Below are 144,179 nucleotides of genomic sequence, written 5' to 3' on the forward strand. Positions count from 1 at the left end.
TTATGTGATCCCAGAGGTATTTGCAAGGCAAGGCTACTTGAGTGTTATCAGACCCAGACCAACACAGTGCCAGTGTTTCCACCCACTCCTCGATACTATGAGTCTACAGGTAAAAGGCAGCAAGGCTGAAGGTCCGACAGGTCGAGCAGGCATAAGCAGTGTCAGCAATATCTGCTGAGTAGCTTCTGTGCTCAGAGATTGTGTCTGTTTCCTCTCCACAGCCCAAAATACACCACTGGTCAGCAGTAAGAGATCAAAACATTCTGGATAGCTTCTCTCTGACTTCCCAAGCCCTCTTTATGGAGATGGCCAACATATACTCGGACTCATATTCTTCTTCAGATATGACAAAGGCTACAAACAACTGAATCCTGGAGAGCAGTGGCACCTGCTTCTAGTTGGATGAAATGCCTGGATTTGTATTGATAGTAAGAGGATTCAGTGTGTGTGTGTGTGTGTGTGTGTGTGTGTGTGTGTGTGTGTGTGTGTATTCATGATTGTATGGATGTGTGTGTGTATGTGTGTGTGTGTGTGTGTGTGTATGTGTACATGTGTGAGAGATTAGAGGTCAACCTCAGGTGTCCTTCTTCAGGCAACTGCTATCTTTTGTCTGAGACAGGATCTCTCAAAGCCTCACCTGGACTTGATGAGGTTCTGAATCCTCAAGCCTCACCAAGGAGGCTAGACTAGCTGGATAGCAAGCTCTAGAGATCCACCAGTCTCTGCCTCCTGTCTCACCATCTCTAGAGTTACAAGTGCTCACCACTGCACCCTGCTTTTGATGTGGGTTCCTGGGCTCTAACTGAGGTACTCATTCTTATAAGGCAAGCATGTCACCCAATGAGCTAGCTCTTCAGCCTCTAGGGTGTCTGTGTTGTAGAAAGAACCACAGTTCTCTGGGCCTCAGTCTTCCTGCTCCTCTTTCTAAGTGATTTTCATCTCACATGGGGTCCATTCACTCTATGGAAATTACAAGAGTGGAGTAGGCTTTGTTTAATATGAGCAGCATGTTTCATTTTTATCTAATCTATATTTCAACAAGGACCCTGGCTTCAGAGACTGTTTTCTTTATGACAATAAGTGTCTTTCTACAGTGAACACCACAGCTGCCGGTTTTTCAAGCATCTTAGCATGTGTCATGTCTAGAACTGAGAAGTTTAAATTATGATATTTAAGGTCAAGGGCAGGATAATTGATTATATTAATATGATATTAATATTTATTATGTTATATTGGTTTTACAAATGAGAAAGCTAAGTTAATGGGTATAAAGAACAGCAAGCTGGGAGGAGTAGAGAACTCTAATCATACTATTAGCTTCCTTGAAGGATTTATTTTGAGAACACTCATTATTTTGCAAAACATACATGGCTTGCTTTCCCCAACCAGACATTTCCACAACTGTAATGTGCCCATTAATATGACATGTGAAGATTTCTAGGTTGCCCCACCATGGATCACTTGGTTCCCCACTTGTGCCTTTTGTTACGTGAGGTAACATATCTACCTTTGTAGATACACTATGAAGAGGCCATGGGTGCTGTTTATCACCGTGAGATTATACTAACTCACATGCCTTCTTAAACCAGTTTCAAAAACTAAGAGAAACTCCAAAATTCCTGTCTCTTGAATTAATGACCCACAGGTGTTTTCTCTTTCTCTCTCTCTCTCTCTCTCTCTCTCTCTCTCTCTCTCTCTCTCTCTCACACACACACACACACACACACACGAACACACAAGAGAGAGAATCATGGTATACTCAGAGAATATCAAATCAGGGTGGGGCCCCAAGATGTGTGTCCTAGAGAAATGAAAGCAGCTGTTGGAAGGGACCTCTGGATTCTCTCCTTGGAAGGACAGGTAGACAGAATGGTTTACTTGATGCTATAAGGCCTTTGACTTTCCTCCTCCTTCTGGTGTGTGTACTGTGTCTATTCCTTGTTCTGCTGCTTCTCCTTCTATTTGCCTGATGCACTGGGAACAGAGCAGTGGGCCTCTGCCTCTCTCATCGGCCTTTTTTCTCTGCTCACTTCCCGGTACCTGTTGGGTCTCATGGACCACCGTAGACTTTTGGTACCAGCCTCTGGATTCATTCCTTGAATTTTTTGTTTGCAGAACCTCTCCTGAGATTCATACCATTCCTCAGTTCAGGTGCCTGGATCCTTTGCGACATGATCCCTCTGTAATTGTGATGTGCCTGGGCTTGTGCTTTCTGTATGATTAATCAAGTTATGACCTCAGCAACGCAGACCTATTCCAAATTTTATAAGATGCCTGGGAGTTTCATGATATTCAAGAGGAAGGTATAAATAGGAATTGTAAATTTAAAACTTGTCCCAGGTGTTGAAAAGCAATCACCCAACAACACAGAGGCACAGTATTAACATTTTTGCCAGAAAGGCTCTATTTCGACTTGCAGAGTTGCAGAGCTCATGTTTTATAAGGCTGGATGGAAATCTTCATCCATCCATCAACACTTATCTTTCAAACAGCCTCTGGACCTGGATCAGTGGAAAATTAATTTCATAATAGAGCCACCACTTTCTTCTTGGGAATCTGAGATGTTTATCCATTGCCAAGATCATGGGGCTATAAAAACTACTCCTCCAATATCACAGCTCCTACTTCATAAATGTGAGACTTGGGTAATCATTTGGAATATGGGGAGACATTTCTAAAGCAATAAGGTTAAGGAGCCATCTGATCTTCTCTTTCTTTAGGTGATCGTATGGGCAGGCACCTTGTACATGACCCACTCAGCATCTGTTCAGAGTCAACCCTTCCCACCTATCCATCAACTAGACTGACTGGTAGGTTCTTACTTTTAATATATTGAGAACTTCCAATGTGCTCAGGCTGCCCAAGCAACTGATCAACAGTGGTTTTTGCTCCAGTACACAATGGTGCTTCCTTCTCCAGCCTCCTACCTGGTCTTCTTGGTGGGCAGTTTCAATTTCTCTCTTAAGTCCAGCCTTCCTGCTGCCACCTGACTGGTCTTGTCCAGCCCTCTGGAGCTACAGTTAGCTTAAAATCTTGCTTTCCAGTTGCCTCTCTGATAATATCTAAACTAAAATCAAGAACTTTGGCAGAGCATAGAGCATGTACTTGTCCCAGTCATATTACCCATGGGTGACAGAACTTGTCAGATTCAGATCAAGCAGGGATATAACCACTGCATCACACTACCCTCAATGCTGGACCAATGAGCACTTCCCATAGCTTAGGCCTTTCATGATGGGTCACTGCAGCCCATCTATCAGATTCTTCCTTCAGGTCCCTCCAGGAAAGCTTCCTTAATTTCTTTACTGTCCCAATCCCACTCTGGGTACTGGGTTCATTCATAATTAAAGTTGACTGGAGTAAGAGTGCTCAGCCCCACTGTCTCCACCGAAATAATGAAACTGTGGAAGGCCTCAAAGCATGGTGTCACTGGGTTTCTGAGAGCCCATGTGCATATGGGGCAAAAGAGTTGATTTCTAATATGAACTTTATTGAAGTCATTACTGGCTATTCAGTTGCACTTTGAAAAATGGAACCTGGTGACTTGGGAAAACAATGGAGCATTTATATCGAGCGGAAGTCACTCTTTAAATGCAACACTGTGTAATACACATCCCCAATTAGACCTGTTGAAAACAGACTTACAGTCATCCAGTGAGCTGCCTTCCCAAGCAGTTGCCAGGTTTCATGCTGCCTACTCCTGATGTTCTCCTGCAGACTGTAATTAACATTAAAGCAGCCCTAAATTACCATAATTTATATGGGGTGAGTTAGTGAGTAAAGCTGTGAGTAGGTTGAATAACCTTTACATCAGGTTGAATAACCTTTACAGTAGCTGCTGAGTAAGGTACCCACAGGAAAGACTTGAGAGACTGGAAACCCAGTGCCCTGACATTTCCTGAGCTGAAGAAAGTTCAGCAGCAGGCCGACCTGCAGGTTGAATGGCCTGGGTCAGGACCCCAAGCATTGCATGGTTCTTTGTGATGTCTCATGCCTAATTGAAGGTGTCAGCTAAATCCTTTTCCCCTCTGAATAAGAAACTGCCATCTTGGTTTCTGGTTCTTCTTGGGTACTTTTGCGCATTTCTCTCTCCTAACATCACACTGCTATCTTGTTATTGCCTATAACAATGCTAATGTAATAGTTTTCATGAGCAAAGCCAAGCAGAGCCCTTTGACTACATGCCCCACCTGCCACCCGAGTGACTTGTCAGAAAGAGGAGGAAGGAAGAGGCAGGGTTATTTGATGACCTGCTCACTATTCATCAGTGGCCACGGACCCAGCTCCAAAGCCATGCAGCCTTCAAGTCATCATGCAGAAGTGACTTCAGCAAAGTTGGCCATCATGATGGCAGCCCTTCTAAAAGAGATGCTGAAGGGGCATGTTTCCTTTCTTCTTACTCTGTCTCACTCTAAGCAAAGAGCAAAGGATAATGAAGAAGTGTTTAGGTCACAGGATAGCTCTGTCATGGATGGGAATAATGCCCGGGTGGCAGGCGCAGTGATCCAGGTGTTTGCTGTTAAGTCTGTCAACATAACTGATTTCAGCGACCCACAATATAAAAAGAAAACTGACTCCTACAAATTGTCGTCTGATGTCCATGTGTATGTGTAGCATGCACACACTGGCATGTACACACACACACACACACACACACACACACACACACACACACAGATAAATAAATGTAATTTTTCTCTCAGCCATACTGGCCACCTAGAAGACATGGGTGCTGGGAACAAGTTCTGGTCTTCTACAAGGGCAGCAAGTGCTCTTAACCACTGAGCAGCCCAGACCTTTCAGCACTTTCTTTTTGTTTAGAATAAAACAAAGACTCAACAGACTAGGAACCAGCAAACCTTGACCCTTCACTCAATTCATGTATTAGAAGGTTAATAGGTAGTGAAGACTTGTTGAGGTTTTCCAAGCTACTTTCCAATGACCACATTCACCATGGACGACAGTGAGCTATGTCACTCTGAACAAGTCAATGAAAGCCACCGAGTTCCCTTTTATTTTTCTTGCTGACAAGCTGGGTTCTCATGGGGAAATAAGGGTTAATGTAGGCAAAAGTTTTTAGCGCTCAGCACTGTGTCAACTCATGACAAGTGGTCAACTCATAAATGATTTTACTTTAATATTGATATTAATCACAAAATAACAAAGTAGACAGTTCTCAAAGTATCACTCAGGCAAAATATTAATATTTGAACTATTTCCATCAACTTTAATTATTCCAGCACTTGGGAGGTAGATCTCTGAGTTTGAGAGCAGCCTGGTCTACAAAGCAAGTTCCAGGATAGCCAGGGATACATAGGAGATATTCTTTCTCCCTTCCTCCCTCCCTCCCCTCTCTCTCTTTCTCCCCCCCACCCTCTCATACACACACACATACACATACATTTTTGTTGTAGATATTTTTGTTAACCACAAAACAACACTAAAACTGAACAAAACTTGTCACAAAGCACGTAACAATAGTCTATGCAGGCCTCTAAGTAAGCAGATAAGCATGCATTATCTCTCCTCAGTTTAGGTAGATACCTCTTGAAGAACTCCTCTGTATTTTTGCTGATCAGGCAAAAGGAAGACACACGAGTTTAACCATCTTGGACATGTGCACATATATGTGTGTGTGCAGGCAGACATGTTGCTGTACCCCTATGTATGTGCATTTGTGTCTCTCTTGTTTGCCGCTAACATATCATAAACAGAGCTGAGTTCATTCTGCCCCACAGTTGGTTTGCTCTCCCAAGAAACTTGGAGTGGAGACTGAGAGAAGGGAGTAGGAGCCTCCAGGAGGGAGGAAATGAATCAGGAGGGGATACATTGTTTCACTTCTCTTTAGATTAGTCTCAATTAAGTAGCTTGGCCTGTGGAGGGGTATGGGCTTGGGTGGGGGCAACCCGATACTGAAACTAGGATCTCAGTCTATCGATGTACTAAATTGATGGCAATGAAAAAGATCCTCCAGAGACACAAAAGTACACTTGTTTTCAGATTAATGTACCCTGAATGTAAGCTTTTCAAGCCTGCCCTGAAGGAGTTAACATGCGCCAGCTCCAGGGCAGCCTTGGAGCCTGGTGGTATTACTTTGTGAAGTATTCCCTTGCAGGGGTGACCTGGCCACTTGCTCATGAATACACTGAAGGGTTGTTCTTTCCTGACATCTCATGATGCACACTCACAGGGACACTAAAGGGTTTGTTTAAGTCAGTGGCGACAGAGGGACAACCCAGAATGTGTGCTGGGTGGACCTTACACGCTTCCCCACGCCAAGTCCAAGTCACATTGACAGAGCCCTGCTTCCTCCTTCCCTGGCAGCACGGCATCTCAATTACCTGCTGTTAAGCATCTTGGCCTTATCTTCATGTAACCAATGCCTGTTTCTCTTTTCAAAAATGACTTGACAGGAATTCGGGGTATTGTGTTGAATTTTAATGGCTTATTTTGTCTCTTGTGTGCTGGATTCTAAAGGCCCCCACAGTGGCTTCCTCTCTCCTGCTCCTTTAAAAATAAAGACAGGGATCTTCCTGTCTGATGATGGTCTGAGTCAGTATCTTCTTAACAGCTAGGGAGGCTCAGTGGTTTAAGACTCTGGGCTAAAATCATATTGTAATCAGTACTTTGGGCTCTTTGAAGTTTTGATCTGGAATTTACTTAAGTTAGGAGGTTGGCAAGGAACCATCCTGAACTTCTAATTAAAGCAGCCTCCAAGCTTGAGAATGCTGGTAGAAGACAGGTATGGCTTATAGACATGCAGGAGCCAAAGGTGTCTGCCTGCCTCCCTTCCTTTTTCTTTTTCTTTCCCTCCCTTACTCCATCCTTCCTCCACTCCTTCCCTCTTGTACTGCCCTCCTTTATCCTCTCCATCCCGTCTCTCCTCCTTCCTCCCCTCCTCTTCCTTTTTATTCCCTCTCTCCCTCCCTTCTTCCACTCTTACTCCTCCCCTCCCTCCTCTCCTCCTTCCCCTCCCTCCTACATCCCTTCTTTTCTTTTCCCTTTATCTTTCTCCTCCCTCCTTCCTCCTTTCTCCCCTTCCTTCTGTGTCATTTTTTCTAAGAAGATAAATTTACACACTTGCCTTTAAATTTCAATAATCATCTATATTTCATGTCGTGAGAAAAATTCTATATTTGGTGGCCTTGGCTTAGATGGAATTTCCTTTGAGCATGCCAATATGTCCATGTTCAATGGCCAGCTGCCTCCTTATTCCAAGAAGTGGGTATGAGTGTGTACACACACTGCCCACTTTTACTCTACACAGAAATTAGTCTTGTCTCAAAAGTAGACTTCTGCAAGTTTTAGAGGCATGCTGTAAGTCTTGCTTGGGAAGGTAGAGGTTTGTAGAGTTAACTCTTCACTCACAGTTTTTCGAGGCTTTGCTATAGTTGGTCCGTACCATGCAATGGATTTGTGGTGGGCCCCTTTGTTTTTATAGAACGGCAGATTCACATGATTCCTAAGGCAAAGTCCATAAAGGCAGGAAGACTTGACGGCAGCAGAGAGAAGCTGAAAAATGACATCTTAAACTTACAAACACGAAACAGTTACAATTAGTGAAAAACTAGGCAGTGAAGTTGAAAATAAGGAGGGGACATGGACGGGTTTGGAGGGAGGAAAAGAAATGGAGAAGTGTTGTAATTGCATTAAAATTTCAAAAGGACAAAGAAAAAATTCCTATCTAGTGGGGAGAGGCTATAAAAATCTCAAAGCCCATCCACAGTGGCAAACTTTCTCCAATAAGATTGCACCTCTCATAATCTCCCCCAGACAGTGCCACCACTGAGGCCAAGTGCTCAAATACCTCAGCCTAGGGGAGAAATTCTCATTCTAACAACCTCAAATACTTACTTATGAGCTGCCTTTTCTCTTTCCCATTGTGTATGTATTTATGAGAAAGAGAAAGAGACAGAGAGACAAAGACAGACAGAAACAGACACACAGTCAGAGACAGAGACAAAGACAGACAGAGACAAAGACAGACAGACATACATGCACACACACAAATAGACAGAGACAAAGACACACACAGAGAGAGAGAGAGAGAGAGAGAGAGAGAGAGAGAGAGAGAGAGAGAGAGAGAGAGAGAGAGAGAGTTGATCTCAGCTTCTCGTCCTTATTCAACTATTTAATTGGAATACTTGGATGAGTGGCCAAGCCTACCCAGATAGGGAACATTGGAATGAGAGAATGGATAGAAACTGTTCTTTCCCTAAGCCTCTAGTTACATTATAGCATTAACTGTAAGATTGTTGCACTTTTATGTTTATTTATAAGTTTTCTAAACATGCAGTAATGCCACTTAACTATAAACACTTCTTTTCCTGTTGCTCCAATCCTTGTGTGGATAAGGATTTGGACAAATACAAATAAATTTTAAGAAACATTTTTTCATTTATTCATTTATGATCATGGGCATTGAGTACCAAGTCCTATCTACAATTCTTTCTCCTCCCCAACAAAATCGTCCTGAGTCAGCATCCATCATGAGTTCAAGGTTGCCTACCTCAGGAATCCACTTCTGGAACTGTGTCAGTTCCACTTACCAAGTCAAGAATCTGACCTAATTCTTTTTTTTTTTGTCAAAAATAATCAATACATTTCATCTGTTCCTAAAAAAAAATTAACTGAGACTTGGCAATTTGCCAAGCATTTAATTTGGTCCAAAATTCCCTTTTTACTACATACTCCCTTTCCTTCTCTGTGACAAAAAGATATTAGTCATGCTTTAGATAGTTTACAGTGGTTTTTTCCTCCCACCAAATGTCTCCTCCCCAGGTTTCTATTCTGTTTTCTAGAATCCTAGCCATTGCACATATCCCGATGGTTCATAAAAACTTGCCAGCTCTTCAAACACATACCATCTTCCCCCATACTATTCCTTTGGTGAGTCCCACAAGGGGATACAAATCCCATGAGAGTCGAAAGTGATACCATTCCTATGAATCACACACTTGAAAGCAAGGTCAAATCAGCCATCAGCTTTGTAGCCTAATAATACTTCCTATTTGACAAACATTCTGCCTTTGTCACATTGACCTAAAGAACATTTTAGGACCATGCTTGCCAAATGCTAGACTTATAGACATAAACATCTGATGAGACCCTAGGTTAGTCCAATTAAACATCTGATGAGACCCAAGTTTACCCCAATTAAACATCTGATAAGACCCTAGGCTAGCCCAATACTTGATAACCCTATCAGATCAGAATTACCAGGGTGTTATTCAAAAATCAGTGTCTCAGTCTAGCTTCCTTCAATAAACCGCTACTGAGAGAGAGAGGGGTCAGAGGGAAAATGATGCCAGAAGGGACCAGTGAAGAAGTTATCACGGCATGAGATAGAAAGGAAAGAACCTTGATATCTCATAGGTACTGACCCACTGTTTGCCCCCTAGAAAATTTTTCCATCTGTCTTGGCTCCTTCACTTAAAAGGTTTATCAGCCATTTTATATATTATATATTACATGTTATATAACAGATGCTATATAAAACGGATGAAAGAATGGGTGGAAATCATCTGACTAGCAGAGGAAGACTCAGGTCTTCCTCTTTCCCTCCTGTTTGTTACCTCACAGCAGTACCTGACCTCAATACTATGCTTTAATACTCAATTGAATAAACTTGGCAGTCATTCATCAAGATGTATGGAGATTTTCCTATGAATCAGGCACATTATTAGGTCTTAGAATGTCCTACTTAAATTCCAGCATTCCAAGAGTATATTTAAAGCAATTACATACAATGTCACTTTCTGGAAATGAATGTTGGGCTCAGTACTTATCAAATACTATGATAAATATTAACAAATATCAATGTGACCCCTGCCACAAGGGAATAGAGAGGCACAGGTTCTTTCTTTCAGCTCGCCTTGCTCTTGCCAATATCACAATTCACTGCAATGCCAACAATGACTTTGAACACAGGAATAAAAGCAAGGTATAAATTCTAGTATTTCAGGGGACTAGGAGTTTGCTTCTTTCTGTGAGTCGCAACTCTGAACCTTTTACTTGAGCATCTCTCGCTTTCCCCCTCAGTCTGATGCTTAATAAAAGGCTTATCCGTTTCTGGTTTTCTTAGTTAGGAGACCAGGGTAAGATCCAAATCTCCATGTCTCCTCAATCTGCTGCGACACATGCGAATAGCTTGCAAATGTGACAATGTGGTGTGTTTAGTAAGCAATGTCTTTCACTCTCTGTGCTATGGTTTGAATATAAAACGCCCCACAGGCTCATGTTCTTGAACATTTGATCCTCAGCTAGTGGTGTTATTGGGGGGATAATGGTGGAAACATTGGGAGGTGGGAGCCTAACTGGAGGAAGTAGGGAGCTAGAGGTAGACTTTGAGAGTTGGGGCAGGCCCTTGTTCTTGCCTTGTTCTCTGCTTCCTGATCTGGAATTTTGTAAGTGCTTTTTTTTCTTTTTTTTTTTTTTGTAGGATTATATTTTTTATGTAGGATTCTAACCAGCCAAGGGGATTGATGTTATTATAATTTGACAACATTACTAGACATTAAAACCGTAAGATTGTTTTTAGTGGTGGAAGTAGTTCAGTAGGGTCATGTCTTTGAGTGTAAATTTTGTGCCTAGCCTCTCCCTGTGTCTTTGTGATACCTGTCATAAAGTAAATGTTTTTTTCCTTTTTATTTATTTATTTTTATTGGATATTTTATGCATTTACATTTCAAATATTATCCCCTTTCCTCCCTTTCCCATCACCCTCCTCCTGCCCCTCCCCTGGCTTCTATGAGGATGTTCCCACGCATCCACCTCAACACCCTGCCATTCCCCTACACTGGGGAAACGAGCGTTCATAGGACCAAGGGCTTCTCCTCCTATTGATGCCAGACAATGTCAATGTCATCCTCTGCTACATATGCAGCTGGAGCCATGGGTCTGTCCATGTGTACTCTTTGGTTGGTGGTTTACTCCCTGGGAGCCCTGGGGGGTCTGGTTGGTTTATATTGATGTTCTTCCTATGGGGTTGCAAACCCCTTCAGCTCCTTCAGTCCTTGCCCAAACTCCTCCATCGGGGTCCCCATGCTCAGTCCGATGGTTAGCTGCAAGCATCCTCATCTGTATTAGTAAGGATCTAGCAGAGCCTCTCAGGAGACATCTGTATCAGCCTTCTGTCAGAAAGCACTTCTTGTCATCAGCAATATTAACTGGGTTTGGTGGCTTTATGTATATGGACTGGATCCCCAGGTGAGGCAGTCTCTGAATGACCTTTCCTTCAGTCCCTACTCCACTCTTTGTCCCTGTATTTCTTCCCGTGAGTGTTTTGTTCCCCCATCTAAGAAGGTCTGAAGCATCCAGGCTTTGGTCTTTCTTCTTCTTGAACTTCATGTAGTTTGTGAATTGTATCTTGGGTATTTGAGTATTAGCCCGAGGTTTTTGGGCTAATATCCACTTATCAGTGAGTACATACCATGTGTGTTCTTTTGTGACTGGGTTACCTCACTCAGGATGGTATTTTCTAGTTCCATCCATTTGCCTATGAATTTCATAAAGTCATTGTTTTTAATTGCTGAGTAGTACTCCATTGTGTAGATGTACCACATTTTCTGTATCTATTCCTCTGTTGAAGGACATTTGGGTTCTGGCTATTATAAATAAGGCTGCTATGAACATAGTGGAGCATGTGTCCTTGTTATATGTTGGAGCAACTTTTGGGTGTATGCCCAGGAGTGATATAGCTGCGTCCTCAGGTAATACTATGTCCAATTTTCTGAAGAACCACCAGGCTGATTTCCAGAGTAGTTGTACCAGCTTACAATCCCATCAACAATGGAGGGATGTTCCTCTTTCTCCACATCCTCGCCAGCATCTATTGTCACCTGAGTTTTTGATCTTAGCCAATCTGACTGGTGTGAGATGGAATCTCAGGGTTGTTTTGATTTGCATTTCCCTGATATCTAAGGATGTTGAACATTTCTCTAGGTGCTTCTTGACCATTCAATCTTCCTCAGTTGAGAATTCTTTGTTTAGCACTGTATCCCATTTTTTAATAGGATTATTTGGTTTTCTGGAGTCTAACTTCTTGAGTTCTAGCACTCTTTATTTACTCAGTCTAACAACCTGGTCTTCCCTACTGAGGGTGAGTTTCCCTAATTGTTCATTGGCCAAATAATGATGGCAGAAGCCAATCGCTGGGCAAAAAAGAAGGCGGGATTTCTGGGCAGGACAGGAAGAGAAGGAGGGAGAGGATTGGAGTAGGACCAGACTCGGGTAGTGAATAGGAGCTGCAGACAAGTAGGTTTCTTGGGGCACGGATAGTTTGTGACCTCCACAGGCAACTGTGAAGGCCAAGGAGGATGGGACAGGATATTCTTTGCCCAGCCTTTGAGTTATCTGGTCAGTTTTAAAATATAAATCTCCAGTGTTTTCTTTTCATGGGACTAAAACTGGATGAGAGACTGGGGCAGTCATTAGCAGTAGGCAGGGCCAGCCACAGGGGTGACTGGTCAGTGGAACATGAGCAGTGGCTCTGGGAAGGACATCCTGGAAGAGTGGGGACAGGTCAGGAGGGAGCTATGGCTAGCAACATGGCTGTGACCGTTCTTAGAGCATAGCTGGGCATAGCTGTGAGGCTACTCCAGGCATTTGTGGGAGAGGTTTTGGCTAGTAGGCAGGTGGCTGCTGGTCCCAGAGACTAGCTGGACCAAGTGTGGGTTTTTTAAAATTACATGCAACAGTGGATCAAAAACTCTTAACTTCCTTTAACTCTTTTCTTTCAGGTATGAGGTCACACGGTAAGGAAATAACTAATATACTTTAGAACCTGGATGCATTCCCTCCAGGTACATGTATCTATACTACAGTTACAAGTGCAACCACACTGAGGCGGTCCCTCCCTCAGTTGTGAGGCATTTGCTGCCCAAGCATCAGTACCCAAGTTCAGATCCCTAGTACACAAAAGCAAGGCATGGCAGCACATGACTGCGATCCCAGCACTTCAGAAACAGGCAAACAATTTCCCTGTGGTAAATACTGGGCAGATGATGGAGAGGAAAGTAGGATTGGGGGCGGGGAAGAATCTCCTTTGGCCTCATGGGGTCCAGTGGAGATGAAAAGAACTAACCACTCAACAGCACAGCCCCACATAAGGATGGCCACCAATGTTTAACCAAAGCAACAGGAGGAATCTGGTTGGAGGACAGACATTTTGTCAAATGGGCCTGAAGCAAGTAGGGACATAAGCTTAAAAACATCAACAAAGGAAGCTTCAGCTACAAGTCATGTTTTATACAAAAAGCCATCTCACAGTGAAGTATAGATGTAAAACAATACAACTTTCAAAAGAAAATGTTGTGATTTAGGATTGGGTAAAGAGTTCTCAGACATACTCTTATGTGTGTGTTATCTGGAGAGAGAGAGAGAGAGAGAGAGAGAGAGAGAGAGAGAGAGAGAGAGAGAGAGAGAGAGATATCAAGTTAAGAAAGTTTCCTATGAAAAATATCACCTAAAATGATTTTTTTAGCAGGAAAAATGTAGACTGGGACAATATGGTAGAAGCCTTGTGTTCAGACTGCCTTAAGAGCATTCCTTGGATTAAGTAGATAACCTTGTTAGAAACCTAGCAAGAATTTTCTACTTATTGATTACTTATTTTTTAGTATGTGACAGAGAGAGAGAGAGAGAGAGAGAGAGAGAGAGAGAGAGAGAGAGAGAGAGAGAGAGGGAGAGGGAAGAGGAGGGGCAGAGAAAAAGACAGAGACAGAGAGATATAAAGAGAGAGGGGGGAGAAGGAGAGACAGACAGACAGACAGATATGGGGGCATGTGGGTGTGTTGGAGTAACCTCTCAAACCCAAATAAGTCTGTGCAAGGAAAACATAACTCAATTGATATGAATACAAGCTGTGGCCTAGATTGGGCAGATCTACCACTGCACTACTCTATTCCCCAGCTAAGAGATCCCTTATAACTTGTGGTTTCTCTAGGCCGTGTGCTTCAGCTCCATCTTCCTTCCACCTCCTCTTCTTCTGTCAACCCCCTCTTCTCTTCTCTCCTCTCCTCTTCTCTTCTCTTCTCTTCTCTTCTCTTCTCTTCTCTTCTCTTCTCTTCTCTCTCTCTCTCTCCCCCCCACCCCCAACACTTCAGCTCCACCTTCCCATCTCCTGCCCAATCACCAGCTCTCACCTTTATTTTACAAGTTGAAATGAGAAGATTCTGATGAAGTCACCTGAGTATTGAGTTTGTGAGGCAGCCCTTGTTGGAGAAGCAGAATTAGCATCAAAATAGAAACAGCTCCAGGGCAATCTACAACACGGGTGGAAAGGCAATTTTATGGAGTTGTTCTCTCCTTCCACTTCTACGGGATTTCCAGGGATGGGACTGTGCTTGCTGGGTCTGTGTGAGAAGTGCCTGTACCCACTGGCCTATCTCACTAACCTCAGAAATCTGAGAAGATTTGAGCAGACACTCTATAAGAAAAAGACAGACAGACAGACAGACAGACAGACAGACAGGAAGGAAGGAAGGAAGGAAGGAACAAAGAAAGGAAGGAAGGAAGGAACAAAGAAAGGAAGGAAGGAAGGAACAAAGAAAGGAAGGAAGGAAGGAAGGAAGAAGGAAAGAAAGAAAGAAAGAAAGAGAAAGGAAGGAAAAGAAAAGAACATGTCAAGTAAAATCATGAAAACCACACAGGGCTGTCAGGCGTTAACACAAATCAAAGATGGTGATACTACTGCACTCTTTCAGAAACAACTCACAAGCTTCTCCGTGCTGCTGATGAAAGCTGAGAGCAATGCTGTCATACCCAGAGCAGTTGGGGGTTACTTCTCAGTACATACTACATAGCCTAGCAATTACACTTAATGTTTGTCTAAGAAAAGACCATACATAAAACTTGTGTGTGGATACTTGTGGGACCTGCATTTGTAGTAGACCCAAACTAGAAAAAAAAAACAAATATTCTCCAACAAGTGAATAAATAAACAGCTAGAATCTCTTCAGACAAAGAATACTGCTGAGACATAAAAGAGACATGGACAACTGATTGAGTCCTACAAACATCTTGGGTGAGTCCCAAGAAGTTGATAAGAGCTTAGGAGCCACTGGCAGAGGCTGACACTTTAGGATTCTTAGCATTCCCAGACTCCACATTATAGGGACAGAGAACAGAGAGGTGGTGGCCACGAGTAGGGGCTGAGGAGGGAGGGCCCCTTTGGGGAAGGAATGGTTCTGTATCCCACTTTGAATGACCATTACCGGACTCGAAATCTCCTAAAACAATATGATATGCATGTGCATTTGTGTAAACTGCTAGTATTTTAGCATTTTTACTAGAATTAAAAGTAATATAACAATCTCTGTAAGTACAAATTCCTGTGCATGTTCATATTGGTACATACACACATGGAAGCCAGAAGAGCTTGGGTGTCATTCATCAGGACATATTCACTATGGAATGTTTTTGAGATAGAGCATCTCGCTGACCTGAAATTCACCCAGCAGGCTAGGCTAGCTGGCCAACCATCCCCTTGGATACACCCATCCTACCTCCCCAGTGCTGGCATTATAAGCCCTCTGCTTTTCCTCACATAGGTTCTGGGGATCAAACTCTGTTTCTCATGATTTCATGAAAGCCAAGTAGTTTATAGACTGAGCTATCTCCCTGGAGTTTATAGGCTGAGCTATCCCCCTGTAGTTTATAAACTGAACTGTATATCACCCTGTAGTTTATAGACTGAGCTATCCCCCAGGCACTTGCACCAGTGTTTTGACATCATGCTGTGGCTATGGCCAACAAGCCTATCATAGGAAACCAAATGATGGCCACACAAGCTTCCTACTTCTGATGTTCCCTTGAGTCTTAACTACTTCAAAATAAAAGGTTGCATTAGAAATAGAACATGAATACACATAAAGGCACAGTTCTGTTTGGTTCTACAGGAGCCATATGTGAGGTACCAATGCTCCGACACAAGGATCGACCTGGTCTTGCAGATCAACAAAAGGCTTAAAAAGTAACTAAGATCCAAGGAAAGAGTGAAGAGAATGAGCAAAGGGAGCCAGAGGGCGACAGCGATCCCTGAACTTAGACAAAGTTCAATCAATCAGTAAAATGAACCTGGAACCTTCAGAGCTGGATACACAAGATGTAAACAAGTTAGGGTGGCCTTTTCAAAGGTGGGCTTCAACCAAAATATGCCAAGATCTCAACCCCTGTAAGCTGCTGAGTAAATTAGAGTGAACTTTCCTTTAACAATAGTGGTCCTCAACCTATGAGTCACAATGCCTTTGGGGTAGAGTGGGGATCTAATGACCCTTTAAAGGGGTCACCTAAGACCATCAGAAACACAGATGTTTACATCATGGCTTAAAGAGTAGCAAAGTAACAGTTATGACACAGCAACAAGAATGATTTTATGGTAGGGGGAGTGTCACCACAACATGAGGAACTGAATTAAAGGGTCACAGTGTTAGGGAGGTTGAGAACCAGTGCTTTTAATGCCATCCTGTGCTTGATGGGTTCCAGCAATGATCGGGTTAAAGGCACACTCTCAAAACGACCTTGTTAGGTCAAGTCCAAAAAGTGTTTCATTCGCATTGGAAATGAAGAATTATGTGCCAAGTTCTAGCCTTCCAACTGAGTGAGAACTTAAACTTCTTCTTAATAGTGGGTCTGACGGAGCTAATGTTTATACGTTTAACACAAATTTCAACATTTTAGTTAAAATGTCCTTTTCACAGCAGTTCTCTGAAGAGAAAGATTGAAATTATAGTCATTACTAATGTAGTCAACAACTGAGGAGACAGCAGAGTAGATCCAGCTGATGGGCCAAAATATATTTGCTTTAACACACACACACACACACACACACACACACACACACACACACACACATACACGCACACACACACATACACATACACACACACATACACACACACATACACACACACATACACACATACACACACATACACACACATATACACACACACATATACACACATACACACACATACACACACATACACACACATACACACACATACACACATACACACACATACACACACATGCACACACATATACACATACACACACATACACACACATATACACACATACACACACATACACACACATGCACACACATATACACACACACATACACACACATACACACATACACACATATACACACACATACACACACATACACACACATACACACACAAGAGAGAGAGAGAGAGACAGAGAGACAGAGAGACAGAGAGACAGAGAGAGAGAGAGAGAAGGCAAGAGTAGAAAGGTCTCTCCCCCTCCCTCTCATCCCCTCCACTTCCTCCCCTCCCCTTCCCTTCCTCCTCCTCTCCCTCCTTCCATTTCTGTTTTTTCTATCTCTTTCTCATTTTCTCTCTTTCTTACAGCTCTCGTTTCTCCACTGACCTTCCCTCCGAGGGCATCACTATCCCTTACCTCTCCATCCTGTCTAATAAAATAATCACAAATATTTTGAATGCCCTCATTGAAAGATGGATTTAGAGCATTCCATGCTCACAATGGCCAGGTCTAAGGGCCAGAGCAGTGTTGTCTGCTTCCATTTTTAACTCTCAACCAACCAAAACATGAGTGTTTATCTTTTAAGCCTAAAGGCTGGAGCATCTGATTGATCCCACTTGGGAGACAGATTGTGAATAATGGGCCATTCTATTTTGACTGAGACACAATTGCCTTGAACTTGTGAGGAGTTCAGGTGTGGGGTTCCAGCTACCTGGGGCAGCTGCTGGAATGTGATGGTCTGCACCCTCCAGATCACGCATCTGCCAGGCCACAGCCCTTGTAGGGCCCAGCTCCATTTCACGGGAATAACTTACCTATTCATGAACAATGAGGGTCAGATTGTACTTTTCCTTAACACAACATTAACTCTCAAAGAGCTGGAAATTCAGCCCCAGTCCTGTGAGCTTAGACTTCAAATCAGTCACTGAGAACATTATATGAGCGGTAATCCCATTAAATATATCGTCTTGCAAATATCTAAATCCAGTTAATTAACTTGTATTGCAAAAAGAGCTCAGCAATAGAGTTTTCAGAGAACAACCACACATTTTAGGGCCCTAACTATACTTAAAAACAAATCTGGGGTTCTACATTTTTGCATGAAGTGGGAGGGAAACTGCTTGGGGAGTAAATGATTGTGTTGGACTTAGATTATGGGACTTGCACGGAAGACAAGATATTCAAAGATCTCAAAAATGAACTGCTGATTTCACAAACTTTTTTTTAATTTGCATCTTAGGGAGATTTTTTTCTTTAATAAAGGGATTAAACAAAATCTGCTATTTTAATTAAAATTCATAGCAATACAATATCATCTTTACAATGGTCACGGAAATTAAGCAGCTTCTGGATTTAACTACCTTCAGAGTTCAAAATCAAGTGACTTTAGCATGATCCAACCCCCCTCTCCATGTATGGATTGTAAATTAATCACAGGAAGGGTTTAAAAATAAAAATAATGACTCTACTTAATAAAAATCCCCCACTACTGGGTTAGGAATGTTGCATAATGTTTTGATGGGGGGAGGGCTGTATAATCAAATTTTTATCTACCATGCGGGTAATGTAGATAAATGGAGAGAGGGAGACAGAGAACGTGGGTTAGAGGCAAACTACAGACAATTTCCTAGCTACACTTGCCTGGTCCCCACCGCGACACTGGATCTTCATCGTTATTTGTTAGCAATATCAATCCCCTCAATACGATCTTTTCGTTAGGCCGTACAAAAAAAAAAAAAAAAACCCACGCCCTTGAAGTGTGAAATTTAAGACCGATTTATTTTACAATAGTTGAAATTGTGGTTCCTCTAGGCTATTGTTCAACACAGACAAAAAAGAATCACCATAAAGAATGAGAATAGTTTAAATATAAATAGTGCTATTCTTTCAAATAGTTCACATTCTTCTCTTACATGTAAATCCATTTATATGTATGAAGAATATGTGAAATAAAATCTTTTTTTTTTTTTTTTGAAATCTCAGTGCCAACTGAAGTCCGGGGCAGATACAGTTTTTCAAAGATGTCAACAGGATTGGATTTATTCTCGCTGAAATCCATGACCCCATTTGGGGCATTGTGGTTCATTGTTCTGAAGAATGAAGTCCTGAAAATATTCAGAGACTTTTTCTAACATTATCATTTGAGCTCTCCAAATGTCACCAACACAAAACATACCACCCTTATTAGAAAAATGTGTCTTATTTGGGCATTTATACCAAAACAGTTTTGAGGAGCTTGTGCTTAGAAGCAGACAGGCAGGCTTGGAGAACAAAGAATTCCACTGATAGCCAGTCCTCTTCAGAAACATTTATCTAGAGTCCACAGAAATTATTAATGTCTAACTCCAGACATACAGGCTTGGTCAGGAGGTTCTGCATAGCATAGGCAGGGATCGCCGAGTTGTCTCGTAAGTTCAGCAATGTGTACATTCAACCTTAGTGAGACTTCAGCTTGGGGGTTGGGGAAATGGTTTAGTGAGTAAATTGCTTACTATGTGAGCTTGAGGACTTGAGTTCAAATCTCTAATGCCCATGTAAAGGCCAGGCAGACAGAGCAGTCTGCTTCATATAAGGGCTCTAAAAGAACAGACAGGATCCTTAGCTGGCTAACAGAATCAGCCAGCTTTGAATTCAATGAGAGACCTTGCTTCAGTGTGTAAGGTGGACTGAGGTGAGAGAGAGTCCTTGGGTCAAGCCTCAGGCCTCCATATGCAAGAGCCCGTATATGTGTGCTATGGATGTGCACACAAAAGACTTAGCAACTACATCATCAATGGTTTTCCAAAGCTTGCCTTGCACTTTGTGATAGTTAGCATTAGAAATGAATACCAGCTTTGCCTCCCAACAGCTCTGTGCGCTGAGACACAACTATTTGTTTCCTTTATTGGTGGTGGGTGAGCAATTGTTTTTGTTTGTTTGAGACAGAATCTCTCTATGCAGTCCTGGAACTCGGGACTTGGGACTATGTAGACCAGGATGACTTCAAACTCAGAGAGAGCCACCTACCTCTGCCTCCCAAGTGCTGGGATTAAAGGCCTATACCACCATGTCCACCCATAAAGACCCGAGCCACAGTGAGCCTCCATTCATTTCTTCCACTTAACAGATAAGGAACATCAAGCTTAGACATTTTCACTGGAAGCCATGGATGATTTAACGATTTTTATGAGGTGGGGATTCAACTCCAGGCTGTCAGACTCCCTAATCCAGGCAGTGAAAAAGCTCCACTGTTTTGTGAGCACATAGCCCTACAGCCTGTGTCTTAGCTCTTGTACCTCACCCTGGAATTAAGAATACTGAAGTCCTGCTGGTTTGTCACCAGTCTCCTAGAGGCTGACATACCTCAGGAAACAGCATGCCCATTGGTGCTGAACTGGTACTCAGCTCTAAACAGGAATGGTACGAATGACTCTTCTGCACGATGGAGTGTATGCTGTTTGTCAGCAGCAAGTGCTTGCTGGAGTGATACTCAGGGAACTCAGGTTGGGCTGAGTCTGGGGAAAGGGTTAACCATTTCCCAGGCCTCCTTTCTTCCCTATCCTGGGTCATGTTGTCTAAAAGCAAGGCTCCATGTACCACTGCTAACTCGGGATGTATCCTAATGACAGTATAATTAGAAGTATCATTGTGGTAATGATCCTTTTCATCTGGAACGCAGGCTCACAAAAGGGGGCTCTCATTCAGCTAATCCCCCCCCCATCCTCGAGTTTTCCTGGCAGAAGGTCGGCAGCACAGGGTTAATACCAGGTGTTTGACAAGTCCTCAGACTCAGGACTCATCAGACTAATTAAAGAGAAACACATCCAAATTCTAGAGAATTATTTTACCTTTTAAATGCTTCCCATTCATCGGGTATGGTGGGTTTGCTTAATGAAGACGACAATGAGCCCCTTGTTCCCGTGACCTATAGCCACTTGGTTCGGGTTCAGTGGGCCCAGGGAGAGGCATCTAGGCCTTAATCTGGTCTTTCTTTCCTACTTAAAAATCCAAAGAGTAGAGAAGCTTCTGATTTTATCAAACCCGTCAAGGCAGGGAAAAGAAAGACAGAAACCAACTCCATGCGCTGAGCTGATGTAGCCAGAACTTATTTGTTAGACTTAATGCTCTCGGAAGGCTTCCGTTGTTCAATTGCCCCATGTAGAATAATGCAAGATATTAGGGAAGCATCCGAGACACCAATACACTTTCCAATTCCTAAAACCAAGAAACCCCAGGAACCTGTCCTTTTGAGAAAGCTTCTGTAGTACACTGAAGCCTAGGACTCTCCCGGGGTATCCCTATCTCAGCCCCTCCCCCCAGTATCCCCGTTGGAAATGAAGGAGGATATTGAGAATATCTGGGGCTGTATGCGAAAAAGAAAATGGAGTTTTGGATTCTTAACAGGAGTGATTATTCTCTTAGGTCAAAAGATGTTTCATTCTCAGGAGCCAAGTACATCTCAGATGGAGTTGCTTTCTGTAAGAGCAAAATGACACCTACGAATAATTGACTGGGTAAGTTAGGAGGGAGTCTGCGCATTTAGGACAAACGTAGATTAAAAGGCATGTGCTCCTGACATGGTGAAAAGAAAATCCAACAGACAACGGCACTAACAAAGTTGATCTATTTAACCAAGCACAGATGTTTAAGATGTGGCTTTTAATAATGTTAACCAAATTCATCATGAGATTATGGTTTTAAAACTCATAAGCCATAAATAAATACCACCTCCAAGGCTCAAAATCTTAATATCCAAATTATTCAGTGTAATATCTTCTCATTTGGTACAGGGATATTAAATGACATCTTAGTCCTACAGGTCAAATTATCGAAGCATTTGAACATCACACCAAAAAAAAAAAAAAAAACACCATTGTTTATTAGGCTAAAATTTAAATGAGCTAGTTTCTTTCAGAAAGTTTCTCTTACATTTTAAACTTATGTTTATGGGCTCAAAGTGTTGCTGCTTTAAACTTTCCTGGAAGACACTTTTCTTTCTTTCTTTCTGGTTTTTTGTTTTGTTTTGTTTTGTTTTTGTTTGTTTGTTTTGCTTTGTTTTGTTTTTTGTTTTTTGTTTTTGTTTTTTTTTTTTTGCTTCCTCTTTGCAGGCTGAATGCTGATCAGTTCTGGGCAGTACCACCTCACCAACTCTTTGGACCTGTGACAGCTTGTTGTTTCCAGGTTGAAAGTTATTAAATTTCATTTAAAAAAAAGCCCATATTCAACTGATTCCCTTGTTTATCTGAATAGAAGAGAAGCTGGGAAGCTAGTTAAGTGGGGTCACTTCAGGAATTACTTCCTTTGGTATTTTAAGACACACTAACTCCATGACAGACAAAAAAGGTGATATTGTTGGTGTTAACCCATTATCACAAGCATTTAAGAAGTATACATTATAACGGAAAGAGTAAACAGCTTTTAACGAACTCCCCAGCTTCCAGGTAAATAAAGCTGGGCAGTTTTTTACACACTACAGACTTTTTTCACATGTCAACCTGCCCTGTTTGCCTAAGAAAACAGAAAGTGTACTCTGCTTCAAACTAACTAATTTGTAGCATCTTTCATTTTGCCGGCTCAAGGGCATCTTTTTAAAAAAGCAAGTTTATGACAAACTTAGGGCACCTCGTTTCTATGTGTTTTCATCTGGGCCAAACAAGAAATACGTTTTGTAAAATCATGATTTCCAAATTCACCAATATGTGAAAGGCTCACAGTGTCAAAAGCACAGGGGTTGTTCTGAAAACCAGCTGAATCTGGAGGCATCGATTCTCATGCAGTTGGTTTTAGCATCATTAACCAATGCACAGGGGCTCTTGTGAAAACCAGGTGAATTTGAAACTGGAAAGAAAATAACCTCTTAATAAAGCTCTTAAAAAAAATCCTGCTACTATGTTAGAAGCCCACTAAAGAAGGTGAAATGTAGCAGGTAGACTTTTTCAATTTAATGTGAACACTGTTTAGAGCTGACCTGAGGTCTCCAGGTTCACCTGGAATTATTCTGAAACCTTTGCTTATTTCTTGCTCAACAGGATAGATCCAAGTCATGTGAAATGTCAAGTTCTGTGTGGCTGCATTCTTGTGCTTATTATTTAAGGTCAAGAACTAGATTTAATGCATGGGCTTTCATATGGTAATATTGAAATCAAATTCATTTGTGAGTGGGATTTAAGACACAATAGAAAGGCCATTATTAAAAAGCAGCCACAAACCATTTTAAAAAAAATGGCTTCTTTTGTCTTCTTCCTATACTCCCAAATGTGCACAAACTCTCTGCCTCCAACAGCTCTTAAAGAAATTACTAATAGGTTAAAATTTAAAACTATTTTATATTTCCCTCTCATTTCTATCCCAAAATACCTCCCTCCCTGTTTCAGGGACTTTTTTTTTCCCACCTAGGGAATTAAATCCCAGCCATGGATTTGAAATGACAGATTTTGTGGGTTTTACTCCTCAGCGATGATGTCATTTGCGGGGAATTGTTGGGTAAACCATACACTCTTTTCAGAAACCTGCAATTACCTCTCTGAATAAAGAGATCAATGTCATGTTTCTAGAAATAATGGCTAATGATACGTCTCCCGAAAGGAAGTGGCGTTATTAATTACCTCATTGTGAACACACAGTTTATAGACAGCTCAGAGGGCCACTTGCCCAATTAAGTATAATGACTAGAGCTTCGGTTAGTCCAACTGCATCTAGATTAACAAGTCTACAGCTTTACAGGAAAGGGAGGTAGACATGCGCAGTTTGGCACGCTCTCAGGCCATACCAGTCACGGAAGTAGACACATGCAGTTAGGAGTGCTCCCAGGCCATTCCAGACACGGAAGTAAACATGCGCAGTTAGGAGTACTCCCAGGCCATACCAGGCAAGGGAGGTAGACATGCGCAGTTAGGCGTGCTCTCAGGCCATACCAGGCAGGAAAGTAGACATATGCAGTTAGGAGTACTCCCAGGTCATATCTGCATGCCCAGAAGTGACAGTGAGAAGGAAAAACTTTCAATTATTTATATCATCTCCTTTGTTTCTACGTCAGCTGCCTCAGGTTTGACCTCACTCCAATGTCATTTATACTGTATAATTTACATTATATGTTTAACTACATCCCTATATGTGAAAATATTTTAAATGAGTTCAAATAATGCATTTAAATTGTATTTGAAGTGTATTCATTTCTGTATATACTCAAATATATATGATTTATATATGATAGTTTATGTGTAAGTATATAATATACTTATATGCAATTACAGAACAATGTATTTATATAAAGTACAGTATTTAAGGATATACTATAAAACTTAAGACATTAAAATTGACAAAGAAAAATGAACCATGACCCTAGGGGTTACAGATACTAGAGTTTATCTCTGTCAAGAATAAAGTCCTGATGTTGGATGTGGTAACATATTCTGTAATCCTAGTATTTTGGGGGTAAGTTCAAGGCCAACACAGGATTGAAAACTAAAACAAAAAGAATGGAGACAAAAAGTCTCTCTCTGTCTGTCACACACACACAAACACACACACACTCCAGTATTGTGATTAAGTGTTCATATTCTTTTAAGTTGCAGGAGACTCTAGCTGGGGAGCCTTATACAAAGACCCATGCGTTAAGATCAATCTTCTTTCAGATGATGTCACCCTGCTCTCTCAGATGATGTCATCCTGTTTTCCAGCAATGTATTACCCCAGCAGTTCTGGGATGTTTGTTTCTTTTAATTTTCTAATTGTTATGGAGGTTACATGTTGAGCTCTAGGGATATCTTACCATGTGTTCTCTTTGTCTCATTAACAAAGATTAGTCAAAGTATGGAGGCACCAAGGAAGGACATGTCCCACTCCAACTCTGGCTGCACTCCTTGACCCCAACATGGACTGGAAAAGACTTCTCTCTTGTGAATGAGTATGCTTTGGTGTCACAGAAGAGGAGCTACGGATGCTGAGTGCCCACATACCAACTGCATTGCTGCCTGAACATACACACACCAGGGAATCATGAAGTCGACTCCCATATAGCCCATGACAGACCGTGTAGAATTAAACTGTCACATTGAACATATATGGCAGAAGCATGCCTAAGTTCACTCTGAGAGAAACCTGGGTATGTGGATACCAGGAACACAAACAAGATGTTCAATAAAAATTACAAACGGTAGAAATCTGAACAGAGAACTACACGGCAAGGAAGATCAATGTGCATTTGCACACGGTTAAAATGTGAGTGAAGAGATGCCAGGCACAAAATCCAGGAAAGTAGATGAAGTCTGGAGAGAGAGGCCAAGATAAGAGTCAGGAAGGTCAGAAAAAGGCAGGAGTGCTCTACAAGAACTGACAGGCAATGGATTCACAAGTGGGCTCACAACTTTACAGCAATCCTTTATCCACACAAATATTTAACTTACAAGCATAAATATTCTGTATCTTATAGAAAATATTTGATGTTTTCCATTAGGTCTGAGTTCTGGAAGCTGAATATCCTAGAAAAACAATACGTATGGGGGTGTTCCAAGAAGTGTCATTTATAGAAGGGGAAAAAAAACCAACAAAAATAAAAAACAAACACCAAACAATAACAACAACAAAATAAACCCCAGATTTTGCAATATGACAATGACTAAGTCTGCCATGAAGTGGTCATTATCCAGAAAATGTCCCCAAGTATTGGCTTATAAGAGAAAGCTAGAGCACTGCAGAGGCTGAGAAGTCTGAGCTCGGTGGGACTCCTTTCTGCGCTATTTGTTGATCAGAAATAATCACCGAGACTTGAATTTCACTGGCCCTCTAGACACAAGGCAAGTGGTAGAGTTGTCACATTTTCTATAAATACGGTTCGTAATTCATAGAGAGCCTGGAGGGCTGCATTTTCTGGGTAATGACCACATTCATGCTTGTGACACTTACAAATGGTCTCAAGTGTGGCGGTGCAGATAGAGCCAGAGGTCAGTGCTGGGTGTTTTTCTCAATAGCTCTCCCACTTTATTATATACAGTTTCTATACAAAGACTGAATTCAACTAGATTGGCTGGCCACAGCTCTGAGGAACTTTTCTTGCCACTCCCCATCCAGAACTCTCCTCCCATAACACCCCCCCTGACCCTGTGCTCTCAGAATCCTCATCCCCAACCCATCACCCTCCCGGAGCACTTTTCCTACCGCACCCTGCCTGCCCCAGCACCCCTCCCAGCACTCCGCCTGTTCCAGAAGCCCCCCCTGAAGCACTGGGATCACAGGTGTACTCTGAATCCTCTTGCTCTCTCCCCAAGCACTTTACTAACTGAGCTATCCCAGCAGGAACTGAAAGAGATTTTTTTCTAAAAGGTTTTCTTGGAAAATGTAGGAAAAGAATTCTTAGGGTTTGAATCAAACATCTTTAGCAAGAAAGAGGGCAGCTAATCTTCCCACCAGGACAAGGTGGCTAGGAACTCAGATAGGGGAGAACCACATCTATGTAGGTCCCTTTCCTTTAACCCACTATCTCTTTGGGGTCTAGGCCATGCAATGTGGCTGTTGGGCCTGATTCCCTCAGAGCTCTTGGCATTCAGGTGTCCATTGAAGCTGAAGTGGGAGCCTCTGGTGGACAGGCTGTCTCCATTCTGACACACTCTGGTTTAGCCATGGTCATCGATGCTTTTCTTCCAATTGTGTAGCTCAGTTTTCAAATTCCTTCTCTCTCTCTCTCTCTCTCTCTCTCTCTCTCTCTCTCTCTCTCTCCATATATATATATATATATATATATATGTGTGTGTGTGTGTGTGTGTGTGTGTGTATATATATATATATATATATATATATATATATATATATATATATATATATATCTGGAAGAGATGTTAGAATAAATTGGCCCAATGATCACTTTTAGCCAGCAAGCACGAGTGAGTGATTCTTCTGTTCCTCGCATACCCTTCTCTCTAATGCTTCCTTTCAGAGGTCCAGGGAGCATCCACCCTCTCAGGCTTTTTACCATTCTGACTAAGAGAACATTAAGTCTAATCCCAAGCCATAGCAGTAGCTGTGAGCAGCAGAATGCAAACTCCGGATGAGGGTGTGTCCTGGCTGGGCACTCCCAGATGAGCCTTAATTTAGGAAACACAGTAGTGATTGGCCTCATACCCAAATGTTCCCTCAACTCACTCACACAACTCACCACATACTGCTCTGGTCACTGGGACACAGTGAAAAGGCCCTGGCAGTTGTCATAGACAGAAGAAAAGTAGGCAAGCCAGAGAATAAAAGCTACATATGCCGAGCTGGGGAGCTGGCTCAGTCAGAAAAGCAAAGCGCTTATCTTGGAAGCACAAGGAACTGAGACCAAATCCCCAAAACCAGGCTTGGTGGCATATTGTATAATCACAGCACTGGGGAGGCAGAAACAGGATGATTCCTGGGACTCCCCAGTCAGCCACCCACATAATCCTATTTGCAAATTCAAAGCCAGTGACAGATCCTGTCTCCAAAGAAAAGGAGGAACCATACCCAAGGTTGTCCTCTAGCCTCTACTTATTTGTGTGCACACCTGCACACACACCTGCACACACATTTCCACACACACCTGAACACACACCGGCATGCATACCTGCACTTGTATGCCCCACATGCATGCATAAACACACTACCCATTAGAGGCCAGACAATGTCTGAATCCTTCTCTTTAGCTGGGATCAGATAACCTCGGGAAAGCTGAGCTGTTTACAGAGGTTAATGAAGGGATCTGTCTGGCCCTTGGAGAAAGTAATGGTTTTGCAACCACACTCAGACTACTCTGGCCTCTGGGCTGCAGTTAAACTCCAGCGGGCATCTGAGATGACTTGAACCACAAGCTAGCATTTCTGATGATGAGATACACATAAACACTCACAAGAAGTTCCAGTTTCTAAGATGTCATTCCATTTTATATGCACACAGATAAAATCATCCTGTGAAATAAAAATGCAAGAGGAACTTTTAAACTGCTGGTAATTTGCTACCCCAGCATAAATATTTCCTGTGTATATATTTACTTCTATTTTTGCCTGTGCTTGAATTTACATAGTTCTTGTCATAGGTTTTCATATTTACTTGTCTTCTTAAATTTTATATCATGCATACCTTTCCCTATTCTTCCTAGTCTATATAGCCAATACTTTAATCTTGATATCATTATACCAACAATATAATAAACTATAATTTATCCGGGGGTTTATTGCTATGAACAGATGTTATGACCAAAGTAATTCTTATAAAGGCAAACATTTAATTGCCTTACAGTTTCAGAGGTTTCTCCCATTATCATCATGGCAAGAAACATGGCAGTATGCAAGCAGATATGGTGCTGGAGGGGTCTAGAGTTCTACATCTTGATCAGAAGGCAGCCAAGAGGAAACTGTGTGCCACACAGGGCATAGCTCAAGCATAGGTGACCTCAAAGCCTCTCCCCACAGTGACACATTTCCTCCAACATGGCCACATCTACTCCAACAAGGCCACACTTCCTATGGTCCAAGCATTCAAGCACATGAGTCTATGGGAGCCAAAGCTATTCAAACCATCTCTCTCTCTCTCTCTCTCTCTCTCTCTCTCTCTCTCTCTCTCTCTCTCTCTCTCCTACCTCTTCTCCATTTAGTTTTATGGAAGGAAAACACGAGACTTTTCTTACCCAATACTCTGATGTCTAGAAAGGGCCCAGTGAGAAGTGGTATGACATATAGAAACTGGAAGTCCTTTCAGAAAGCCTTGTGTAGTCATGTGTCTTAGTCTCATTTGGGTGGATATAACAAAATACCATTCTCTAGATGACTTATAAATAAGAGAAATATGCTTCTTACAGTTATGGAGGCTAAAATTCAAGATCAAGGTCAAGGCACAATGTACGGCATGGGTGCACTCTCTGGCTCATAAGTGGTACCTTCTTCCTGTGTCGTCACATAGTGGAGGGACAAGGAAGCTCACAAGACCTCTTCCTGAGATACTGCTGCCATCTGTGAAGGCTCTACCCTCATCATTTCCCCAAAGCCCTTCCTTCAATATGTCACGTTGGCAGCTAATTGTTCAAAATATCAGTTTTGGAGGAGATCACAATTCAGACCCCATATTTTCTCCATCCTACTATGTTGGAGTGGTCCCCCAATGTAGAATCAGACAATGCCATGGAAACCTGAATCTCCATTTAACTAACCTTGGCATGAGCCAACAAAGACATCAAAGAATCTCTTCAGGGGATCTAGATGAGAAGAATTTGAGAAGAATCTTCCCTCTATTTGTTTTCTTTGGGAAGACACTTTTAAAAGGGGGATGAGTTGGTGGTTAAGGGGCAGAAAGTACTGTCCTTATGAGTCTCAGCTTTGACAAATTCATTAAGATTGCCTATAAGAGCTTCTAGCTCTGCTAAGCACGATACTGTAAGACTTTGCAGCTGTGGTTACTGATCAATCTGAAGATTGTCACTTCTGAGAACAATTTTTATCAATCCAGCCATCACCATTCATGGAGAGTTCATGTGACTATGAAATAAGAAATGCCAAGGAATTTAATTCCTTGCTGTTGGATTGAGATTTGATGGAAGAAACAGCCAGGCAATTAATTCTATTTAGGAACCATGCATCTTGGCTTTGAAGTGAAATGGATTTCCCTGTGGCTTTATATTGGTTACAGCTTTTATTAAATTCAATTACTTTTCCCTCTGGTCTGCTCCATAAAGGTACATTCATAGGGTAGGATGACTCTTAACAGAACTATTTCCACTGGAAAAGATGGTGACCAAGTAGAGTTGCCACTAAAAAGGTTGGTTCTTTATAAGCAAAATAACAGAAGAGTGGCTGTGTTTGTTACTGGTGGTCCTTAAGTCCCACCACATTCTCATCAGCTAGCAAGGCAATGAAGAAGCAAGAATGAATTTCATTTCCCATTTGCCTCTTTCTTGGCTATATCCAGATTCAATACCTCTGTCCCTTAACTGTCCCTAAAGAGACCAGTTAAACCATGAGACGAGGGGACTGTTTTCAGGAGATTTCTGATGGTTCAGATTGTTGGCATGGAAAAAACGCAGAATACATTATCTGGAAAGATTGCTGGGAAGCAGGGTCACCAGCTGTAGTGTCTCTGTCTCTAGCCATAGGAGACTGATCGCATCTATTCATGATCCTTGTCTCCATATGACCAAAAGGCAGGCCTGGTGAGTCTAAGTTTCCCTGACATGTCTGGTTGTCCTGAGACTTAAACAGGAGAGTAAGACAACAAGTTATCATAGAAAGTCATTGGGAAGGTCGTTCATTGTAACCTATGAATTAGAAAATTGCTTTTTCAATGTTACTTCATGCAAATCATGGCTTGAATAATCTTTCTTTCCAAATGTGCTAGGATGTATCTTACCATATGGAAAGAATGACCTTCTCTTCCTAAAATGCATACTCAGAGACATTTCTAAAATCTAATATTTGGCCAGAAAGTGACTGCAAACATAGACTGCATCATCAGCCAATCAGGTGGCAGCTCCCAATGAGGGCATTTTCTGACTGCAAGTCCAATGTATTTCTCTAATAAAATGACCAATTTTACAAGTCCCGGGCATTGCTTAAAAAATGGTTGTATTAGGATCAAAAGATCTGGTGCCACCTGGGACCAATAAGTGGTCTGTTTCTTCCAGAAACATCACCTACTTCAGCCCCAATCCTGGCTTCGTGAAATTAAGAAGCATGAAAAACATCAGGCAAGCTCAAAGGGGTTGTTGAATTATGTAGGTAAAATTCAATATTATGAGCTGGTAATTTTCCTCCAGGTTTGTCACCGAAAGGAGCCAAGTCTAATCTGCAATCAGCATGCCTTCCGCCAGTAAAATACTTCCCAAGTGAGAGCCAAACTCAGCCCTGAAATCTGCAAGAAGCGGCCTAAGTGCAGTGGAACTTGATTTTTTAACATCTCCATTGCCTTCTCTCAGTTCTTGTTTTGAAGTTGTAATGGAGCTGATTTCCAGACAGAGTTGATTTCATCTGATGTAGCCATCACTGTTGCCTTAGAGCATCCTTGATACAAAAGATCATTACGAACCACATCTGAACCTCACACGGGAAGAATCCTGTTCTCTGACACTTTGAGCACACTGTGTTTGGCGATTCCGTTGGCTTACAATAAATGAAGGTGTTAGAATCCTTGCTAACATTGAACACTGAAGTTCTGTACACTGTTTAGACAATGGGGTTAATGTTGGGGCACTGGATGTGGTTCTGAGCTTAATGGGTTCTGAATGTAGTTTGACCAACATGTAAAGATAGTGGTATAGATTCAATGTTATCATCAAATGACACATTGTCTACTATGTAGAATGAGTAGGATCGAGGATTGTCTACTATGTGGGATGAGTAGGATGACTAGGATCTCAGAGAAGGGTACCATGTATCTGCTCAGAGGATAGACCAAAGGTAAGTCTCTCTCAGATAAATTGCTGAAACTGCTAGACAGCCACATGTTTTAAAAATCTACTTAAATGAGACTTAGACTTTTCACCAAAAAAAAAATTAGCCCAAAATGAACAAACTAAATTTTGCAGCACGAAATTATTAAATTATTTTTATTAAATACAAAAGAGGAAAAATTAGATGGTAGGGCTATGATGATGACGACTTTAAAATCACAAAATTTTATGGTTCACAAAAGACACTATAAACAGAATAATGTGTGTTTTCAAAACAACAAACAAAAGCAATAAAGACACGAAGTTGGGAAGATCTGGGGAGAATTAGAGAGGAGAGTATGGGGTGGGTTTGATCATATTTCACTGCAAACATACTGAAATTCCCAAAAGACACATAAGAAGAGTAAGATTAGAAAAAGTTTACAAAAGATACATTTTGTAAATAAAGATATATTTGCCCCCAATTAAACAAAACTCTTAAAACTAGTCAGTAAGAAAGATGATTCCTTAATTAAAGTGTTGCAAAAGAGGGCTTGCTGGCATGCCTCAGTCAGTTAAGTGCCTGTTTTAGACACACAGGGACCTGAATTCAGATCCCCAACACCCAACTAAAGAGACAGGCATAATAGTGAGACCTTGAGACTGAAGCACAGGGGAGGTGGGGACCGGCCAGTCCCTGGAACTCATTAACCAGCTACTCCAGGTTCAGTGGGAGACCCCGTCTCAAAACATAAAATAGAGAATGATCATATATTAAGCTCCATAAACACGCCTTCCTGGGAAGAAGCCAGTGAGTGTCTGGATGTCCCCTCAACACCCAATCTGTGCTCAATTTCTTCTCAGGAGAAGGCTTAACTGAAGCTTAGCCTTCTCCTTGAGAAACACATATGTGGGAGAAAGAATGGAACTTTTCCCCATGAGCCGTTCTGATGGGCAGGTTGTGGCATCGCTGCCTGTCTTAACATGGTATTGCTTGCTTTCTACAGATACCGTCCTTTAAAGTCCTTCTGAATTACATACCAGATTGAGACCACATGACATCAGTGACTGTTTATCATGCCCAGTCACCAGTGATTTTATATGAGAACATGTAATCTTTCGCGATTCCTCTTTTTGGAACGTGTGCAAAGTCATTCAAAGACAATTGTTCAAGCTCACATAATTGTACTTCAGAGAATGTTTTTTTCTGTTTAGAAGAAAGAGGGGTGGTGATAAAAGAAATGATAGTAGAGTTTTAGACAAGCAAAGGGCCAGATGATGTAATCAGTCAGACTCTTAGGCTTCAAGAATTTGGAAGATTATATTATTATATTATAATGATGAATCAGAATAGAGATATGAATACCATCTAACAAGGCCTCCTAGGTCTTTATTATTAGTCTACAATCTAACTGAATCTATTGTCGTTTATGAACTATGAGTCAAAACAATCTTGGGAAGGCTAAACCTTGGGGTCAAAGCCCAAGGTAAAAGTCTTTAGGTCTTCATCAAATGCTTGTAGCTTTCTTCCTTCAGGCAAGTGGTAAAGTTGCATTTCCCAACCCTCTTCCTTTGGTATAGAGTTATTTTATTAGTACTAGCATTTGTGGTCAGAGATAATTTTCTATTTCTCAGTAGAGGATTTAAATAGGTTCTCCTCAGAGATCTCTTTCATAATACCAAGGAGATGGATATAGCTCTACTCCCGAGAGCACCAGCAACGTCTCAGGGAAGAGCACAGCCAAGCCAAGATGCAGTGCATATGCAGCATGAGAAATAAGCAAGACTTTATTTCAAGCTACTGAGATTTAGAGCATAGTTATTATTGAAGCAAAAATCCTGCTCATCATGACAAAAACAACACCCACCTCCCCAGGCCAGAGCTCTCCAGCTTAAGGACTTCATGTGGACTCAGGAACAAAACCTGAAAACTTAAAGATACCTAAACGAGGAGGCCAAGTGGTTAAGAGTCCATGCGGATCTTCCAGAGGACCAGAAATGCTAGCATTATCATTGCGTGTTCCATAACTGCCTGTGGCTCTAGCTCCAAGAGATCTTAGGCCCTCTTTTAGCCTCCATAAGCACCCATACCCACACCCACACCCACACATACACATGAAAAGAATAAAGTCATTTAGAAAAAGTTATCTAAATGCTATTGAACATACAACTCACATAAATAACCCTGTGGCTCTGACCTTAGACTTGTTCACTAACATTCGATTATTCCAATTTAATTTCCATTTCTCCTGCCTATTAGCTACACCCCTGATGCAGTAGTGGTGAACACTGGCAGAAACTTACCGAATGTCACCCACTCTCCAATATATGCGAATTTGCTCTAGGGTTGATGAGGCTGTCTAGGACAAGATGGGTTTTCTCTCAGGTGTCAAAATAGTTGACCTCTAAATCAAGAAGAAGCTAGCTAAAGGAAGAAAAAAATTAAAACAACTGACTTAAAGTGTTAAAATAATAAAGGAATTTGTTATTCCCAAGAATGAAGTAGTTCAAAGTCAGCCTTGAACACAGTTTGCTCCAAGTGTGCATGGTATCCTCTAAGAGTGAACTATGTTTTTGCAAAGATCTCCACTTCTGCACTCCTAGGGGTGATAATTTGCTATCCTGAGGACAGCAAATGGGTAGTTCCCTCAGTGGTCTAGAAGGAAAAAGAATGTTTTATCCTAGAACCACAAAGCAAACTTGAGGTTACCTAGCTTGGCTCACATGGTTCCCCCAGGATGAAGACTTATAGGAAGAGTAGAGTTGAATGGAAGTTCTTGAAGTTTCTCTAAGTCAAAGTTCTGTCTAGGGTTGGCAGCTAGAATCTGCTTCTCTGAAATCCCAAGATGTCCCTCCCCCAAAAAATGTGGGCTACTAGTAAGTACCATAAAATGATGCCATGACAGGGGAGGAAAGGAGGTTTAGAGAGCCCAGTAGATCATTTGGAAACACAAAAGGAGTCAGTGAACAGTCCTGGCTTTGAACCCTGGTCTCGACACCAAATCTCGTAACATTGGCCATTAATTTGAGGAAAGGCTGCATTTTGGATTTTGGTCAGGCATTGAGGTCATTAGGGAGTCACAGTTACTCATGCATAATACGTTTGTTTCCCATAGCTTCGGTAGTTCATAACAGCATGGCAAAGGGCCTCTGGTTGTCCAACATGTCCCTAAACAAATACCTCAAATACATACCTTATTTAGAAGTCCAGTATGTGTTGGCATGTAGAAGTCTTGACATCTGTTGATCTAGGAAAATATGCACTGTTGAACCAGTTTCAAGACCAAATGTCAATCCTCAGTCAGCACAAATTATCGATAAACAAGCAAGATGGGAAGAACATTCTTGTCAGACTCAAGGCTAACGGCTCGATCAGGAATGGATCAGTTACATAGCACCAAGGTTAAGCTCTCTGCCTGTCCCAGTGTTTATGGTGGTCTCATGCTTGGTTTACCCTCAGCCCTTCTGATTCGGAACTCTTGATGACTGTGTTCCTCACCTCTTCCTTCCTTTTTTCTCTCTTTCTTTCTCTCTTTCTTTCTTTCTTTCTTTCCTTCTTTCTTTCTTTCTTTTTATTAACTTGAGTATTTCTTATTTACATTTCGAGTGTTATTCCCTTTCCTGGTTTACGGGCCAACATCCTCCTAACCCTTCCCCCTCCCTTTCTTTATGAGTGTTCCCCTCCCCATCCTCCCCCCATTGCCGCACTCCCCCCAACAATCACGTTCACTGGGGGTTCAGTCTTAGCAGGACCCAGGGCTTCCCCTTACACTGGTGATCTTACTAGGATATTCAATGCTACCTAGGATATTCAATGCTATGAGGTCAGAGTCCAGGGTCAGTCCATGTGTAGTCTTTAGGTAGTGGCTTAGTCCCTGGAAGCTCTGGTTGCTTGGCATTGTTGTTCATATGGGGTCTCGAGCCCCTTCAAGCTTTCCAGTTTGTTCTCTGATTCCTTCAACGGGGGTCCTGTTTTCAGTTCAGTGGTTTGCTGCTGGCATTCACCTCTGTATTTGCTGTATTCTGGCTGTGTCTCTCAGGAGAGATCTACATCCAGCTCCTGTCTGCCTGCACTTCTTTGCTTCATCCATCTTGTCTAATTGGGTGGCTGTATATGTATGGGCCAAATGTGGGGTAGGCTCTGAATGGGTGTTCCTTCTGTCTCTGTTTTAATCTTTGCCTCTCTATTCCCTGCCAAGGGTATTCTTGATCCCCTTTTAAAGAAGGGGTGAAGCATTCACATTTTGATGATCCGTCTTGAGTTTCATTTGTTCTAGGCATCTAGGGTAATTCAAGCATTTGGGCTAATAGCCACTTATCAATGAGTGCATACCATGTGTGTTTTTCTGTGATTGGGTTACCTCACTCAGGATGATATTTTCCAGTTCCAACCATTTGCCTACGAATTTCATAAAGTCATTGTTTTTGATAGCTGAGTAATATTCCATTGTGTGGATGTACCACATTTTCTGTATCCATTCCTCTGTTGAAGGGCATCTGGGTTCTTTCCAGCTTCTGGCTATTATAAATAAGGCTGCTATGAACATAGTTGAGCACGTGTCTTTTTTATATGTTGGGGCATCTTTTGGGTATATGCCCAAGAGAGGTATAAATGGATCCTCAGGCAGTTCAATGTCCAATTTTCTGAGGAACCTCCAGACTGATTTCCAGAATGGTTGTACCAATCTGCAATCCCACCAACAATGGAGGAGTGTTCCTCTTTCTCCACATCCTCGCCAGCATTTGCTGTCACCTGAGTTCTTGATCTTAGCCATTCTCACTGGTGTGAGGTGAAATCTCAGGGTTGTTTTGATTTGCATTTCCCTTATGACTAAAGATGTTGAACATTTCTTTAGGTGTTTCTCAGCCATTCGGCATTCCTCAGCTGTGAATTCTTTGTTTAGCTTTGAACCCCATTTTTTAATAGGGTTATTTGTCTCCCTGAGGTCTAACTTCTTGAGTTCTTTGTATATTTTGGATATAAGGCCTCTATCTGTTGTAGGATTGGTAAAGATCTTTTCCCAATCTGTTGGTTGCCGTTTTGTCCTAACCACAGTGTCCTTTGCCTTACAGAAGTTTTGCAGTTTTATGAGATCCCATTTGTCGATTCTTGATCTTAGAGCATAAGCCACTGGTGTTTTGTTCAGGAAATTTTTTCCAGTGCCCATGTGTTCCAGATGCTGCCCTAGTTTTTCTTCTATTAGTTTGAGTGTATCTGGTTTGATGTGCAGGTCCTTGGTCCACTTGGACTTAAGCTTTGTACAGGGTGATAAGCATGGATCGATCTGCATTCTTCTACATGTTGACCTCCAGTTGAACCAGCACCATTTGCTGAAAATGTTATCTTTTTTCCATTTGATGGTTTTGGCTCCTTTGTCAAAAATCAAGTGCCCATAGGTGTGTGGGTTCATTTCTGGGTCTTCAATTCTGTTCCATTGGTCTATCTGTCTGTCTCTGTACCAATACCATGCAGTTTTTATCACGATTGCTCTGTAATACTGCTTGAGTTCAGGGATAGTGATTCCCCCTGAAGTCCTTTTATTGTTGAGGATAGTTTTAGCTATCCTGGGATTTTGTTATTCCAGATGAATTTGCAAATTGTTCTGTCTAACTCTTTGAAGAAATGGATTGGTATTTTGATGGGGATTGCATTGAATCTGTAGATCGCTTTTGGTAAAATGGCCATTTTTACTATATTAATCCTGCCAATCCATGAGCATGGGAGATCTTTCCATCTTCTGAGGTCTTCTTCAATTTCTTTCTTCAGAGGCTTGAAGTTCTTATTGTACAGATCTTTTACTTGCTTGGTTAAAGTCACACCGAGGTACTTTATATTATTTGGGTCTATTATGAAGGGTGTCGTTTCCCTAATTTCTTTCTCGGCTTGTTTCTCTTTTATGTAGAGGAAGGCTACTGATTTATTTGAGTTAATTTTATACCCAGCCACTTTGCTGAAGTTGTTTATCAGCTTTAGTAGTTCTCTGGTGGAACTTTTGGGATCACTTAAATATACTATCATATCATCTGCAAATAGTGATATTTTGACTTCCTCTTTTTCGATCTGTATCTCCTTGACCTCCTTTTGTTCTCTGATTGCTCTGGCTAGAACTTCAAGAACTATATTGAATAAGTAGGGAGAGAGTGGGCAGCCTTGTCTAGTCCCTGATTTTAGTGGGATTGCTTCAAGTTTCTCTCCATTTAGTTTAATGATAGCAACTGGTTTGCTGTATATGGCTTTTACTATGTTTAGGTATGGGCCTTGAATTCCTATTCTTTCCAGGACTTTTATCATGAAGGGGTGTTGAATTTTGTCAAATGCTTTCTCAGCATCTAATGAAATGATCATGTGGTTCTGTTCTTTCAGTTTGTTTATATAATGGATCACGTTGATGGTTTTCTGTATATTAAACCATCCCTGCATGCCTGGGTTGAAGCCTACTTGATCATGGTGGATGATTGTTTTGATGTGCTCTTGGATTCAGTTTGCCAGAATTTTATTGAGTATTTTTGCGTCGATATTCATAAGGGAAATTGGTCTGAAGTTCTCTTTCTTTGTTGGGTCTTTGTGTGGTTTAGGTATAAGAGTAATTGTGGCTTCATAGAAGGAATTCGATAGTGCTCCATCTGTTTCAATTTTGTGGAATAGTTTGGATAATATTGGCATGAGGTCTTCTATGAAGGTCTGATAGAATTCTGCACTAAACCTGTCTGGACCTGGGCTCCTTTTGGTTGGGAGACCTTTAATGACTGCTTCTATTTCTTTAGGAGTTATGGGGTTGTTTAACTGGTTTATCTGTTCCTGATTTAACTTCGGTACCTGGTATCTGTCTAGGAAATTGTCCATTTCCTGCAGATTTTCAAGTTCTGTTGAGTATAGTCTTTTATGGTAAGATCTGATGATTTTTTGAATTTCCTCTGATTCTGTCGTTATGTCTCCCTTTTCATTTCTGATTTTGTTAATTTGGACACACTCTCTGTGTCCTCTCGTTAGTCTGGCTAAGGGTTTATCTATCTTGTTGATTTTCTCAAAGAACCAACTTTTGGTTCTGTTGATTCTATCTATGGTCCTTTTTGTTTCTACTTGGTTGATTTCAGCTCTGAGTTTGATTATTTCCTGCCTTCTACTCTTCCTGGGTGTATTTGCTTCTTTTTGTTCTAGAGCTTTTAGGTGTGCTGTCAAGCTGGTGACATATGCTCTTTCCTGTTTCTTTCTGCAGGCACTCAGAGCTATGAGTTTTCCTCTTAGCACAGCTTTCATTGTGTCCCATAAGTTTGGGTATGTTGTACCTTCATTTTCATTAAATTCTAAAAAGTCTTTAATTTCTTTCTTTATTTCTTCCTTGACCAGGTTATCTTTGAGTAGAGCATTGTTCAACTTCCACGTATATGTGGGCGTTCTTCCCTTATTGTTATTGAAGACCAGCTTTAGGCCGTGGTGGTGTGATAGCATGCATGGGATTATTTCTGTCTTTCTGTACCTGTTGAGGCCTGTTTTTTGACCAATTATATGGTCAATTTTGGGAAAAGTACCATGAGGAGCTGAGAAGAATGTATATCCTTTTGCTTTAGGATAGAATGTTCTATAAATATCTGTTAAGTCCATTTGGTTCATGACTTCTCTTAGTCTGTCTATGTCTCTGTTTAATTTCTGTTTCCATGATCTGTCCATTGATGAGAGTGGGGTGTTGAAATCTCCTACTATTATTGTGTGAGGTGCAATGTGTGTTTTGAGCTTTAGTAAGGTTTCTTTTACGTATGTAGGTGCCCTTGTATTTGGGGCATAGATATTTAGGATTGAGAGTTCATCTTGGTGGATTTTTCCTTTGATGAATATGAAGTGCCCTTCCTTATCTTTTTTGATGACTTTTAGTTGAAAATTGATTTTATTTGATATTAGAATGGCTACTCCAGCTTGCTTCTTCCGACCATTTGCTTGGAAAGTTTTTTTCCAGCCTTTCACTCTGAGGTAGTGTCTGTCTTTGTCTCTGAAGTGTGTTTCCTGTAGGCAGCAGAATGCAGGGTCCTCATTGGGTATCCAGTTTGTTAATCTATGTCTTTTTATTGGGGAGTTGAGGCCATTGATGTTGAGAGATATTAAGGAATAGTGATTATTGCTTCCTGTTATATTCATATTTGGATATGAGGTTGTTTGTGTGCTTTTCTTCACTTTGTTTTGTTGCCAAGACGATTAGTTTCTTGCTTCTTCTAGGGTATAGCTTGCCTCCTTATGTTGGGCTTTACCATTTATTATCCTTTGTAGTGCTGGATTTGTAGAAAGATATTGTGTAAATTTGGTTTTGTCAGGGAATATCTTGGTTTCTCCATCTATGTTGAGAGTTTTGGAGAATACAGTAACCTGGGCTGGCATTTGTGTTCTCTTAGGGTCTGTATGACATCTGTCCAGGACCTTCTGGCTTTCATAGTCTCTGGCGAAACGTCTGGTGTGATTCTGATAGGTTTGCCTTTATATGTTACTTGACCTTTTTCCCTTACTGCTTTTAATATTCTTTCTTTATTTTGTGCATTTGGTGTTTTGACTATTATGTGACGGGAGGAGTTTTTTTTCTGGTCCAATCTATTTGGAGTTCTGTAGGCTTCTTGTATGCTTATGGGTATCTCTTTCTTTAGGTTAGGGAAGTTTTCTTCTATGATTTTGTTGAAGATATTTACTGGTCCTTTGAGCTGGGAGTCTTCACTCTCTTCTATACCTATTATCCTTAGGTTTGATCTTCTCATTGAGTCCTGGATTTCCTGTATGTTTTGGACCAGTAGCTTTTTCCACTTTACATTATCTTTGACAGTTGAGTCGATGTTTTCTATGGAATCTTCTGCTCCTGAGATTCTCTCTTCTATCTCTTGTATTCTGTTGGTGAAGCTTGTATCTATGGCTCCCTGTCTCTTCTTTTGGTTTTCTATATCCAGGGTTGTTTCCATGTGTTCTTTCTTGATTGCTTCTATTTCCATTTTTAATTCCTTCAACTGTTTGATTGTGTTTTCCTGGAATTCTTTCAGGGATTTTTGTGATTCCTCTCTGTAGGCTTCTACTTGTTTATTAATGTTTTCCTGTGTTTCTCTCAGGGAGTTCTTCATGCCTTTCTTGAAGTCCTCCAGCATCATGATCAAATATGATCACCTCTTCTTTCTACTCCTCTTTCCTTCCTCACTTAAAGAATGGCTCTTCTCACCAACTGTGATTCTGTGAAAATACAAGCCATCCTGCCCCATCTTTCTCCCTCACAGCTTTCCATCTGTAGAGTGCAAATGAGGAGAGACACTCCTGTCTGTAAAGTCCATCTCAATTCTACAGACACCGTCTGTACCTCCTTCTGATAGTCACATCTCTCCCTACAGTCCCCATCGTGTCTCTTCATACTTCCTCTCCAGTCTCTTCTCCACAGAGTGGCTAGAATCATGATTTTTTTTTTTTTAGCATTAAAATTTGACCTGACTCCATTCCTCTTTGTTCTGTATATTGAGGCTAGGTCTCACTATCTGGCCCAAGTTGGCCTTAACTCACAGCAATCCTCCTGCCTCAGTCTCCCAAGTATTGAGATCACAGGTGTGATCCCCCACATCTGGCTGCTATGATCCGCTTTCCATCTTTGTACACTTCAGGTGTTTCGCAACATATAGATAACTAGCAAAATTTTCAATGGTTCAATTTTGTATCTTTTAAGATTTTACGATAACACAAACATATCAGTGAGGTAGAAACTTAAAGGTTCTTTGTAAAGTCAGTTGTGCCCGATGATGTTTTGCTGGTGCAAATATGTAAAGGGGTGTTTTTCTGAAGTGGACACAAGTGAAAGAAAATTTTGCTAAAGCAGACATGGGAAGGAACATTTTGCTGAAGTGGACACAGGTAGAATATATAATATAATATATAGAATATATTGCAATATATAATATACTATAATATATGATATATGTTATAATATATAATATATTATAATGTAATATATATAATTTCATCAGTTTAAAAACAAATATATTTTAAAAGAGTCTGGGGCTTGTGAGATGGTTCAGCTTCTAAAGATGCTTGTCAACTGAGTAATCCTGATATGCCTACTACTATCCCTGGAACCACGTAAAGGTAGAAAGAGATAACTGATTCCCAAAGCTGTCTTCTGATAACTATGTGTGCAGTGTCACACACACACACACACACACACACACACACACACACACACATAAGTAAATAGGGTTCCCAGAGTCAGTCTTTCTCTGCCCTTCCCTGAGCTGTCCCTTATTGTTGACGTCTTGAGTGTGACATATTTCTTTTAACTAGAATCTATAACATGTCATTTACTGAGGTCAAGAGTACATTAGGTCTGCGTTTCTGTGATTTTGACAAGTGTTGAACACATAACCTAACATTGGATACCATATAGAAGAGTTTCACTGTTCTGAATGTCCTTTGTGCCCCACGACCCTCTCTTTTCCTTCTTTCTCAACCCTTGGCAAATGCTTTTTTTTCTGACTCTATAGTTGCCTTTTCCTGAACATGAAGGAGTGGAATCATATAGTACTGGCCTTTGCAGACTGGCTTCTGCTGATAGTCAGCACTCAAGGTTCTCTGCCTCTTTATTGCTCGATAGCTCTTTAGAATAACTAAATAATCTTCCATTGTATACCTGTACTAATTTTCTATCTATTCTCTAGTGATGAGTCATATTTTCAAGGTACAAGAAGAGGTTACTGGACTGAATTCTATCCTAAGTCAAGGAGAATCTATATGTCAAATAACCACTCTCCCCTTTTCATGGGTTAGAGAGCCTTGCATGTTCTATTCTCTCTGCCTGATCCTGCAGACCAATCGGGGCCCTTCTCCCTGGTCTCTTTCACAAGGTTGACTCCTTTTGCACTCAATGCTGTCCTTGTGAGTCACGCCTCCGTCTTCAGTTCCCAGTTTAAATGTTACCTGCCAGAGAAACCTGCCCTGAACTATTAGACAGCTAGATAAAATAAAGGACTCAGTTACATTCTAATTTCAGAAAAAAAATGAATACACTTTTACCTATATCCACATACCAGGAAGTGCATGGGCCATGTTTATGTGAAGAACATGGACTGCTCATCTGCATTTTCCATTTAACAGAGCCTAAGTGTTTCTACCAGCTTAATCTGGCAACCTGACTGACCTTCCCCAAATTGTTTTACTGGGCTATCCTCAACCACATCACTCTACATACATATATATGGTTGTGTTTGCTGTCTCTGTCATCACAGACTTAAAACTTCTCAAAGACAGGGTCTAGGTTTATCTTATTCATCAACTTACATTCAATAATTAGCACACAGTGAGAGCTCAGTAAATGCCTAGTATATACTAGGTCAATAAATATTGAATAAATTAATAAACAGTATGATTTTTTTTATCTGAAGAGATGGCATCCTTTCCCTTGTCCCAATTTATTGCTAGGTACTTAGGCCTGTTTTCGCCTTACTTATGACACATGACAAGACCAAAGCAGTCACGTATATAATCATAATCCATTTAGATGCAATTAGACCTTAATGCAGCTGAATTCAGCAGATGGTACATTGAGGAGTCTAGGTGTTGAGCGATGTTAACGATACTCTGACACCTTTTCCAGTGAGATAACTGGTGGAAAGAGAAAACGGGAGAAAAAAGAGAATCATGGATGCCCCAGAGAGGGATGCTCAGGTCAGTAGTTCAGAGCAGAAAGAATACTGATGTCAGCAAAAAAACAGTCAGAGAGATCCAGTGGAGGCATGTCAAAAAAGCTTTGAATGCTGAGTCAGCACAGATCACAGAGGTGCTTTGGAAAAGCCAAGGTCAGTAAGAAAATAAAAAAGGGAGAATAAAAGTTAGCTGATGTCCCATAGATGCAACTGTCAGGATGCCAGTGAGGAAGTTCAGAGAGACATTCGGGACATGGTTTGCTTTGTGCATTATAGCAGGAAGATTAGCACATAGTCAACAGCATCAATTTCTCATGGTACCAGTGTACATAACTCACCAGTAAAGAGGAAAAATAGGTCAGTGATATGGCTCAGCAGGTACAAGCACTTGCTGTCTAGCCTGAGGACACAATCTTGGTCCATGGGAACCACAAGGACAAACATGATAACTGCTTCCCACAAATGGCTCCCTGACCACCGTACTACATTGTGTGACACACATACACACACTGTGAAGAAAGAGAGGAATGGGGAGGGGGAGGGGCGATGGGACAGAAGGGGAGGGAAGAAGAGTATGTTTGAGATTTACTGTGGCTTTTAAGGCAGGACAAACAATACCTCATAGAGGTAGGGAGGCTACAGTCTGTGTGCCAAATCTTCTGAAATGCGTTTTAAAATAGTACTTGTTGGTATGTGGGAGATGTTTCTGGGAATTTGAGATTATTTGCAGAAAACTGTGAATAGTATAGCTAATGTGAATTCATGCCCACTCATCTCTAGAACAGAATTCTCCAGAAGTCTTCTGGATTGGTTCTTGTACAAGACAGGGCTGGCTCTTCCTTCTACCTTCCCTGAGGATTTTGACAACATTAAGCCTCTTTTCTTCATTGGTTCCTTGTTTCACTAAAAGCTGCCAACAGTCCCGTGGTGTTGCCTGAAGAGCATCTAGGAGTGACTTTGCAAAGCAGTGTGTTCCATGAGTAGCTGTGGGGCAGATCGGTATAACCCATATCTGTCCCCTCTGCCTCCTGGGGCTGTGCACTTATTATCCAGTGAGCATGAAGATCAGGTAGGACTGACAAAGGCACAGCCGTGCAAGATGAGTCGGGATGGGGGGATAAGCAGAGGAAATCCAGCTCATCCACTACAGTAATTTGGAAATGGCTATGCACCCATCGGATCTGTCCAACAGGAGCTTTGGCCATCATCTTGTCACCTTTGTAATCCTTTACAAGTTTTCAGCATCTGAGAGGCAAGCTCGTGTGTGTGTGTGTGTGTGTGTGTGTGTGTGTGTGTGTGTGTGTAAGAGAGAGAGACAGAGACAGAAAGAAAGAGACAGAGAGACAGAGACAGAGACAGAGAGACAGAGACAGAGACAGAGAGACAGAGACAGAGAGACAGAGACAGAGAGACAGAGATAGAGAGACAGAGACAGAGAGACAGAGACAGAGAGAGACAGAGACAGAGAGAGACAGAGGCAGAGAGACAGAGACAGAGACAGACAGAGACAGACAGATAGAGAAAAGTGGCAGGGGCAGCCACATTTGAAATAGAGGTTTTAGATTTGCTATTTAAATTTGTTATTGTTCCGTACATGGCTCCTCCTCATATTCTTATATCACATGTAGAGTCTTTCCTTAGTATCCTCATTTCTGCCCACTCCCATCCTGTGCAACCACTGAGGCTTGTCTGCCTGATCTTTCAGTGTGTTTCATGTTCTAGGAAAATGCAGAGTTTTAATTCAGTATCACAGGTCATTTATATACACACTGCTGTTGTGTAGATGTTATCCTGATCCATGTTGGGGAAGATCAGTGCTTATGTTTTCTCAAAAGCCCATCTTACTGTATGTGTACCTATCCTAGAAGCATCAGACAGGACAAAGCATTTATGGTACGTGCACTCTCTGTTTCACCTGACAGTAAACCCTGCTGTTAGCAGTCTTGGATACTGTCAGAAATCCCCATGGATAGATCTTGAAAGATATGTTCATTGCAGCCTTATTTATAATAGCCAGAAGCTGGAAAGAACCCAGATGCCCTTCAACAGAGGAATGGATACAGAAAATGTGGTACATCTACACAATGGAATATTACTCAGCTATCAAAAACAACGACTTTATGAAATTCGTAGGCAAATGGTTGGAACTGGAAAACATCATCCTGAGTGAGCTAACCCAATCACAGAAAGACATACATGGTATGCACTCATTGATAAGTGGCTATTAGCCCAAATGCTTGAATTACCCTAGATGCCTAGAACAAATGAAACTCAAGACGGATGATCAAAATGTGAATGCTTCACTCCTTCTTTAAAAGGGGATCAAGAATACCCTTGGCAGCAAAGATTAAAACAGAGACTGAAGGAACACCCATTCAGAGCCTGCCCCACAGGTGGCCCATACATATACAGCCACCCAATTAGACAAGATGGATGAAGCAAAGAAGTGCAGACCGACAGGAGCCGGATGTAGATCTCTCCTGAGAGACACAGCCAGAATACAGCAAATACAGAGGCGAATGCCAGCAGCAAACCACTGAACTGAGAATAGGTCCCCCGTTGAAGGAATCAGAGAAAGAACTGGAAGAGCTTGAAGGTGCTCGAGACCCCAAAAGTACAACAATGTCAAGCAACCAGAGCTTCCAGGGACTAAGCCACTACCTAAAGACTATACATGGACTGACCCTGGACTCTGTCCCCATAGGTAGCAATGAATATCCTAGTAAGAGCACCAGTGGAAGGGGAAGCCCTGGGTCCTGCTAAGACTGAACCCCCAGTGAACTAGACTATGCGGGGAGGGTGGCAATGGGGGGAGGTTTGGGAGGGGAACACCCATAATGAAGGGGAGGGGGGAGGGTGATGTTTGTCCGGAAACCGGGAAAGGGAATAACACTTGAAATGTATATAAGAAATACTCAAGTTAATAAAAAAAAAAATGTCAATGCTCTAAAAAAAAAAAAAAAAAAAAAAAAAAAAAGAATACCCTTGGCAGGGAAGAGAGAGGCAACGATTAAAACAGAGACTGAAGGAACACCCATTCAGAGCCTGCCCCACATGTGGCCCATACATATACAGCCACCCAATTAGACAAGATGGATGAAGCAAAGAAGTGCAGACCGACAGGAGCCGGCTGTAGTTCGCTCCTGAGAGACACAGCCAGAATACAGCAAATACAGAGGCGAATGCCAGCAGCAAACCACTGAACTGAGAATAGGACCCCCGTTGAAGGAATCAGAGAAAGAACTGGAAGAGCTTGAAGGGGCTCGAGACCCCATATGTACAACAATGCCAAGCAACCAGAGCTTCCAGGGACTAAGCCACTACCTAAAGACTATACATGGACTGACCCTGGACTCTGACCTCATAGGTAGCAATGAATATCCTAGTAAGAGCACCAGTGGAAGGAGAAGCCCTAGGTCCTGCTAAGACTGAACCCCCAGTGAACTAGACTGGTGGGGGGAGGGCGGCAATGGGGGGAGGTTCGGGAGGGGAACACCCATAAGGAAGGGGAGGGGGGAGGGGGATGTTTGCCCGGATACCGGGAAAGGGAATAACACTCGAAATGTATATAAGAAATACTCAAGTTAATAAAAAAAATAAACATACATGATTTGAAAAAAAAAAAGAAAGATACAGCTGCCAACACCTAAGGCATTCTTACTAGATTCATCAATGTGTATACAGAGTACATACCCACTATATACACTGTGTATACACTGTGCCCAGGTTCTCTAGTACTGAAGAAGGTCCCTAGACTCCTACATCCCACCAACAATGGGCATCACCTGGCTTTTACCCTACACATCTAACCTAGTACCTCCTGGAATATCAAAATTGTTTTATATGTAAACCTCAGATTTTAAGATGGTGTTGTGCTTATGCTCATATCTGCAAAGCACTTGGAGTATCTCCTCACAGCGTAAGCGACTCATTACACAAAAGGGCAGAGCCGACAACTGCTCCTTCCCAGAGGTGCTTGGGGGAGATCAAGCCAATTCTTATGACTTCTACCTATAGACTGGCGAGGAAGGAAGGAGGGGACCTTTCTTTCCACTTTATAGTTTTATAGATTCAACACACTGTTCTAATCATTAGAATACTTTTCCTGAATGGGGATAGGAAGACATACTTTTCAGCAGGGTGTTTCGTCAAGTGCAGAAGTGAAAGCTTCATACAGAGAAATGTAAAACAGTTCATAGGGTGAATTTTTCCAAATGACCCTCTCTCTCTCTCTCTCTCTCTCTCTCTCTCTCTCTCTCTCTCTCTCTCTCTCTCTTTCTCTCGTGTGTGTGTGTGTGTGTGTACATGCTTGCACACCCATGTGTATGTATGTGTGTGGTTTAAGCATACACATGTACTCATGTGTGTGTGGGGGGGATGGTACTGTGAATGTCACAGGCTACCTTTGGTATGTCTTCCTCAATCCTTCTGCACCTCATCTTTTGAGATAGTTTCTCATCAATGAACCTGCAACTTGCCATTTTGGCTAGGCCAACTAGCTATTGAGTTCCAGAGAGGCTCTTTCTGTCTTCTCAATCCTGGAGTTAGAGATACAGCCAAACATAACTTTCTACATGGGTGGTAGGACATGAACTCAAACACATTGCCCACTGAGCCATCTCTCAAACCAACTTTTTATTTTCTTAAAGAAACCACCCCTGCTCCAGTTTGAGAAAAGAACAATGAGGACACAAACAAGTTACTCTAATTTAACAAGGGAATAAACAAGAGTATCTGGACCAGAGTCTTGACAAACACTGCTGTATCACCCCAAAAGTTCTTTCTTCCTTTTCAGCACACCATAATTAATCCTCCAATACTTAGGTGCTTAGGAAATTTTCTCCCTGAAGCAGCAGAAGTGATTATCATGAATGATAAGTAAATGTGTCAGCATTAGCGCACTAAAGTAAGTCCCATCAATCTACACAGAGACATGCCTCGGGCTGGGAGGACACAGCAGCTGCTCTGAAGAATGGCCTGGGTGGGTGCCATCTTCTTTTCCCTGCTAACATTACAAGTATATTATGTGTAATCTAATATTTGCCAAGCATCGAAAACTGCTTTTGATTGAATGAATTTACTGAAAAGCTTCGTGGATGTAAATAGTCATTGGTGAGAAAAGATTGATTTCTATAATAGGATCCAGCTGTAACTTGCCTTGAGCATGGTCCAAATTCTTTAGGGGAACCTTTGGCTTTTTTTTTCCCTCCTGCCAGTGTAGTTGAAAATGATATGCTATAAGTCTATTTTTTTTTTGGTGGGGGAAAACTTGTTTAAACACATTCAGAATGCCGCTCCTGTTTTTATTGAAGCTAATCCTCCTGTTTTCCCTTGTTAAGAAAGCTTAAATATAAACACAATCAAATTTGTTCTGTGTGAGCTGGTAAAGCCCACTGCCCGATGGTAATAGAAAGTGGACTGAAATAGCTTTCCCTAAACTTATACCAGAGAGGTGGTGCCATTTATTTGTAAGGCAGAATAATAGCACTACAGACATCAAAGGATCCTGTGCACAATTAAAATTAATAACATTAATTGCAGATGCCTACATTCCACGTTCCCAGGACAGAGACCTAGTGATACCTTCTCCACAGATGGTCTCCTTTCCACTGAATGGAATAAATAGGGCTTCCTGGGGGCCGATATTGATGGCTTATTATTATGAAAAATGTGCAGCCACATTGAATAACATCCCATTCTTCCTATTCTGGAAGGATCAACGGGTTGGAAGCAAAACTACTTTATTAAAGGTAAAACCAAATTAGTGGGCGCTGACGCCCCATGAGCTGGAGGTGGGCTTCTCCATCCTTCATCCTAAGTTAGATGGAACTGATTTCTACAGTCATCCACAGCCCTAGCCAACTGGCAAAGCCCTCACACAAGCCTTTGCACTCTGCACTCACAGTGCTGCTAAGGTATCTCAGAATGCAGAATGCAGAAACACCTCTCTCAAGGAAGGCCAAGTGCTTCAGAGTTAAGGTCCCATCCTGCCAACTCAGTGAGCTGTACCCACTGAGGCTGGGCAGAGCTGGACTGTCCCGAGAGCTCTCTCTTCGGGAAAACAGAAAAGAAACTAACTGATGGCCTTCTATGGAAATACACAGCCACAGAATTAAACTATCAGAGGAGAAGGATGTGATTTTCCAAATCATGTCTACTGTATTTGTGCCTCACTGGAGTTAGAATTCCCAAATTTATTCTTGGTATGGTAATCAGAAGAAAAACTGAGAATAAATACCTAACTAATGTTGGTATTCTTCACACAGCTTAGCGCCAGGTCTCAAGTGTGCCTTCTATGCAAACTGCCATTGTCTAAGTAATTGCTGGCTCATACTTTATATGTATGCATTTTTGGTCTTTTCAGAATGAGCTGATGTGCCTTCTTAGTAAATGGTTGCTAGGGAGACTCATTCTCTACTTGGGCAACTATTTAAATTGGGAGACTTCTTGAATGACCTTAATTGGCTAGAGAGAGAAATCCCGGTTGTAATGTGCCTCCTCTTCTGCGTTGGCTTCAGAAATCACCCGGATGTGTGACAAACATTAAACAAACCATCACTTTGATTTGGTGATCTGCATTCACATCAAAGGTACCATCATCAAACACTTAGCAGAGGTGATGAAAACCAATGTGCCTCTGTAGTGCACAAGGTGGACAGCAGGCAGGGTGTCCTGAGGCATCTGCACAAGACTCCTTAGAGAGGTAAAAGGGGGAAACTCTGGGTGCTTCTGCATTGCAGGTGTCCTGCCCTGCCAGCTGCTCTCTTTGATTTCCACCTGATTCTTGGTAGAGTCTTGAGTTCAGATCAGTTTTGAAAGCTTAAAACCAAAACTACTAGAATTGGGAAACATGGAAAAACCTGTTTTCACAATTGATGGTTTTGATTTATTTTATTTTGAGGCAGGATATCATGATCATGGGATGGCTTCTATCCTGTTAAGTAGCCGAGAATGACCTTTAACTTCTGATTCTCTTGCCTCTGTTCTCATGTGCTGGCGTTTACCACATTGGGTGTGTGCAGTGCTGGGTGTTGAACCCAGGGATTTTTGCATCCTAGGCAAACACTGCCAAGTGAGCTACATCCCCAGCCCCTGAAAAGTACTCTTTTTTAAATACAAGTCAACACTATAAAACCCTAGACCACTCTGTTTTGTAATGTGTTTTAAGGTTATGGGAGAGTCCAACTGACTTCTCCTTTCTATCAAATATGGAAGCAGATGCAAAAAAACATAGTTTAATAATTGAATCAAATTTATGTATGTAGTCCTCTTTGCCTCTTAAACTCTGGAAAAGTATAGAGAACATGAAAGATTAAAAGAGGAGTGTACTGGCTGGTGTTGTGTGTCAACTTGACACAAGTTGTAGTTATCACAGAGAAAGGAGCCTCCCTTGAGGAAATGAATGCCTCCACAAGATCCAGCTGTAAGGCATTTTCTCAATTAGTGATCAAGGGGGAGAGCCTAGCCCATTGTAGGTGATGCCACTCCTAGGTTTTATAAGAAAGCAAGCTGAGCAAGCCAGTAAGCAGCACCCTCCATGGCCTCTGCATCAGCTCCTGCCTCCAAGTTCCTGCCCTGTGTGAGTTTCCGTCCTGACTTCTTTTGGTGAACAGCAATGTGGAAGTATAAGTTTCATCCCCAACTTGCTTCTTGGTCATGATGTTTGTGCAGGAATACAAACCCTGACTAAGATAAGGAAGTTAGTGGAGATGCCACTTAGTGGCCTGCACTTTGCATACCGGCAGACTGGAGGAGGGATCATGTTCTGTAATTAGCTGAAGACACAGTTCCTCCCATGCCAGTTCTCCATCCTGAATTCAACCAACATTGGATTGAAAATTTTTCTTTGTACTGCATGTCTAGATTTTTTTCTGGTCATTATTCCCTACATAATATAGCACACAACCATATACACAACAGTTGCAGCCGACAAGGCAAAGGATCTGAGGTGATTTGAATGGGCAATGTCTGTATATTGTGCATGCAAATTGCTACAGTGTTGAGTATCAGGGACATAAGCATCTGTACATTTTGGGACACGGGAAATCTTGGTATTGATTTCCTAGAAACATCAAGGGACATCTATAGCATGTTATAGAACAAAATGAGACTGTTGGGACAATTTTCCTATGCCTGATAGATTTCTTTGTAATATATTTGGGACTAGAGTCACTAGATTCTGGTTCAATGCTAGTGGGCAAGTCATGGTTTCTACCTGGGAAAGTCAGGCAGGAGCCAATAACTGAAGGTTTGTTGTTTGGTTGTTTTCGTTTTGTTTTATTGTTTTTTTTTTTTATTTTTTCTTTCCTACTTGATTGAACAGAAAACAAAAATCACACCCCTCCATAGTTACAGTCTGTGCGTTGTTTGGCAGGGCCTGGGTTAAGAAGGGATGACAGGGCATTAATGTTTGGCATTAACTCTCAAGTGAGACCATGAAAAGACAAAGCAAAGGTGGGAATGGGTGTGGTGGCAACTGTGGAAGACAGTAGCCTCAGCAGAGATGGGTGAAGAGGATCCATCTACCTGTCAGGGCATCTGTAAAGAGACCAGTGCCTGGAGGAGCAGGCCTTCTTGCTTTCTTCAAAGGTCATCACCCTCTCCAGTGACAGCTGAAGACTGGATACCTGGAGACCCACAGGCACCCTCAGAAAAGGGAGGGCAGGCAAGGGCAGAGATACTGACAAGAAACCTAGGAAAAGAGACCAAGAGGCCCAAGAAGGAAGGAAAAGACCAGGTGGCACCACTTGGGTTTAATTAGATGCTGGAGGGAGGCTTGAAGCAGAGAGCAGAGACACCTGGGGAGTCAAAGCTATAGGCCAGGGGCAAAGGTTGAGCAAAACAAGTCACCTGGGACCCCTGATGGAGGCAATCCTCAGAGGAACTAGTGAAGAAGCACAGGGGGAGGCAGGGTGGGATTGCTGGCAAATGAAGGGAAGAAAGGAAACTGGGAGGGAGGAGGGAGTTGCAGGTGCTGACAGAGGTCTCAAGGTCTAGGACACACTGAAGGGGTGAGTCTGTTGACTGGATAGAATACGGGTAAACACTAAGCCAGATGGGCTAGTAGAAAGGTCTGGCATACAGCCTAATGAGTCTTTCTCCTCTTAGATCAGTGGTTCTCAGTCTTCATAAGGTTGCAACCCTTTAAGACCCTTTAACACAGCCCCTCATATTGTGGTGACCCTCAACCATACAGTTATTTTCATTACTTCTTTATAACTACAATTTCGCTACTGTTATGGATGATAACGTAAATATCTGATAAGTGATCCTTATGAAGGGGCCTTTGAGAACCACTGTTTTAGATTGTTTTGTTTGCCCTAAGCATCCACTGGATAACCTCGTGACTCTGTGAAGATCAAGTCAGATTTTCTCTTTCCTCATTTATTTATTTTGAATATGTTAAACCTACAGAAGAAGAAAAACAAAAACACCCTCTATACTCATGAATTCTTTACACCATGGTTGCAAATGGAGGCCAGTTTGCTTTTGTGTTTTAGCTTCCCACTCTTTGTTTTGACCCTTTTGAATATCAATTGCATATATCATGACAGTTGTCAATGGTGGGTGCTTCAATACATCCTAAGAACAAGGCCCTTGCATTCCAAAATATCAAGATACCTTGGGAAATTTTCATTCATTTATTTAGTAGCTAATATTCAATTTCCAGGTGTCCACCAAAGTTCACTATTACCCTTTCCAATCCAAAAACCAGAGATATCTGTACAATGCATTTATGTCTCTGTGGTCTATTTTAATTTGGAACATCTTATTGAATATCTGTTTGCTAACCCTGACAGATGTTCTTAAAGATGGAATCCACCTCACTCTATTTTTGTTGTAATTTGAAATTTTTCTCTTGATTAGATTACAAGTAAATATCATTGGTTAAAAAATATTATTTAAGCAATACTGTTTTTTCAGAGTGAAGCTGCATCCCAGGGTTCTGTGGCTTTCTTATGAGTGCATGAATCCTTGTTTTTTTACAATTTACACTGATGTCTTTGTTTAAATTTATAAATTATTCTGGTTACAAACAGACAGCTAAAATAGTTAATAGCCAGGCACATTCTGGTCACTAAATTGGAAGCTAAGATTCAAGGCAAGGAAAACGATTTGGTAAGGAAACTGTACTGTAGGAATGTTGCTGCCCAAGTAAAAATTCTCTGGCCTGGACTCCATGGGGTGTTTGTCTGAGAACCCTGAGGAACAGTACTCTGCCCATGGTCTTCCCATGGAGAGGGCATCAGCATGAATCTTTGTGAAGAACTTGGAACAGAACATCCCATACCTTGGCCAGAAGATCCAGGTTCTGGATGCCACACAACTGCAGAGAAGCCCACCCCTTCCTTCTGTTGTCCTTTTTCCATTTTGTTTATTCTGAGATGAGGGTCTTACGAATCCAAGACTGCCCTCAAAGTTGAGGTTCTTTATCTCCAAAGTACTGGTTAGGCAACCCAGTGCTATTATCCTGCTGTATTCAGATCTTTGGCCATGTGTTAGTCTCTTCTCTGGAACACTGGTTTCTAGATAGTATTTTACAAATATAGTCTACATTATATACAAAACATACATACTTCTAAATCCAGATAATATACTCCACATCATATACATAATATGAATATATGCTATATAATAAGTAGTCAGGTAATAGTGAAATTACTTTGAAATTGGTCAAAAAAATCTATTTAAATTTTCATTTAAGTATGAATAATACAATAATTATTTTAATAATTAAAATAATCAAATAATTGAATTAATAATTATTTTCTAAAATAAACTATGAAAACAAACTACATAACTAAATAAAATAATAATGAAAGTAAATTAGTATCTGCATGTAAAAAAAACCTTGAAACAAATCAAATCAGTGTTGGGAAAGTCAATGTCTTTTCATGTAAAGAACTAGCCATTTTCTTCATAAACAAATTCCAACAGTGTCTTCTTTTCTTGTAGAAATGTTATAGCCAGTGTATCCTTGCATAGCAACATACATCATAGACTCACGGCTTTATCCCTTCCCTTATCCAGGTGTCCTAAAGATTTGAGTAATCTCATGGCTTCTATTTGTTCCATAATATTCAATCGGACAGCACTTGACTAGTTGTTTCCTTCTGTTATTTCATTATTATATTTGTTGTTATAGTTATTTTAAAGTACATTTTTCTGTAAACATTACTGGAAATTTTAAAATGAGAAATTACAATAAAGTTACCACATCCTAACAAGGTAAACAAAGATATTAACAGACATTGTGGAATTGTCCTCTGAAAAGTTTACTTCAATTAATCCTCCAAATAAGTTTATCTTACTTTATCATTACAAGGGTGTGCATTCTTGTAGCTAACTGGTGAACTCTTGGCTTGTGCTAATTAGCAAATGTCCCTAGGGTGATTTTCTTCTTGGGATTGTATTGTGAATATTTCCATCATAGTTGGTCTTAATATATGCATAAATACTTTTATGTGAAAAAAATCCAGCCTTATTTGACTATCCTCTACACATTCTGTCATTTGCCTGCTGACACTGATAGTACTTTTTTTTTTAAGGTTTAAAGCCTTTAAAAATTATGTTGTTGAATATCTGTGCATTCTCCCTATTAAAATTATGTTTCTTGACTTGGCAGGTCTTATCTGTTCTGAGTCTATTAAGAGATGAAACAGAACAGAAGATCCTACTTTCTGCTTGGTGTCCCATATATTTTGTTTGAAATTTGAATCTATACAGAACTACTTTGTTACAAGGGCTGAGGTGGGGAATTTGAATTTATATGCTTTCCAAGTGGCATTCAGTGGCCTCCAGATTCTTGATGAATATATCTTTCCCCACTAATTTGGTGTCAGTCTTTCATTTCCCACAGGTAAATGGGCTTGTGGCAGAAAGATGAATAGTTTACTCTTAATAAAAATGTAGACTAAGGCCTTGTTAGTTCCTGTGTATGAAATGTTTCCATTGGTTTTACTGACTTTGGAAACAACATTTAGAGAATTTCTTTCTATTACATCACTGAATCTATCACTTAGCATTTATTTGTTGTTTGCTTGCTTGTTTTGACCAAACCAAAGAACTTCTGTGTCACAAATGATGTTTTCTTTCACAAACTATCCTTTCATTCATTCCCCCCCCCGCCCAAAAGATATGGTACAATTCTAAACACAGTCAGTTCTCTTACACAAAAACTCACAAGCCAGCTAACATCACTGAAATGATGTGATTTGGTGTCTTTTAAGTCTTGCCTAGTATACCTTCTAGGGTTCAACTTTACATCTTAGAAAACTAGAGACATGGCTAATTAAGAGCCATGGAAAAAAAACGGCAAGTGAGCTCATCATGCTAAGAGTGTCCTATCAGGAACTGACTGTAGAGACAGCATGGAGTGTTGGCCTCTCATGGTGAACACTCAGTTTCCACAGACTGGTGCTGTTCTAAGTACCCACCACCTGGCTGTTTGAAATGGAGCTGTCCTTACAAGACTGAAAACTGCTCCTGGGGAGGTGATTCAATAGGTAAGTCTGCCATGAAAGAATTAGGACATGAGTTCAGATTCCCAGAACCCATGTGAAGCTTGATGTGGTAGTAACCCCAGCACCTTAGAATGGGATGGGAGACAGACAAAGGAGAATCACAGAAACTGGCAGGACAGCTAACCTGGTGCAGATCATTGTATAAAACAAAGATACATCCTCTCACACAAGGTGGAGAGCAAAGACTGACACTCAAGGTTGTCTTGTGAGCTCAACATGGGCTTTCACATTCATGCACATGAACACACGTGCATACACAGGGAGAGCAGACAGGGAGAGGGGAGATGATTCTGGCGTGACTTCCTCTTCCCATCCTTCCATTCTGCGTTGTTAAGTATTACAAAAAGTGCCCTGCCGAAAGCAACTTCTCAACACATACTGCTGAGTGGAGGGAAAGATGGGAAAAGGAAGGACAGATGGACACTGGAAGAGACTGATGCGTGAAGAGATAAATGACTGGTCATCACCTTTCACGGCTCAGCAGTAACTGCCGACTGATCGTTAATCCTAAGAGAGCGATATTTACCACATCAAGCTGAGTTTTATCAGAGCACATTCTTCCCACCTTGTCAAGGAAAGACATGCATATAAATAGTACTTCCACCAGAAAGTCTAGGTTGCCCGGGTTCTCATCAAAATGACAGGTTTACTTTGTATCATGATATAATTCCAAATTTTTTTATTTAGCGTTTCTGTGAGGGCTCTTCAAAAGAGTGCATCCATGTTCCTGTTTCCATTGGGGACACTCAAGACTTCTTTCTCCCTGATTTCAAATATAAACCCAACTAGAATGGGGGCTCCTCCCTTCACCAAGCACAATGAAGAATGCTTTATAATAACCATGACTTCCGTATTTTAAAATGTAGACAGTTAAAATTCCAGCACATGACCATCCAAATTACAGACAAAAAACAGGCAAAAAACAAACCAACCAAAAACAACAAAACCCCACAATCCAAGACCTTCCTTACACAGTGCTCCAAAGAACAAGTCACTTCACCCTTCCTTCCTCTCTTCTCAAACATGCATTTACCTCGTACCAGGGATACAACTTGCGGCCTCTGAGCACGATGGCAAAGGTGAGTGGGACTCCTTGTGTTCGGGATGTCAGGGAGCAGGATGCAGACCCACAAGCCTCTGCTGTGGGCCAGTCACCGAAACAGAGGAATCCAAAGACGCTGAGCAACACGCCCATCAAAGCCTGGCACCCCAAGACAGGAGTCTGAATCGAGTATTTCTGCCTGTTCACGGTTCACTCTGGCGGTGTTTTCACACCAATCATTTGCCTTCTTGTGTGAATCCCCACCACCTCTTATTTTTACTCATTCCAGAGGGTGTTCCTCTGTAACAAAACTATTTTAAAATAGATTCATAGCAACCATGGGAATCTTAATAACTGTCATTCATCCAGCAAGTCTTTAAATATGGACCCCATGCTAGGAGTTCATGTTAGAAATCCAAAGACTGAACTCAACTCCCCCACTCGTCAGGAATTCTTCACGAGTTTCAGAAGAATTGTATTAAATGCAAATAAGCGTGTAAGATTTGACTTTGCTGGAGATGAATGAAGTTTGGGATTCTAAATGTTAGTTCCAGGGAGCCAAAGACTTGAAACTGTACACAGTTAAAAGTGACGGCGGAAATGAATGGGGACGTGTGCGAGGAAATACAAAAAGTTGGTGAAACAACAAAATGCAAAAACTTGCCATTCAGACATGCAGAGAGGGAAGCTCACTCAAGTCACCAGGAAACGTAAACATAAAATCTGAGTGACGACTTGGGTGACTTTGATTCAGTGCATCATGCGCCTCCACAAGGAGGAAGACGTAAGGGTGAGGTTGATTCAATGACAAAATGATCAATCTAGGGGAGTAAAAAGAAGGGAGAACTGAAAATTACCTTGGGTAGGAAGTAATAAGCACTTACAGGGTCATTGATAATACTGCTAAAATATTGGAGGGAAGGTTAATATAATTTGAGTTATATATCCTAGCATAATGATAGGTCTGGAACGGCCAGCAGCAGCCTAACATCTTGCAAACTACTGTGGTCTTGCTACAGTTTTTGACAAGGAAACATGCTTCTAATAACACCCATGAGTGGTCACAGTGCTACTGTGTGACTAGACACTGTAAAAAACAAAACAAAACTGTGTTTAGTTATAAGGTGGTCTGGTTTGGGCACTAGGACACAGGACTAAAAGCAGTTCAGAGATGATTCGGGGGTTAAGAGGGCTTGTTGCTCTTACAGAGGACCTGAATTCTGTTCACAGCACCTAGATGGTGGCTCACAGTCCTGCATAGCTCCAGTTCCAGAACCTATGCCTTCTTCTGGCTTTCGTGGTATTGCATGCATGTGGTGCACATACATGAATGTAGGCAAAACACTCATATACATAGAACAAAATAATCTAAAACATGTAAGAAGGAGTCCAGGAAGGCAGTGCTAAAGGTGATTCTGTGATAGAAACTGCAGTTCTCCAGGAGCTCTTACGGTTCACTGGAGACCAAACTGGTGCCATGCATGTACCATTCTTGTAGAAGTTGTCATAATAGCTCACAGCTCATCAAGGTGAGGTATGGAGTCCATGTGGGTGGGGCAGGTCTTCTTAGACCTACTCCTGGCTAGAAGGGGTGAATCCAGGTGTTTCTTGTGGCTTGGTAGGCTAAATAATTCAGTTGGTAATGGGTTTGCTGTGCAAGAGTGAGTTCAACCCTCTAGTAGCCTTGTAAAAAAGCTGGTGCTTGGCCTGTGTCTGCAATCCCAACTCTAAGGCAATGGAGACAGGAAGATTTCTGAGTCAATCCTAGCCAACCAGTACAGCTGAATTGGTGAGTTCCAGGTCCACTGAAAGACCCTGTCTCAAAACATGAGGTAGAAGGGAATTAGGGAAGACTCCTGATGTCAACCTCTGGCCTCACCCACTCACATACGGATAAACGTATAGATACAGAAGAGGGGAAGGGGGAAGGAGAAGGGAAGGAGGATGGAGGAAAGGGGAAGGAAGAAAGGAAAGAGTAAGAGAGGGAGGAAAGGGAGAGAGAGAGAGAGAGAGAGAGAGAGAGAGAGAGAGAGAGAGATCAATTTTTCACAAGGTTACTTTGTGAAGTCATCCATGGTCTTAACTTTGTTTTATTTTCTTAATTCAGAGCAAAGACATAGCTCATAGTATCTATCTGCAACAGGGCTAAAGTAACCTTTGAGGCCCATAATCCCACAGTGAGTCATGGTACCCAGATCAGTATTTGCAAGACCACAAAGGACACATGATGCTTCCCCACCCCAGCCCCAGGATGACACCCTCATCACAGCATCCTCTTGGCTTCACAGCAGTGACTTCTCAAGTGACTCCCATGGGACTCTTAGAAGCATAATTCTAGTTCATATTGATACCAATATTTTTCTTTCAAATCATCTAAAATAAACGGCATCTGTACATACATGTGCAGTTATACTCTCCTATGTGTGTGCAAGAGGCCAGATGAGGACACCAGGTCCTTCTGTTTCCATCTTCTAAGTGTGGCCTGTGCATGGCCACACTTACATCAGCACTGGGGATCTGAACTCAGGTCTTCACACTGTGCATCAACACTTATCCATGGAGTCACCTCCCCAGCTCCTAAAATGTCATTTTGACACTCACCTGAAATTAGAAAAGTGCTTCATTCTGGAAAGCCTCTTTGTCAAATTTCAGACGGTGATGTTTTCAAACTTAAAATACGTGTTTTTCTCTATCACAGACATGGCCTGAATATTTCATGTTTTGTTTCTCGTTTGCTGTACACATCTTTACAATGTGCATCATAGTCAAATGTTCCTAACAGATGGTTTCAAGTCCTACATATTATATAGAATTAAGTGGTTGGCTTTGTAAACAAATGCATCACAGATTAAAATATTTTACAGCTTTTAAATGTTGAAGAATGTTCAATAGCAGCACATTTATAAAAATATAAATGTAAACATAAAAACACTAAATTATACTAAAGGATTAGCTAACTGCTCATGAGGTGAATTATCCCTCTAAAAGAGCTACCTTTTGGTAGGGTTCCCTGCAATATAACCTCTATTAATCTATAGCTGACCATCAGTTTTACCTTGAGTTGGGCCTTGTTTTTCTCCGTCCCATTCCCAGGACTTTATCTGTATTCTCTGTAAGGCCTCCTTCATATTAGGAAGGTAGTAAACTGGACACAAGCCCACTGTGTTCTCTTCATGTTCTCTTAAGCAAAAGCTTTCTGAAAGAGGCTGCAGCTACAGGCCCAAATGGAACTTAGAAAGATACCTGCACTCTCCAGCACAGACCCCTAATATTAGGTTTCCACGAGGGATGAGTCTAATGGGGACACCAAAGTTGTCATCTAAGGGTTAGTTTACCTGAAGGGAATGCAGGAAATTTCTGAGTATATTTCAGTTAACGTCATCACATGTTGCTGTGATGAATAAATCCACAAAGGCATTCTCTGTCAGATGTGGCTTCACTTTACCCTTTTTAAGACAGTGCATAACCACCTTTTCTTCTGACGAGACTTATAAACTTCATTCTGTATTTCTACTGAAAGAGATTTAAACTCAGGTTTGACCTTTGATTTTATCTACTAACCTGTATGGGTGTATGCACGCATACCACCACACATGTGTGAAAGCCAGAGGACACCTTTCAGGACTCCTTTCACTTATACAGCCTGGAGACTGAACTCAGGTTATCAGGCATGGTGGCAATTGCTTTTACCTTCTAAGCCATCTCTCTGGCTCTCAACTCAGTTTTGATTATAAGAAGAAAGGATTTTTTAAAAAATAAACAGGCTTTTTGACAAAATATAGGGACCATCACAAAATCAGGAAGTTAAGCAAAATTCTCACCTACATGTACCAGCCAGCTAGTCATTCATCTTAGTGCATTTGGATGTGCGTGTGTGTGCGTGTGTGTGTGTGTGTGCGTGTGGGGTGTGTGTGTGTGTGTGCGTGCGTGCGTGTGTGTGTGCGTGTGTGTGTGTGAGTGTAACACATGTTCCTACTCCATTGCCTGTTGGCTGCACCCTGTGCTCTTTCCTATGTTAGTGTCTTTGATTTCATGTAGGACCCTTCTGAAGACTTGGGAAGGGTCTGGGAATCGCACTATTAACCTTCCAGATACTGCTCCAGGGATAGCCTATAAACACCAATGATGTAATCTGGCCATCACTGCTTATCTGGGTAGATACAAAAGTAGGGTAGAATTTTAAACAGCTAATGTTTCAAAAAATGGCTTCCTCTTAAGAGGAGGTCCTGAATTTTACCACCTATGCCAGGAGGCTTACAACCACCTGCAGCTCCAGTCGAGGGATCTAACTTCTGTGGCCTCTGTAGGTACCTGTGATCTGGAGCTAGTTTCTGGGAAGGAGTCCGGTTTGCCTCTGTCTCTGTGATCTTTGTACTCTTACAGTTGTCATGTCTTCTAGTTGCATGGCCCTAATGTGTGTAGGGAAAGTCACTGTACTCCTGCTCAAGGCACCCGTGAGAACTTTGGGTGAGCTTGCAGTCTCCTGCTTTTCTACTATAACAAGAGTAAGGAAGAATTTGAGTAAAATTACAGCAGCCAAATCTTTGTTAGGCTTTTTAAAAAAGAATCACCAATTTTGTTATTAATAGTATTAACCATCCATTCTCTTGAAATTTGACTGCCATGCATCAGAGATGAAAACCCCTAAGAAATCTGCAATCTTGTTTTCTACATGTAGTGGGACTACCAAGTGATAAAACCAATGGACACTTAGGCATGACATTTTAGTGTGTAAGAAGTATGAGAGAATACAGCAAATACAGAGGCGAATGCCAGCAGCAAACCACTGAACTGAGAATAGGATCCCCGTTGAAGGAATCAGAGAAAGAACTGGAAGAGCTTGAAGGGGCTCGAGACCCCATATGTACAACAATGCCAAGCAACCAGAGCTTCCAGGGACTAAGCCACTACCTAAAGACTATACATGGACTGACCCTGGACTCTGACCTCATAGGTAGCAATGAATATCCTAGTAAGAGCACCAGTGGAAGGGGAAGCCCTGGGTCCTGCTAAGACTGAACCCTCAGTGAACTAGACTGGTGGGGGGAGGGCGGCAATGGGGGGAGGGTTGGGAGGGGAGCACCCATAAGGAAGGGGAGGGGGGAGGGGGATGTTTGCCCGGATACCGGGAAAGGGAATAACACTCGAAATGTATATAAGAAATACTCAAGTTAATAAAAAAAAAAAAAGAAGTATGAGAGAATTAAGCATCTTGGGTTCAAATAATTAATTGTAAGCAACTGCATATTTGTAGAAAGATAAAAGTGTGAACATTTGTTATGTAAGATTATTTGAGAAACATATAAAATGTGAAGCATTTGGGTCATATGCCCTTGTGAACAAATACATTCCTGGGATGGGAACTATCCTGGCAAATGATCACCTTCGTGACCCTTGGCTTTTGGTTCCCAAACTGCCTTCAAATGCCTTTGTCTTTGCAGACAGAGAGTAAGACTACACTAGGGTTGGCTAGTTAGCAGGAAAACAGACTAGAGAGAACACACCCTAGAAGAAAAGGAGCAGGTTAAAACCCTGCAAAACCAAGAATCATTAGAGAGTAGGAGGATACTCGACTCTGCAGGGAAAGCACTTACTCCAGGGGGTGCTGACTGACACTTAGGAATACACATGGACTACATCTCAGTGTCTAGACTCTAGGTTCTATAACAACAGAAGTACTGGATGTCTTGCCATCTGCATGTTTAGACACACATGTGCAGTCACAGGTATGAAAGCCAGTCTCTCTCAGATGGAACCCCAGATGGACAGGGATATATTTGGATGGCCATGATGAGGGCTGTGGACATATGTGGCCTCTGCCATAAGTGGAGGACTTACCTGCAAACTCCATGTGTTTGCAAACCCCATCTTACTCTTCCTTGAATACAGCTTTCCAGAGCCTTGTGTCCTCTGCCTGAGTTGTGAAGAGTGGCATGACACAGAGGAAAGCTCTTGCCGTGGCCTCAGCCTGAAGACCTGCACTCATAAGGCAGTTTCTACCTCATTTCAGATCCTGGTCTTCTTGGACCATCTCACGGCAGAACATATGTATCCTTCACTGTGCTCAAGAAAGCGTGCTCTTAAGTTGTTAGGAACTTTGCTGGGGCTGGATAGATGACGTAGGGATAAAAGGGATTGTAATACAAGTCTGAGTCTGATCCCCAGATTCCGTGTAACAGCTGGATACAGTAGTGTAAGGAGTCTGCACACTTAGCATGCCCCTCTGGAGAGAAGGGAAGGCCTGTGCGCATGCACATCTATGCACATGTACTCTCACTCTCTCTCACACATATCACATACACGTACACACACATGTGTACACACACACACAGCCCTCACACATACAAATTAACAGAAAATATACTTCACTTCTGTGTGACTCTTCAGAACCATATTCCCTACAAGGCAGGTCTAAAGGCCTTACCAAACATGTGCCCCAACATAATCTGTCTCATTATCAAGAGACAATAAAGATGTCTATAGAAATGCATGATAGGAACAGCTTTATCTACAATAAGAAATTCTGATGACTGGATTAAGTTTAAACACTTTAATCAACTATAACAAATCAATTATCATATATAAAAATTCTGATTCATGCATCAGATTACATAAATTATACAACTGTCACATTATACAATGTTTATATACTTTTGTACCTGCAAAAATGTATATGAGTTACTAAGCATTGACTTAGGAATGTAGGGGTAGTACTTTTCAATTATAAATAATGCTTACATCATTCAAACACGTGCTAAGAACATACATTTCTAGATCTGCAGCATTTTCTTCTGTACCTCACAATACAAACAATCTAGAAGCTTCAGAAATTAAAAGACCCTAATACCATTAGGTAACAGACTTCAATTCCATTGTAAGTGGTTGATATTTTTTGACAGAGAAAAGTAAATGAAATAAAACGTCAACTTTAGTTTAATGCTTGAAGAGCTTCTACACATCTTATTAGATACATCAGGAAGCCCTTCATATGCAGATTAATTAGTAAAGGTGCTACCTATTGCATATTAAATACTTCCAAGGACAGCATCTGGATTATTAAAGTTATAAATCTGTGAAAATGGGGGGCTTTCAGTATGTGCTGACAGACCCTCTCCAATAGCACCACGAGCTTGCAGTGCAGTCCTTCCCTCTGAGAAGAGATCAAATGACTGGGCATGCTCACACTTCACCCACACGCACACACGAGTGACACCTACTGCACCTAGAGACAGATGATGGCACAGACAGCAAGGAGTCTCAGCCTGCTTTTCTAATCCAGGTAAGCTGCTTTTAATTTTTAGGGGAAAACAGAAGCTTAGTGTAACAGTTACTATAGATACTTAGAGATAGCAGGTCTTTCTTTTTTATTTCTCATTTTTAAAGATTCTCCTTGTTAAGAATAAGCACTCACATGGTGGTGGGAAGCAGGATGCAGGAGGAATGTGGAGATGGGAAGGGGAACATGAAGAAGCAGGTCGGTCACTAATGAGCTTATTTACTTAGGTTTCCACTCGTGAAACCCTTTTAAATACAAGGCAACATTTTCACAGCTGGAAAATTACAACTAGAACTTGATTTACTGCCAAAAGCAATACATGTAGTTATGTATAATCTATGAATAATACTACATTCATGGGAGGAGGGCAAAACTGGGGTCAATGCAGAACAGAGCAGCAAAAGGCAATGCTTCCAACACTTACCATGAGTGGCTTACATGGTATCTTATATACAACTCAAAGCAATGACCTTGGTATTTAAAGAATGACACTTGTCCCAGTGGCAGGGTGGGGTAGCAATACTGTCAAGCTGAGTTTAGAACTGAGAAGAGACTGGTTGTAAAATACTGTTGTTATTGTTGTTTTAAGAAATAGTTTAATTATGTAACAGAAGTGTGTTAACTTAGATCAGGCTTGATTCTGTGATTTTAAAAAAACTTGTTGATAGAAGTGTTTTTGAGTATATATTTTTACGCTAAAATCAGAAATAAAATGTCCTTAAAAATCTACTGTACATGCACGTTTATTTCCACATCTAAGTTAATATAAAAATAAATCATTGAATATTCCATGTTCCATTTGGAAGATAACCAAGTGTCTTTCTGGCCTTCTTCCTACAGTGCCCAGCCCCTACCTGCCACTGCTGTGTTTACTTTGGAGCTTGTTTTACTTGTAAGTCTATGTCAACTAATGATAAAACATTAAGTTCACGAGTGAAGTTCTGACCACTAGAACACATTTTCCAGAGTGTAAATGCAGACTTTTCATTTGTCTCAGACATTTGTTTTTACTTAGCAACAACAATTGGACCTCAGATAAATCTCACTGCCTATCAGACTGTTCCTGGACAAAGCTTTCCTTCAGATTCTGAAAAGCATTCAGTCAGGCAGTCAGGAAGGCTGTTGAATCCACATACACAGATTATAATGGAGGCAAAACTGTGCCTTATGACTGTCTCCTCATAAAAGCAACAATGCCATTTGAACCAGGCTTTTTAGGTAAGATTGATGGGAAACTTATTCCGAGGACAAAAGCAACAGACAGCTCAGGTCTCAACTAGACTGAGACTCTGGAAAGGACACACTTGGCTAACACATGTTATTGCACCTGCAGACAGCTCATAATACTAAATACATGAATGTAGGTGCTTTAAAAAGTTGTAGAGGCTCAGCAATGTCATGGTCAAAATATGCTAAGAATTTGATGACATCTAATAAATGTTAATTTTAAATGGCACCATTAAAATAATATTTACCAAGACTTCACATTGGAAAATCAAATCTACTTTAAACTTTGAAGTTTATTACAGAATCACATCAATTATTAATTAAATGGAAGAAAAACATTGTAAAAATCCATTTTTCCTCCTCTATTTTAATTTTAGAAAAGTACTGAAGTTTGTATTTGGGGAAAAAATTCACTTCAAAATCCATGTTTTCCAGAAAACCACAGAAACTCAGAAAATATAGATAACAAGGGATTTTGTGACTCAAAAGAATAAGAAAATCAGCAGAACTATAATCTGTGTTTTCATTTGACTTTCAGGGAAGTCTTACTAAAAATGCGCCTCACTACAGGGCTAAGGAGTGCACCCAGCCCCAGCCTCTACGCAGCAGCTCTTCCCTTCCTCAGCTCAGAAAGGCCGTCCACTTCAGTGTTTAGAGCTGGAAGGTTAAATAGCAGCAGAAGATCTGCAGTGTTCTCATCTCATCCCTTTTCACTTTACATTTTAGAATAATTTTATACAACCACAGAAAGCTAATCCACAGAAAACTACCATTCTAGGGAGGCAGGCTTAAACAAAGACCCCCACAGTGTGACATCAATCCCCAAGGGTGGATGTGGGTCGCCTCACGCTGAACTGGTGGAAGCCTGCTCTCAACACTCACGGTTGCAGTGAGTCTTTGGTTCAGGGCTCAAAGGCAACCATCTGTTCTATTAATGAAATTGAAATCAAGCCCACCTTCCTTGCTAGAACTTGCTGTTGCCTTGGGTTATCAGGCAATAGACAATCCCCCATCCTCCAGCTCACTGTTAGGTATAACTTACACAGTTGTCTCTGCTCTCAATACACAGTATAACAAACCATACTACCCTATCTCTTGCTTACACTTCCATAAACTCAAACACTAGCAGAACATTGGCTGAAGAAATCCATGCTTCTATGAAAAGAATAAAGAGCTCTAAATTTTGTTATTCTTTGAGAAGAGACTAGAGATCATCACTTTAAGGGGCAGTGATCGGGGATAAAGTTAGAAGCTGGAACTGGATGTAGTGAATCTCTTCAAAATCAGGGTTCAGAGAATCAGGACTGGGTTGAAATAGCTTCTCCACAGAGGTGGGGTGGCCCTGGTGACAAGTGCTCCTGGGAGTATACTGCAAAAGCGCATTCTAAACTCTGAGATTGATAGCCTAACCTTAGAGGCAACCACTTGTTTTTAAATGTCTTAAGAACACACGTGTATATGAGGTATATGCATGTACTTTATATACATAAACACTGAACATACATAGTCAGGTATGAGGAACGTTTTTCAGTAGTGTTTATAATGAGCAGTGTTCCTGACACTGGGTGTGTCTACAGACTGACTTCTGAGAATCCAACCACAGTATTGGTTCTGCTTTATGGAATCTATTCCTGAGGAATCACTCATGGCTCCTGAAGATATTTCCAGGCCTATGGCAGACGGGGTCCAGCACCAGTGCCCAAGTGATGCCAGAGAACTGCTCAGTCATCCAGGCATGGCTCATTTTCGGTTTAATAATTTAGAGTATTTTACCCACTCCAAAGGTTATTCTTGATAATACCTATGAGTATGAACAGGGCTGACAATTGTTCCCAGTGACGGAGGGGAGGAGGTGAAGCCTGACTGTGCAGACTCTTCCAGTAACATGTCCTTACTCCCTTCCTGCTCGCTCGCTCTCTCTCTCTCGCTCTCGCTCTCATTCTCGCTCTCTCACTCTCTCACTCTCTCACTCTCTCACTCTCTCGCTCTCACTCCTCCCAGGTATAAACAGTCCTCTTGACTCCCACTAGCTATTGGTAAACTTGCCAGCTTTCCTGGATGGCTCATAGGGCACTCGCAGGATGCTGGGTGTCTCTTCCATCACCCTGACAAGGAGGTTGTCGATGTAGTCCTCTAGCTCCCGGATGTGGGTGTCCTTCCTCCGAAGGAGTTCTTTGTGCTTCACCAGCTCCTGCAGCACCTCTTCGTAGGTCAGACTCCGGTACCCAGCCGTGGCATCGAAGGGATTGCTATCCTGGAATGAGATGCAGACTTGCTTTAAGCAGGCAGGACACAGATACCTACTGTGTATTAAGAGCTACTCATAATTTCACCTTCTAGTTTTGCTGAAGCTGACAAAAGTTTCTCTCCAGCTGTAGCTAGAATCAGGGGACAGTTCCTGGGTACTGCTCAATCCCTGGCAGGAAGGAGAGCAGGCAGACCAAAAGCCTGACTCAAAATCTGTATCTGAAACTCCTTCTTACAACTGGAACAACTTCCTAGAGCCAGAGACTGTCTTTATCAGTGAGAACTAAACCACAACACGAGTGCTGAGTGTACAGCTCAGTGGCAGAGCACTTGCTTAGCATGCAAAAGGCCCGGGCCCATCCCCAGCATATTAGGGAGCTGGATAAGACATGCTCTGTAGTTTGAAACCACAAGTTAGTCAATATAATGGAAATAGAGTAAAACTAAGCACCTGCAGGAATCTAGTCAAAGGACTGCCAAGAAGCTATAGAAAACTGCACATATGGACACTGTCCTCACAGAACTGCTTCCTCTAAACGTAGACTTGTATTCCATCTGGGTTTTTACTGACAATGGGTGTGAGAAACAGAAATGCCAGGCTGATTCTCTAACTTGCTGAGAAACGATGAAAGGCTCTTGGAACTAAACCAACGAGCACCATTCACAGGTACGGCTTCTGCCTTAGCTGACCAGCATGGTGAGCTGAGTCTTCCTGAGTCTATGAGAGGTGGATGTTTCCACTTCTCATAAATCACACCCATTTGTTTGATGTTGTTTCCCTTTTTGCCCTGTTACCAGGAAGCTCAGAACTTCCACATTAATACTCATGGTCAGGACAGCTACATGTCCTTTCATCTGACTTGTTTACCTAGCTAATGATATTCAATTAGTTTAAAAAGTCAAACAAAAGCATAATGCAACCAAAAGAGGGTCTTACTTCAACCTGTTTTATTCTAATAGTGTCATGACACTGAAGTCTAAAGAAAACACCTTGTGACAATGAAGATGGGCCCTTTAATATTTCCCTAGATTTCAATGGGATTTAGCTTTCCAGTGTGTAACTGTCTAGATACAAAATAGCACAATTTATGGCCTTAAAACATAGTTCTATTCCCTAAACCCAACAATTTAGGATGATTTGCATCACTTCCTGCCAAACACTCCCATCTTACTTTAAGAAAAATCAGCTAAAATACTAAGGAATCTCGTGTTCTTGTTCCTAAGGTGGACTCATCTGTCCAGCAGAGGATTAGTGAGGCCAGAGGGATGCAGAGACTCTTATTCCCATGGAGATCCTATGTCTCTCCCATCTTCAGCGTCTGCTGTGACTGTGCTGTGTGTCTAGCTCTTCACTAAATGCTCCTCCTGCCAGATCCCAGGGCAGAAACTAGAGTGATACCCCAGTCCCTCCAATGTCCCTTCTTCCTAGATGTACAAATTTTAGGCTGAGAACTGTCTCTCAGACTCCAGGTTTCAGAGTTTGGGTAGCAACGGCTTGCAACAGGTTTCACACTCGCCAGGCAGAAATTGGCAGTAGGGTGAGCATGGACAATTAACAAACTAGGGCTCATGGTTCAGTGGCCTGTCACAGGCTAGGGAGGTGTGACCAGAAAACGAGTCTGAGAGAAGAGGCTCTGTGACTACTACTGCACCATCAACCACTGGCAGGGTCATCTTTGAGGATTTGTAGCCTTGTCCTAAGGAAAACAAACCACTGAAGGTTTCTAAGCAGAAGTGAATCACTTGGCTTTTCTGCTACATTCAACTGTAAGCAGAAGTGTCTTTCAGGCAATGTTCTAGGAAACTAACCTGGCAACTAGGGATAATATCATTTGGGAGGGTGGAGGTTACTTCCAGAGTTACCGAAATACTGAAAACATAAATTTGGATGCTTTAAAAATCTTAACAGCCTCTATAATGCCACAATAACGATATCCAAAGGATTTTTTAACATTTAATAAATGTTGATTTAAAATGGCACCATTTAAAAAACAAGGCTTCCTAAGACCTCAAAAAAAAAATCAAATCCTTTACTAGATTTTGAAGTTTATTATAAGCTTGCTTTAACCGAATAAACACAATATTTAAGGAAAGTGAATTTAAATTCTCTGAGATATACTTTAAACAACTCAGTTTTTCAATTATCAAATAGAAAAAGTTGAAATTTTCTGAATTAAATGACTTGTGCCCCAACATTCCAAATGTTGCTCTTAACCCCCTGTGGACATTTTTAGAGCTAAATGCTGGCTTCTACCTTCCCTCTTGGGTCAGTTAGGTCTACAGCATAATGCACTGGCCACTGGTTGTTTAGCGTTATATTGTAAATTAATTATATTCTCATAAAAATACATTGTATTATTCATTTCCTATAGTAAAGACAAGATAAACTATAGAGAGTTTTTAATTTGTCAGAAATAAGCTAGCCTGTGTACTTTAGCACAAGTAATACTGTATAAAAATGAGGCAGGGATCAGGCTGAGGGTCACACTCCTGATCTGGTGAGACAAGTTCCCCAACCTTTCAACTCTGTTATCTATTGAGTGATTTTTTTCTGAACTCTATTTTTAAAAACAATAAAGGCCAACTAATGTGATTTCACTTCTCTAACAAAATATCTACTGGAAAAATTTAAGAATCATGGGGGTCATTAAATTTAACTAAATGGGTTATGTTACTTACAGGTTGTCTGCTTTTATTTTTTTAATGAACTTAACATAATAGCATTAGACTCTCTAATTTTAATCAAATTATATGTAAATGCAATGATTTTTCAAATTTCAAATTATGATGGCATACATCTTATATAAGATATATATATAAGATATATATAAGACATAATATCACTTACATGATTAATACTATATCAATCATACTGGTTAATGTAGCTAGTATTTTAATGTTTATCTTAAAACAATGAAGATAAGTAACATGTCCAAAAAAATTCCATTATAACCTAATAGTCTGAATGCCACAACAGGAACCGTCGTCACCTTGCAAGATTACCTAGTATTTTGGAATACCATTCGATAATCTACAGCCAAAATGAACAATATGCAACATATTCTTTACCTTTCTCACCCCAGCCTCCTTCCTAGAAATACATTTCTATTCTTAGTAAAGTTCTGTCTTCTTTATAGGTGGAAATTTTGCCCAAAATTCAGCATCAGATTTCTGAACAGGAAAACATCTTAATGACACATGTACCATAAATTACACTCTGGGAAAAAAATAATTAATACAGCTCAGGCTTGGCTCTAAATTTTACTCAATTTTTGAAAGCCACATAAATTTTCTAATTTTAGGTATATTATTCTTAAGCCAACATATTATTATACTTACACATTTATAAAGTCAAAGGAAATAATAAAATTAATATTAACTAATATAAATGATGCTAAAATGTTTTCTGGTTATAAAAAATTTGTTTAAAGAGGGGAACTCTCAAAAAATAAAAAAAATTTTTTTTCAAAAAGTGTACTTACTAAAATTCGGGAAAAACTGAAAACTCCAACCTCAGAACATAGGTCAAATACTGCCCACAATGGGGCTGCCATAAATTCAATATTTTGTTACCCCACTTCATAGACAGCACACATTTTAAGGACGTTTTCCTGTTTTGAAACAATGTAAATTTCCCGTCTCTTTTCTTTCTTTCACAACTAATCCTTCCTTTCTACTTCATGTCTGCTCAAAGTCAAGTCCCTTACGCAGACACAAAGATAGAAGACTGGGTTAGAGAGGAACAGCCCTCTCTGAAGGTTTCAACAGAACGTTAAATAGTAAGACTCATGCGAAGGTTCTTAGACGCATTAGCTATTTTTGCCTTACACACAATCTAGCCCTTTAAACTAGGAAATATATATATATATATATATATACATATATATATACATATATATTACAATATTTAAATTCAGACAAAAGCAAATTATCAAGACTCAAAATAACTGAAGATTTAAAGAAAGGTTGCCCTGGTAACCAAATATTGGTGGGGTCCTAACTGACATCCAAGGCAACTGGAGGAGAGAGGGAGGAGATGAAGGCTGGCGTTCTCAGATCATCTCATTATGGTGTAATGAGGACTCTGCTCTGGGAACATCATCTCAGCTACTTTCACATCCTTTGTCTTCCTCTCTTCATCTCCCTTTCAGTTCTTAATTAGGCCTTAAAGAGCTCACACTGCCCTTTCAACTGGCTACTGCTCCTGCCTAAACACCGCGCCTCCACAGACAGGTGTTGGCACCAGCATAGCCGACATACAAACCTAATTACACAATACTCCCTCCAGAAGGAGAGAAAATAACTTGCTGGATGTCTATTACTGGAGAACTTCATGTAAATTACTTCAAACATCTTGTAATCTTCAACATAAAAATTGTTCAAATAACTTCTTCTGAAAACTCGTCTGTAAGAACTCTTTCTCTCTTAATTGTATCTTACAGTACATTAGCAACACCTAGTAATCTTTTAGCTGTCATTTAGAATAGTTAGATTCCATAGAAAAACAATCACACATCAAGGATTCTGTTATCACCTTTAAATCCTTGAACTAAAACAATTTTCACATTTTATTTCTTTAAAGATTTCTAAGGATGTTTTAACAGTGATAAATTATAAGATTTGGAAAAGTACATCTACAAGCACATGGAAATTGTAATTAAGGTTACCTAATAAACAATAGCTACATATTAAATCAATTTTTGATGTTGCATTTTGTTTGAGATTAAGTAACAGCTGGTAGAATTCATTTTACTATCTGATCAAACACTGACTTCATAAAGTCTGACATTGCTTCAAGACAGCCACATTATAAAGACAAGTATTTATAAAACATCAAAACTTAGAAATCATTTGCATAGAACAGCAAAAGCATTATCTAAAGTCCTGTGCATCCACAGTATCTTCTACAATTCTTTAGACAGACCACTGTACTTAAAATGGTTTATAAGATAAGACTATAGCCCCACCTTGACTTCTTTTAGACAAACATATACTAGAAATTGTGATGTGCAATTGCTGAAAAAATTTTAAATTATCTGGATCACACATATTAAGGGCAGATGGTTCAAACAGCAAAATTGGCCTCTTTCTGTTACTCAGTGAGAATGTAGTTTTCCCCCAAGAACATCAGCCTGTACTTTTATAAAGTGATTTATTCTCCAGGTCAACAAATTTAAGGCTCAGATGCAACTGAAAACTCCAATACAATCCTGAACTTCAGGTAACAATTAAACAAAGTTAAACTATCTCAACAATTCTTGCAACTACACACATCCATTTAGCTGACTGCTGTCAATTCTGGGAAAGACCTGCTTTAGGCCTGACTTGGAAGATAGGTATTCTAAGGCATTTGTCTTTCCAAAGCCTTTGCTGATAAACTGTGGTCTCTCACCTCGCTGCTTTCCAACTGAATATTAGCAAGCAGCTTTGCTCTTTATTCAGTCCCTGACCCAACAATAAATGTTAGCTACTTTCACAACTATAATGTTGACTCTGACATACAGCTTTCACATTAAGGTCACAAGTTATAAACAAACTATATCCTAGTTAGACGTTCAATTATAACCACATCAGCTTGGGCTGTCTCTGAGTACATACAGAAGCCACACTCATTTGTGTAGTACAGGCAGTCTCAATTTCACTTTCTTCTTTCTCCTCAAACCATCACACTGACCAATGTTGTTTCTGCCATTGAGGTGTTTAGGGAGAGAGGCATGAGGGGAATATTCAAGAAAAAAGCCAGGCTTGCTCTCTGGTGATCTTATAACTCTTTGGTAACTTACCGGGATTTTCCTGAGGTCATCACTGCTTGTTGGATTCATATGAAAACTAAGTAATAAAGCATAAAATAAAGGTTAAACATGTCATAGTCTATATGAAAAGAAACAGAAAAATAGAAACATTTTAAGCCACACTGCAACATGTCTATTTAAAATCCTAACTTAAGTAAGTGAAATTCCATTCAAGAAGTAGAAGCAAAATAGTATTTACTCAACATCCTTAAAACATTCCCGTGTTTAAGCCCTGAAAGAAAATCTTCCAGTAGTCAGAATCAAGGAACAATAAATCGTAAATACACAGTTTCTAAATATCTTTAAACATGGTGACTTTACCAGTAAGATACTTCATTAAAGTGGTTCTTACTACTATTCCTCATTTTTATGTATGTATGTATATATGTATATATACATACACACACACACACACACACACACACACACACATATATATATAAAATCAACCCTTTTGATATATTTCTGTGGAAAGCTGAGAAAATTTACATTTGGAAAGGTTATAGAATAAGAGAGATTAGGCACCCTTTGTTTAAAATGTCAAGTATATTAGAAAAATTAACTTTCAAACCATACCCTGTCAATGAGAATGAGTCCACAGTAGCAGAAATAATTTCTGTCATTAATGTAATTTCTAAGTAGCTAGCTTTCAAAATTTAGTCAGAAACAGACCAAAACAAAACAGATTCCATCCATCTGGAGACATCACAGCAGAGTGCCACAGCTACTTTCTCCTTTGAAATGTGCCCATTAGGAAGGAGACTACAATCACCACAGAGAAGCTCAACTTCAAAGCCTCCGATGAGTAAATATTTCATCATTGCTGTTCCACTGCAAATCGTACCCAGCATTTAAGGCACTTGTCCTCAGAAGAGATACGAAGCAGCTTAATGTCCTGGGAGTCTTTTATTCCACATATTTCCCCATTGTCTGCATACTATATAAAAAATAGACGCCTAAGACTTAAGGAACTCACTTTTAAAATCTTGACCATGTGACAGAAATTGTGGACCTTGGAAATCTTTTCTGAAACACAGGTTATAGGTATACATCCTATCCCACAGTGCAAACCCTAAAAGGCATGATACATGTAGGACCACACATCAAGAGAATGTGCTATGTAGCCAGCGCATACTCAAGTTTTCACAGCCAGATTACAAGCACTGGCTGTGGACCTTTCCCAGGAGACAAGCCTGTGGAAGCACTTTACTATTGCAGTCGGGCTGGGTTACTAGGCAGACAAGCATGAGACATGCAGTACAGCACTGACAGGCTTCTGCAGCTGCCACATTTTCCTATCCCTGTATGCCATCTGAATGGTGTTCTGCAAGGTCCTATAATAGTGTCAGAGAACCAGTCATGCCTCAAAACCCTGACAAGACACCAAATGGTAAGAACAAAGTCCCAAAGGCCATCATTTGAGTTGCCTTGTACCTTCAGTCCTGTACCTGCAACACTACACCTGCAACCCTGTACCTGCAACCCTGCACCTGCAACACTACACCTGCTGCCCTGTACCTGCAGCCCTGCACCTACAGCCCTGTACCTGCAGCCCTGCACCTACAGCCCTGTACCTGCAGCCCTGTACCTGTAGCCCTGAACCTACAGCCCCACACCTGCAGCCCCGCACCTGCAGCCTTGCACCTGTAGCCCTGTATCTGCAGCCTTGCACCTGCAGCCCTGTACCTGCAGTCCTGTACTTGCCCTGTATCCACAGCCCTGCACCTGCAGCCCTGCACCTGCAGCCCTGCACCTGCAGTGTTCTACTGTGGCAGCAATTGCTGATGGTTTCTACTTTCTACAGCTCTCAATCCTAGTCAGTGTAATGAAGGGGCCAATGAGAAACAGTAGTGTCCCCTTGCTTCCTGGCCTCATGTCATGTTTTCTGATAAGCAACACACTCCTCTACACCCACTGGTGTACTGGAGTACTACTCCACTGGTGGACACTACCATGTGTAATTTACATGCAGGGGTGTCAAAACACCAAAGTGCTCAAGAGCAGAGAAGGAGCCGAGGGCCTTGTAGCTGGGGGAGATGAATTCATACTGTGTTCGACCCCTGTGCCTGCTGCTTCGTGACCTTTAACAAGTCACTTTGACTATATCTTGGTTCCTTCATCTGCAAAACCATAATGGCAAAAGCATTTCCCAAACAGGACTGCTGTGGAGAGAGAAAATGAACGAAGTAATGCAGAAAACAAAGAGCAGGAAGAGCTTCCGCCATGCACAATCTCAGGTCATTTGAGGTATGTAATATGCACTCTTTTAAACTCTTTTTCAAAAATAACTTATTTTCATGACAATTAAGAGGATCATGTGGTACAAAATTCTATCTTCCATAACTTCATTTTAGATATAAAGGATTAAAGGATGTTAGGCAACATTATAGTGTTTGTTATAAATTCTTCCACTGCTAAACAGTGGAACCGGCTCTGAGATTCGTCCTGAGACTCCAGCCCTGAGCCTGACAAATCTTTGTGAGCACTGACTGTAAAGCTGGAGCCCCAACATAAGCACTCTCAATTAACTGGCCAACCACATTTTATTATGGGATAAATAAAGCCTTATTCATAGGATGTAGAGGTAGGGTATCCCAAAATTCTTAGACCGAGTGTGTGAAAGTCATGCTCTCCCACAGAATTCACTGAAGAGGGCCTTTTTCCTGGGGCAAGCAGGATTTGAGACTCCATGAAAGACAGAAAGGCTTGGCTGTCTAGAAGACAGCTCTGTGGACACTGCCATGAGTAATGAGTGCTAGGCAATGGCGTCAGTCCAGGACTTTAGAGCACAACATACAGGCTAAGATGCTCCGAACGCTTCTTCTAAGGACAAACCCAAGGACCTCAGACCTTATCCAGGAACAACAAGCATGTTTCCCAACAATGCTGGTCTCCTCTCAATAAGCCACTAACATTCCACATTTGGGGTTCTGATCTATTCTGTTCATTCCCAGGATTTATTTTATACATCGTGACCATATCCACTCAACAGCCTGTCTCACTCAGAGAGAAATTGTTGAACTGAGAAATAATAGAAGTATGGGTGTTATCAGAAGCACATTTTAAAGCACATTTAGATCCAAGATTTTAATCAAAATCACAAAGTACTATGCAGTCTGAAGTAATTTTTGCTCAGGAAGGTAAAATAAAACTCAACGACCTGAGAAGGAGCTAAAGATGGTTTAGATTCTCTACACTGTCAGGACTGGGCAGAGCACTCAGGCAGCAGCCCAGCCCCTTCCCTCTGTACCTGAGCATGCATTGGGGGTGTGAGCTTGCCTGTGAGCTCAGGTCCCCACTCGTATTGTCTGAGAGCCAAAGGCTGCACCCTCCATTATGGTCTGCTTTGTACACATACACTGGTGTGTCAAACACATGACCAACTCAGCCATTCATGGCTGCCGTTTCTCATCTGTCCTTACATGGGGGAAAGAGAGTTAACTGAACTGGATTGAATTAGTATGGTGCAAAATAAAATGCCTCTGTTTATTGACGTGTGGCACCAATTTGTGATATCCCTTTCTTTGGACTGGTGTCCTCATGTCAGACAAGATATTGAATAATACAGTTTGGCTGCTCAACTGAGCTGCTGACAAGTTAGGGGACTGGTGTTTATAATCAGGTAGAAAATAAACCTAGATAAGCTCACGGTGAACAGGGAGGCTGTACAACTAAATTCCAGAATTTATGTTTAATCTTAGAAAAAGACCTGAGGCAGTTGATGGAGACACAGGGTCCTAAAGTAATTTTTAAACAGTTAAGTATTTTAATTTAGATGCATAAACATATTTTAAACAGATAAAAGTGTCTTAATCTTATCATAGTCAAGTTTTCAGGTAAAAGCATTAGTATTTTATTTGCAAATTCATTTAGAAATTCTGAAAAATGTTTGTAAGTAAACTTGAAATATAAACTATTGTGCATTTTAATTTTTCTAGAAAAAATAAACTTTCCTATGTTATTTATTAATTTATCTTAAAGTTGGAGTAGCAAGTAAAGAAATAATTGAGTAGAAACTGAAACCTGTGTTACACTAGACTGCCTACAGGCATTAAAATAAGCCTGTCTCTATGAAGTGATGGTCCCAGTTGCTACAGTGATAACTTGGGCTACCGGCCATGCTCAAAATGTTTTTTTTTTTAAGCAAGCACATTCTTTGGAGAAGGAAGCTATAAGACAGGGGAAGACCTGTTAAGAATGTTAAGTTTAAAACACTTGACTTGTCAAGACAACAGAACACCGAGAACAAAGGTCTATTACAAGCAGAGGAAACTATTCTACCCGCAGGCTTCAGGATGGGAGGCTATCACCACAAGAGCTGCTCTTTCCAAGGCATTCAAAGTTAAGTCTTATACCTCCTACTTCTCTTTCTAAACACCATCACTGCTCAGATGACAAAGTCACTTTGGCCTACAGCTTGATTCAAATAATTGACAAAGTCCAGAGATGTGCCACCTGGTAGGGAGAGGAGGCAGTTTCCTCAAACACTGGCCAATACCTTACTATGTGAAGGAAGCAAGTGTAACTCTAAACCATCAGAGGAGAACTTCTGACAGTAGTTACTTTCCAGGTCAGCATTCTATTGATCTTGTCCTTAAAGTGAATGAAGAAGGCTCTAGCTTCCCTCAGTGGCATGGGCAGGTGGGAGGAGGCTCTACAAGAGGCTGTTATGCTTCATTAAATCTATAACACATGAGAGTAAGAGAGAAACTCTCCCTTTACAGCGCTGGATTGGTATATCCTAGAGAGTGGAATAAAGACACCAGCCCTCAAACAGAAGGAACTTACCCATCCACACTCTAATCCCCACACCCCATCACTACTTCTTTGAAGACAAACTCCCTTTACCAAGGGAACTGCCTCACTTTTCCAACCTTTCCTTCCATTTCACCAAGGGCTATTCCTCCTTTCTGAGGTTGTTTTCTATACAGCATGCCAGCCTAGTTTCTGCATTCCCAGTGCCCCTTTCATTGCTGCCTCCCTCTTTTTGTCCTTGTATGGGGGATGTGGCTATTTCCAGAGACAGAGGCCAGACCTTTCTCTACTTCACTTGGATGGCTTCACTTCTCTTGATACTTTACCTGTCACCACATCATGGATGAATGACTGAAATCTTCTCTCTCCAACTTCTTTATCTTCCAGAACACTGGGCTTACTAGTTGTCTGGCTACATATTCAGATTAAGAATCTTGCCTGCACTTCAAGGTGAATGCACCCAAACTCTTCACTTTCACCTTTTCCCCAATCATCTTGGGCACCCACGTGAAGCAGCAGTCTTTAGCAGGCATGTCCCGTAAATCCATCCTCCTTGGGACTAAGCCAAGACCTCTCATCCCCTTTCTCTCTCGTGGGTGTTCCTTTCTGATCACAGGGTCACAATCACACCTCTCTTTACTCTCTCTTACTCCATCTAGCCAAGGCTCTGTTGGCAGCATCTCAGGTACAAGTCTAATCTCATGATTTATCTGGAAATTCTGCTTGAATAATGACAAATTCTTTAGACAACTTTTCAATCCCACCACATTTTGCTCAGCTATTTTTCCATCTGGATGGCCCACCATTCAGTGTTAAAGTACAAGTCACCTAATTGTTTATTTCACATTTTTAACTTTCAAAGAGTTAACATTAGGAAGACTGAGCAATACCACTCTTGGGAATATACCCAAAAGATGCCCCACCATGCCACAGGGGCACATGTTCCACTATGTTCATAGCAGCCTTGTTTGTGATAGCCAGAAGCTGGAAAAAACTCAGATGTCCCATAACAGAAAAATGGATACAGAAAATGGGGTTCGTTTACACAATGGAATACTACACAGCTATTAAGAATGAGGACATCCTGAGTTTTGCAGGCAAATGGAGGGAACTAGAAAATATCATTCTGAGTGAAGGAACTCAGACCCAAAAGGACATGCATGGTATATACTCACTAATAAGTGAATATTAGCCAAAGTAAAAAGCACAGAATACCCAAGATATAGTCCACAGAACTCAAGAAGTTCAGTAAGCTGAAGGGCCCAAGTCAGGACACTTCAGTCCCACTTGAGAGGGAGAAGAAAGCAATCACAAGGAGGGAAGGAGGGATCTGGAAGGGAAAGGGGATGGGGAGGGGGAGGAGGAAGAAGAGGGGAACATGATCTGGTATTGGGGTGGGGGAAGAGGACTGAAGCCCTGAGGGCCAGCAGAAAGACTGGAAACAGGCAACCTCAGGAGGTAAAAGGTTGGTTGGGGGGAGGTCCTCCAGAATTTACCAGAGACCTGGGAGGTGAGAGACTCTCAGAATTCAAAGGGAGGGACCTTAGATGAAATGTCCTACAGTGGGGAGGCCCCAAGGCCTGACACTATTACTGAGGCTATGGAGTGCTCACAAAAAGGGACCTATCTTGACTGCCCTCTGAAAGACCAAGAAGCAGCTGAAAGAGTCAGATGCAGATATTTGCACCGAACCAATGGACAGAAGCTGCTGACCCTTGTGGCTGAACTATGAAAAAGCTGCAATAAGCTGAGTCGGAGGGCAACTCTGTAGGAGGACCAGCAGTCTCAGTTAACCTGCAGCCCTGAGATTTCTTAAACACTGCATCACCACCAGCTGAGATGAGGCCTCCAACATATACACATCAGAGGACTGCCGGGTCTGAGTTCAGTCAGAGTAGATGCACCTAACCCTCAAGAGACTAGAGGTCCCAGGGAGGTTAGAGGTCTGGTAAGGTGGGGGACGCGGGGATGGGGACATCCTTGTGGAGACAGGGGTCCAGGAGGAGGTATGGCATATAGAACAGTCTGAGGGTGGACTGAGAGGGGAATAAAATCTGGAATGTAAAAACAAAACAAAACCAAAATCAAACCAAAACAAAACAATTAAATAAAAAAGAAAGAAGAACATTAAAAGAAACTAGTAGAATAATTTTTTTACAGCAAATTGTGGCTCAACAGCTATTTTCTCTAAATCCAGCATCAATCTAGAGCTTCCCATGCTCTTTGATAGAAGCTACTTGAAGAAATTGTATCTCATTAACCTTTCCAGCCCTATCTCTACCACAGAGTCTAGAGCATGGCAGGACCATTAAACATGTATGCTGAATGACTTGCTACTTAGTGCTTGATAATAATTTGTAAGAGCCAGGATGGTTGACTGAATGTCTACCAACAAGACAACAAGTCTCCAGGGAACAGAAAAAAACCCTTTCCTAAATTACAAGTGTTACTTATAGTCATATGTAAGAGGACACTAGAGGATTGTTTTCAGTTCCTTTTCAGATGAAAAGAGATATTCCAGCCTATACAACTATGTCACGGTTTTTTTTTTTTTTCTATTTGATACAAGCTAGAGTCACTTGAGAATAAGAAAATGCCTCTATCAGAGTGTCCTATAAGCAAGCCTATGAGGCATATTCTTGATAAAATGATTGTTTTGGGAGGATGGGAGGCCCTGCCTACTGTAGGTGGTACTGTCCTATGGGCAGGTATGCCTGAAGTATACAAGAAAGCAGACTGAGCAAGCCACAGGGAGCAAGTCAGTAAACAGTATCCTTCATGGTGTCTGCATCAGTTCCTGCCTCTAGGTTCCTGCTTTGAGTTCCTGCCCAGCCTTTCTTTCCTGAGGGACTATAAGCTTAAGCCAAAATAAATAAACACTTTCCTCCTCAAATTGTTTTTGGTTATGGTCTCTATCATAGCAATAGAGAAGAAACTAAGACAAACTGCCCATAATAATTGAATTAAGTTTCAAACTAATGGACTTCCAATAAAATTAACTCAAGGTTGGCTTATGAGCACATAACCTGCCATCACTTTAGCTATCTGACCATAATACAAATTAATTAAAGAACCCTCTGGTAAATCGTAAAAACAGTTACTCCTGTGCCTCTTAGTTCATGTTCCAGAGAGGTTACACACTAAAGGAGTTCTAGAAAATTGCTAATAAGCCTCTTCCCAAAGCACAACAAAAAAAAATTTAATGGACATAGCCAAAGAGATTCCTTCAGTAATACAATTCAATTATAATTATGCTTGTTACACAGGTAAATGAAGCTGAGAAGACAAGATGAGATAGCTTCCATGTTTGCTTACGAGCGTGCTTTCATTCTTTCTTTTTAGGAAAAAAAGCAAGTAACAAAGGACTAAGTCAGATTAATGACAGAACAGCCTAAGGTACTACATGCTCTCCCCTGGGACTGGGCACACTAAACACTGGGTGACAAAACAGAACTAATGCAGAAGTGTCTGTGGGGATTAACAGCAATTTGCTTATTAATATTCTCATGAGGTATCTTTTAGAAGATCTCAGAGGCAAGACAATTAAAAACCAGGGTCAGTGACAGCAAAGGTCATGGACAGTAAATGTAGACTTGCAGTTTTTCTACAATGAATACTAGCTGCTGCCAGGGAAAGGCCTAGAACACGAGGACTTAAGGATATGTACCAAGAAAAGCATGCTCTGAGACTTAATATTCAATCAAATTTATTAACTAATTACTTCTTCCTGCTGAAGAAAAGTAACACAAGTTATTTTAAAGACAGTTCAACAACTCACTGATTTCCATATATAAGCCCCGTGGATGCCAAATCCCGCTCCTTTAAAGCTAAGCCTCTCAAACAGTTTTCTTTTAAGTACCCTTAATACACGAGAAGAATAAATCCAGCAACACACACACAACTTTTCTGACATGTCAAGATGAACTTGAAAATTCAGGCAGTTAGCTCTATAATTCTATCATGCCTCTCTTGATGTAAGAAGACTCTTCTGTCACTGGGGAAACTGCATTGCTTATCTTTGTACTCTAAGGAGACCGTGGTCTATGACTGCTGGTGCCATACACCCATGGCTAGTAGTGGCCGAGGCAGGGAAGGTAGTCCCTTTTGATTCAAAAGTAAAACAGGGAACTAGGAAGGAGTCATGAAACTAGGTTAAAAAGGCCAGTGTGTTCCACACCACTCTTTGCCAAGACACAATTTGTGATCATGGCTGAGACAAGCCCCATCTGAGAGAAGCTGTGATAGCCCCTGGTTTCTAGGAAGGCTTCTAATGTTAAAGAACAGCCTGCAGGGAAGATGCTGGCCCACAAGCACTCAAGGCTCTAGTCATCTCTGCAAAGCCTTTAAGAAAGGGTTGTTCACACTAGTGAATTCTCAGAGCCCCTTTCTTGGTGACAAAAGCCAGAGGCTCCGTTGCTAACTCTACAGAAGCACAGCTGTGGGAGCAATAGGAGAGCTCTACATGCTAAGTTCCCAGGCTGGAAAAACAACCCCAAGGCACACACAGCGGTTAAGTTTGCCTCAGCAGGGTTACAGAATTTCATGTCTGTCTGAAAAGAATAGTTTCGTATGAAGACACTCTTTGCCCCGTAGACATGAACATTCTCACTGCAGACCGTACATTATTCTATCCTGCTCAGTTTTTTATTTTGCTTTTATTTTATGTGTGTTGGTATTTTGCCTGCATGTATCTCTGTGCACGGCTATTAAATCACATGGAACTGGATTCCAGACATTTGTGAGCTGTCATGTAGTTGCAAGGAATTGAACCCGAATCCTCTGGAAGAGCAGCCAGTGCTCTTAATCACTGAGCCAGTCTCCAGCCCCTGCTCAGCTTTTTCTAAATGTTTCTTCGTTTAGAAAATAGTTAAAATACTGGTTCCCATGAGTCTAAAAACAGTCGCTATAACTAACCAATGCTAACATCTAAGTTTCTTATGCTACAATAACTTTGACACTTATGGGTTTCTACAAGTTTTATACTGAAAATTACTCTATAACACTCAATGCTTTTTTTTGTTCTGTCTTTTGTTTTCCCCAAATCTAATATTTCACTTAAAATGTGGTCTTACTAGTAGTATCTTTTAGTTCCTGTGTCTCTTCCTACTCAGGCCAGGGTGGCAATTTTCTGAGTTTTCCTAAATGGAATTTGAGCACTTCACTCCTGTTCTGAAGAATACTCACTCTTTAGAGAACTAGGTGCTAAAATCAAACTATGACATAGCAAGTTCATAGTAAGCCAAGCTCATCCCACCTCTAACCTCTGATAGCTTTAGACACATCAGGTCCCTGAGAACCTTTAATGAGTTTTCCCCCTCATCAAAGCCTTTTCCCTATCCCTTTTCATACACCCATCCTTTGAGGCTGTTAAATCCCCCTTTCCATTATCCCCAGACTGATTGACTAACTCTGCTCATTTAAACCTCTGTACTTTCTGTTGTTGATTTGATGCAAGGTCTTGTTATGTTGCTCCAACTGGCCTCAAACTCACAATCTTCCTGCTTCTGTCTCTCAAATGCTGGGATTTCACACGTACAGCACTAGGCCTCATCTAGCCTGTAGTTCTTATTTCCAGTAGCACTTCCCAACTGCACCATGCATTATTAGGACAATTCCATGTTTTGAGTCTACCTGCCTTACAGACTCTGCCTTTATGTAACCTGTGTCTCTTAGTAGCAATGAAGAGATCATAACCAAGTGAAGTGAGAATCTTCACCATCAAGTGTGAATAAAAGCACCTTCCTTTTGGAACTCTGCCCCGTGAAACTGTCTAGTAGTCTAAAGAAGCAGGGATGACATTTAAGACTTGACTGATTCTTGTAAAATGCCCTTAAAAGAGGCATATTTCTCATTCAATTTCTCATTTGATATTTTTTTGTTCAATAAGAAATGTTTATCAATTCTAAAACCACAGCAATGGCATAACATCAAACATGTAATTCCTGTCACACTAGGAGATGGAGGGTCCTGAAATAGTGAACAGATCTGAGTTGACAGGCCACATTGGTGCTGCCGTTTTCTGAGGCAGGGGCTCTTTCCAAAGGGACTCTGGAATGTTGCAAATTCTCAATAGACATCCTTCATCCTCATTATTATGACAGCTGGAGTTGCCTTCTTTAATAAACTCTTAATATTTCTTTCAAGCAAGGAGTATATTCTGTGAGGAGTACTTCTCTCTGATCTGGTTAGCATGACTGTTAAGTGTTCTGTAGATCTGTGAGTAGAGATCATAGGGAGAGTGGCCATCTCTGGGTTGTGAGTCCAGCACTGTCCTCAGCACTTTGTGTGTCATGCTAATCTCGTACAGTCAGGTCACCCATTTACAGTGAAAGGATAATGTGTAAGGCCCAACAGCTTTAACTAAAGATGTAAGCCCAAACCTGAGTCATAATTCTGAACTTGTACCTATCCCACATTCCCCTTAAAGTAGTCTACATTCACAGTACATTGTGAACCCTTCACTGAACAATCACGTATGAGCCTGAATCAAAACATAAATCATATTCAGTGTGATTTTTACTTTTCATACATTTAGACAATTCATTTCTATGAAGATTAAAAAAGAAGGAACAATACGGAAAACCACATTTGTATGTCTCTGATAAAATATATGACTGGCTAGGTACTCTCTTCTTAGACCAAGCTCCCTAACAAAGTATTCACTATGCCTGGCGCTGGGCTGCTGCATGGCACTGATTAAGCTGGTCACTGGAAGCCTACAGTAGCAGACATCCTTCCCCATAATCCTACCAGGCACAGAATGGCAGACGTGGACTACAAGCTTCCTCATTCTAGATAGAAAAGAAATGATGTGACCCCTCAGTTTTAATAAACAACTAAGAATTTAATAGTATAAAACTACTATTTGGAAATTATTCCTTTGAAGCCTATCAGATAACCCTTCCCCCACTTGCTTTACTTGTTTTGTTGTTTTGGAGACAAGGTCTCATTTGGTAGCAGGCTGACCTTGAACTCATCATATCTCTGTGCCTTAGCTTCTTGAGTGCTAGAATGTCAGGCTTGTACCCCCATACGTGGCTCTCTAACCACTTCCTATATGACTTTTATTACTGTTTACTAAAACACAGGTTTTATGAACTCATTTCTAAACTTGTAAAGTCTATGTTCAGTGGTCAAATTCAAGGACAGAGTCATTTGTTTTGAGAAAACCTTTCCCCAGTTTTCACTATACTAAATTTCTCCTTTTCTATTTTTGTACGGCAAATTTCCTGTGCTTCTATAGAGCATACACTATTCTGTCTTGGTAACAGGTCATTTATTTCAGGTCCCATCCCATTGTTGGAGAACTAGGACCTTGGCACTGTGTAAATCATACCTTGAAACCTCCACTCATGGCCTTTCTGAAGCTTTACACATGCTCAAGAAACTATACAGAAAATCTGATGATGTAAACGTTAAGAAGACCAAGAATGTTCAAGCAATGGCTATTTAAATGGTATTAGCTCCTTCATCAGAAAGATTTCCAAATGTAAAACAAGTATGCAAAACATTAAAACATTATTCAACATATATGAAACACTTAGATATTTATTAATAATTATATAATTTTGATATAATCCATCACTAAACAGTAGGTTCAAGGACACCTATGTCAAATGTTCAGACCATAATTTTTCTAGAAATGGGTTAAATGAATACACTAATGGTTTTTTGATTTATCTTATATGTCATCATTGGATATTTAGAAAATTTTGCTACAGTAGTAACTACTGTAAGTACATAATAAATACACTGCTGCAATTCAAAAGGTTTCCAGTCCTTGGTCACTGTCTCACTCAAAGGCTGGAGAATACACAGAAGTGTTTCTCAAAGGAGCTCCCTTCTCCCCACCCTCACCATCACACAAAGAGCATCAATGCAGCTCATGTGCATAGCCTACCTAACTGGTTATCCTGGCTGTAACTAACTGTTCATCCGCAGCCTCAGTCACCTTCCCCATTTCCCTCCCACAGGTCAGCTCCAGACTACGGTGTGGATTAGCTCCTGTCTCAGGCTAGGCATAGGCCAAATACTCAGCCTTCTAATGTTTTAGGGTCATGCTAAGGAATGAATCCCAGTACTTCCCACAGAACAGTCAAATATTCTACCATGGAGCTATACCCCAGCTGGCTGATTCCTTTTTAAAAGCAGCCAGTACTCCTAACTAGTGACCATCTTTCCTGGCCCTTGCCACATTCATTTCAAAATTAAAAGAAAAACCTTGGACATCCTACTATAATACAAGTAATCAGAGACACATCACATCACAACACACCTGAAAATGCTCTGGAAGCCCAAGCACTTTCAACTTATGCAAGGAGACAGGCAAGTCACACAGCAGCAGCAGCAGCAGCAAACAGTGAAAAGCTATGAGCTCACATCTCAATCAGTAGCACAAAACAGAGAATGTGAAATGGAGTCGGGTGAGGCTTTAAGCTTTCAAATCCAATAAGGCCTCACCACTTGAACTTCCCCCAAATAATGTCATCAACCAAAAACTAAGTAATCAAGTATCTTCTTAACTGATGGGACATATTCTCACCTAAAGCATCCCATATAGAAAATAGTGAACAGAAATGTTGAAAATAATGATTCTAGATTGAAATTCAGAAACATATTCATCTTGTTTGGCCTACAGGAGCCATACTAAGACAGGTCATGCAGTGTTAGAGACTCATTAGACTTTAACCTTTGCAGGGACATTCAAGCTTTTCACACCGGGACACAAAGTCATCTACTAGGGCCATGCTTAAAAACCACACAGTCTGTTAGAAACAGCTCAAGAGCTTTTACCTTTATGGCTCTGTGTCGGGCCACACTGACTACTGCCCTCAGCCTATGTGTCCTGTAGCCACTACCTACCGGAATACAACATTTGTAAGAAAATGCTTGACTTTGAGTTTTCTGAATCAAAACTACAGACAGAAACATCAGAGTTACACAGGAAATAAACAGACCACGTGTTTGCAACTGGGAATGGCAACTCTTAAATGTGAAGGAGGCAGAGGAGCTGAATAACGAACCCTGGCCAGGGTGCCCAATGCAGTCTCCTCTGTGGCCAAGAGCCTGACACTGTAAAGTCAACAGAGGAGCAGATGATCCACAATAGGCAGTTTTAGACAAGAGGCCACAAGTGAAAAGCATGCTCTACCAATTGTGTTTAAGTAACTGAGGCATACATCGTCTGTCCTTCTGAAGAATTTCACTCTAACTACACAGCTCAGAACCGACATCAGCAAACATCATCCACCTACATCTACAAGCTCCTCTACTTCCTGTTTACAAATAATTTTCTCAAATATTGCCTTAAACCCAGAAGCTTATGTATTGATTTATAAAAGTTAGCATGTTGGGATCATTGAAATAAAATCATAATATTTTCCTGTTGGAAAGCTCCAGAGGACTTACAGGCTCTATCTTGCATTTGGTCATATCGTAACGACCTGCACTCTTTAACTATCAGACTTACCACGTGTTATCCTGTGTCCAGTGCCTAAGAGCTCGTTAATTACCTAAACTATATCTCCATAGGTCTTGTTAATTACCCGTCTCCTGTCTCGGAGGACCTTGTTAATAACTTGTACAGTCTCTCTAAAGAGGTCCTAACAACACATTAAAATTAAAGATGCTTTTCTTTTAGCACCTGTCAAGTGCTGTAAATTGAGAAATTTTCACATCAGTTTATTAGCCTACAGTAGTTTTTGTGGGTTTGTGGTATGTTTTCTTCCTTTTCTCTCATACATAATCTCTTTGTATCTTAATCTCTCATCTTACAAAAAGTCACAAAAATAAACAAAAAGGAAAAACTTAGCAAAGTCTGTCTTCGTTACAGATCGCTTTTTGTTTTCAATTCTAAAGACCATAAATATCAATTTGCATTAGAGTCAGCAAAGAATGGCACGGTTGGTATCTGCGAATTAACCCAATGGGAGATGCACCAATTAATGAGGCCATAATAAGGAGTCAACGAGTCTACGGATGACGAAGGATAGAGAGTTTCACGTCATCCCTGGGGAGTCATACACAAGCTCTAGTCAGTGCTGTGGGAACGAACCACACCCACACCTCGCCCTCCGAACCACCGTCACATGGGAACCTACAAATCCCAGGCCACTAATGGATTACGGGCTCTAAAAGTTTATATTCTGGGTCTCATCAATGAGGCTGCAGGGTTTCAACTACATAAGCAATAGATGGACTACCAGGGATCAATGGCTAACAGCAAGCCATCTTCAGACATACATGACAAACGGCAATATGACTACCAAAACAGACCTTATGCACAGTAGGGTTTACAATGCTAAGGACTGCTTTAGAACTCTTATCTCCCTCCCTCTTGCCCTCCCTCCCTCCGCAAGCACACATACAGTTGCACACATCCATAGAACACATTGTAAAGGAAGATGTAACAACTAGAAATAAGAATTTTTTCTTTAGGAACACTATTTTTTTCAAATAAAAAAATGTAACCTTATATCAATAGTCTTTTTTGTGGGCATATTATAGCTTCCTGATAATGCTATATGCAACAGTTTATGATGATTCTTAGACTGTGTGAATTAGACACACATTCTGGGTAACTAATTTTTGGCAGTTCCTAAGAATAATGTGACCCAATCACAAACAGGAAATGACCAGTTAAGGGGTAGGGGAAAGAAGGGAGGGAGGAATGGAGAGCTACCTGATCTAAAAGGTAAAGTATACTGTCAAGTGAAACTGAAAAATAATAGCGATAAATGTCTTCATCTTAGATAATATTTCTATAGTATCCTAAAAAAATCTGGTCTGTGCTTATTGGCTAGAAAGATCACAGGAAGGCTAGGAAGACACAGGACTAGAAAGAGTAGGGGAGACAGGACTAGAAAGGCTAGGAAGGATCTTTGATGACCAAATACATGTGAAGCACCTGACCTAATAAAATAAAAGATCCCAGGAATAAAATATAAAGCTCACTATCAAGTTTTTGTACAGCAACTGAGCAAGGCTGCTTAGTGCTCAGAGATGCAATAAAGCAGAAAGGAAGGAAAACACGTTTTCTGTGACAGGCATGTTTCCATGACAAACACAAAATGCCTTGAGTTATTCTTGCATTCTGACTTCATTAGCTCTTCACATGAAAGAGTTTTTATTATGGATGTTTTTAAAAGTTCAAGGTGCCATCCTGGGGTATAGGTTCATAAATTCAAGGTCCGTCTGGCCGGTGGTGTGCTCAATGCCACCCTGAGCAATCTAGTGCGATTGCTCTGTCTCACAAGGAAAGGGAAGAGGAGGGCTGAGGACACAGTTCTGTGGTAGAACACCTGCCCAGGATGTAAAAAGAGACAGGTCTTTTACTGGTTTGTTTCGATTTCTAAGCAAGATAGGCATTTACTTTCTTCATGTGGTTAAAGAATTCCCATAACTGGATGGAGGTATGACACTTTCCAGACCTTCTTAAGAAAGTGCACATCCTGGGGGATAAGTACCATCCACCCATTCAATGGACTTAGCATGCTTTTTGAGTCACTCTTCACAACTGATGCTAGGTTTCATCTGTATCCTGGCCAACAATTCACCCACATACCATAAATACCAGTCACAGCTCATCCTTATTCTCAGCATCCACTACAGCTCAGGTGCTGCCTACACTGCCAACACACAGAATCCCCTGTTGTCTGAGAGTCTGTTTTAGCCAAACTCATTTCCCTGCTGTGTTGCTTACTCATTGGGTGGGGTCCATTCAAATCTGAGTTTATCAGTGTAACCCCCGACTTCCAGCTGTTAAAAACTGACTATGTATGACTGCAGGGATACAATTTAGATCAGTAAGTTTTAAACCCAACTGGTCATTAATAGTGAGTTTTGAAAACACTGATTTTCTTCAAGGCTGATGAAAAGATTCATACTTCCTGTGAAGGGAGTTCTAACATCCACAGCTTAAAAACAAAACATAGGAACCAATGCTGACCAACCAGACACAAGCATCTGATGGCAATTCAACTTCTCCATCAGAACAAATCCAAAGGAGGGAAACACCAGGACTCTGTGACAGAGAGCATGAGTTCTTGGCATTCTGACACTTCCTCCCACCTGAGCCCAGGAAAGGAAGATGGCATCTGGTTTACAGCACCCATGGCAGAGAAACTCACTAAGGAGGTGAACTTCCCAAGATGAGTAGGGAGGCTCAGCAAAAAGAAAAGCTGGGTAGTAAGAAAAGGCAGCACAGGACAAACCTTAGCATTTACAAAGTATTCAAGTCACAGTTGCTGTTTAGATCCACACTTCATAAGCACTTCGGACCTGAGCTTTCTTCAACAGAACAAAAGGCATTTTAGCCCACTGCTCACTCAGCAAAATAAATGATAACTGTGACTGCATGGGAGCACCTTAGCCACTTAGTTCTGGGAGCATCTACCTTTCCAACTGGTTGTTTTGGGTTTCTTGCCCTTCTAAGAGCCAGGCTGATCTCCACTCAGCTAGTATGAAGTTAAGCACACTATTTCTGGAAAACGTCAAGTCTGGTGTGGTAGTGCATACCTGTAACCTGACAATGAAAAGGATGATGCTGAGGCAAAAGAATCTTGAGTTTAAGGGTGTGGGGAAAGCATGGAGCGGGGATAAAGCTGAAAAATAAATATTGGCTCTATAGGTCATAAATTGCTCACACTATTCAACATATTCATTCTAGTACCAAACATCCACATGAAGATGAGAATGGTGGTAATCCAATGAAATGTCATCAGGACGATTCCTTGTCTAAGCCTGGAAGAAGCAGCAATGGGGGCAAGAGCAGAGAAGGAAGCTAATGTGCTGTGCAGCTCACACCAGCTCTATACTGAGCCACAACAGTTCCCTTCTCTACTGCACAAGACACAGGAAAACGGTGGCTATGAAAGTGGTCAGATATAATCTCAATGCTTGGAGTATTGAAGAGGGAGGAGTTCAAATCCAGCCCATTCTGTAATACCCAGTGAGATTCTATCTGAACAACACTGGGTGAGTATGCCTGCCCATTTCCACCCTTTAGGTCATTTATAATCTGGTTTTTAAAAGCAATTATTCTGAATAACCTATTTTAAAAATCCTAACCCTGAAGGCATGTCTGTTTTTATAAAATGATATTCTGCCAGTACAGAAAAGCACTGCTTTACAATAAAGAAGACATAACACAAATTAGTATTTGAGCCTGTTGATAAATAATAAAATGTATCAATACTTTCCTCTGACTTTTGTCAACAAAAGGCAAAAAGAACAATTCTGAAGCATGAACAATATCATCTGGTATTTCCTGTAAAGGACATGAGTTCCAAATATAGTTACATGCTCAGGAGCAGTGGGACACCAGAAGACCAAGAGCTACATGGCATCCAGAATCTCAGGAGATACTCAGCTGGTGTCTTTCGCTTACACAATGACACATACTAAACCAACTCAGTCTCCCTCTGGGCACACAGCTAAACCCAATTTCTTAACAGTTTGCAGTAAGGATGAGACCTGACTGAACTCTGGCCAACAAGACATATGTAGACTCACCATTCCAGCCCTGGCACATGACAGCACACTATGACGGATGGTCCTCACCTCTCCCTGTTCAAAATAACAATGTCACCAGTAAAGAAGGAAAAGGCCTGGCTCCACAGAGACTGTACAAGACTGAGCACATTCTCTCCATTCCCATCTCTAATAAGGTTCTGTACAAAGCCACTGAGGTCTGGAGTTAAGGCAGTTGATAACCTAGCCCACCTATCATATAGACACTAGAAGTGACTGCTTATGGCAAAAATCTTAAATATTAGTGTAAAACTCAGCTTTTAAAATTAGCACTAGAAACTTGCACACACTAGACAAGTACTCTTATCAATGAAGTACAAGTACTCTTATCTTAACATCTTTGCTCATTTATTTAATATTTTCAATTACAAAATAGGATCTCAAAAGTTGCCCAGGCTGCCCTAACCCTGAGTGATGGCTAACAGGTGTATATTGACTCACTTGCTCACTCTCTTTGATTTTAAAATAAAAATGTGCATTCCAACCTTCTTGGATCTATCTTTGGTGTATTAGGAAGATCTCCACTGTTGACACTGGGCTGAAAGCAGTCGACAGGCATAATGAGAAGAACACTGCTATCATGTTTATGTTCAAAATTTCCAGTGTGGACGGTCTCTCAAGAAGCGAACAGGAGATCACAGTAAGAAGATGAGTGCAGTCACCCAGACAGTGGGAGGAAAGGTGGCTAAGCTGCTGGGCACAATGCATGTCCTTCAGAAGATCAGACTGTATCAGAAAGCCCTGAGCTTGGGAAGCCACTACTCGCTAGCAGAGTGGGGAAGGCTTCAGGGAAGCAATATATATCATATATACATATAGGTATGTGTGTAAGTATGTAAGTTGATGAGACAGATTATTGCCCCCCAAAAAAGTAAGTGACAATGAACGTATATGTATTAATGTATACATGAATGTATTGTCTTTATGCATATTTGCTTGTGTAAAAGTTTTTCCTTTTGAGAGTGCAGCTTTAGTCTTCTGGTTCAATAAAAGTTGATTGCTTCAAGTCTCCTTCTCTTCTGGCCAGCCCAAAGACATTGGCTTCTGGCCTCAGAGTAACTTAGAGTCAGGATAGGTAAATGTTATTTAGAATAAAAAAAAAAAAGAAAACTGTTAGAGTGAGCATCAGAGAGGAGCCTGGCATGCTACTGAAGCAGGCAGTCTGACTAGTTTCCTCATCAGTTTCCCACAAGGCTATAGGAATGACTCCAAGATGCAAAATAAAGTGTATTTTGTGGCTTTTCCTTGGGGAGATGTTACATATACAAACACTAAAAACTTCAACTTCTAAAAACTACCTTCTTAGTGACTGAAGATGGAGGAACATAAAGAAACTTCTCCAGTTCTAGTGACATGCTTCGTTACTTAGAGGACAGACATAGTTCCTGTGCTTCTGCAGTCACAGGTATGCCAGTTTACACACCAGCTTCTTGGCAATGAATTGTGCTTTAAGTTGACTTAGTAGTCTCAAAACCATGGGTCACATGAGTCCTGGAGCTCTCATAGTAGGTTTTATTAACATACTGGGAAAATAACGCAGTACACAATCTGTGGCTTCAGAAACCTGGTCTGGATGCTACTTGACCCAGCTGAAGATTACACTGGGAGAGGAATTCTAGACACTATCCTGGCCATATCCTCTCAAATTCCACCCACACTAAAACTGCAGCCTTTTTATTCAGCCCATTTGTATCCTACTGTTTTGTACTTTAACTGGAGCCACTCATTAACTACAAATGTTCTGATTTACCAGAAAGATGACTAGTAACACAGAAACTTCCAGGAATGCATTTTCTGACCCTACACCTGGAGCCTCATAGAGAAAAAGTCTTAAATTAAAAAAATTCGTATATACTTGTAATCATAGAATTTATAATACAACCCTGATTTTGATAGTAGTATTAATATTAAAATAGAACAAAATGAAGCTGAAGTCTAATGAAGGCCACCTCCCTATTAAAGCCCCACGGCAGCCCATGGCAGCCCCCGGCTTGAGGACAGTTTTTTTTTCATATTACTTGTATTATATTATTTTATAAGTAGTTCCCACTTTTCCTTGCTTTCCACTGACTCTGAATTTACCTAGTTTAGCCAATCTCTAAGTTACCTTGAACAACTGTTTTCAGTTATTTCCTGCTGAAAAATAAAAATGTTCAGGAAGGGAGGGCACACTCCTCTTAGGCCTGTATTTAAGAGTTGGTAAAATAGAAACTGCACGAAGCACCTGTGTGCTTAGTACAGCACATCAACACATGAACGCCATCAACACATGAACGCCATCAACACATGAATGCCATCAACACATGAACACCATCAACACATGAACGCCATCAACACATGAACGCCATCAACACATGAACGCCTCAGTTGACTATTGATACCACAAAATAAAAAATTATTTCTCTGAAGCATACATCTATAAATAAAACTGAACGATTTTTTTCCCCAAAAACCACAGCAAATCCCCTTTTTAAAAAAAAGGAATATTTCTTTAAAAATAAGGAAAACAAACAGAAAATGAGCACTTCCCTCTGGAAATTTTCAGTATATGTTTTTTTTTTAACTTTTAAAACATAGCTTAGAAGATGTATATTCAAGAGTGGGCCTTGCATACATGAGGGAGAGGCCCAAGAGAAAGGCAGACCCAAGTGGCTGTTAGTGCTTCATCTTCTATTTGTACTGGGATAGAACAAAAAGCCCCACTTTTAAAGAAAACTATACACAATACATCAAAAGGGACAGAGGTCACCTGCCCCTTACCCAGAACTTGTGGGACCCGAAGTGCTTCAGTTTGGTTTTAGAACTTTAGAGTATCTGCATTGACTCTCCATGCAAAAAGATCAAATCTGGAATATTCCAAATCTGAAACTCAGAGTTCTGTCCATGATGAACGCATTAACAGTGACACTATACTTCTATATAAAAGTGGATCAGGTTTCCAGTCAGGGGTGCTCAGCCTGAAGCAGTGACCATCTATTGGTGCCCTATTTGGTGTGGCTTTGTACTGTGTGCTTTATGTGTTACTTATCCTCACTAAATCCCACAAACTATGTATTATTTTATTTGCCTCAAAGATATAGATGCTAAGGTCTAGAGAGGTCGCAGTGCTCCGCAGCCAGAAGATCTGTATATTATACATCACAACAGGAATAAAGCCTTCCATTCTATGGCTAACACGGAGCCTCTACTGTGTTCCTCCACAATGACTTAAACTTTCAAGGTCATCTTCATCTTTGCTTGAGGTGCCTCATGCAGGCCTCCATCACTCACATCTGCAGAACCTCTGACTCTAATGCTGTGACATTATACAGAACAGTATACAACAGTATCTGCAACAGTATACAGAAAACTCAATGTTCACCAGCTGATTGTGCCCATAGTTACTTATCACCCAGGCTCTGGCTAAGGCACACACAGTACCCCTGAAGGTCACTGAATTCCAGAAAACATCAATGAATAAAAGCTATTCCTGATCAGCCATTTAATAAGGACAGCTAACATCTATTAAGACAACATTAGTACTTCAGCATTTGTTAAAGAACACCACGCTGACTACTACTGGCTTGCTGATGCTCTCCTGGCAGCCCGTGATTTAATCCCTGGGAAGCACCTAGAAACATATTTCTGGCTTGAATTCATACCTATAGTCTATTCACTCTCACTGGGTCTCATCAAGCACCATGCTGTTTTCTCCAAGAGCTACAACGGGTTTCTGGCTCTCGTAGGTTAGAGCAAACTAGGGTAAAGAGGAAGAAGCCTTCACCCTTCCAAGGTAAAATATTCAATTCCAAGGACACATGCAAACAACAATGCTTAGATCTATGATGAATTGTTTTTTTAAAGGTAAAAATAAATAAGTAAATAAAAGGAATACTTATTACTTTCAAGTACAAGGTTCCCCAAATAGCACATGCTCCTCCTTGGTGACCTTACCTTGAAGATGGCATTATAGTTGAAGCCCTGAATTTTGCTGTAAACGGGTTGGTTGACTCATATTCAAAATAGTCCTGCCGGTTTTCATTAAAAGCACTAGGTGATTTCAAGTCACATGGGCTATCAGATCCCCCATTGTTCAGCTTGTCAGATCTCCTGCTATCTCTCTTCCCAGTCACTCTTTCAAAGAGGCTCACCTTCTCCCTTTTCTCTCTCTTACTTTCTTTCCTGACTTCAATTGGTTTTGAAAATAAATTCGTGCTGCTGTCCCATGGCTCACTGCTTTCTTCAAATGGATTCTTCTTCCTTGGCAGTGTTGCAAATTTTTGGGGTAATGAAGCAGTCACATTTGTAAATGGGTCACTCTGTCTTCCAAAACAGTGTTCACCTTCATCCACAATGCTGCCAGGTTGGTTCAATTTAGAAGTATCAAAGCTTAGTGTTCGTCTGTGTGGAGACTTGAGACTTCCTACAAACATTTTTTCCCATTAGTAGGTGATAGGTGACATATGCTATTACACTATCTGACACATTCTGCTGCTTCAGAATGAGAGCAATTAACTAAAGATATTAACCCTCAAAATAATCAAAACAATCTTAAAATTAGGTAAGGGCTATTATGAAGTAGGGTGCTAATAATAGTATATTTTTAGACAATTATATTACTATCTTCCTTGGCTCAGAAACTATCAAATGAGAAAAGTATAAAATGGAACCAAAGGACCTGCTCTCACGATCATGCTGAAAAGTCTAAAACTTTTCTATCATTAGAATCCAATTTAGTTTCCTTGGACATTTTTTCTGGGAACACTTGGATGGAATGGAATATATGCTGCAGGATTTTTTTTTCCTTTTTGTTGTGTATGTAGATATTTGTGGAGGCCAGAGGTCAAGCAACACTGGCATTCCTCAGGAACTACCCATCTTGTCTTTTGAGACAGAAACTCTAAGTGGTATGGAATTTGCCAAGTAGTTTTGGCTATCTGGCCAGGGAGCCAGGGGGGACCCACCTGTCTCTACCTCCTCCACTCCTGCTTTCCTAATGTTCATCTGGGGCATCTATGGAACTCAGGTCCTCATGCTCTCAAGGCAAGCATTTTGCCAACCAATCCCTGCTGCAAGCTTTTGAAATGGAGAAATGACAGCAGGAAAAAAAGAGACCAGGCCTTGAAAGAAGACTAGGATTCATTTCACTACCACATACAGTAAAAATACAGATACAAGCAAGCTTGCCTTCAGTCAATGTATCAATTAGGAGTTGGGAGGTACTTAAACAATCAATGACTAGCTTTAGAAACATTACTTTTCATTTTCTGTCTTTAGAAGTTACACTATATAAAATAGGAGAGAGGAAGAAAGGAAATGAGGCACCACTTACCACTTTCTGGAACAACTCCAAAGGAATTTATCTGGTGACTGAGAAGATGTGTTGGGCCTACAGTGCTAGACTTCAGCTTCTCAGAAGATAAGTGGGACCCAGTTAAATCAGACATCGAATGGGCAGAAGAGAGCCGCTGAGGACCCAGAAGAAAAGGCTTTTTTGGTTTGGATTTCATCTGCATTTCACCACTTGAAAACTCAGGATTGGCATCAGGCATGTGAGTGCTCGGAACGATGGCAGAGGACGTATCAGAAAACACCCCGTCGCTTTTCCTGCCTTTCATCTTATCTTTTAATTTTGCAAAAGGTGATCTCGTCTTGTCCTTCATTGACAAGTCAAACATGCTTGCTGTCATGTTGTTCCTCATAAATTGAATATTGACCTTTATCTCACCCCTGTTTTTTATTCTTTTTCCTTGTTTTGATTCTAATCTAAACCACCTTAAAGAGAAGAAAAGAAGTTGGTTGTAACAAAGGATGGCAGCAGCAACATTGTTATATCCAAGCGGCCCTCCAGTAACGTGACCACACATCTGCCTGGAAACTGAATGAAAACCAGGCAGCTACAGGTCTCTAGCTTTACTCACTGTTTAAAAAGAAAACAAATCAAGCAAACAAATGGTCTAGTTTCTACAGAGTGACACACAACACTGGTGTGAGTTTTGAAAACTATGGAAAGCATTTTAGATAAACTTTCCCCTCATAATTCAAAAATCATCATCAAAAATTCTTATCAACAATAGCTAATTATGTTTCCATATGGGACAAGTGTTACTAATGGCCTAAGGACGTGCTTAACATTCAAAGACACTGAGCCAGAAAGTAATTCATCACTTCTAATTATTTCTGAGTACCATAAAATGACAAATAATGATGACATTTAAATAAAATATTTAGCCCCTACCCCAAAATATAATTTATATAAGTAGTAAAAGAATTTTATTATTTTATTAATTTTATTAATGGGGATGGTACATAGTTTGTTAAATAAGCAGCATTACTTACATTTATATAAAACAAATCTAACCCTTTTCCTGAATAAAATATGTAAAATGAGTAAAATGTAAGAAGTGATAGACAATAAATCTTGTGAAGTTTTCAAAGAATAAAAAGCTCAAATAATTCCTGCCAGAAAGCTATTGACTATGAAATAAAAAGGACGTTACAGACAAAACCAGACCCCAGCTTTCAGGCACCTCTTGCATCATGCTGCCAATTTTCAAGTGAACTGTATAAGAAGCAGGGCTTGTTTGGGTGTTGCTTACAGTAGTTTTATCCACATGAAATTCTCCAGTCCATGGCATCACAGGTGGTCACTCTACAGGGCAAACAACCTGCCCTGCTGCATGCAGCCACAATGCCACATCCTTTGGGGATCTGAGCCCATTAGGCAGACTGCTGTTATTTAAATACAGGACTATTTAAAAGAGTTAGCTGCAGAGCAACTCTGACCAGATTTTATATCACTTCTTTTTCTTGTTGTTTGCCAACAGGGTAGCTAAAAGATGGCTGGATTTACTATACACTAAGCCAAAAATGGGCATACCAGAAGGACAGAAAGCTGATACCCAATCTATATCAGCTCCATGATGGTGGCATGTTTCCTTGATAAACTGAAATGATTCAATCAATGAAGACATATCACACTGATACCAAAACAAGCATTTTCTACAAGAAAATATTTTATGAAAGAATGTATATTTTATGACCCTAAACTAAGAAACGTTATACAATGATAACATCAAACAGGATTCGGAGTATGAAATGACAGCAATGAACTGTGGAATGGAGAACATCAAACAATACAAACATGAGCTCTCAGAACAGCTACAAATGGTGCAAAGCTACATAGCCCAGGTTCGACTTTGGGTTTCTGGAAAACAGAGCTAATTTCAGTGGCCTGAGAGACACTTCTGATGGGGGACACCTGAGAAATACTCAAAAGTCTCACGATACCTGGAAAATGAGCAAAGGCTCTCTGTGCAAAGTACACACTCACCCAACAGGCAACAACAAAAACGTGACAGAGACTTTATCACAGCTTGATAAAAGCCAATTTGAGGAAAGTATATCAATGGTTCCCAAAATGGAAGGGGGTGAAGATGGCCAAAACTCAGTATCTGAAATAAGAACACATGAATTGTATCTTACTTTGGTGATGGAGAAACTGAGGCAAGGAGAAGGACAAACCATTTCCCCAAGGCAGATGGAAGCCAATGAGAAAAACATCTCGAGCTGATGGAAAACATCTGCAGGAAAATACCAACTCGTCCTTACTTATGAAGCACATGTGTTAATAAGGTGAGCCACATGGCTGCCACACAGTACAGAACTCTGTATTTAACCAGAGAGCACGTGTGTGTGTGTGTGTGTGTGTGTGTGTGTGTGTGTGTGTGTGTGTGTGTGTGTGAAGGGGGGAGACATAGACACAGAAAGAGACACAGAGACAGACAGAGAGACAGAGACAGACAGAGAGACAGAGACAGACAGAGAAAGAGAGCCCCTTGAGGACAGATTGCTTTACACTAAAAATTCACTTTTTTATTTCTAAGCCATCTTCATAAATCAACAAGATTCAGTTCCACACATGAGTGCTTTATAGCATTTTAGTTTTAGTAGGAAACTCTAAACACCTCTGCAAGCTTTAAAGAATAAAGCAACACTGTATTTTAATCCAAGTGTAAAAAATATTAATTTTCCTCCCCTCCCCAACAACAAGCAAACAAAACAACAACAAGCAAAACAAAATCCTGCAAAGAACTCTGATAAACAAATTGATTTATAGGGTAGCCTGACAAGTAACTTTAGCTGTTCTGTTTTGAAAGCGATCTTAATGAGAACTTCAAGAATCCTGAAATAGTGTTTGTTTTCCCAGGCTTCAAAGGGACAAATGAAGACACAGCACTTGGGAGTTGTTGGATTAATGCCGACTCTTTTCCACCTCTGGAGTGCTGTGCTGAAATCGTATATGGCTTCTGTTCAATTTTTAGTGGGCACAGGTCCATGTCCAAACTACCACACATGTGGGAGTGATTCCCAAGCAATTGGCACTGTGTGGTCAGAAATGGGACAAGCCTGGCAATAAGGAGGCCAGAGGCTAGGAGGCAGGTGCAAAGCGCGTGTGTACACACACACACACACACACACACACACACACACCCCTACATATATATGTGCAAGTCTCATCTAACTCTAGATTCTCTATTATTAATTTTTTGAGATCATTGAAACAAAGAGAGCATCACCTACTTGGATTGTTAAAAAAAAAATCAATGGATATTACATAACAGCATCAATGATTTTCCCATTCTATTATTAAACACTGTGTTATTTCCTTAAATCTCATGCCAGAACCAACCCAGACATCTATTAAAGAAGGCAAATGCAAAAGTTCTCTTTCTCCTCAAAGGATTTGGCTTGGGGCCTCCCCACCCCCTCTCCTTTAAAAAGAAATAATAAAATAATACACACACACACACACACACACACACACACACACACACACACACACATATATATATTCAGAGTAGAAAAATAGGTTAAAATAATAGTTTTAAGCACAATACTTTTCGCCTCTCATGACACAACTGGAAGACAAGATGTAAACACTTGTCGTTTTCACTGTCGGAAAGTACAAAGTGTCACACCCAGCAGTTTCGTGGGACATCTCAATCAGCTGGTAGCCTTCATCACTCATTCTACTTTTCCAAAAGGCACTTGGGAATATGCTGACAAGGGCTAGCAATGTGCAGAATATTAAATACCTTTCTTTTAATACACTAGTGGCTCAAGTCTGTCTCTTACTATGCCACATGTGCAGCTGGGCTGGAAAAGGAAGCTATTAAATATATTAAAAATCTAGAAATATTACCAATAAAGATACCTCATCAAATACGCAGTTCCCATTTAGTCGCCCGCACAAAACAGTAAGGGTTTAATAACATATGAAAATCTCTTTGTATGCAGTAACATCGCAAACCCTGTTGATAGCATTTCAAAGCATCTCCCCTCCAAAAGCTGTCCTTGATTTTATAGACAGACTACACTGTTAAAGAGTATTGTTCATGGTCTAGTTTATTGTAACTGCAAAGCTGCCAAAGACGGAAATAAAACAAGAAATTTTTAAAAGGCTACTTCTTTCTCAGGATCTTTGGATCTACACTTGGGCCTACTTAAATTTGGGAATTTACGTTCGAGGGGTCTGTGGTATATTACCATTAATATTAAAAGTACTTTTTAAAGCACAGTAAGAAATTTGAAACTGTACATGCTTGAAAGCTCACAGTCAAAACACTTTAAAGGTATACACTGAGTCACTTCAAAGTGACAATTTGGGGCAAATTATTTGGTTACTATTGATTTTTCATTTTAACGCTGATGAAGAACTCCTCGGAAGAAAGAACATGCTATTTGTTAAATATTAGGAAATTTAAAAATCATTAAATATACAACTTAAACTTTCTCCCCCCTCAACTGAATATTTACCTATTTTTTTCTTGTTGCATTTCTAGTGTTTTATCTTACATAAACTAAATCTTAGGTAAAGACTTTATTCAAAACAAAACAAAAATAATTCCTATTAAATGAAGTTTTCTGGCAGGCTTTAAAAGGGAAAAAAGAGAAAAGATCATTATACTTAAAAGAAATTAATGTGAACTTAAAATTATCATGGAAAGTGCTCTAAAGGGTAGGTAGATAAACATCCATCAGGACTGCGTTTTGCTTTTTTTTTTTTTTTTTTTTTAAGCTACTTGGGAAGAGGGACACCCTCTGATGAGTTCCCCCAACCCTCTTTTCATAAACTCCAGCCATCTCCAGGAGCCTTCAGGCCCACTATAAGCTATGTATGTAAGGTGAAGCCTGGACAGGCATGTAAGCTAAAGGGCAGGACAGGAGGTCTGCCTTTCCAAACTTGCTACTTGTTTCAACTTAGGACATAATATCCTAGTGTTGGTTTGCATCCTGATTTCTTAAATTAAGTATATCTAACTTGGGCTTGAAAGTTCTATTTCAAAAGCCATGTTTTCATCAAAGAAGTCATTAAATCACTGCATCACAAGACTGTAATCACTGTCTCCAATCTTACACCAGTTAATTCCGTCTAAACACAACAGCTTTGCTGAACTGATTCTTCAGTAAACAATAGCTCCACTATGCTGCAAATTCAAAGGAAAAATGTCAGTGGGTTCAAGACTGAAGATGTCTGTGCAGACTTCCAAAACTTTTCTTTTAACAACTTTCTCCCTATCAAGAAGTACTGACCCTGAAAACTGGTGGAGCAAAAATAAAGGCCAACTGTTTCCAATGCTGAAATACGGTTCTAAAATTAGAAACTTATCTTTTGACAGCCTTTATTAGTAATTTACCTTTTAACAGTGCTCAACAAACATAAACCTAATGGTACACATATATTTAATTTTCTGGTTTTCCAGTTCATGCTCTAGGCCTCTAATAAAAAGTATTAATATCCAATGCAAAATATTCCACTGTTTAAGAGCCCTTTACCTCACACAGAAATGGGGCGGGGGGGGGGGGACTGGTTCACTAATCACTCCATTAAAAAAAAATTCAGAGCAAAGGCTATTTTCACTTCAAAGTCATGCAAAGAGAAGTGCTTAAAACTGGATCCTATTTCAACCCCAAAGACCAATGCCTCGAATATACTGTTCAAGTACAGTAAATCCATGTATCTTTAAGTACCCAAAATTCAAAATAAATTATGTAACTTACTCTGTTTTCCTTCTTTGTTTGTCCTCAAAGATGTCATTGAGATTGATTGCCACCTGCCCTAAAAACTTATCCAGTCCCACCAGGGACCTGTGCATCACTATAAGAAAAAGAATGTATTTCTCCGGATTACCCTGCATGAGCAACCCAGGCAGCTCAAAAGAGGCCTCCTCCTTCCAGACCGGCTCCAGGGTTTTCTCCGCTACAGATGTAGAATACTTCTCTTTGCCCAACTGAATTATGGTGTATGTGTCATTGGTGCCACTTTTGCCTTTTGGCTTCAGATCTTTAGCTTGGAGCACTGTGACCTGCACGTGGGTTGGAAACCACTTTTGGGCTTGCTCAGACAGCATCATTCTGGGGCTTTTTTTGTTTTGTTTTGTTTTTCGGTTTTGTTTTTTCTTTTTGTTTTTGTTTTTCTCTGAGCAGAGTTCAGAAGCACAGGCAGCGCCCCTCCCGCGGGGAGAGCCCCGTACACTGATCACTGCATCCTTAAGGGCACTTCAGCGAGCTGGGGAGTCAGGGCTGCCCCGAGGTCCCTAAGGGCTGATGTCAAGAGGACCGGCCCGGTGGCCGCCGCCGCTGCGGGGGTCCCTTTCTTCCGTAGAAGCACAGGGGCCCACATCACCTCCGCGCCGTCCGGGCCTCCGCGCGCAGCCCCGCGCCTCGCGTCGCCGCCGTGCCGGGGCCTGTGCCCCTACGGCCCGGCCTCAGCCCCGCGCGGCCCGGCTCCTCCTCCGACCCGGCTGATACGAACCGTCGGCAGCCGCCGGGCCTGGCTCCCACCGCCCGCGCGGCCTCGCCTCGCCTCGGCTCCTCCCCCGAGAGTGGCGCAGGCCTGGGAAAGCGGGTCGGAAGCGGCCGTCCTGGACCGACGCCGGAGGGACGCGGGGCGCGGGCGGCAAACTGAGACCGGCGGCGGCACCAGGCGAGGCCTGGACAGCGACCCGCGGCTCCTAGCGCCGGGCGCGCGGCGGCCGCGCCACTTCCGGGTTGGCCGTCTCCATGTTGAGCGGGACTGCGCGAGGGGCGGGGCCGGGCGGGGTTGGGGGTCAGCGCCTCCCTGGTTGCCGTGACGACGGGGCGCGCGGTGCGGCACGCGGAGGCTGGGGTGCGCGCGCTGGACGGTGGGTGCTGAGGTTCCAGCCTGTCGGTTACTGCGCTCTGAGGACGTGAGAACCCGCGGAGGCCGACAGGGGGTTCTGGGAGGTGGCCCTGGGCCCTGAACACAACGCCCGCACTTGGGGGAGAATCGGTTTCCATCTTGGAAGACAGGAATCTGCCCCAGCTGTGTGTTCAGTCCTGACTAGGCGCTGGTGTCCTTAAATGGTGGTAGAGCACTTAGCTCTTCTTGAGAGGCAATTCTTCCTCCATTCTCCATGTCTTGAAGAGGAAACCTTCAACTGACTAAAGGGACCTCCTCCTGAGCACAGACCAAAAGCGAAGGACTCAGATTTCAAATCTACCCTTGCTTAATAAAGATCCTAGACGCTTTGGGATGGCGTCAGAGACCTGGTTCTGACCCCGTGCCTGCCGCCATAATTCTATGGAACTATTTAGTCATCTTTCCCTTCCTAATTTGTGTGTATGGCGTCCAAGTCAAAAGCGTTCCCTGAGTGCTGTCAAGTGCTCAGGAAACCAAACCACAACTTCATGGCTAGAGAGGACACGAGCTCTATGTCTCCCTTTTCCCGCTCTACTTTATTTCCATCCATGTCTTCCTAGAAAAATTCTTAAGTTCTTTGAACTACCTGCCAGTATATCCAACCTGTGGCCAACAATAGCTATGAGTGGGGCCAAATGTAATTATTATGAGAGTATTTAACTGCATTGTGCTTTTCTTCAGGGAGAACTTTGTAGACAGATGACAGCTCTTGAAGCAATGTCCAAAGATTAGACATCCCTGAAGGACTTCAGGGATACTAGGCATTAAGCAGACATGCTAACCAATCTGTTGACTAAATGCTTTTCTCCCTTTATGGGACTAATTTTGAGAATAAATATGATAGATAGGAATGTGCTTTATCCAACTTAAAACAGCCATAAACTATAAGGTATTGTGTTTATTGTTTTAGAGCAAGTTTTAAAACTTCTGTTATACAAGCTGAGTTTCCATCCCTGGGAGACAGTGTTTGAAAAGGCCATGTGTGCAAAGCAGAAAAAAATCATCACACTGCTTGCATAGCATCTGGATCCCAGAGTGGGCAGTTGTCAACTTTAAAGAAAAATATTTTCAGGGATCTGTAAAGAGTATATTGGAGCAGTCAATGGTGGAATTTCACCAGTATCTCTAGAGAGAAATAATTTGACACCTGAAACTTGTAGAAAAACAAAATAAGTGTTTTGAAATCCAATTTAAGCATGGTTTTATAAAATGCAGTTCAAAGGTTTCACGTTTCTGTTAGAGGTTGTAATTGAACAATAGGCAATTATAATAATGGATTGTGTTTTTAAAAGCTTCCAGTGTTTGGTAAGCCTTATTAATGGTCATAAGCTTGTTTACAAGTATCATTCACTCATCGTTGAAGTACAGCCATTTCCGGGGTGGAAGTTGGCTATAGCACTCCACAGCAATGAAATAACAGGCTCCAACACAAACCAGAAAATGCCGTAAACGCAAGAACTACAACTGAGATCGCCAGCCTCTCTTTTACCACACCTAAATGTGAGTTTTCTTAAAACCTAGCCAGAGCCAAATTGTCTAATATTACTGTGTAGCAAGATAGGAAATCATGACATAATAGTTTTAAGTCGGAATAAGAAAATAGCATCTTCTTGCTCATGGGAAGCAAATGAACATAAAAACTATAAGAGCCAAAGAAAGTCTAGAATTGCATTGTGAAAGAAGTAATTTCCTAGAGTGATTATTTTTTATTGCATCTCTACATTCAGAATATAAAGGCATTGTCAGCTAAGCCAAGAATATGGTCAGCTCATATGAAAAATTATTATAAAAGACCCGAAATCAAAATGCTCTACTAAAGTGTTTTGTAAGTTTTAAAAAAGTTTTTAGTACTTTTCAAGTGTGTATATAGTCATTTTTAAAGTTAGAAAGATCACAAGTGATTACAGACAACCCCAAAATTGAAGTACTACTTATTTTTAATTTTTTTTGTTATTAGTAATGGTGTGTCCAGAAATCTTGAGTGCAAATCTAAAAACAAGCCATTGGGGTATGTTGAGAATTCTAATTTTATACTGTAGGCACTTGCTGCAGTGAGAAAAAGTCAACCAGTCACCATTATCCACCACATGCACAGCTCACCAGATCCCACAGATGAAAACAGCAGGCACTGCACCTCTCAGGACAGCCCCACAAGGGGGTTCATTCCTAGCACATTGGAAGGCTTTTCCACTGAACATCTGAATCTCTAAGCCCACATCTCATGGATCTCCTGTAGGACAATTGTGAGCTCTCGTTGTTTAAATATCCCATTGGGTCCAGCGCGTTAATGCTTCAGCATGCATTATGTAATGGGTAGTGTGTTAATTGTTTTCCAGATGGAGATGGAGAAGCCAAAGAGAAGCAAAACCCTTCTCAGGGGTATTATTAAAACCTTCTAACTTCACATACAGACCCTCACTGCATACGCCTACACACCTGCATACACACACACACGCCTACACACAGGCACACACACTACACACACACACATTGCACACACATGCATACACAAGCACATACATACACACACAGGAACACACACTACACACACTGCACACACATGCACACACACACTGCACACACACACACACACTGCACACACACATGCATACACAAGCACGCGCACACACACTTTAAGTAAAAAATGATTTGTCACATTGAAGTCTAATAGCAAGGACTAGCGTTGAGGATTCGAGAGGTTGTTTTGTTTCATTTTCATCACTGGGCTGATTAATCGCTCTTGTGGAGCTGTGAGGTCTCAGTCTATGATACACAAGAAGCAATATGCTATGCAGTGTGCAAACCATGAGCCAGAAGCCTGGGTCTGACTCCCATGCTTGCATATTGCTGGCTATGTATCTTTAGGAAGGAAATTTCCTTCTTTGAGCCATCTGTAAAATCAGAGTCTGTCCTAACAAACACCAGGGCATCTCCCCCCAATCCTGATTCCAACTAGTCCAAATGTAGCACGAAGAAGCAAATTGCATTTTAATTACCTAATTGGGTACAGAAAATATACTAAGGCAAATTTCCTTTTTATGTAATTTATTAATGATGGACCCCCTAATTTGGAAGGAATAGAGACGTCTTTGTGTGTTTGTGTGTGTGTGTGTGTGTGTGTGTGTGTGTGTGTGTATTTCAAGATGTCCTATGTAGTCTCTCCCCAAATGAAAGCAATTAATGATCAGAGAAAGGAAGCAAATGTAAGTCTAACTAATTGGCCCTGCTTGAGGAAATCGACACCAACAGCCCAAGATTTGGAAGAAATTACACATAGGGCAAGGGCTTGAAAAGCCTTGAACTGTTCTCTTGTAGCCATCAGCATAACTTCTGTTATCGGCAGCTTCTTTGAACTATGAAGAGATGCTGGGGAGGGTAAGAATTTGTGGAGCAGAGCACACATTTGCACATAAGGACGTTTCATGTAAAAGATTTTCCATTTCTTGTTTATGGTCTCATATTATTATGTCAGACAACCTTTGTTCCCTCAACCAAATAGATGCATATGAATTCATATAACAGGAATGTATTTATGACAACTGGTGTATGGTATTGGATAAGATGAATAAACCCCATTTGATCTTTTGTCCTTCCAAGGAACATTTAAATTGTTTCCAATTTTCAGCTATCATAAACAATGGTTTGTAGATGTACAAATTGTCTCCTTATGAGCATGAACAGAGAGTGGGGGTTTTTGTAATAATACCTCCTTTTTTGAAGATATGTCATTTGGTTATTTAGCTATCGGATGGGGAAAACACCACAGCACACAAGTGGAGGTCGGAGGAAAGCTCACAAGAGCTGTTTCTCTTAGTCCACCACATGGGTCCCAGGGAATGAATTAGATCGTCTGTCTCATGGACAGACACCTTTGCCACCTTCACCTTCCTACCACACTTGCCCCTAATACCTCTTCTCTAATAATAATGAATCTTGCGAGTGACAATCAGAAAAGCCCACAGGGCAACATATCAGAAACCTGAGTCCTACTCCTCGTTCTACAAACACACAAGCTTAGACCTGGCAAACCGTCATCCACCTAGGCATCAAGAGCTCTTTCTAATCTCAAGATTCTCGAAGTCCTACTTGCTCAAAAGTAAGAATTGTCGTTTCTGAAAAACAGTGATTTCTTCTCTCTCTTCCAATCTCAGCTGTCTCATCATGACCCATCTTAAAGTGTTCAGTCTTCCAAGTGTTAACTCTCACATGGTTTACATAGAGATCAGCAATGACTGGAATCCTGGTTATTACTGAGCGATTATTATCAAAATAACTTTACCCCATTATCCTTGCTGGCAAGGTGACTCAGTGAGTAAAGCAGTTGCTGTGCAAGCTAGATAACCTGAGTGCAATCTCTGGAACCTACTAAAGATGACAGGGGAGAGCCAACTTCATAAAGTTGTCCTCTGGCCTCCACATGTACAGCACATAAGTGTATACACACACACACACACACACACACACACACACACACAAATTTGAAAATTTTGGTTCATTTGTCCTTGCGCTTTGTAAAAAAAATTTTTTTAAAGAGTTTTAGTGATCTGCATGAAATGTACAGTATTTCTAGACTCTGGACTAATCTGGAGAGCATTTAACTGTCAGACTACTCTCAAAAATAAATGACGATAACCCTACAGGTTGTGTCTGCATCTCTACTTACTGAATCTTTAAATGTATTTGTTGTATTTCATCTTATATTTCATGTTTATTATAAAAAGCTAGGGATGGGGAGATGTTATTTTGAGTGATAGGTCAAACTTATCGTGTCCCAAAGCCGGATTTTAAACCATCTCCTCTGAAGCAATTTTCAACTAAGCAGAACAGTGTCCTAGTCAACCTGAATGTTTGAAAACAAACATATTTTAGCTTAGGGGCATCAACTTGTCTTTTTACACGTTCTGAGTCAGGTCACCTTTGAAGCACCCACTAGTTATAATATAGGAAAGGATCATTGAAAACTTCAACGACAGTCATTTTGTAGCAATCAGAAGGATCACAGCCATCTGGATAGCCAGGATTAAGCCCAAGATTGTCTCCAGTGTTGTTCATTTCAAGATGTAACGGGACACTTGGAAAGCGGGCTCTCCATGCCTTTTCAACAACTCTTGTACCTCAATTGGCTGCAAACATCACCTGAGCATCCTTGATGTGAAGCCGGGGCCTAACTCTGCTTTAGTGTGAGCACAGAGACAAAGATAAGTGACTGATTTGCAACCCATGGCATTCTTCAGAAAGCGGCAACCCACGGTGTTTGGCATCTGTAAATGGCAGAGAGACTGAAGGGTATTAATGGACATTATCTGTGGAAAAAGAGCCATCCAGGCCTTCACTAACCATTTCTGCTTATAGGACAAAAGAGGATGAAATGCTAACCAACCGTCTTTTGTAGAAAACTGTTGGGTTTTCATTCAGGAGATCAAAGCAGATCCACCACCTCAATCAGCATTAAACATTTGTTACAGGACTGAGAACAGTGCCAGATGGAAAAGTCTTTTACAAACAAAAAGAATTTATCAACTATGAAATTTTATCATGGTTCGAGTTTGTATCTATTAAGTATGTAAGCATTTGTATTCACACACTTCCTTCAAGCGTCAATGTTTGCTTAAAATGATACAGGTTGAACAGATTTAAAAGCAAGAAAATTCTAGTTTGCCTTCACTCAGACTATATCAAAGCCCACTCAATTTTATAAGGAAAGACACTAACAGAAGAAAAAAAAACGTAATTCAGTGGATATAGAGATAAATCCCTGTGATGAGCTGAAACTGATGTCTGTTGCAAAACCGAAGAAAACACTATAAAATGAGGCTAAATTTAAATTTATTCTGGGAGGGCAAATCCAGTGGCTTCTTGGAAACACATCCCTTAACAAGCTCATGCAGTTATAAGGTTGATAATGACTTGATAACAGCTTACGCCATTTATGCCTTTCTCATTCCTGGTAATTGGCAGTCTCTTGTGACCTTCTGGTTTCAGGCAAGTGCAAGGTGAGCTATGCTTAGAGCCTCAGAAAAGGAAAGGGTACGGAAAGTAGATGTGGACAAAAGAGTCAGTTCCCACTTTCCCACTTCACAGTAGACAATAAGAGAGGTAATGGCCAGAGTATATACAGGAAATAATGTGAAGGTCAAGGTGAAAGGACTGCAAACACTGCGTTCAGGTTGTACTTAACTGAGGGTGAGTTCAAGGCCAGTCTGGACTTCAATGAAAGATCTGGTCCTTAAAAAGGGGGTAGGGCAGAGAATGCAATGGATAAAATAAGCAGGTTAGACAAAGATTCCTCCGGCAGGGTACAGAGTGGACTGATAAGATAACTAGATAAAATTACCACAGAGAATGGGCAAACTGATAATAAGATTCCAGATAAATGTAGTCAGCAAAATGCAGAAGCTCATCCTATCTTGCTTTTCAGAAGGGGCCTTGAGAGTGAATCAAGGCTGTCCCACGTTCTCTTAAAGCAGCACAATAGTGACAGGGCAGCAGTTTAAAGGGAAAGGGGGCTCTGACAGAGGACAGAGGCATCCTGCTGAGCCTCCTACCAGAAAGCTGGAAATTGGAGGTGGTTGAAGCTTGGTAATCTGCAGTATCTGTATGGCCATATCAAGCTACCACAACCAGGACTGGAGGTGCCTAATAGTTGAAATGACCTTGCATTATCTGTATATCGAGGGGTTCCTCCAAAGCTGCCACAACCAAGGCCGGGGTGTCTAATTAGCACCAAAGACCTCTGTGCTATCTGTGTGATACAGACATGTCAGATTCTTCCCTAGGCCTTTTAGTTAATACAGGTAGCCTATTCCTAGAACCCATCTTCTTGGAAGAGATGACAAGTACTCTGAGCTGAGTTTCAATCTTGTTACACCTCTTTGTGCACTTGAGACTGCACTGCACCAGGAAACTATTTCCTAAATATGCGGTCAGTAAACCTCTGACATCAGACTTCCAAAGTCTGATCTAGCACTGACTAAGTCAGGCTGAACTGAGTTCTCCTTTCTTGCCTCTTTGTGAATCATTTCCCTGTGGGTCAAGGCACTTGCAAGGACCCCCCAGATTGGCATAATGGATCCTTGAGGCCAGGATCCAAAAGATTCACAGGGCACAAATCAAGGGGCAAAGACTATGACAGGATTCCTTTTATTTGTGGCTTCATCAGGATAGCAGTGGGAATGGCATTGCTTGGGCTTTTCCCTGGGCCCTCAACTTCAGCACAGACGTGAAGCTTAGTTTTTGTTCCCCAGAGGATAAAGAGGAGGAAAGTAAACATTTGTATTACTATTTATGATTTAAATACTAAATGATTAGATGTACCCTAACATGATAGGTCTCGGTGGGAATAAGAAACAGGATCGAGATAGGAATTATGTTGGCACATAGTAGGACAACAGTTACATATTCCTAACCCTAACCCTAACCTGAGTGTGCAACCTGAGCTCATATCACTGGATAAGAGATATCACATTATGAGCAACGTGGAGTGATGGCCAGAGATCAGGGGATTTTGGGGCTTTCCGTGTTGTCATAAAGTGGTCTCTTGTCCTATCCATTCCTGGTCGCAGGTCAGAACTAAATGTTACAAATGCATTACTAGAAATCTGAAGTGATAACATTAGTGAATTTTGTCCTGAGAACTACCTGCATGGAACTGAGTGGAATTCTACCAGCATAACAGAAAAATATCTAGGCTCTTGTTGGATTGCAGGTGTGGTGAGAAGTCGTGTATGGATGAGAACCCTTACAAAATTAGTACAACTTCTGAGTTCCTGTGATGGCAGTCCACTTCCTGAGGGAACCTCAGCACTCTCCCAGCCTCTGCTCTTTCGTTCTGATGGGTACAGAACTGTGTTCTGGAGGACAGGTTTATGTACATGGGCCCTGATTCTCATCACTCCCTGCCTCCCTCCTCCCTTCCCTCCCTCCCTCCTTCCCTCCCTCCCCTCAGCTGTTGGCAACTGTAGTTATCCTTTCTCTTTACCAATCTTCAAGGGTTTATTTCTCTGCTGGATCAGTCTCATTGATACAAATTATCCCCAATACTTAGGCTTATTTATTTAAGAGAGAGAGAGAGAGAGAGAGAGAGAGAGAGAGCGACACTGTCAGTAAAATGCTTGTAAACATGAAGCCATGAGTTCAGTCCTGGGAGCCACATTGAGCAAACAAAAGAAGCCAGACATAGTAGCTGTCACCTGTGATTCCAGTACTAGAGAGGTAGAGACCTGCTTATGTGGAACCCCGGGGATTCCTGGCCACCTACCTGTCTTCCTTGGCAAGCTCCAGCTCCAGGGCGGTGTGAAACTGTCTCAAAAAGAAAAGGAAGAAGGAACATCACTTGGAAAACCACACCTGTTCAGCATTGTTTTCTGACCTTTCGTGTGTACTTGGGCGCGCGCGCGCGCGCGCGCGCGCACACACACACACACACATGTGCACGCTCACAGGTACCCTTCCTCTGTAGCTACTTCTCTTAAGAACAAACGTTTCTGACAGACTCATCCATGCTTGCTGCTGCCCCATTCTCTCCGGATCATGCCCAGCCCAGCTTTTGTCTTCATCCTACATCTCTCTACCTATCACCAACACCCACGTTGGGTCCCCACCTGATTTGAGCCAATCATCCTCACTTTCCATCAATTGATAAAATTGGTGTTCATATTTGCAAACCAAAGGCACCACAGAAGTCCAAGGTTCAGAGAGGTGGTCCTCTGGTGCAATGTCTGGTGTGTTACTGCAACTCTGCAAACTAAGGAAGACAGACACTACTTTGCTGCACCCATTTGTGTACATTTTCAATTACACTTGAAATATGTTGCATGGTCATCCAGCGCACTCACCATTAAACTCCTTGGATTAAAAAATTGAATTTGTTGCATTTCTAAGAAAGCATGAGGAGCAAAGAGAACCCGAAAGTGACAGCTTCTACAAGAGACTCTAATTCTGCCTTTCCATCATAGAAGTTTGTGTCCTAGGACCTTTCTCTGATCTAGGTACGTATGTGAGAATCTCTTATTTTAAAGTACAGTGTATAATATAGTACATACCTGCTATATGTAATTTCCACACATTCACTGTATCACACAATTTTATAAATATTCCATAGGATGCTACTGTGTCATAATTCGTGAGTGTATCATATATAATTACATAATCTTTGTTATGTTTTGTATAGGCTATGCATAATTAACACATATGTATATAATTAGAGGTTCTTTAGCTGCAGGAACCAGATAATTATGGCAACTAATTTGTTTAGAATGGTTTCATTATATTGATATAAGTGGAGTAAAATCAGACATGAGAAATTTCACGGTTGCTTAAGCCAAATTGCAAATCCTGAGCTGGAGTGCGGGGATCTCAACAGCAAGGTCCCATGGATGCATAGACGGCCCACTCTTGATGCAGCTCAGGCTCATCTCCGCCTGCCACCTGGAGCCTCCTCTCCGCCTCACAGCTCTCTGCTGTTTCTGACCTGTACCTCGTCTTGATAATCATCAGATCCTTCAGCATTGACTTTTGGCTTTCAGCTTCACCCACGGCTGAGAGGGAGTTTCATGAGCCCAGCTCTCTTACTTGGGGTGGGCCATCCTAATCGCTCTGATTCTGTGGCCGTGTCTGGGTAGAACTGGGACACTGAGCTAGCAGAGACGCTGATTTCCCCGGCCGAGTTGGGGTGGAAAGGGGAGCCAGTTCTTCTGCTGCACTGTTGGCAGGCAGATGCTTTGATTGATAAATATACAAAACACATTAAAACACAGACTTCTAAGACTTTCAGTGTGGTTCAAATTTCAGGGTCAAGCTTCATTTAGGAACAAAAATGCACTCCCCTTCTCTGCTTAAGTGAAATAGAGTTCAGACTATGGTGCATTCTCAACGCCATTGAAGTTTACAGAAGAAACAAAGTTTACTCCAAGTATTTAGATTCCTGCTAGTAGATTTCCTCTGCTCAACTGTTGGACAAATGTTAACTTTGCAAATTTTAAACCTTAATGTTCTCTAGTGAAGTGAAGTGAACTTTCTCTCTTTCTTTCATTCTTTCTTTTCTTTCTTTCTCTCTCTCTCTCTTTCTTTCTTTTAAAATCACCTTCCAGCCTTGGTATCCATTTAAAAAATTTTTTAAAGTGAACTTGCATTTGGAATTTCTGGATTCTTCCGTTTGTCATGCAAATATTCAGTTCTGTTCTTTTTATGATAATACAGAATAAAGTAGTTTCTCATAGTAACCTTGTAAATCACTTACTTTCTATCGCATGCAGCTGGTTTTGTTATGACAATGATTTTCTGTGAGTCTACACTGCTGCACATATAAACGCCAGCACGGTCATCCTCTACCTGGAATTTCTATGCAATTATTGTTTGCCTCCAAATAATAAGATAATTCAGGAATACAGAAACTTATTGTAATACATTCCTTTTTAATATGTAGCTATAGTGAGAGGGGATCTAAATTTCTAAAAAACGACATCCCATCTCTTTTTGTTATATAGACTAAGAGTTTTCATCTTGCTAGAAACTCAGAGTCAAAATCAAAACCAGCTGAGGTAGTTACTCGGGTGCCTTCCTTCAGCTCATTCAAAAGAATATGGGATGAACGGTAAGAATTAAATAAACCACAAATTATTTTGGAGTATCTGGTTTGTATTATAAATAAATTTTTTACTGCTGGTTAGTTTTTTTTCAAAAATATTGCCTGTATTTTTGATATTCATTCTTATGATCTAATGTAAACTGCGTCCTACCAGTTTAGTGCACTGTTGGTTCGTGATTACATTTTTTTCATTACAGTCAGATGCTATAAATATTTTTCACTCTGCCCTTTGTATCCCTCCCAATATGGCTATGGTCTTTAAGATGTGTCACTGAAAGTGTTAAGAGAAATTACCCCCATTCATGCTGGCATATATAAACTTCCCACCTTAAACGGTATCTAACCAAATCAATAGTTAAGCATCTCCTTTTTTAAAGCACTGACTTAAAAAACATAAAAAGGCAACAACAACCAAAAAAAATGTCAACACAGAGAGTGATCTCTAGTTACACCATTTCATTCCTTATTGGTCTTGACTTGAACTTTGAAAGATGTGATGATAAATTATATTAGTTCATCATTTAGTAAATTTACAATTGGTTAGCTCTTTGTTGTGATATATAAACACAGACTTGGGTGTGGCTGGCTCTGAGGTAAAGCACTTACCTACCATGTATAAGACCCTGAACTTGATCCCCAGCACTGCAAAAATAAAAGCATAAAGTACATATCCTTGTTGAACTTTCTTATATATTTAAAAACAGCACACTATACAATAGCATGAAATTAACATTCTTATTAAAAAGTATTGTTAGCCACATTGTATACTACTCATAAGAGAAAGAATGAAAATGACCAGTTACTTAACATATGATTTGTATTTTAGTGGTGCTTCTCATTCACACTACAATGTTGTGGTAGACTACTCAGTGGTCCCTCAAGCTCCATAAAGAAGCGAGCATAGTTTATAGGAGGAAGCAGAATATGAGTCTTACATCAAGGAAGGGGTTTGAATGCAAAGACTGATGGAGAGGTTGAGACTCTAGGAGTCAAACATCATTTGCAGCTGAGAGTTATATCCACCAGCAACAGGAGGACCTCATGTTGTTGGATGTAAGACATAGCCAGCCAGCCAGAGCAGCAATGTGACACAGCAATGTGTCACACTGTTATCAAAGAGGATCCATTATTATTATTATTATTATTATTATTATTATTATTATTATTATTAGCAATAAAAATGTCTTCTGAAGAGATGAGTATCTCAAACAGCAAGCCTGTTTAAGAAAACTCACATGTCCATGATGAGCTAAGGTTGTATGAGTGCTTTGAGGAGGTTATAAAAATACTTTAGTGGAGTCTCAAAATTGGGGGGATTTGGAAAGGGATTGGGGCAGAGGCTGGTGACTTCAGAGTGGGTATTACAAGGCAGAGTCAGTAGGTGAGACTAGGCCCAAGGGATAAGTACAAATCAGGACTAAGGTCTTGAAGTAGACCCTTTGAACGAACAAGTTGCCAGGCAATGAACTAGTAGTTTGTTGGATCAGTGGATCGTCTAGGACACATCTTTACTAGTTAGTCATTCCTAAAGCCAACTCTTTTCTGAACTAAGTGGCCCAGTTTCTTTGCTTGTTCTGGTCTCACTGTATCTGAACATACAGGGAGAAGAGTAAAGTATTCCTAGTCCCCGAGTTGCTTAAACGGGGAGACAAAACATTATGAAGGCTTTAACTGTGTTCCCTCCAAAGGTTTCCAGAAGTAACAAGCAGACAAAAACAAAAGCCTTGGTATGTTGGTATTCCCAGTTTACTGGAGCTTTGAAGTAAGTGAATTTTATCATATCATTTTCCTCATCTGGAATGGGATACTGACAGGGGAAAAGACAAACAAATAAACAAAACAAAATGACAGTAACAACAACATCAACAACAACAAACCCTAACTCATCCCAAGGTTACAAAATTAATGAGTGGAGGAGATGGAGTTCAAACAGGGGTCTAAGTCAAGATGAGATATTTGTAGCCCTCTGACAGCTGTATTGGTATTTTGCCATGCTATTATCCTGATACAAGGAACTATCTAAATAACCTAAAAAAAAAGTTACTTTTCTTAGCAGAGTTTAAAACAAGAGTGTCTTTTGCCAGGCCACATGTTTGTATTTAGTTACATACTATCTTGATGAGTCTGTATTTCTACCTCTTCTCTGGGAAGCATTGGGAGGACGGAAGTGTTTCTTACACTTTCAGTACAACTTCAAACTCAATGCTGCATTGAGATGTGCTATTTACAGCTTGCCTCTCCAATTCTTCCATGCTGGTTTTACTATTTTAGACCTAGTGGCTGTGCCAAATATTTGTTGTGAGGAATAAGCAAATATTTCCCAAAATGTTCTCGCAAGCACATTACCACTGCAAACAGACTTTTCATTGGCAAGCTTTTCTGTGCAAGTCTTCGCCAAAGGGGGAAGAGAGGATTATGGTTTTTCATCTGCCTCAGAGACACAGAGAGGTCTCCAGAGCCATCTGTAAAACAAAGATCAACTAGCATTTTAATTCCCCAAACCTAGGGTACGTTTTGCCTTCTAAATGTTAATCAAAGACCCTTAAAAGTTTTCAGATCCTTATCTTATGGTACTAAAACAATATCATAGGATGGTGAGCATGGCTCACCTATATCTTTAAAAGATACAATCTTATACCACAGAAAGTAGAGCTGAGTGAAAGACAGGGCAGGGTATTTAGTTGCCTGAGAACATTCTCATTAACTCCAGTTTGTCACCATTTCCTTCCTTGACCTTCCTCCCCTCCACAGACCATCTCTATACCAATCTTCTTCAAGACTTTAGGGTGCCCACAAAGAAACACGCACAATCCTTCATCTGGATGAAAATGTTCGTAATGGGGGCCCCTTTTGCAGAGTTTTTTTTTTTTGTTTGTTTGTTTGTTTGTTTTTGTGAGGGCAGCATTCGCTTTGATGGCACTACCATCATTTTGGTTAGAACGGCTTGCTCTCTGTAAGATGCTGAGTTGTTGCAAAATGGAAGAAATGAACCCAAGGTCACTGGGAATTACTGAGTGTTTTCCATGGTTTGTGTTGAAGATTAGTAAGACAAAGACAAATATGGACTCCATGGCTACCATTCCGAGGCTGCTGGTGGGTGAGCTGTCTGTCTTCTCAGGAGAAAGGCAGTGGTGCAATTAGACCCTAACCATTTATATTTTATCAGAACTGAAGCAATTCCTTGAGTTGTTCAGCAAACAGCTTTAATTATTTCATTCTTTTTTTTCTGAATGGATACTGTATCCAAACAATTTAGAAAGTATCTAACATTATATAAGGATACCTGCAAACCTCTGCAACAGAGGGAGACTTCTTCAGTCCTGTGCTGAGTGAGGCACATGCCCTCATTTCTGAGAGGAGATCTTCTGAATCCTGACTCCCTCCACACCCCCATAGCTCCTTTTTGTTGTCCCCTCCCCCTTTCGAGACAGGGCCTCTTTCATTTTTGAAACCCATATGCAGTTAAGGGTGCCCTTGAACCTTTCACCTGCTGGGAAATTACAAATGTGCATCAATGTGTTTTATTTCATGCTGAGGAGTGGACCCTGAGCCTTACCCATGCTAGTAGGCAAGCACTCAGCCGGCTGGGCACACACCTAGCCCTCTTTGGTGCCTCTTTCTCTTTATTCATTTATTACTATTGTATGTGTGTGTGCACATGATGTCTGAGTGTGGGCATGTGTGCCATGGCCCACAAGCGACCAACTCTATGGAGTCTGTTCTTTCCTTCCACCTTTGCCTGGGTTCTGGGAGTTGAACATGTGCAGCAAACCTTTATCCACTGAGTCATCTTGAAGGCCATTTCCTGATTTTTCTCTTCTCCACTTACCCGGTACTTCCCATGTGAGCTTCCTGTACTGATGCTCCAGATCGAGATGCTCTGAATTATGCAGCCAAAATCTATTTTTATCCCAGGACACTTTCTAGTGATACCTGTAAAATTATGACACCTCTTCTTGACATGTTTAACTCCTTGGAAGTTTGTTTCCAAGCCTTTTTTAAAAAAAATTAACAAACTAAAATTATTAGCCCTAGATGAGTCTGGAGAAGTAAGATCATGTCAAACTTGTTACCGCAATGTGTCCTGGGGTTGGGTAAATTTATTACAACCCTTTTCCAGGTAAGATGGGCCAAAGGAAAACGTTCTGCAGAGAAAACAACCGCTTGCCATGTGGTGGCTGGTCAAGAACATACACCCCCACAAGAAACAATGTCACTCATCCCCACTTCCCTTAGCTTTTATCTCTGTTTGGTTTACAGGCAGAGTCGGCCTCCAGCTTGATAACAGTCCTTGCCCTTGCCTAGTGACCCAGCTTTCTGGCATCATGTCCCTGTTGCATGCCTGCTCAGTACCCAGTCTCTCTCTTTGTCTTCTTGCTGTGACCTTGAAGTATTAACCTCATTAACTCCAGCTACACAGACCTTTGGCAGAGACCACTGGTACCCCTCAGGCACGAGGCTGCCTCCCCTGATTCTGACTACTGCCGGCCTGGTCTAGCTAACAGGGAACAGACACCTTCACTTGCTTGCGTCTTCCCTCGGGGAGCCAGTGTGGAGTTCAAGTAGGTTAAAGCATTACATTTGTAAATTTGTGAAGGATCAGGTTGTGAAAAGAAGGGCAACTCTTGTTCTCCGAGACTTTATTAGGCAGTAAATGCAATGTGATACATTTATAGGAGAGAAGACCCGGATCTTCTGAACTTCATTGAGCCTGAAAGATGGGTTTTATTTCATAGAGTTTATGGAACGAATGACTACTGCGTTGGTATGCTTTTACAAGACTCTATGCCGATTCAAAGTAATCATAAACTAAAAATGAGCAAGTAGTACCTTCAGGTCAAAGGTATAATTTATATACACATTTGCCCAATCAAATGTGAGGTCCAGACAGAGCCACGTGTTTTTAATTTTCAGCTTAATATTTAAGTTTTTACGCTGCCTCTTTTTTAAACATAAAAGAAGTATAATTGTGGGTTTTGTTTTTTGTTTTGTTTTGTTTAGAAAATGCTGTGTTGCTGTCCACAAAGTTAGTATCAAAAAAAACCACACCAGTCGCACCAGCAAATACTCCTGACCCATCGAGTGACATAAGGTAGCATTAAATAAATCAGAATGGGAGAGCAGACTCCTTACAGTGAGGAAAACAGAGCCACTGGCATCTTTCCTAGAAGGAAACTGAACATGGACAGGGCAGACCTTCTGTGTGCTGCTTAGTCCTAAGCACGGGTCTCCTGGTTCTTTTTATACAGTAGACTTTAAAAAGAAACACTCTGAGAGGAGAAGGTAGAAAGCTAGGTCTAGAATGAGAAGCAGTGTAAATGACTGAGGACAAATAGAAAGTGAATTGAGCAGGGGTGGAGAAATGCTACAGCTTTGACTTTCTTATATACATTTATCACCAGCCAGGTAACTGACCCAGAATTTGCAAGAAAAGACATTACATTTAGGGTGTTTTGTTTTTAAATATTCATTTAAAAAGTGTGTGTGCATGTGTGTACGTGCATGTGTGTACATTTGTAGGTGTACATGCTTCTCTCTCACTCCCCCATTTATTTCTCTGTATATGCATGTATGCATGTGTGTGCATGTCTCTCTCTCTGCGAGTGTATGTGTGCGTGTGTGTGCATGCCTGTGCGTGTGCAGACACTAACGTCAGCCCACTCCTGTGGAGGTCAGAGCAGAGTATCAGGTAAGGATGTTCCCTTCTCCCACTTTGTTTTGGGCAGTATCTCTCTGTTGCTCACTGATGTTTATGTCAGGCTGGCTGGCCATCCACCTGTCTGGGATGCCTCTGTATTTAATGCCTACCTTACCATAGGAATGCTGGCTACCACCTCTAGCTTCTTATGGGTTCTGGGGATTTGAACTGAGATTCTTAATGCACTGAGACATCTCTCCAGCCTCTGATTTCTGTTGTTGTTCAAATGACAAAGAAAAAGTGGTGGTACTTCATTCACGTGCAGTGTGCATCTCCCATGAATGGGAACCAAAGAAGGTCATTCAATACATAACAGATCAATCTGACCCTCTCCCCCTCATTCTCCCCTCCTCCTCCTCCTCTTCCTCCTCTTTCTCTTCCTCCTGCTCCTCTTCTTCATCTTCTTTCCAAAGCTGAGTAGTTGATGCTATCACGTCTCAGTCTTTTTCATATATATGTTCATGTGCCCACAGGTCTTGTTTACAGAAAGATCACAGTTTACCCATTGTTCACCTTCTGCTCGTTGCGTCTCCAAGATTTTTAAGCAAGTGCTCAAAAGACAGCTTCATGTGTTTTATTGGCTCACAGAATTTCAAGGCCCTCACATGTCATATTTAAATTCTCCATTCGAGTTCACCGAAGATCTTTTCAGAGTTTCATTGCTATAAAAATGTTACTCTCTGATTGTATGTTATTTTGAAGGGAAAGGGAGAGGGTTTCATTTTCCTAGAAATGGGATTGCTGGGTCAAATAGAAAGTATTTAAAAGGCACTTTAGATTTTGTGAAACTTCAAGATTTTCCTTGAAGCTTGTTTATCTTTTCTTTTTTTTTCTAACATAAAAGTTTTTTTAGTAAAATATAAATCATGAAAGAAAAGAGAGTCAGTTGTACTTTCTCAAGAAGAAAGTGTTATCCTCCCTACCCCCACCCCCACATACACAGGGCCATGGGTCCTTTTATCATGATCATAGAGATGACTGAGCTCCTGGGCCATTTGTGTGAGTTATCACCATAATTTCAGTATCAAGACTCCACCAGCAGATATTCAGTGAGTATATTACCTTAAACTTGGTAGAAGTTTCCATCTCTCCAAGCTGTATCTGTTCCCACCTGCCACAGGAGGAAGCTTCTCTGATGATGGCTGAGCCAGGCATTGGCCTATAAGCACAAGCACAATGTCATTAGAGCTAATTTTATGTTATGGGGTTATTTTATTTCATTTTATTTAGAACAGTAGTATTTGGTGGTTTTACCCTAGATACCTGGGCTACTTAGTCTCAGGTTCTTCATCACCCAAGGAGTGTTGGATATGGGTTCCATCTACAGACTGGGCCTTCTATCAAATCAGATATTAGGTGGTTACTACCACAAGATCTGTGCCACCATTGCCCTAGCCCATTGTGCAGACAGGGCACCCTCGTAGATCAAAGGGTTTGCGGGCTGGGTTAGTGTTTACGTCTCTTCTTTGGCAGCATGTAGAGTACCTTCCTGAACCAAAGCTGTAGAAGTGAAGGAGGGAGAGAAGGGAAGAAAGGAAGGAGGAAGGGAGGGAAGGGGGAGGGGGAGGGGGAGGGGAGGCAGAAGAATGTGAAAGGAAGAAAGGTAGAAGAAGCTGTGAAGGGTGTCACCCTGCACAGAAGTGCTAAGAGTTTCTCACCCCCATAAAGCAGCCTTGAGATTTCCTTATTATGTTATTAGTATAACAAAGGAAGCTATTAGAAACCAGGAGGGGACTAATGGGTCAAGGTTTAAAGCTCATGGAAATACACCTGGTTCGATGCTACACGCAACAGCAGTGGCTCTTCTTGTCTATGTTCTGCCAGTGAGGGAAACCTCCAGACACATAATCACACATCTCATGAGCAAAGACTTATCAACAAGCAGCACAGCTGCCCCTACCCTCTCCGGTCTCTACCCCTACCCTCTCCTGTCTCTGCCCCTACCCTCACCTCTCTCTGCCCCTACCCTCTCCTGTCTCTAGCCCTACCCTCACATCTCTCTGCCCCTACCCTCTCCTGTCTCTGCCCCTACCCTCACCTCTCTCTGCCCCCACCCTCTCCTGTCTCTACCCCTACCCTCACCTCTCTCTGCCCCTACCCTCTCCTGTCTCTACCCCACCCTCTCCTGTCTCTACCCCACCCTCTCCTGCCTCTGCCCCTACCCTCTCCTGTCTCTGCCCCTACCCTCTCCTGTCTCTGCCCCTACCCTCTCCTGCCTCTGCCCCTATCCTCTCTCCTGCCTCTGCCCCTACACTCTCCTGTCTCTGCCCCTACCCTCTCCTGTCTCTACCCCTACCCTCACCTCTCTCTGCCCCTACCCTCTCCTGTCTCTACCCAACCCTCTCCTGTCTCTGCCCCTACCCTCTCCTGTCTCTGCCCTTCTCTCTTAGGCTTTGCAGTGACTTGTGTGCTTGGCTTTTCTTTTACATTCTTCTCCTTTTTCTTTTCAAAACTTTATGCATCATTTATATTGTCCATATATTGATATATTTTTATTACTTACTTATAAGTTTGTGTGTGTGTGTGTGTGTGTGTGTGTGTGTGTGTGTGTGTGTGTTTATATACATGGGCGTGTAGATTCCCATAGGGATCAGATCATCTGGAGCTTGTAAACCCATGTGGGTGCTGGAAACTAAACTCATGATCTCTAGAAGAGCAACAAGCCCTCTTAACTACTAAGCCATTTCTCCAGCCCCTAGCTTTACAGATTTTTAAAATCCATTATTGTCAGATTCTGTATTCAACTTAGTCTGTTTTGTTTTCAGATTCAACATAGAAAACGCTTTCATTGTTGACCTGCTCAAAATTAGACAAATGCCCACTTTCTGTACTCTCTCAAGAGTCCTTGTAGATGAGTGTTTTGCTTCAGGGCCTGTCCCTTTACACTTGGTCAAGCATTGGCAGGTTTATTTCAGGCTTAGTAGAGTTTGACTTTCTTCAGTCAGCCCTCACACAGCTCCTTCTTGATGAAAAGACCTGGCCATGACTTTTCAGCCCTTTGACACCTCTTTTCTCACCCTTTCCAGCTTTGCCCGTGTTTATAGCTGTCAGAATAAATTCCCAGTTCATCTTCCCAACTCCTCAGAGCACTTTTCACCTTCCACGTTACCTTATTATTTCTGTACCTTGTCCTCCACCTCTGAAGGCAGGCTCTCAGAATACCTAGGATGGCGCCTTACAAACAGGAGGGTTTGAATAAGTGACCGAGCTGATGGATAGTTGTTAGAATGTAAACGGCTTAAAGACAAGTGATCTGACACTATTCTCATTGATGATCTCGGAAGGAGAAATGAGAAGAGTAGTTTCAAATTGCAAAAATAAATAAATAAATAAATAAATAAATAAATAACCTTAGTTATCTAGCTTAGAAGTTAAACTGTGAAATGGCACAAATATGTATATGAACATATAATAAAATACATAATAAAAACAATGGTAGGGTTTATAAGGTTTAGCATGTATAGACAGAATTCAAAACATATCAGAAGAAACAATTAGTCCTTTTCCCAAAGGGATAGACCAATATTAAAATGGTTTGTGGCCTTTAGTATTTTTCTACTTGTCTCCACAGCAGTAATCGTCACACTGGGCTACCACACCCTGTGCAGTTCGGAATCACAGAGCTACTCTGACCTTCCGCTCAATGACAGCAGCCTTTTATAAATGCCTTGGACAAGGTCTACTCAATGCACACCCAGCCTTGGGATGTAACCTGACTCATGTCTGGGATTCGTAATAGACGAGGGGAAAATAGGATTGTAGCTAGATATCACACTTGAAAGTCTGTCTTCTACCTTTCTTGTGCTTGGGGAAAAAACAAATGTGTAAAAATTTAAGGGTATTTTTATTCTTGTGCATACATATGCATCAGAATGGTGTGTGTTGATATATTTTATATTATATAAAAATGAATCACCATTGGAAACTGGGACTATTCCACACCTTTTCTTGTCTCAGCTTCTGTTTTTGAAAGAGGATAGTCACTTTAATGGAGAGAGAGTCAATGTGTGTGTATGTGTGCATGTGTGTGCATGTATGTGTGTGTTATATGCATATGTGTGTGCAGTATGCATACCTATGCCCACAGGTGCAAAAGTCAGAGGAGAGCATTAGGTTCCTGCTCGACCACTCTTCAAACTAATCCTTTGAGACACAATCTCTCACTGAACCTGGAGCTAAGGTGGCAACCACCAGGCCCTAGAAACCCTCCTGCATTCTGCACAACACACACACACATACACACAAACACACACTTTGCACACTACCTACATACACACTGCACACCACACACCACACATATACACTTCACACCACAAATACACATACTCTACACACCACATATACACACATATGCACACACACTGCACACCACAATCACACACACACTCTTCACAGGCCCTCACACACAATGCACACCACACACACAAATATACTCACACTGCACACCAAAAACACACATACACACACACACACTCTGCACACCACATGCACACTTTCCACACCACACATACACTCCACTCCCCACTCCGTATCCATGCATACACACACACACACACACACACACACGCACACTCACACACTGCTGATGTTACAGGCATGCATGCACACACATACTGTTGGAGGTACAGACACACCTACACACATATACACACACATTGCTTAGGTTACAGGTATGCACAGTTCTGGGGATCTGAACTCAGGACCTTGTTGCTTATGCATTCAATGCTCCTGCCCACTGATCTGTCTCTCCAGTGTTTGCTACTGGTTCTGCCAACTAAGTTCAGACTTGGGGAAGCTGGTTCAGATGAAGGTCTACATAATTACACACACACACATACACACACAGAGAGAGAGAGAGAGAGAGAGACAGACAGACAGACAGACAGACAGACAGACAGACACAGATACAGACACAGACACACACAGAGTGAGAGAGAGAGAGAGAGAGAGAGAGAGAAATACAAACACAGACACAGACACAGACACACACACACACACACACACACACACACACATACACACACACACACACCACTTTTTGGAAACAAAGAGTCCTAAGAATTTGTAAATATTCTAAACAGTTTTAGTATACCGCTTGCCCTTCTCAATCTCCCTATATTGGTTATAACCTGTAAATGATGGCATTTTATGAAATTGGTACAGTAGTATTAAGTATATTCCATTTTACCTACATTCTGTGTAGTCATGTGACTACCCTCACTGTCCTATACAGAGTTGTTCTACCTTATAAACTCATGAGCTACCCACTTCATTTCACACAATTGAAATAACCCCTTATTAAACTGGATGACTGTACCATAGACCATCTAACAAAGATCCCAGTAAGGGATGTGAAAGACTGCCTTCTGCATTGTCATTCAGGGAAGTCCAGGAGACCCCAAAACAATCTAAACCATTGCCGTTGCATTAGGTTGCCTCACAGAGGTTGAAGGTAAACAGTGCACACTTGAAGTAAGATTTAAGCTGGTTATGAGTTGAAAGTCTTCTACCTGAAAACTAGCTTTCATAGTGCCAGAAGGTGCTATGCAAGCTGATGAGGGAGGGAGCAAAATTCATAGTCCTACCCAGATGTGCTGTCTATGAACCAAAACAATGACCAGCATGGCAAGATATCCCTAAGGGTGCAGTAGTGACTCTTATACCTTGTTAGTTTACAGTAACATTCTAATGGGGCTCAAGACCCACTCAACATGAGGGAAATTATGAAGTGGAAATGTCTGGTTTCACTGGAGATCAACTTGTGTCATGTGGTGTTCTAATGGAAGCTGTCTTATGAGAGGATGTCTTGCTGGAGCAGACATGTGGGAGGATGCTTAGCTGAGAACAGACATGTGGTGCTTTTCTGGAAGCTTCCTGGTGAAGGAACATATGGTGTTTTGCTGGAGTGGATGCTTGAGAGGACATGATGTATGGAAAGAGCATAAGTCTAACCCAACAGACAGTGGATGATGCTGTGGCATTGGTCACCTTGCTGGTCTTCCTTGGGCTTTGATGATGCTGGTCTTTGCTGCTGATACTCTGGTACTGGTTTGCCTTGCTTTCTTCTCTGATCTTCGCTCATCATAACTTTCTAGAGTAAAATGCACCAGAGAACTTCTGGTGGTATTCCCAGTACTTCTTGCCGCTATGGTGGAGGCAGCGAAGCCTCCTGGTTTCTTCAGGATGAAGCTGCTGCTGCTGCTGCTGCTGCTGCTGCTGCTGCTGATTCATGTTTGGTGTTTTGCTAGTGGACTGGACTGCTGACAACGAAGACTGGAATTGTCCCAAACTTAGAACTACTTCTAAGTCTGTGTCCCCTTTGTCCTATTAGCCATCTTCCTCCACCACCTTTGGTTTGTGCACTATAAAGGAAGTTGAACTGTCTAAGAACCCTTGTTAAAGTAGGTTTTGAAAAACCTAAGCCAACAAAATTATGTCTGGTACTGAAAACTTAGCTAGCTCTCCAGGGCTAGTGGGAGGGACTGGTGAGATCGTTGATCTAAGAGAAGAAGAAGTAAAATGCTATCATTTTACTAAACCAGCATAATTCCTAACTATGTCCTAAATACTTGTCCTTATATAAACACAGACAAGAGTATTCGTCATTCTTCATCAAAGACAGAGACCATTATAGAAAACCACAACTGGTCAAATATAGGGAAAAGCTACTTATGGGGGGTTCAGCCCCAATGGAAACATTTAAAACACAATTCCTACATCTAAGACACAATGTGGTAGAAGAGGAAAGAGAAAGACTGTAAAGCCAGATGACCAGAATGTCCTCTTTGAGATTATATCTTCTAGAAATAACAAGGAAGCCATACCAACAGGCATTCTAACATGGAAGGGGACTAAAACTAGCTGAGAAACGGAGAATTTGTTCTCTCCAGGGTAAGACCCCTAACTGTGCATTCCAAACACCAAGGGTCCAACAACACTAAACTGAGCAGATTGCATTCACATTTTATTCGTATATCAATAATTATTTTTAAAAAGAAGTTATATAGGTATCAGGAGTTTGAGAAGGAACAAAATGGTTGGGGGACTGACAGGAGGAGAGAAAAGGGGGAAATGATGTAAATTACATATTAATTTTTAAAATATTAAGAATTTATCAGAAAACCAAAACAAAAGAAAAACATTGCAATATATTAACAGCCCACTAACTGTGGGACACAAAAACATGCCAGGAAGTTTGGTTAGGTAGAGCAGGTCAAGACCTGGAGACTCAGTGGGCACATACCTGAGGCTTAGGTGACTCCCAGCTAGCCCCCTGCCAGACTCCTGTCATGGAACATGAGCCGAGCCGTGCTTCTCACATGAAAGAGATGTGATCTGTGGTTACATAGGCCCAACACAGAGTTCTCCATACTAATGAGGTATCTATAGTCCTGGAGGGTTTAGCCAATAAGCTTCCCAGACATTCCTCCCTGTAAAGGGTATTTAATCTCAGGTCTACCCTAAAAGTGGGTATACATCAATTTTCCTGCATGACAATAAACTGTTTAGAACCATGAACTGTCTCTTTTCGTCAAGATTCAACATGGGGAGCCGTGAAGAAAGCCTTCACCTACACAGCCACAGCGTAATGGTCTCATCAATATATTTAAAAAATATACTGATGGTTTGTGTGGAGGTTTGAATATGCTCGGCCCAGAGAAGTGTGGCCTTGATGGAAGAAGTGTGTCACTGTGAGCGTGGGCTTTGACACCCTCCTCCTAGCGGCCTGGAAGCCAGTCTTCTCCAAGATACAGAACTCTCAGCTCCTCCAGAGCCATGCCTGCCTGCATGCTGTCATGCTCCTGTCTGGATGATAATGGACTGAACCTCTGAACCTGTAAGCCAGCCCCAATTAAATGTTGTCCTTTTAAGAGCTGCCCAGGTCATGGTGTCTTTTTATAGAGAATCTATGACTTTCCTTTGTTCTATGACTGTGAAAAAAACTCCTATAACCACTTTCATGCCAGAATACATTATTTGAACCAACCTGAATCCATTTCTATACCATGGTCACTCACATACGACTCAGGATAAATTATCTTATTTCCTTTAAATTTTTAGCTGTGTTTTCCAATGACATTCTCACTAATGTCATCACGGGTTCCTAACTTGTTTTTACCAGTCAATGGAAACCTCTTAATCTGAGGTAACATATATTTTTTCTGTATATACGTATATATTTTAACGTATATCATCATTATCTGCCTATATCATCATTATCTGTATCTGTACCAACATCATCTGTATCATCAATATCTGGATCTGTACCTGTTGCATGCTGCTTTGCTACCCCGCCTAAGCTTCAGGAATGGTATACCAGTCGCCACCCAGCTTCCCTTGACCATGGATAACACACACACACACACACACACACACACACACACACACACACACACACACACACACACACACACACGTTGCTCATTTTCAACTTGCCTTCTGACACAATTGCTGGGTGCTACTCCCACCTAGAAAAGCGTGCCCTTATTATTCCTATCTCCGAACCCCCCCCACCTGTCCTAAACTTACTTGCTCAGTTATATCCCCGACTGCCTGCGGTCACAGGCTGCAGTTCTGCCTGAGACCTCACATGTCTGGTCAACTTTTCTCCATCAGAAGACCGGCCGACTCCCTCCTTTTCCCTTGCGTCCGGCTCTTTACCTCTAGGGACCCGAAAGTCCCGCCTATTCCTTCCGCCCAGCAATTGGCCCACAGCCTCCTTACTGACAGATCAAGAGCCAATTGGGGAACAGGACAGTATCAGACCCACCCTACCTGTACGGGTATCTCTCTCTATCATATATATCTATGTATCTTCTTTCCTGCCTTAACTCATGATAATCCTCCCCTTCTTCAAAGTTTGTCTATAAGGAGCTATCCAAACTCTGAGACAATGCAAGAAACCCTCTCTGATTCCCGGAATGTGTAGTTTCCCTCTGGGTTACACTTCCTTCAATTCCTTACTTTGTGCATTTTCTGAATTTTTTTTCCTTGGGTGGTGATAGGAACCTGGAATCACTGATACATGTGACGTCTGGGCTCTGGCTTTGAGACCTTGCCAGGCCTCATCACTGGTAACATCTTGGTTCCTCAAGACTTCTCTTTGGCCTTGGCTTTAGATATATGCAAGAAAGGCATACTGACCAGTCTCCTAGTCCCTTTCCTCTTTAAGATCTTTTTTTTTTTCCAGATTTTTATTCAGTAAGCCATTAATTGGCACTATTTTTCCACTATCTACTGAAATGCCAGGAACAAAAAGATAGGAAAATGGGCCCCTGCCTCCCAGTTTCTAACTGAGTAGTGAAACTGACCTTTGTACACATAGACAAATTTAAAAGAAGGGATCCAATGGCAAGGAACTATCCAGAAAATAATTGATCATGACAGGGTGGTTTGTACTCTTGAGAGTGGCATTAGAGCTTTTCCTTAAAAGAAGAGACACAAAGGGAAGAGGGAAAGCTTTGGAAAGGAGAGACCAGAGCATGCCTCCAACATGGCGAGTCATCAGAGGACACCACGCCTCCAGCACCAGAGTCCTGCACCCTGTTCAGGAACTACCGTGCTTGAAAGCCAGGAGGGAGCAGGCTTGCTATACAGACCCAGGGAGTTACAGTCCATCAAACCACTTTCCCCCTAAAAGTAAAACCGTTTTGGTGTTAGTGTGGAGAACGGATTTTAGAGGGGTGAGAGACAGGAAACTGGAAGGTCACCTAACAGGCAGACTTACAATAGTATCTTCCCTCCAGGAAATAAACCCATCTACCTCCTGGTGAGGTTCAAATTAGGAATAAAAGGGGTGAGTTCTTTTTTTCTTATGACAAACTAAAGATGAAAGTGGAGATGCTTCCCTTCACACAGGCCTTTGATTGGAATTTCTTGCAGAAAAGGACATTTGAAAACCTCCATGTTGCCTAAATTTGGTTCTTTATTTTTTTTTTATCTTCCACTCAGATAACTTTTCTGGGACCTCTCATACACAGACATCTTCATGAGCACTTGAAGGAAAGTATTCAACAAATACTATGTGAGAAGAAAATGAAAATAATCTCTTTTTTTGGCAACACAAATATCACTTCACTGACGTGCCAAAACACTGATTATTTTTAAGTAGAAGGAGAGAAAAAGTCTTAGAATTTAACTTTAAATTCTACAGTTTCTACTGGGAAGCTTGACCACTGCTTTTTTGCTAGTTGGCGAACTGGGTTTTTTTTTTTTTTTTTTCCAATTTATTTGTTTCTGTCTCTCAGGCTGAGTCGTTTAAAAAAAAAAAAAAACTACCTCAAATACCTAGGACTAATGGCTTAATTTGACAATTTGTAGATGGTATTTTTATATTACCCTTTAGGACCTTAATAATTAGTTTTTCTTTAGTGCGGTATTAAAGCATTAAAGTTCATAAATTCCACAGTCACCTGTATCCATTTATTGCTAATTTATTATAGAATATCATAAAACTTTCCTTGACATAGAGGCCTCTTCATAACTATAAATCTCTTTTCAACTGTTTAGATAGCTTACACTCGAGTTCAAGAAGAGACCTCTAGGATCAAGTATTTAAAGTATCTATTTATTACACTTCAGTGGTACAGGGTAGATAACCACGTGAAGTCACTGCGAGGTGTCCATTTACATTCGGCATATTTATCACTTCAAATCCTGATAAAGATAAATCTGTTTCCAAGGGGGAGAAGTGTTAAATGTCAAGTGGCTGTTTTACTAAGTGCTTTAGAATGTCCCGCTGAATAAAGCCATCTTCCTGGTTAGTATATTGCGCCAAAAAGGGGGGGGGGGGAAGGGTGGAGTTTCTGCTGAAATGAAGAGATTAAATTTGTAACCTCAGGAAAACTTTAAAAACTTTTCAAACTTGAAAATTGTCGCTTCGGATGCTAAATGCATCCTCTGATCAGATGGGGCAGAAGGTGTGATCCTCTGTTTCAGTGAGAGACACACTGTGCCACAAAATACTCGAGGACCGAGCGGCTTCGTCTTAAGCTTCTGCATCGGTTCATGCCTGGAACGTACGTATTCACAAAAGGAGAGAAGAAAAGTCAACAAGCTAGAAACCCAATTTGTTCAGTGAGCAAGTTGTTGACATTTAAATTGTTTTCATTCACTTTGCCTCTCAGTAACCATGATGCAGGAGATAGGAGATGGCTGCAGAATTGTGTGCTGGGTGGGGGTGGGGATGGGGGCGGGGGGTGGGTTTCAAATCTTCCCTTTGACTTCCATATTTCTGCAGCCCCAGTGAACAGCCCAACGGGCTAGCGCATATCCTCATATAAAAGAACGGGACAAACTTTTCAACAGATTTTCAATCAATCATCCTGCCTAGAGTAACAAGAATGAGTATCCCCAAGTCCCTTCAAGCACCAAGAAACACTTCAGCTTTCAAATGTTAAAGGCACACAGGCTTAACAACTAATGTCATGTACAGAAAAATGAACCTCATTGGCTGGAGTAAAAGAAACACAGTGAATCAAAACAGATTTAAAATCAAAACATGTAACTATTGGAAGGGCTGGGCTGGGCTGGGCTGGGCTGGGGTATACACTCTTTCCCACCATTTTTCTGCAATGGGAAAATAAAATGCAGGGAAGAGATTACTGAGATTACCATGGGTGAGCCCTCAGATATGAATTACATTTGCCCTCAATAATCACACAGGAGAAGTCGAACAATAACAAACCCGTGTTAAAAGAAGCAGAAAGTAACACACATAAAACAATAAGGAAGGCACAAGCATCTACTGTATGGGAAATCAAATTTGGGACTCCAATGCATAAAAATGACAATTCGAAGTTATTTCTGGTTTGGAAAACTGGTTAAAACACTCAAAAAAAAAAAACCTTAAAAGTCCTTCTTAAAAACATGAAGCTTGAAATTTATAAACCAGAAGTACAAGCAAATCAACGCCCTGTTTTTTTGTTTGTTTGGGTGGTTTTGGTTTGTTTGTTATTTGTTTTGTTTTGTTTTGGTTTGGTTTGGGTTTTTGTCACCTCATAAAGAAAGAAATCCTGAACCTTATAGCTATCAGTCTCCTGCTTCTCCTTGTGCCCCTACCCCAACCCAGGTCTAAGTAAGCAACGTTGTAATTTTCCTGTTCCTGGCCTTCACATGGATAGAATTATAGTGTGGTCCTTTGTCACTCAGGCTCCTTGTCACATTTTAAAGGCTCATCCATGTTGGTCTGTGAATCAGTACTTCATGTTTCTGGCTTCATTCAAGTTTTTTTTTTTAAATCTTTGTTTTCCTGCAGTTTGAATATGCTGGGTCTCAGTGTAGTCAGGATGGGTTTTTTGTTGCTGTTGTTGTTTTTTGTTGGGTTTTGTTTTTGCTTGTTTGGTTTTGGTTTTTATTTTACTTATTAATTTTTTGCTTGTTTGATTTTCTCTGGTAGTAGTAGTGTTTTTAAAATATTTTTAATGTATTAAGAAACTTCAAACTAATGTCTTGCAGTTCTCCGACTCCCTGATACAGAGGTTTGGTATCTGACCTTGATTTGTGGCAGGTAGGCAGCCATCTTGGTTCCTGGTGTTTCTTTCTCAGAGTCTGATTGACACCTGTCACTCACTATCCTATCACCGTCAGGATATTCCTTTCCATTCTTGTTCTGTCTTCTTCCTCTTTGTTTTTCACTTTTGGAAGTTTCTACCAGCACACCTCAAGCTCAGAGTTATTTCCTCAGCTGTGGGCAGTCTGCTTTTGAGCCTGACCTCATCTCTGTATGGTGTGTTGAGGTCTAGCATTTCTTTGGGCTCCTGTTTAAAAATCTACTCTATCCACTCAGAGTGTCCATTCAGAATCTACCCTATCCACTCAGGGTGTCCACTCAGAATCTACTCTATGCTCAACATGTGTTCTTTCCACTAGAACCCTTCTCATCTTAATGACACTGTTTTTAAATTCCTAGGTGAAAGTCTCCTCTGTCATCTCATTGGCCTGTGCCTCTGGGTTGTGAACTGAGTGACTGAATTTTAGTGTTTGTGCCCCACTCCCGTCCGGTCCCTTCCACTGGGTGACTGTGAAGACTAGAAGGAGGGGTTTTCGACACACATGGTGGCTAGGTCCAGTGCAACACTTGCCCTTCTGGGCAGTCCTTGTTATGAACTGAGTCCTCTGACTTCACTATTGATCTTCCCAGATGCTGGAATTATCTGGGCTTCTCCTCTGTCTCCTCCTCCTCCTCTTTGATTGATTGATTTGGGGAGGGTGGTGGTAAAACAAAACTCCTAGAAACGAAACCCACAGAGCTGTGAAGCTCCCCTGAAGAATGGGTGCCTGAGAGGATTTAATTATCATGCTTTCTGCTCAGAACCTTAGCAATTCATCAATCATGGCTCAGGTTTTTATGACCCCAATACTGGTTCCTAGGGAAGTCTTTGCAACAGAGAACTTTGATTCTCTACATCTGCCTGTCTTTCTAGAGGACGATAGTTTGTCCTGAGACCTCAGCTACCTCACAGGTCTCTATCTTAGGTTTTAACTTCTCAGGGTTGTATAATGATTTCCTTTTGCTCGCTGACCAGAAACAGCAAACCCCTTGAGTTCTCGGGCTGAATAATACTAAATTCTATTGTGTGGATAACATATTACTTTGTTTTTAAAAATCCCTTTGGGTTGATAAATACTGGAACACACCTTTCAGTGATTCTGTACAGAATTACCATGTGACTTCGTGAATAAATTCCTGTGCGGACATCTGTTTTTATTTCTGCTGGAAATACAGCAAAATAGAATTGTCTGGCTGTAATCGTTTGAGAAACTATCAAACTGTTTTCCAAGGCAGTGGCATATCTTGACTTCTTTAAATGCATTACCCTCTCCTGTTCCTATTCCCATTAGTGTGGTCAAGTTTGTTATTAAACTTGTTTTTAATTCTTTTTTAAAATTTTTTATTATATTTTCTTTCCTTATATTTCAAAGGTTATTCCCCTTCCCAGTTCCCTGTCCATAAGCCCGCATTCCCTTCCCTCCAATCCCCCATACAGGTATTCCCTCTATACATCCCCCTTATTGCCCCCCCATATTCCCCTGCACTGGGGGTCCAACCTTAGCAAGACCAAGGGCTTCCCCCTCCACTGGTGCCCCAACAAGGCTGTTCTCTGCTACATATGCAGTTGGAGCCCAGGGTCAGTCCATGTATAGTCTTTCAGTAGTGGTTTAGTCCCTGGAAGCTCTGGTTGGTTGGCATTGTTGTTTTTATGGGGTTGCAAGCTCCTTCAACCCTTTCAATTCTTCCTCTAATTCGCCCTAAGGGGGTCCTATTCTCAGTTTGGTGGTTTGGTGCTATCATTGACCTCTGTATTGGACATACTCTGGATGTGTTTCTCAGGAGAAATCTGTATCCAGTCCCTTTCCGAATGCATTTTTTAGCCTCATCAATCTTATCTAGTTTTGGTGGCCATATATATATATATATATATATATATATATATATATATATATGGGCCACATGTGTGTCAGGCTCTGAATGGCCATTCCTTGAGTCGATGCTCTAAACTTTGCTTCCATATCCCCTCCTATGAATATTCCCCCCCTTTTAAGAAGGAGTGGGAGCATCTGCATTTTGGTCATGCTTCTTCTTGAGCTTCCCGTGGTCTGTGGATTGCATCTTGGGTAATTTGAGTTTTTTGGCTAATATCCACTTATCAATGAGTGCATACCAAGTGTGTTTTTCTGTGATTGAATAACCTCACTCAGGATGATATTTTCTTTTTTTTTTTTTATCTTTATTAAATTGGGTATTTCTTATTTACACTTTGATTGTTATTCCCTTTCCCGGTTTCCGGGCCAACATCCCCCTAACCCCTCCTCCTCCCCTTCTCTATGGGTGTTCCCCTCCCCATCCTCCCCCCATTACCGCCCTCCCCCCAACAATCACTTTCACTGGGGGTTCAGTCTTGGCCGGACCAAGGGCTTCCCCTTCCACTGGTCCTCTTACTAGGCTATTCAACTACCTATGAGGTGAGAGTCCAGGGTCAGTCCATGTATAGTCTTTGGGTAGTGGCTTAGTCCCTGGAAGCTCTGGTTGCTTGGCATTGTTGTTCATATGGGGTCTCCAGCCCCTTCAAGCTCATTCAGACCTTTCTAAGATTCCTTCAACAGGTGTCCCATTCTCAGTTCAGTGGTTTAATGATGGCATTCGCCAATGTATTTGCTGTATTCTGTATGTGTCTCTCAGGAGAGATCTACATCCGGTTCCTGTCAGCCTGCACTTCTTTGCTTCATCCATCTTATCTAGTTTGGTGGCTGTATATATATGGGCACATGTGGGGCAGGCTGTGAATGGGTGTTCCTTCTGCCTCTGTTCTAAACTTTGCCTCCCTATTCCTTCCCAAGGGTACTCTTGTTCCCCTTTTAAAGAAGGAGTGAAGCATTCACATTTTGGTCATCCTTCTTGAGTTTCATGTGTTCGGTGCATCTAGGGTAATTCGAGCATTTGGGCTAATATCCACTTATCAATGAGTGCATACCAAGTGTGTTTTTCTGTGATTGGGTTACCTCACTCAGGATGATATTTTCTAGTTCATTCCATTTGCTTATGAGTTTCATGAAGTCATTGTTTTTGATAGCAGAGTAGTACTCCATTGTGTAGATGTACCACATTTTCTGTATCCATTCCTCTGTTGAAGGGCATCTGGGTTCTTTCCAGCTTCTGACTATTATAAATAAGGCTGCTATGAACATAGTGGAGCACGTGTCTTTGTTATATGTTGGGGCATCTTTTGGGTATATGCCCAAGAGAGGTATAGCTGGGTCCTCAGGTAGTTCAATGTCCAATTTTCTGAGGAACTTACAGATTGAGTTCCAGAATGGTTGTACCAGTCTGCAATCCCACCAACAATGGAGGAGTGTTCCTTTTTATCCACATCTTCGCCAGCATTTGCTGTCACCTGAGTTTTTTATCTTAGCCATTCTCACTGGTGTGAGGTGAAATCTCAGGGTTGTTTTGATTTCCATTTCCCTTATGAAGGGTGTCGTTTCCCTAATTTTTTTCTCAGCTTGTTTCTCTTTGGTGTAGAGGAAGGCTACTGATTTATGTGAGTTAATTTTATACCCAGCCACTTTGCTCAAGGTGTTTATCAGGTTAAGTAGTTCTCTGGTGGAATTTTTGGGGTCGCTTAAGTATACTATCATATCATCTACAAATGGTGATATTGTGACTTCTTCCCTTCCAATTTGTATCCCTTTGACGTCCGTTCGCTGTCCGATTGCTCTGGCTAGGACTTTGAGTACTATATTGAAAAAGTAGGGAGAGAGTGGGCAGCCTTGTCTAGTCCCTGATTTTAGTGGGATTGCTTCAAGTTTCTCTCCATTTAGTTTAATGTTAGCTACTTGTTTCCTGTATATGGCTTTTACTATGTTTTGATATGGGCCTTGAATTCCTGATCTTTCCAGGACTTTTATGAAGGGGTGTTGAATTTTGTCAAATGGTTTCTCAGCATCTAGTGAAATGATCATGTGGTTCTTATCTTTGAGTTTGTTTATATAGTGGATTACATTGATGGATTTTCATATATTAAACCATCCCTGCAACCCTGGGATGAAGCCTACTTGATCATGGTGGATGATTGTTTTGATGTGTTCTTGGATTCAGTTTGCCAGAATTTTATTGAGTATTCTCCGTCAATATTCATAATGGAAATTGGTCTGAAGTTCTCTTTCTTTGTTGGGTCTTTGTGTGGTTTTGGTATATGTGTAATTGTGGCTTCATAGAAGGAATTTGGTAGTGCTCTGTCTGTTTCAATTTTGTGGAATAGTTTGGACAGTATTGGTAGGTCTTCTATGAAGGTCTGATAGAATTCTGCACTGAACCCATCTGGACCTGGGCTCTTTTTGGTTGGGAGACTTTTAATAACTGCTTCTATTTCTTTAGGAGTTATGGGGTTGTTTAGATGATTTACTTGTTCCTGATTTAACTTCATTATCTGGTGTCTGTCTAGAAAATTGTCCATTTCCTCCAGATTTTCCAGTTTTGTTGAATATAGGTTTTTGTAGTAAGATATGATGATTTTTTTTAATTTTTTAGATTCTGTTGTTATGTCTCCCTTTTCATTGCCGATTTTTAAAATTTGGATACACCCTCTGTGTCCTCTTGTTAGTCTGGCTAAGGGTTTATCTATCTTGTTGATTTTCTCAAAGAACCAGCTTCTGCTTTTGTTGATTCTTTGTATAGTACTTTTAGTTTCTACTTGGTTGATTTCAGCTCTGAGTTTGATTATTTCCTGCCTTCTACTCCTCTTGACTTTCTTTATTTCTTTTTGTTCTAGAGTTTTAAGGTGTGCTGTCAAGCTGCTGACATATACTTTCTCCTGTTTCTTTTTGCAGTATCTCAGAGCTATGAGTTTTCCTCTTAGTATTGCTTTCATTGTGTCCCATAAGTTTGGGAATGTTGTATCTTCATTTTCATTAAATTCGAAGAAATCTTTAATTTCTTTTTTTATTTCTCCCTTGACCAAGTTGTTATTGAGTAGAGCATTGTTCAACTTCCATGTATATGTGAGCTGTCTGTCATTATTGTTGTTATTGACTAACAGTCTTAGTGTGTGGTTATCTGATAGGATGCATGGGATTATTTCTATCTTCCTGTATCTGTTCAGGCCTGCTTTGTGACCGATTATATGGTCAATTTTGGAGAAGATTCCATGAGGTGCTGAGAAGAAGTTATACCCTTTTGTTTTAGGATGGAATGTTCTATAAATATCTGTTAAATCCAATTGGTTCATAACTTCTGTTAGTTTCTCTATGTCTCTGTTTAATTTCTGTTTCCATGATCTGTCCAGTGATGAGAGTTGGGTGTTGAAATCTCATGTGAGGTGTAATGTGTGCTTTGAGCTTTAGTAAAGTTTCTTTTATGAATGTAGGTGTCCTTGCATTTGGAGCATAGATATTTAGGTTTGAGAGTTCATCTTGATGGATTTTTCCTTTGATGAATGTGAAGTGGCCTTCTTTATCTTTTTTAATGACTCTTGGTTGAAAGTCAATTTTATTTGATATTAGAATGCCAACTCCAGCTTGTTTTTTCAGGCCATTTGCTTGGAAAATTGTTTTCTATCCATTTACTCTGAGGTAGTGTCTGTCTTTGTCTCTGAGGTGTGTTTCCTGCATGTAGCGAAATGCTGGGTCCTCCAGAAAGATGCTGGGTATCCAGTCTGTTAGTCTATGTCTTTTTAATGGGGAATTGAGTCCATTGATGTTGAGAGATATTAAGGAATAGTGATTTTTGCTTCCTGTTATTTTCATTGTTAGAGGTGGAATTATGTTTGTCTTTCTTTTGGTTTCATTGCAAGGAAATTATATTCTTGCTTTCTGTATGGTGTAGTTTCTTTCCTTGTGTTGGAGTTTTCCATCTGTTATCCTTTGTAGGGCTGGATTTGTAAAAAGATATTGCATAAATTTGGTTTTGTCATGAAATATCTTGGTTTCTCCATCTATGTTAATTGAAAGTTTTACTGAATACAGTAACTTGGGCTGGCATTTGTGTTCTCTTAGGGATCTGTCCAGGATCCTCTGGCTTTCATAGTCTCTGCTGAGAAGTCTGGTGTCATCCTGATAGGTCTGCCTTTATATGTCACTTGACCTTTTTCCCTTTCTGCTTTTAATATTCTTTCTTTGTTTTGTGCATTTGCTGTTTTAACTATTATGTGACGGGAGGAATTTCTCTTCTGGTCCAATCTATTTGGAGTTCTGTAGGCTTCTTGTATGTTTATGGGTATATCTTTCTTTAAGTTATGGAAGTTTTCTTCTATAATTTTGTTGGATATATTTACTTGTCCCTTAAGTTGGGAGTCTTCACTTTCTTCTATACCTATTATCCTTAGGTTTGATTTTTCTCATTGTGTCCTGGATTTCCCGTATGTTTTGGGTAGGAGCTTTTTGCATTTTACATTATCTTTGACAGTTGTGTCAATGTTTTCTGTGGTATCTTCTGCCCCTGATATTCTCTTTTCTATCTCTTGTATTCTGTTGGTGATGCTTGTGTCTACGGCTCCTTGTGTCTTCCTTTGGTTTTCTATATCCAGGGTTGTCTCCCTTTGTGCTTTCTTTATTGTTTCTATTTCCATTTTCAATTCCTTCACCTGTTTGGTTGTGTTTTCTTGTAATTCTTTCAGTGATTTTTGTGTTTCCTCTCTAAGGGCTTTTACTTGTTTACTTGTGCTTTCCTGCATTTCTCTAAGGGAGTTTTTTATGTCTTTCTTAAAGTCCTCCATCATTATCAAAGTGTGATTTCAAATCTAGATCTTGCTTTTCTGGTGTGTTTGGATATCCAGTATTTTCTTTGATGGGAGAACTGGCCTCTGATGATGCCAAGAAGTCTTGGTGCCTGTTGATTAGGTTCCTCCACTTGCCTCTAGCCATTGGGTTGTCTCTGGTGTTTGCTTGTCTTGCTGTTTCTGGGAGTGACTTGGCCCTGCTGTAGGCCTCTGTGTCAGCACTCCTGTAGAACTGTTTTCCTGTTTTCTTTCAGCCTTTCCTGAGAACAGGTGCTCTTCTCTCATCTGTGGTGGCACTCCTGGAGACTGTCTTCCAGCTCTAGGCATGGGCAGGAATCAAAGGGTAGGTCCTTGCACCCAGTGGACACAGTTGTCACTATACGATTCCGTCTTGGGTCTGGACTGTGGGAAGTGGGTAATCTCCTCTGACTTCTCAGGAGTATCCACACATCTGAGGTTCCAGCTCTCTCCCCCATGGGATTTGGATGCATGGAGCTGTTTGGCCGGATCAGCTCGGTCCTGGGCGCATACCAGAACCGCGGGTACTGGGGGCTGTCCTTGTATCCCTCCATCCAGAGGCACTGTGCAGTTTCCCCTTGGACCAGGGATGTGGGCCAAGGTGCGTAGAGGTGACAGTCTGTCCTGCGGCCTCGGGATGTCTACACTCCTCTTGTTTTTAATTCTTTTAGCTGTGGTAAAATAAATACTGCCCATTTAAAGCTCTGTACTGATGAAGTAGTTCTGTATTTTGCAGCTTCTGGAAACTTCCACTTTATTTTATGTCCTATGGATTTGGACATTTTAAGTGGGTTTTACAGTATTTATTTTTCGGTGTACGTATGGCTGATTTATTCAGTCTTCACCCTTCATTCTCACTGTAGCATGTGCTAGAATTCCTTCATCATCACTAAGGTGAAGAGAGTTCTACATTTTGTGTCCCCATTCATCCATCGATAGGCAATTGGGCTTCCTCGCACCTTCTAGCTATTGGGAATAATGTTCCTGTGAACATGGAGGAGCGGAGACTTCTTTGAGGTCCTGCCTTCTGTTCTTTTGAGTGTCTATCCAGAAGTGAAATCCCTTAATTCAACAATAATTCTACTTTTACGTTTTTAATTAGCATACTGTTTTTCGCAGCAGCTGTACAATTTTACATTCACAAGTGGTTCTAGTGTCTCCATAGATCCCTGATGATCAATGAATTACTCTCAGTTTCGGGTTTAGAAGCCCAGGAAATTTCAGCCACAGAACAAGGCTCAAGGAGACACCTAGCAATTTTGATAGTGTCATCACATCCAAAATCTCTCAGCACAAACGACTAAAGCAACTGGAATGGCAATAGATTTTCTTCTCTATGGGTAAGACTCGGCTCTGAGAAGACTTAATTATGAAATCATCATCATAATTACAATTTTAGTACTATTGTTTGAAGCCTGAGGAAGATTTATTTTTTATGTATTAAGATAACTCCTTCATCCATGACAGTCTTCTGTTTGGGAAGGCTTGTCATCTCACATAAACTCCAGGTTTTAAATATGCAATGCTCTCAAACTTGTAGAACCTTGGGCCATTTCAAATAGCTTCACTGTGGTTTTAAGTTCACTAAATATACCAAAAGCTATGTAAGTATATACTGGGATTTTTATAATCCAGTTAGCTAAAGAACTTAAAAACAAAAACAGAATAGTCTAAGTCTATAAACAGAGGTGTTTAAAAGGTATTTAAATGTAAAACCAAACATTAACCAAAACCTTATTAAAAACAATTTGCATGTGCTATCCCAAGACAGAAAAGATTCAGAAAAGAGCAGGGCGTAAAGACATGAAGATGGTAGGTCTGAGAGACAATAATCCTGTTCCAGTTTTGACGCTGCAGCCAACCCTGGAGCTTAAGGCTCTCCTTATGGAAACAGAATTCCAAATGTCTAAACCAAAACCAAAAGGAGAAGCAGTGTTTTGGTACGAAGGCTGCCGGGAAGGGCACCGGATAGTGACCTGCAATTGGTACTGCAAGCTTGATAGTCCGATCACATATCCTTTCATTAGAATCACTGGCTCACAGTGATTCTTCACTGTATTGTATTTCTCTGACAAAAAAAAGCGATCTTTGGGGATGTAGTTCATCCTGCAAGCTTGACCAAATCAGGACTTTGAGCGAAAAGCCGGGAGAACCACTGAGTTTCCTGCTGAGGTATTGATGGGCACTCAGAGTCACCTCCACACAGGGAAGGAGATTTTGAATGTGTGCTTAGACTACCGTGACCAGATGACCAGTAAGAACGGCCTCTAGCCTGTCTTCCACTCTTGCCTTTGTAGTATTTATGGCCACTGGCTTATTGTTTTTGTGATTGTGTCTTTGCTTGCAACCCGGCGTCCCATACTCATTTTTTTTCTTTTGCGCACCTCAAAAGTAGCCGGCAAAAGTCACAGGTTACAACCTATTGCAGCTTGCTTCCCAATGGAGGAAGCCGATTGATGACCCCCAGACAAAACATCTTGTTTTATTTTGTGTTGTCCAAACCTAATCCTATGTATGAGGTTTTAAGAAAACAATATTATATTCTAGGACATATTTGCTGTTGTTGTAATGGACATGCTACATCATACTGAAGCAACCGTGGCCTCCTAATTCATCCTCAGACAGTTTAAACCCGCAGGGGTTTTAGCAAAAAAGACCAAATCAATAACATGAATTGATTTTTATCGGCATGAATCTGAGATGTTTTTGAGACGTTTACCATGTAACTTATTACAAAGGACAGAACTTTCTCAGAGATTAGCATTTGTTTTTAAAAGGAGTGATTTCTTAAATTGTAGTTTTGAAACATTAATGACTGCCAGTGGTCTCTGACCGACTTTCTTTTATTGAAGAGCTGGAAACTTTGAGCCCTCTGGACTTCCTTGATCTTAGTCCACAGGAATTGTTTAGTTTTACTTGGTGCCACAGGGAATCTCCCATACTTATCAGAAGCTTCAGTTCAATGCCGAAAAGAGAGAGGCTCCGACATGTCAATATAATGCTGTTAATGTTTTCCACATTTACAATCCCAGGGTCAAAGTCAAACCTCTTATTGTATTAATAATAGCAAAGCAAAAATAAGCTTTGTAGTTGTGAATTCATGGTTTTAAGGAATAATTTCCCTACGAGTTTATTAATTCAAGCCATCCATTGACCCACTCGGGATTCTATTCTGGGTTCAGTTGTTTTACCTCATGTTGTATCCACAACTCTGAGAGACTGTGAGAATGGATACCTGGGTGATGCCTTACAGTCACGAACGTGGACCATTTCCTTTGTCTGGAAGCTGTGTTAATCTATAACATTAAAACTTACATTCAGTAAACGTTAGAGCTTAGAACTGAAATCATGAAGCCCGCTTCGCTCTCTGCCTCCAGAAGGGCGGACTTGGCAGTGTGGTTCACATGCTGGGAATTACAAACCAGGGTTGCTTGTTTCTGGATTCTGTTACTCTCGGATTCACAGACTCACAATAATCAGAATTTTAATAAGATATCCACCAAAGAAACCCCAGACAGCCCCAGCTCGGCAAGCCTTCTTTCTGTGAGTTTATATGGAACCCACGCCTCACTCAGCACTGTCTAGTAGTAAAGTTAACCAAAGCCACCAGAATGCTCCAGGGGCCTTTGCTCAGCTGATGCTCTTGACAATATGTGACAATGACTCTTTTTCTATCCCTGGGCCTTGCTACTCTACCCCTCACCACCATCCTTTTACACTTTAAATTTGTTCTTGATGGGTGGACGTGGAAACTCACTTCAGTGCAGTTGAAGATTATCTGAGCTCCCTGCTCTGCAGGACAGGCTGGGACTAAGCGGGTGCCTCACAGAGGAACAAGCTTGTCTTCTTTGCTCTCTTATATGTGAGGCTGGGGGTGCACCTCAGTTGGTACAGGACTTGCCTAGCATGCACAAAGCCCTGGATTGAATCCCCAGTGCCACCTAAACTAGCCATCATGGTATACAGCCTTGGGAGGTATGGGCAGTAGAATCAGAAATTTAAGATTACCTTGGGATTTACAGGTATATATAGTGAGTCTGAGGCTAGCCTAGTCTCTGTGAGACCCTGCCTCAAGAAGAAAAGAAAGTATGAGAAAAGTAGGGAGGTAAGGAACAAGGGAGGGAGGAGGAGGGGAAGGGAGGCAGGGAAGCAGGGAGAAAGGGAGGAAGAAAAGAAGGGAGGGAGGGAGGGAGGGAGGAAAGATAAGCAGGCAGGACAGTCTCTACTAGAGGTCACTCACAGACATACAAAATAAAGCAGCATCATACGTTAGATTTTATACTAGGTCCAGTTAAATCCAGATGGTGATTTTGCATTAGTTAGCAGAGGCAGAGAGGACCTTGCCTCCTTTTGTCACTTGATAGGTTAAGTTATAGGACACACAGAGACTGACAACTCACGCTCCCTACTTACAAGGTCATGCACTTGACTGGAAGGACCAAGGAGGTGATGTGCTTCTATGTTTGCTGAACTGTGGTCTAGAGATATCGGTAGGCGCAGTGCAGTTAAGTGAGTTAGGGAGCACTGGAGCACTGAGTCACAACAGGATGCCAGAATTCTCAGTAGTATGCAGTTGGAGACCTGCTCCTATCCATTCCGACTCCACCTGACTGAGGGCATAATGCCGGGCAGGCTACTCACATCTTCTGCAGTTCAATTTTCTCATCTCCCAGATGAAGCCAGAACACATCAGCTCTCTCAGTACTTATGATAGTCCTTAGGACACCAAATAACTACTTTGTGATATATATATATATATATATATATATATATATATATATATATAATCACTGTCATCCTTTTTCATGTAAAGCTTTTTGAGAATTTTGTATGAGAACCATAGTTCTATCATTTCCTCTCCCCTTCTCCCTCTCTAATTTCTTCCATGTCCCCCTGCCCTGTCTCAATTTACTGACCTTTCCCCCATTCATTATTATCTGTGTGTGAGTATGTGTGTGTGTATGTGTGATATTTGTATGTATGAGTGTGCATGAGTGTGTATGAGTGTATGTGTGAGTGTATGTGTGTGCATGAGCGTGTATAAGTGTGAGTGT

At 41.2% G+C, this 144,179-nt stretch overlaps 1 protein-coding gene across 2 annotated transcripts; it reads right to left on the reverse strand.

Moving 5' to 3' along the window:
- Positions 1-66,278: 66,278 nt before the first annotated feature.
- Positions 66,279-103,433, reverse strand: Rab11fip2 (RAB11 family interacting protein 2). Of its 2 annotated transcripts, XM_087552386.1 has the most exons (6): positions 102,449-103,433; positions 96,717-97,159; positions 95,339-95,807; positions 73,112-73,157; positions 67,128-67,335; positions 66,279-66,450 (listed from the first exon to the last, which is right to left on the reverse strand). In XM_087552386.1, the coding sequence occupies exons 1-6, from the start codon at positions 102,799-102,801 to the stop codon at positions 66,380-66,382; spliced, it is 1,590 nt and encodes a 529-aa protein (XP_087408512.1). In that variant the 5' UTR covers positions 102,802-103,433; the 3' UTR covers positions 66,279-66,379. The 2 variants fall into 2 exon arrangements, with proteins under 2 accessions (XP_087408512.1, NP_001100917.2); NM_001107447.2 differs by lacking the exon at positions 66,279-66,450 and having other exon boundaries at positions 67,087-67,335; positions 102,449-102,805.
- Positions 103,434-144,179: the final 40,746 nt, after the last annotated feature.

Source organism: Rattus norvegicus, chromosome 1, assembly GCF_021556685.1.
Source record: "Rattus norvegicus strain SHRSP/BbbUtx chromosome 1, alternate assembly SHRSP_T2T, whole genome shotgun sequence".
Classification (NCBI taxonomy): domain Eukaryota; kingdom Metazoa; phylum Chordata; class Mammalia; order Rodentia; family Muridae; genus Rattus; species Rattus norvegicus.

Bases quoted from the DNA above. Each gene is read 5' to 3' on its own strand.
- Rab11fip2 (XM_087552386.1), bottom strand. From the start codon at position 102,801: ATGATGCTGTCTGAGCAAGCCCAAAAGTGGTTTCCAACCCACGTGCAG. The intron at 97,160-102,448 runs GTAAGTTACATA...CTTCTCTTTAAG, and splicing joins AAACAAAGAAGGAAAACAGA to GTGGTTTAGATTAGAATCAA. The intron at 67,336-73,111 runs GTAAGTTACCAA...ATCTCATTCCAG, and splicing joins ATGACCTCAGGAAAATCCCG to GATAGCAATCCCTTCGATGC.